The sequence below is a fragment of the Sylvia atricapilla genome, chromosome 18, assembly GCF_009819655.1.
Source record: "Sylvia atricapilla isolate bSylAtr1 chromosome 18, bSylAtr1.pri, whole genome shotgun sequence".
NCBI classification, from domain to species: domain Eukaryota; kingdom Metazoa; phylum Chordata; class Aves; order Passeriformes; family Sylviidae; genus Sylvia; species Sylvia atricapilla.
In genome coordinates, this window is record NC_089157.1 from 667,346 (window position 1) to 803,915 (window position 136,570).

At 60.4% G+C, this 136,570-nt stretch overlaps 6 protein-coding genes and 1 long non-coding RNA gene across 8 annotated transcripts; 1 reads left to right on the forward strand and 6 right to left on the reverse strand.

Moving 5' to 3' along the window:
- Window positions 1–16,757: 16,757 nt before the first annotated feature.
- Window positions 16,758–21,827, reverse strand: LOC136369204 (TBC1 domain family member 24-like). The gene is made up of 7 exons (XM_066331861.1): window positions 21,720–21,827; window positions 19,668–20,718; window positions 18,973–19,131; window positions 18,574–18,637; window positions 18,019–18,114; window positions 17,612–17,888; window positions 16,758–16,928 (listed from the first exon to the last, which is right to left on the reverse strand). The coding sequence occupies exons 1-7, from the start codon at window positions 21,817–21,819 to the stop codon at window positions 16,783–16,785; spliced, it is 1,893 nt and encodes a 630-aa protein (XP_066187958.1). The 5' UTR covers window positions 21,820–21,827; the 3' UTR covers window positions 16,758–16,782.
- Window positions 21,828–27,033: 5,206 nt separating this feature from the next.
- Window positions 27,034–30,442, forward strand: CCDC42 (coiled-coil domain containing 42). Its single transcript, XM_066331857.1, has 7 exons — window positions 27,034–27,116; window positions 27,324–27,429; window positions 27,537–27,641; window positions 28,068–28,265; window positions 28,891–29,112; window positions 29,545–29,703; window positions 30,302–30,442. The coding sequence occupies exons 1-7, from the start codon at window positions 27,052–27,054 to the stop codon at window positions 30,368–30,370; spliced, it is 924 nt and encodes a 307-aa protein (XP_066187954.1). The 5' UTR covers window positions 27,034–27,051; the 3' UTR covers window positions 30,371–30,442.
- Window positions 30,443–30,977: 535 nt separating this feature from the next.
- Window positions 30,978–32,784, reverse strand: LOC136369206 (uncharacterized). The gene is made up of 2 exons (XR_010744975.1): window positions 32,633–32,784; window positions 30,978–31,908 (listed from the first exon to the last, which is right to left on the reverse strand). It is a non-coding gene; the product is annotated as an uncharacterized lncRNA (long non-coding RNA).
- Window positions 32,785–36,251: 3,467 nt separating this feature from the next.
- On the reverse strand, window positions 36,252–40,619 carry LOC136369203 (bMERB domain-containing protein 1-like). Its single transcript, XM_066331860.1, is given in 6 exon segments — window positions 36,252–36,331; window positions 36,334–36,369; window positions 36,902–36,975; window positions 37,106–37,220; window positions 38,497–38,570; window positions 40,495–40,619. Coding segments are annotated over 6 exon segments (483 nt in total). The 5' UTR covers window positions 40,599–40,619.
- Window positions 40,620–48,894: 8,275 nt separating this feature from the next.
- On the reverse strand, window positions 48,895–51,579 carry MFSD6L (major facilitator superfamily domain containing 6 like). Its single transcript, XM_066332432.1, is given in 7 exon segments — window positions 48,895–49,164; window positions 49,167–49,401; window positions 49,500–50,008; window positions 50,011–50,798; window positions 50,800–50,920; window positions 50,923–50,999; window positions 51,077–51,579. Coding segments are annotated over 7 exon segments (2,409 nt in total). The 3' UTR covers window positions 48,895–48,988.
- An 834-nt stretch (window positions 51,580–52,413) lies between these two features.
- PIK3R6 (phosphoinositide-3-kinase regulatory subunit 6) lies at window positions 52,414–68,618 on the reverse strand. The gene is made up of 18 exons (XM_066332433.1): window positions 68,538–68,618; window positions 66,413–66,481; window positions 65,786–65,917; window positions 63,510–63,697; window positions 62,721–62,904; window positions 61,935–62,073; window positions 60,919–61,005; window positions 59,701–60,139; window positions 59,171–59,255; window positions 58,422–58,483; window positions 57,848–57,891; window positions 57,326–57,435; window positions 55,500–55,589; window positions 54,508–54,614; window positions 54,051–54,142; window positions 53,588–53,669; window positions 53,189–53,287; window positions 52,414–52,570 (listed from the first exon to the last, which is right to left on the reverse strand). The coding sequence occupies exons 1-18, from the start codon at window positions 68,616–68,618 to the stop codon at window positions 52,414–52,416; spliced, it is 2,247 nt and encodes a 748-aa protein (XP_066188530.1).
- A 14,198-nt stretch (window positions 68,619–82,816) lies between these two features.
- PIK3R5 (phosphoinositide-3-kinase regulatory subunit 5) lies at window positions 82,817–127,910 on the reverse strand. 2 transcript variants are annotated; one of them, XM_066331852.1, is made up of 19 exons: window positions 127,803–127,910; window positions 106,306–106,415; window positions 99,998–100,098; window positions 98,763–98,831; window positions 97,972–98,110; window positions 95,075–95,144; window positions 94,412–94,586; window positions 93,332–93,485; window positions 92,882–92,965; window positions 91,481–92,243; window positions 91,257–91,407; window positions 91,031–91,156; window positions 90,700–90,825; window positions 89,684–89,777; window positions 88,475–88,551; window positions 87,878–87,971; window positions 86,598–86,680; window positions 86,320–86,429; window positions 82,817–85,298 (listed from the first exon to the last, which is right to left on the reverse strand). In XM_066331852.1, exons 2-19 carry the CDS (start codon window positions 106,406–106,408, stop codon window positions 85,157–85,159), a joined length of 2,661 nt encoding a protein of 886 aa, XP_066187949.1. In that variant the 5' UTR covers window positions 106,409–106,415; window positions 127,803–127,910; the 3' UTR covers window positions 82,817–85,156. The 2 variants fall into 2 exon arrangements, with proteins under 2 accessions (XP_066187949.1, XP_066187948.1); XM_066331851.1 differs by having other exon boundaries at window positions 86,320–86,432.
- Window positions 127,911–136,570: the final 8,660 nt, after the last annotated feature.

Below are 136,570 nucleotides of genomic sequence, written 5' to 3' on the forward strand. Positions count from 1 at the left end.
AGGGAGAGGGAGCGGAACGGAGGAGGAGCGGGCTGGGGGGGGCAGCGGGGAGGTGCCGCTGGCGGCCGTGCCCCGCCCGCCCCGGTGTCCCCAGCGTCACCCCGGCATCAACCGCCTGCCCCGGCCCTCCGCGGCCGGTATCGCCAGGGCTGAGCCGTCCCTCTGTCCCAACACCGCCCCGGAGCGCCCCGGCCCATCCTCGTCCTCAGCCGGGCTGAGCCATCCCCGACCCCGCGGCTTCCCCGCCGCTGCCATCCCTGCTCCGCCAGCCTGCCCTGCTGCCCTCAGCTTCACCTCAGGGTGTCACAGCGTCACCTCAGGGTGTCACAGCGTCAGTCACCTCGGGGTGTCACAGCGTCACTGGGAGACGCCCCAGCTCTGCCGCCCCTAGGCGCTGTGAGCTGGGATAGCGGGACCATGGTCACCTCTGCAGCCTCCACGCTGAGCTTCGGAAACAAAAGGACAGTTCCTTTGCACAGTGACAAAACGGGGGGTTCCAACCCGGTGCTGCCACAGTCCGGAGCCTTTGGCCACCTCCTGCCCACCCCACACTGGTCGGCACCACACCCTGTTTGGGCTTAGGGGAACGGAACAGGGGGACAGACGAAGGGTCAGGAGCTGAGGTGTCCCTGGGCTGGGGTGTGAGCTCGGGGGTGGTGACAGCGTGGTGACCTCCCAGAGGGATGCCAGGCTGGCAGCCAGAGCTGTGGTGGTCACGGATCGGGCACAGGGCCGTGTGTTGCCTCTCCAGTGATCTCAGGCTAAATCCACGCCGTGCTGCCGATGCTGAGCAGATGGAGAGGGATCAGCCGCCCGTGGATCCCCAGGGGACGGCTCCACCGCGAGTGGCCCCGGGCTCGGGAGCTGCTTATCCAGAGAGGAGAGAGGACTGAGCCCGGCCGAAGTTTCCTCCCGCCCGCAGCCAGCCCTGGTTGGCACGGGATGTCCCCTGAGGGCCCGGCCGGGGTCACCCCCTGTTTTCCCCAGGAGCGAGCAGCCGCCTTGGAGCTCCCACCCGGGGCCACCCTGGGCACTCAGAGCCTTTCCTCCTGGGGAGATGGGAACGGCGATAGGAGCAGCCCTGCCGGGGCTGGTTCCACCCTGCTCTGCCCGGCGGCTGCTCCAGGCTGGGGGATGCAGCCCCTGGCCCTGCTGAGCCCCACCGGCACCGCGGGGGCTCCCAGCTCCCATCCTGCCTGAGGAAAGCCGCTGCAACTGCCGGGGCTCAGGGAAGTCTGGGATGAGCTGAAATTGCAGCTACAACACCCCCAGGCTCAGAGGTTTGAGCTGTCTCTGCATCCACTGCCCAAGTTCATTTCACAGAATCCTCCTGGCCAGAGCTGTGAAATCCATCATTACAAAGCCAATGGATAAAATGCTCCTTTGGGAAAAACATCCTTAAAATCCCTTCTCCTGTCCACAGGTGACAATCCATAGAGCAGAGCCCTGCGTGTTCTCTGGGACGCCTGGCAGGTTCCTGGCCCTGCTCCAGCACCACCCACCGCAAACCCCACTGCAGACCCCGGGGAGATGGAAACCGGGATCCACCAGAGCGTTTGGGGAGGATGTGAGGCTTTTCCTCTCCGGATTCTCTAACAAGGGCAGGTTGTGCTGCCTGCAGCGTGGGAAGAATGGGTTTATCTAGAGCAGCTCCCCGCTCACTGAAGAGAAAAGCACTTGTTGTTTCTCTCTGGCCGGTTTTGGCTGGACACTCGTGCCCGGAGCATCCCGTGTGAGCCAGAGCTGCAGGGAGGGAGAGAGGGAGCCCAGGCAGGGCTCGTGCTGAGCTGGGGGAACCAAAACTCCAAAGCAACTCCTTGATGAAGGTGGGGAAAAGGCTGAAGGGAAGTGAGGGGAGTGGAGAATCCAGGGGCAGGAGCTGAACTGAGAGTTGGATCAGAAGCTGGTGTTTGTTGGAGGAGGGTGGATGGGGAGTCAGAGCTGACAAACACAGCCGAGGGAAATGGTATAGAACGAGAGAGTGAAACGCAGACATGTCAAAACCCCCAGCCTGCCAGGATTAGCAAGTGCTGGGTAGTAAAAGCATTTTTCCCGGGATCCTGTCAGCCCCCGCGAGATGCCAGTGCGGGAATTCTGACAGCACACCACTGAAAACTGAATCAGTGCCTTTCCAAGCACAGGCAGAGGCATCCCGTGGCTGTCAGTGCATCCCAGCCGGCCTGGAGCAGGCAGAGGTGCCTTTCCCACAGGTAACTCCAGTTCATTCCAATTTGAGGCGATTTGCACACCGGAGTGAGCGTCAGGAATGCTCACCGTGTGAATCTGCCTTTCAGTGCCATTGTATTTGTCATCTTCCCTCTTTTTCAGGTCATTCTGAACGTGATGCCTTCGTATTCAGGCTAAATCAAATATTTATCAACGCTGCAGCATCCGGCACTGCTGGATTGCGTCAGCACTTTCTCCCTAAAATGCCTTTTTTGGGATCTCCTGGCTCTCTCCAGCTCCTGCCTCTCAAGCTGCCATTTCCTGCTTCGGCTTCAGAGCGAGTGTGGGGTGGGCAAAATCCGAGAGTCGAATACGAGGAAAGGATGGAAAGGCTTGGCCACTGTGATGGAAAATTCCTTGTTACGGCATGAGCTGCCCGGGACACCAGACAGCCGGGGCGGTGTAAAACCACGGAGGGTTTGGGTGGGATTAGGGAGACACGGGGACAGGACAGCACTGGAAATGTTCCCTCTGGCTGGGCGAGAATCCCTCTGACAGGGAGGGACTTGGATTTTGGGATAAAATCCTGACTAGCTCTGAGCTGAACTGACTCAGGCCCCAGAGAAATCCATTTCTACGCTGCCAAATCATCGTGATAATAATAACAACAGCAAAACCAGAGAAACCTTCCTCCCCGCTGGCTGCGCTCTGCCCTGGGACAATGTTTGCTTTCTTTGAGCCTCTCCCGCTCTCTTGGCACGGGCTGGGAACATCTGTGCTGTGGAGTGGAAATGTGCTTCCAAGAGCCCCGGCCTGGGGGCAGCCTGGGTGGGGCTGGGGGAGCCGGCGGGGGCTGGCACTGCCCCTCCCTGCCCCTCCCTGCCCTCCCCCTGCCCGCAGCAGTTTTAGGGCTCGAGGCAGGCAGAGAAACCTCCCCCCTCCGAATCTGTCCCTCCTCAGCCTCTGCGGCTGGGATTAAATTATAGATAGCAGAGTGAGTTATTTAGTGCCCCATGAAAGATGCATGGGGCCTGCCTTTTTTGGGAGTCTCTTTGAGGAGGGACAGCATCGAGGCAGGGCAATTCTGCTTTTCCAGGGCTCTGGGCTGATGACTAAAGCCGGCCATGCTCCGTCGGTTCGGAATGGGAAAGCAGCAGATAACCCCGAGCCGCGGGAGCTCCTGCACTTTGTTTGCAGCAATTTCACTCGGGTTTTAACCCGTGTGCTCCATCCATCCCCGGCTGCTGGGCCGAGCAGCTGTCCGCAGGCTCTCGGCACCCCTCATCGCCGGCAGCAGGAGCCGAGCCCCGGCCCGGGGAGGGGCAGCGGAGCCGGGATCCCCCCGCGCCGAGCGGGGCTGGTGCTGCCGACTGCTCCCGGCTCTCCCGGGGCTCAGCCAGCCTGGGGGGGCTCCGGGAGCTCTGCTGGACGCCAGCCCCACTCCTCGGGTGTGCCAGGGGTAGATAATCCCGGGTAAATCCATGTGCGCACGGAGCTGCTGCTCAGCCCGGCCCCGGCAGGGAGCGGCTCGGATTTCTGGGATTGTCCGGAGGGATCTGTGTCGGTCCCGGCCCCTCGCACCGCCCCTGGGCTCCCCGGGGACACGGCTGTGCCCGGCAGCTCTGGGCACTGGGAGGTGGTGACATGTGCCCGCAGGGACAGGGATGTGCCAGGAGGGACAGGGATGTGCCCGCAGGGACAGGGATGTGCCCACAGGACAGGGATGTGCCCACAGGACAGGGATGTGCCCACAGGGGCAGGGATGTGCCCACAGGACAGGGATGTGCCCACAGGACAGGGATGTGCCCACAGGGGCAGGGATGTGCCCACAGGACAGGGATGTGCCCACAGGGACAGGGATGTGCCCACAGGGACAGGGATGTGCCCGCAGGGACAGGGATGTGCCCACAGGACAGGGATGTGCCAGGAGGGACAGGGATGTGCCCGCAGGGACAGGGATGTGCCCACAGGGACAGGGATGTGCCCACAGGACAGGGATGTGCCCGCAGGGACAGGGATGTGCCCGCAGGGACGGGGATGTGCCAGGAGGGACAGGGATGTGCCCGCAGGGACAGGGATGTGCCCACAGGGACAGGGATGTGCCAGGAGGGACAGGGGTGTGCCAGGAGGGACAGGGATGTGCCCGCAGGGACAGGGATGTGCCAGGAGGGACAGGGATGTGCCCGCAGGGACAGGGATGTGCCAGGAGGGACAGGGATGTGCCCGCAGGGACAGGGATGTGCCAGGAGGGACAGGGATGTGCCAGGAGGGACAGGGGTGTGCCATGCCATGGGACAGGGGACACAGCTGTGCTGTGCCATGGCACAGGGGAGCTGCTGCTGCCAGGGCTCCATGGGCTCCTGCAGGTGATTTCAGCCACCGCCTCTGCTTTAAATCGGGGCTGGTTTCACCAAGGGGTGCTGCCTCCCGCTGAGAGCAGGGTGGGCAGGACAAGGCCTCTGCCGGCACCCTGAGCTCTCAGGTTTTCCCTGGACGGTGGCAGGCCCGGGGCTGAGCCGGCTGGCTGCTGTCACACACAGACAGTGAGGTTCAGCAGCCACAGCTCCTGCCCTCCGCACAGCCAGAGGGTGACAGCGGCCGGAAGGTGGCAGTGGCCGGAGGGTGACAGATTCAGGGACATTCATCTCATTTGCTGCTCCGTCTCGGGCACAAAGCAGCAGCTGGGGCAGGAGAGTGCAGAGCTCGGGGAGCAGCCACAGCAGCACAGGACTCTGCTTCTCCTTGGAGCCTCCCCCTGCTGCAGGGACAGCTTTGGGGTGACCCCTGGGGACACAGCGGCTCTGCTGGGACATGGCTGCGCCAGGCAGAGTGCTGATCTCCAAACCCTGCCCCTTCTGCACCTCCAGACTCCGCCCCACGGGGGGACAGGGCTCCTTGGGACCCTTGGGTGGCTCTGACAGGCTCCAGTGCCCTCCTCAGCCCCCCACACAAGCACAGGGGTTTTGCCAGGCTGTGCCACATTCCAGCGGTTGGATCCTGGATCCCAAGGCCAGCCTGCAGAGCCTGTGGAACCTGCTGGAGCCTTCATGGCTCAGAGCACCACGGGCTCCAGAGGAAGAGCGGGTGGAATGACTGAATTCCTGCGCTGAAGACTCCAATCATGACAGCAGGGAATTTTCCGGTGGGAGGAGGAGGCTCGTTCAGGCTTTGATGGACAGCAGAGGGGCACAGCCAAAGGATCCACCTTCGCTGTGCTCTGAGCAGGAAACACCTTCAGTGGCACGTGAGGAAAACCAAAGAACGCCACCTTTACCTGCCTGTCCCGCAGTGCCAGGCAGGGCTGGCAGTGCAGGTGTGGAGGTAAATCACCTCCGGTAACTACAACATCTGAGGTCCTCAGCGTTAAGGGCTGCAGCGTTCTGCTGCATTTCAGTTGATGACAGAATTCTCGCAGGTCTCCGATGCCTGCAAGAGGAATCCTTCCCTTGCACCCCTCCCCAGGCTGCTGCCGGCACTGATCTTTACACAAACAGCGCTTGAGAGCCGGCGCTTTTAATCCAAGCTGTGATACTGACTTAGTAATAAGCACTTCTTCCATGGAAATTGGGAGGCTGTTTGAAGAATCAGGCCAGCTCCCGGGAATCTGAGTGAGTCTGGCTGGAAACACCCAGGCATTTTTAGCAGTGACTGCACTCTCCAGAACCAGGTCCCCGAAGAGGGCTTTGAATTGGACACTGCAAAAAGAAGCAGCCCTAGAATTGCTTCAATCCTGAATTGCTCTGAGAACGTGGGGTTAAAAGCTTGGCTCGAAAGAGCTTCCCAGTAAATGCCAGGAGTTGGAACTGAGGGATTTTTCCTTAATCAGGACCAGACAAATTAAAATAAACACAGAAGACTGAATTTACACAACAAGTCATTCATTAAAGGCAGGGCAGAAGGGGGGAGGGAAGAGAGAGGAGCCTCCAAAAGGGAGCAGATCCCAGCCAGGCTGTGCCAGGAGCCTCTTGGGAAAGGTGGCAGCGACAACATGGAAGTGTTATCACAACAGCCAAGATGATTCTCAGAAGTGAGGAATCGAATCCTTCACGCCAGTCTCAGAGGAACAGGACGCTCCTGGTGCCCCTGAAGGAGTCAGACCCGTTTTTTCAGTGGTGTGAGGGCTTTGGGGGGATCTGGTAAATGCTTGACAAGAAATATAAAAACAGAGTCTCCTTTAATTGTAAAAATGCTTCGAAGTTCCCTCAGCTGTAAAGAAAAGGATCGCCTGGAGTGGCTGAGGGAGCAGCAGCTGGGAGCTCCTGCTCCAGCTGCTTGTGCAAGCCCGGGGAATTCCAGACAGAGCCGGCAGCACCTGGAATTCCAGAATCCCAGAATGGTTTGGGTTGGACAGGATCTTAAATCCCCTTCAGTGCCCCCCCTGCCATGGCAGGGACACCTCCCACTATCCCAGGCTGCTCCAAGCCCCATCCTTCCTGGCCTTGGATATTTCCATGGATGGAGAATCCACACCTCTCTGTTCCAGGGCCTCATCTGCCCTTTAGTAAAAAATTTCTTCCTAATTTCCCGTCTAAAGCTTCTCTCTTCTGTTGCTGTTTTCCCCCCCAGCCGGGGAACACTCAGGTATCCCTTGGACTTCGGCAGGGTGGGATAATCACTGGGGGAACTGTGACAACTGCTCCTTTTCAGCCGAAGAGTCAGTGCCCAACAGAGTTCAGAGCTGCTCCCAGGGAGCTGTGGCCAGAAACTGGGCCGGTAACACGAGGAGTCTTCAGAAGGCTCTTAGGCAGCATCCATTCCCCAGGTTAAGCTAAAAGAGCCGACAGCAAATCCACGGATTTAGCCCCAGGCAATGCCCACGGCTCCCCTGTGCCTGGGGAGCTCCCGGAGGGGATGTCACACAAGTGGCAACACGAGAGCCCGGGGCGGGCTGGAGCCTGCAGCGATCCAGCTTGTCCTGGAGCCTGCAGCGATCCCAGCTTGTCCTGGAGCCTGCAGCGATCCAGCTTGTCCTGGAGCCTGCCAGGACCCTGGAGAAGGGCACTGGGACGCTCGGGGGCAGGAGAGCACGGTAGAGCTAAACCAGGAGCGGGGCAAGGGGCAGACCCTGTTCCCTGTGTCCCCTCTATTCCCTGTGTCCCCTCTATTCCCTGTGTCCCCTCTGTTCCCTGTGCTCCCCAGGGGACACCTGACCCTCGCCTCCACCTGCACCTCACACCTGCAAGGCTGAAGTGCAGCACCTGGCCGGGTCACAGCCTCTCTCCCGGTGCTGTCATTCAGAGATTCATTCTGTTTTCCCTTTTAGCTGACCCTTTTTAGTCATTTTCCTTTCTGCCACCCTAGGCTCACTCCTCGCTTTTCCTGGGTTTGCTGTGACCTCCTCCTGCCTGGTGTCCCACCCCCCCCGAGCTGGGACAGTGTCCTCCATGTGAGTAATGTCCCTCCATCCCTGCTGGCCCTGAGCTGCAGAGGCACCCAACAGTTCCCAGAGCTTGGGGAGCTCAGGGGTTCCAGCCCTGCCTTGGAACACAACCCGTGGGCTCTCACCACATCACAAGCCCCAGACTTTGTGTTTTGGAGTTGGTGCAAACAGAATTCCTGCAGTTTTGCTTTCCCTTCTGTTTGTTTCTCTGGGGGAGTTCTGGTGCCCTTCATGAGAACACACCCCTGAACTGAAATGTGTGTTCTTATAAAACACCTGCAGAACGCCTCCAAATGAGGACAAATCAGCAGGGCCAAACCCCGGGCTCTGAGTGCCTGGATGATCTCTGCCCGTGCTGCCCATCACATTTCTTTGTCCACCAGGGTATTTTCGGGTGCTGGTCTCAGAGCAGGGTTCCATGAAGCCTTTTTGGGGTTGTCAGTTCTCCCACCCATCACAGCTGCCCTGCTACACTTCTGCTCTGCTGTCACAGGAAGGGACATTTTTAATCCAGAAGTTCTGTAGGTCCTTCCTGGTCCTCACCACAATGCCGAAGGTTTGGGGTAGCTCAGCCAGAGTCATAAAATCCTGGAAAACAGAGCCTAAACTCAGGAAATCCCCTGCTCCTCCCCCTTGGCCAAGCAGGATCCAATGGGGAAAACAACTTGAGATAAACCTTTGTCAGACTTTTCTGAAGCATTTCTAGCACTGGGGGCTGTGCCCTGATGGAGTTGGTGGCTCTTTCTGGTAAACGGATGGCTCTTTCTCTTTGCTCCTCCTCCCTGTAAGCTGTCCCAAAAAGAACACAGTGGCCCAACACAGACGTTCCCAGCACTTTAAATCCTTAGCAATCCTCATCTGTGTCCCCCGTGAGATCCCATGTGCTGCACATTCCACCAGGGCTGCTATGGCACTCCTGCTTGTCCCTCCATCTGCACACAGGGCCCTGCAGAGCTCCCTGCAGGCTGGGCCTCTTCCCACCAACCTCCCAGACCCTCAGCTGGAAACCAGCAACAGCCCCCTGCCCCTCCTGGTCCTGGCTGAGCTCAGCCAAGGCTGTGCTGGGCTCTTCTTTCTCCTTAGAGCACAAACACACTCAATCTCCACAAGAGCCTCTTTTCCTGGGGCTGTTCACACATCTGCCTGTTCCACTTCCCTGAGTCCTTGAGTCCACTCCACTTGGCTCCCAAATTCCTGGCCATTAACCCCAGCCCTGGGCTGGGCCGTGTTCCCACTCTGCCACGCTCCACTTTACTCATTCCTCGACTGGGAAAAAGCCTCCAGTCCCTGAGACCTTTCCAGTGGTGCTTTAAAGACCAAAGGGCAGAGCTGCTCACATGGAATATGAAGGAGCTGCAGCTGTTTGTGCCACACACAATTCCAGTCAGCAAACACAAGCCAGCCTTTAACTCTCTGATGTGACATCCGGGCTCCAAAGGCTCCTCTTTTCCCAGGGGTAGTCACAGCAAAAATAATTTTGCTTTCAGGGTTTGATCCCACACCTCTCCTTTGCTGCCTCACCAGTGGCAGCTCCATCCATTTGAACATTGCAGCGAGGTCAGATCCCGGGGAAGGGGGAAATGCCGACACGGCCATGGGCAGAGAGGGAGCTGATCATCTCCCTCTCCCAGGACCAGGATCCAGCTCCCACGGCAGGGATGATCAGAGCACCCAGGTCCCTGCCGGGCCCCTGCAAGGGGCAGCTTTGAGGGACTGGTTGGGACAGAGCCACGGGTGTTTCAGAAGGCCTTTTTGTGTTCCCAGTGAGTGCTGTGAGTGCTCCCCTGCAGTTCTCATTTCTGTTTAACCATTTGCGCTGTAATTCGGTTTCAGCCGCCTTTGTCAGTTCAGGGATGAAGTGAGCAGGGCCTGAGCTGGTCTCTGTGTGGGAAAGGGGATCCAGGGCCTCATCCAGCGTTAATCAGCCGAGGCACCTCTCTGTGCTGCTCCCAGGAAGGGCTGGAGTGGCTCATCCCCTCTCCCTTTGTCCGGGGGCAGGAGGCACTGCTGCCGCTGCCCTGACCAGGGCTGGGGGCGGAGTGACTCAGAACCACGCTCCAGGGGCTGGGAAATCAGCCCGAGCTTTGGAAGCCCATTCCTCACTCCTGCAGCCTTCCCGTGGCCCTTCCAGCACAGAGAAAGCACGGGGAGATAAATCACAGTTTAATCCATCAAGATTCACTGTCTGCCTCTCACCAGACACAGGGAGGACGCCCAAAGCGAGGCAAGAAACTGAACAGGAGCCTTCCAAATTATTTATTTTGAATATAAATAACCCCCTGAGATAGAATTATTTAAGCACCAGGAGAGGAGTGTCACTTTACTGACTGGAAGGAGCCACTGCCCTGTGAAGCAGCCAAAGCACACAGAGTTCGTTTTGTATGGCTGGAGAAATGTGCTTGAATGATGATGCCCACGAGATGGTTTTTGTTTTTATTGTTATTTGGGATGTTTCCATATTGTACTGGAAATGGAGTTGCTGTTATTAACTGCTGTTAAGAGTGTCATTAACACTGTCACCTGAACAGGGAGTGCAATCCCAGGAGACTGGAAGTCCCCCCACAGAAAATGCAGAGATTTAAAATGAGCTCTGTGTCGTGACATGAGGCCGAGCAGGTCACTGTGCACAGGACAAGGAGCTCTGGAACCCTGACAAGGAGAAAGTCTCAGCTGGAGCACAGCTGGAGCCTTGGGAGGGGTGACAGAAGCAGGTGGCGCAAATCCAGGGGACAGACAAATGGACAGGAGGAATTAGGAGCACGTTCTGCACTACAAGGATTTCCCAAAGCTGAAGAAATCAGGGCATTGTTTCACATCCCGCCCTGAGTTTGCATGTCCCAGAGCCAGGGCTTTGAGCTCAGACCTCGCTGGAGTGGAAAACAAGCAAAGCTCACCCTGCCCGAGCAGTCACTGACAGTTCTGTCATGGGAGCACAGAGCTGCTCCGGGGGCTGGATAAAAATGTCCTGCCCTTCACCTGCCCCTCTAATGATCCATTTCCAGGCACCGGGGCAGCAATTCCTGCCCCTCCCAAGCTCCAGGCAGGGTCAGCCACACTGGCCATCCTTCAGGGCGTGGAATTCCCTGCCATTCCGAGCTCATGGACATAAAGGCACAGATTACCCAGGCCAACAGACTTTCCTCATATTACCGCGTCTTTTTCCTTTCCCGATGAACCCTTTGTTAATTCAGGGTGTTTTTTAATTCGGGTTTTATAAGGCCCGCCCTGGCAGGTCACCAGTGTACACATGAACACCTCTGCTCTGCAGAGGAGCCCACCGAGAGAGAGTCCCAAACAAGCCATTAAGGTTTAATTCCCTTTTTTATTCTGATCAGGGAGAAATGAATCCAATGGGTTCCCCTTTCTGGAAGCCGTGAATTGATTTCCATACTGAATGCACTTCCCATACAGAATTCATTTCCCATACTGGATTCATTCCCTATATTTAATGCATTTCCATACTGAATGCATTCCCTGTATTTAATGTATTTCCCACAATGAATGCTTTTCCCATACTGGATTAATTTCCTATATTTAATGTGTTCCATACTAGATGCATTTCCCATATTTAATGCATTTCCATATTGGATGCATTTCTCCTACTGGATGCATTTGCAATATTTAATGTGTTCCCACACTGGATGCATTTCCCATAGTGGATATATTCCCTCGCTGGATGCATTTCCCATCTCCAAACGCTCTCGGTGTTGCTGTAGCAGACACAGCTGGGTGTGGAGGTGCTGCTGCCCCGATGGAAAGCTGCTGCACATCCCCACGTTGTGAAAATGGCATTTTTTATCCCCCTCCCCGCGCAATTCCCGGCCAGCATGGCCGAGGGCGGTGGGGAGGGTGGCAGGAGCCTGCTTGGAACACACTCGCTCTACTTGGTGGAATAAAAGAGGAGCTGCCACGGGGCTGATGCTTTCAGATCAGCTCCAAAGAGCGCAAATCCCAGGGATGTGACAGAAAAGGAAATCTAGAAAGAACCTCGGGCTTTTGTTCAACATCCCCTGAATGCCACAAAGATGAAGCCGGGCAGGGAAGAGTGGCACAACAAAAAGGGGGGCCTCTTTCAAGGCCAGCCCGTGAGGTGCTTTGAAAAGCAGGAGCACAGCAGAAATTCAGGTCTCCTGAAACGAGCCAGAACTGGGAAACTGAGGCTTTGTTTCCTCACCGGGGAAGCGCTCTGGCCAAGAACAGGTTAAAAATGAACCCTCGGTGCCATGTGGTGCTGCAGTCCTTGCAATTGTCTCCAAACGCAGCCGCTCCGGGAGCTCCGGGGCAGGGATGCACCGCTCGGGGATGTCGGTATCGGATCAACCCAAAGCTGCATCGGCTCACTCATTCCTTGGGAAAGATGTGGATTTTCAGGCTGGGCCGAGCAGAGAGAGCCTCCTGCACTGCTGGGCTCTGGAGAGGTTGGAGCCTTTGTGCTCGACAACAATAACATAAACCAAAATATAAATATAAAATAAAATCTGTAAAAGCTTTCACTGGGGACAAACTCTGCTCCAAGGCCAGGTTGGACAGGGCTCTGGGCAACCTGGTGCAGTGAAGGGGGATTGGAATGGGATGATCCCTAATGTCCCTTTGCACCCAAACCAGCTCCCCAAGGCTCTTTAACACAGGAATCAAACAAATGAGGACAGTAGGAAAAATATTGAAAGAAAGTAATTCCTGATTTGTAATTTCCTTGTGTGGGATTTGTTCCTTGCTCTGTGTCCAGCACTTCCATGGTCTCCTGTGATGGCAGGATGAAACCCTGTGGAAGACACAACCCCCGGCAGGGAATGCCTGCCTCCCTGTCACAGGCAGGGACAGCTTCAGGCAGAAACTCTGGGCAGCAGCAGGAGATCAAAGGGATTCCTTTAATCAGGAAAATGATCCACCAGTGAACCCTTCCTGAACAACGTCTTTAAAAAACTCCTACCAGGTGTTGGCAGCATTTGGGGAGTCCTCTGCTCTCACAGCCCCATCAGCTGCTTTTGATCTGGAGCCTTGCAGATCTCCCTGGAAAAGGCTTCCCCTGCCACGACCTTTGGCTTTGGCCTTGGGGCAGGTGCTGGGATCAGAAATCAAACCTTTGGCTGTGGAATTTCTCTGATTATAGCTCCCTACTCCTGCTGAGAAATCAGAGGGTTTAAACCACTGCCAAGGCTGCCTTGATTTTTCCAAGGAATTCTCTTCAGCTCTTCACTTCGAGAGGGAATGGGGAATTATTAATATAGAGGAAGAAAAAAAAAAAAAAAAAAAAAAAAAAAAAAAAAAAAAAAAAAAAAAAAAAAAAAAAAAAAAGAGAGAGACCACTCCACAACCAAAAAAACCACCTTGAACTGGGCAGGGTTCAACGCCAGGCTCATGAAATCATGGAATCCCCGACTGGGTTGGGTTGGAAGGGATCTTAAAGCTCATCCAGTTCCAAACAGTTCCGAACATCTTCCATGGGTAGGGAAAATTTCCACTGTCCCAGGCTGCTCCCAGCCCCAGTGTCCAGCCTGGCCTTGGGCACTGCCAGGGATCCAGGGGCACCACAGCTGCTCTGGGCACCCTGTGCCAGCCCTGCCCACCCTGCCAGGGAACAATTCCTGCCCCAGATCCCATCCAGCCCTGCCCTCTGGCACTGGGAAGCCATTCCCTGGCTCCTGTCCCCCCAGCCCTCATCCCAAGTGCCTCTCGGGGCACCTTTAGGTCCTGCCAGGGGCTGTCAGCTCTCCCTGGAGCTTCCCCCCAGCTCTCCCAGCCTGGCCCCAGAGATCTCCCCCGGGTTTGGTTTCCACATTAACCCCAGAGTTGTCCTTCTGCCCTGTCCAGGCTGTGCTTTGAGTCCCCCGGAGTAAACAGAGATGCTCGGGGTGCTCTCGCTTTCCCGGCAGCCAGGCAGCTCCATTAATGCTCTGGCTGCTGCCAGACTTCTCGTGGATGAAACACGGAGTCTGTGTAGGAGGTTAAAAATATCTCCATTCATTATTTACTCCTTACAGCAAGAACCCGATGCTTTGAAGTGTGATTATAAATAAAAACACCATCAGAAACCTCGCCTGCCCACCCCTTCCCCTGCAGGGGTATTTGCTCTTTGTCCTGCTCTGATCTCCTGTGAACTCTTCCAGCTCACCTCCTTTAAATATATATTTTAATTTTCTTTCAGTGCAAATCAGCCCTTTGTGGAAATGCATTTCCAGCGGCGCATCCCCCTTTGCCTCGGCAGCCTCGGAGCTGCTCGGCTGTGACGGGATCCAAACGGGTTTTGTTGTTTATCCCGGCACCGCTGGAGCTCACAGAAACGCTCCTACAGATAATTCCGTGTAGGTGGAAAACAAGGAGCACCATCATCACTGAAGTGTTCTGCCACTCCTTCTCAAAACAGAAACAAAGGAATCTTCAGATCAGGCTGAGGGAATAAACACGTTCTCCCATATCTAAAGGCAGAACTTCTTTAAGGTTGACCCGACTTCTTTTCAGTAAACATCTTCCCCTCCCCCAGCAGATCTAAAGCCTTTCTTTAGAGATAAACTCCTCCTGGGGGCTCTGGGTTCCAGGTTTGGGGTTTCATGGGGAGCCAGGGGTGCATAATTCCCAGTGTGAGCAAGGTTTTAAGGATAAAGGGTGATGTTTGTTCACTAAAACACATCTTTAGGATGCCCCTGGATCCCTGGCAGTGCCCAAGGCCAGGCTGGACACTGGGGCTTGGAGCAGCCTGGGACAGTGGGAGGTGTCCCTGCCATGGCAGGGGTGGCACTGGGTGGGTTTTGAGGTCCCCTCCAACCCAAACCAGTCTGGGATTGTATTTTTCAGATAAATTACAACGAGATGCTGAAAACCATCCCCCAGGGAGGGGGAGAGGGACAGGCCAGGGTGGCTGCACGGCCCAGCTCCCCTCCAGAGAGGGCAAATTCCCTCTCGGGACAGGCAGGGCCCATCCCAAGCCCCTCTGGAGCAGGCAGAGCCTGCTGAGCCCAGGGCGGCTCTGCTCTGCAGGGCACCACAGGGGGAATTTTCCATCCGAGACCTGCTGCATTTGCAAGGAAAAGTCCAGAGATGCCTTGTGGGATCACCCAGCTCTGCAGGGGGGAAACAAAACCAACCCTTCTCCCGGGGCTAGCAATTCCAGGGACTAAATTGTGCAGAAAGAAGGATGGAAACACGTTTGTTTTCATAAATGCTGTGGGTTTGACTGGGAAAAAAAAATCTGCAAAACCCCTCCTGTGGTACTGGAGAAAATTTCTGCCCTGAGACATCAGATGTGAATTCCACCAGGAGCTGGTGACAGTGGGGAGACAAGGAATTGTTTGTGTGTGCAGCAGGTGGGTGGGAGGGGAATCACTGCACGGAGCTGGGAAAGGGAAATGGGAAGGATGGAAATGGATCTGACAGTGACGAGAGACAAAAACGTGCTCGGACCTTCTCCCTGACTGCAGCAACACCCTGGGCCGGATGGATTTCCCATTGCAAGGCTCTGGAAGCTGCGTTTGGGGAGAGTGAGGGAAGAGGGCAGGGAGGAAGGCAGGGAGAGGAGAAGGGAGGAAGGATGAGCATTTGTGTGCTCCACAGCCCCGCCCTTGGACAGAAATGTCTGCCCGAGGCAGCAGCAGCGGGAGGTTGGGGGCACTGCCTGTTACTGCCACCCCAACAGACTCCCCTGTGTCTCCTCCTAGCTCCCTTCCCCCAGACCACCAGTGGACACCCCTTTTCCCAGACACAGCCCCCGTGGGAGCCGCTTCTGGGACGAGGAGGGAAGATTTGGGACACTTTGAGGCAGTTTCTGTTACAGTGTAACTGCGCTGGGGGCCAAGGCAGAACCTCTGCGCTCCCCCTCGTGTGAGGGTGTGGGAATTCCGAGCCTCGGGAGGACGAGGACGTCCACAGCCCCCGCAGATCCCAAGGGAAATCAGCTCTGAGCGCCACAAAATGTGCTTTTTGTAGCTATTTCTGTTACAAGCCAGCGGCCAATTGTCCCTCACCTCCGCTGGGGTAGGGGGTGACCCCGACCTGCAGGACGGGATTGTCCCCTCATTAATTCTCCACTGTCCAGAGCCACTCCTGGGCTGCTCCACGTGCCAGAGGAGCCCAGAACCCTGTCCAGGGAACAGGAGTGAGCCAGGACGGTGCCTGTGGTGTCCTGAGAGCACTTGGGTGTGGATGAGGAGCAGAAATGCCCCAAAGGGAGGAGCTGAGGGAAATTCCGGCTCCTTTCAGAGCACACAGCCGCTGAAGTTTACTTAGATTTCAGTACAGACCCTTAGTCCAGGGAGATGGGCTGTAGGGTGAGGGGCTGCGGTGCTGTGGGGCTGTAGTGTGAGGGGTTGGGGTGCTGGGGGGCTGTAGGGTGAGGGGCTGCGGTGCTGTGAGGTTTTGAGATGAGGAGCTGGGGTGCTGTGAGGTTTTGAGATAAGGAGCTGAGGTGCTGTATGACCATGGGGTGAGGGATTGGGGTGCTGACCCTCTCCAGGGAAGTGAAAGCAGGACATGAACATCTTTATACCTCATCACTCATCCCCTCTGCCACCCGGCCCTGCTGCTCCCCCACCGTGTCTTTGTGCTAGATTTCTTTTTGAATTCTCCAAGAGTTTTGAACTTTATTCAGCGATGGAATAACGGGCAAGAAGAAAGGATCCCTTTCTTTCAGGGTCCCTTTCAGCACGGCAAAGGCTTGGCAGAGCTCGGGCACCCCACAATCTGCAGGCAGGGCTTTGCCAGCACTTCCAGCCAGGGACAGGAGGAATCTGCCGGGGCTGGTGGGTCCCGGGCAGTCCTGGATACCCACGGAGGCTGCAGAGCTCCGTGCATGGCTCGAAGGGCTGTGCTGGCCTTGGGGCCGGGGGAAGCAGATCTGAGAGTGTTTCTGCTGGGCTCTGGAGCTCAGAGTTGGGTTTTGCCTCGGGCTCAGAATTCTCACAAAAATCTGCCCGTGCTGCCACTGTTTTGCCGAGCCCCGTGCTGCAGAGAGGCCGGGGAGGTGTGAGAAACTCCAGACTGGCTGCTTTCACCTCCAGCACCCCAAACTGGGACAGACTGGGTGGAGTGGGCGGGAGGTGACCTCGAATGTCCTCAGGAGCCGCGCCCGCAGTCCCGGTGCTGGCAGTGCCTCGCCCTCTCTGCACAGCACCGCGAACGAGGGCCGCTCTGGTGTGACCCCATCCGAGCTGGGCTGCTCCGAGCGCGGACGGGGCGATGGAGAGCGGAGCTGCGGCACCGCCGGCACGGCCCGGCCCCGCACACCAGGGCTGTCCCCACGGCAGCTACGCCCTCTGGAAGCCCCACACTTCCAAGAGCTGCACCTGGAAGGTCTCCTGGCAGAGCGGGGGGTTGTCGAAGGTCTCGCAGTGCTCCGTGTGTCCCCAGAGAAGGTTGGCGTCCAGGGACAGGGCTTGTCCTCCGCCTCCACCTGCAGAGCGAGCGCAGGGTGGGCCCGGCTGTCCCCGGCCCCGCTCCGTGTCCCTTGGCCCGGCCCCGCTCCGTGTCCCTTGGCCCGGCCCCGCTGCCGGGGCTGGGAGGGGCTCGGGCTGCTCCTGCGGGGTCCCTGACCCGCTGCGCCTCCTGTGCCGAGCCCCGGCCCCGGGGGCACAAAGAGCCCGGCCCAGCAGCCCGAGCCGAGCCTCGGCGCCGCTCCGGGGGCCGTGGGCGGCCCTGCCCCGGGCTCAGCCCGCGCCGGGCTCCTCCGGCCCCGCTCGGAGCGATGGAGCGCTGGGAAGGGGCGAACCGGGACCGGGTGCGAACCGGGCCAGGCTTGGGCCGGGGGTCCTCTCGGGGCTCTCGGGAGGAGCTGCCCTCGGCCCCCCCGGCTTTATCCCGATATCCCCGACCGGGAGCTCCTGGGACTGAACTTGGGGTTTGACCCGGAGCGGAGCCCGTCCCGTCGAGGGGCGGCGGCCGTGGGTGTCACCCTGGGGAGCCACCGAGAGCGGCCCCCCTTATCGATAACGATCCCCCCTTAGCGATAACGATCCCCCCTTAGCGATATCGATCCCTGTTGCCGATAACGATCGATTACTGCTATCGATTCCCTATTACCGAGATCGATGCCCCCTCACCGATAACGATCGATTACCGATATCGATGCCCCCTTACCGATGACGATGCCGTCCCGGGAGCCGGACATGAACATGGAGGCCGTTTTGGAGGGCAGCAGGAAGTGCCTGACGGCCAGGAACGGGGACAGGCGCTCTCTCCTGTGCGCCGAGGGCACGGCCAGCTGGTTGGGGCTGGAGCCGCGGCTGTCCCGGGAGGAGCCGAGCGGGGACCCGGGAGCGGGGGAAGGCGAGCGCTGCCGGGAGCGCGGCACGGCCTTGGCCAGCTCCGGCTTCTTGATGAGCACCCACTCGTACCTCTCTGCCTCGGGGCGCACCTGGGCAGCGGGACACTCCCGGTGAGCCCCGGGCCACCGCGGGGAGAGGTGCTGCTGCTGCTCGGGGCCCGAGAGCTGCGCCCGGGGCCGGGAAGGGAAGGGACGGAGCCGGACACAAACCGCGACTTACGGTGAACACAAAGCACTCCCCCGTCCCAAAAAAGGCCGATGTGGCTCCGCTCTTCTTCCTTTCGCTCCAGTCGGAGGAGAGAAACGCCCCGCACACCTTGGCAGAGAGCACGGGAGCCCTCAGGGGATGGGCCGGGAGCGGAGCCCCGGGAGCGCCGGGCATCGCCCCGGGCTCAGCAGGGCACGGGCTCTGCCCCGTCCCCTGGGGAATCAGAGCCCCAACCCTGCTGTGCCGGCTCCGTCCTGCCCTGCCCATCGCTGGTGCCCCGGCCTGAGCGATCCCAGAGCCAAACCCTGCTGTGCCGGCTCCGTCCTGCCCTGTGTTTGCAATCAAACCTCACTCGTGGCCTCTCCCCCTCACCCACTGCTCCTGTTTCCCCCAGCACCGCCGGCTGAGGGGTCCTGGTGGCCAGAGGGGCACTTTGTTCTGTCCTGGGAGCTGGGACAGACCCGGGGTGGGGCAGGACAGGGACCACACAGCCCGGGGGTGCTCCGAGAGGTGGCTGTGGGGTCACCCACCCTGTCCCCTCCCCAGCCCTGCCCGGGAAACGCTCACCTCCCCCTCAGTGGTTTTGAGGAGCAGCACCGTGGGTTCGTAGCCTTCACAGCACGTGTAGAACCTGCAGAGACGGACAAGGGCGGGCTCGGGGGCAGCCCCGGGCAGGCTGTGCTGGCGGTCCCTGGCACAGGGTGGCACACGGGGACATCCCGGCCTGGCACATCCCCGGGGCTCCGTGTGCCCAGGTGTTGGCCCAGCGCCTGCCCTCTCCCCTGAGCCGCACTCGGGACCCTGAGCCGAGCCCAGCAGGGTCGCAGCAGCCCCAGAGGTGCCCCGGGTCCCTCGTGCTGCTCCTTTCCCCAGCACCAAGCCCTGCCCCGGTGTCCTCTGTGCCCGCGGCCCCGCTGGGCAGGGGAGGGGACAGGGTGGGACAGGTGGAAGCAGGGGAGGCTTCACCTCTGCAGGCTGCAGCCGTCCCGGGAGGTGGAGAAGAGCAGCAGCGGGGGGAAGAGCGAGAAGCGCTCGGGGATCCAGGACCAGACGAGGCGCATCTCCTGCGCCGTGACAGTGCTGGAGCTGAACTTCTGCATGTCCACAGCCAGGTGGAAGGACGGCCTGCGAGGGGAGGGACATCGCCGGGCTGTGCGGCCCCTCTGCTTTTGGGGACACAGCCCCCTGCAGCAGCTTCTGTCCTGCTCTTTGCACCGTGAGTTCCCTGCCAACACCCCCAGCTCCGGCTGTGCCCTGTCCCCTGACAGTGTCCCCTGACAGTGTCCCCAGCTCTGCCCTGTCCCCTGACAGTGTTCCCTGACAGTGTCCCCAGCTCTGGCTGTCCCCTGACAGTGTCCCCAGCTCTGGCTCTGCCCTGTCCCCTGACAGTGTCCCCAGCTCTGGCTGTGCCCTGTCCCCTGGCAGTGTCCCCGGCTCCGGCTGTGCCCTGACAGTGTCCCCAGCTCTGGCTGTGCCCTGTCCCCTGACAGCGTCCCCAGCTCTGGCTGTGCCCTGTCCCCTGGCAGTGTCCCCAGCTCCGGCAGGTCCCAGCACAGGCACCGCTGTGGGAGGTGCCCGCAGCTCCCCCCGGGTGCTCTGCACAGGAATTCCCATTTTGCCCGCTCAGCCCCCAGGGCTGGGGCACGCAGGGCTCTCCTCACCTCTTCTGCACCACGGTGATGCCCCTCTCCATCAAGGCCTTCCTGTTGGCCATCTGGAGCAGCCAGATCTCCTTGCGGGAGAAGAGGCGGATGCCGAAGGCTCTCTCCAGGAGTTTGTCCACAGTGACGTGCTGGGCGATGTTCCCGACGAAAGCGCGCAGCTCCGCCTTGATGTCAGAGCCCTGCAGCCCGGCCGGGCCCAGCGAGAGCCTGAAGAGCTTCAGCAGCGCCAGGGCGATGCGGTAGAGCACCTTGTGGCCCTCCAGCAGGAACACGTCCAGCACCCGCACGGCGTAGGCGAAGGGCAGCCCCGGGAAGAGCCACCAGAGCCACTCCGAGTACACCTCGAGCACGTTCTCGGCGGCGCCGGCGATCAGCCTGTGCGCCGCGGGGCAGTGCTTGTTGGCCAGGTCCCCGAAGGTCATGCAGGAGGCCTGGTGGGCCAGGAAGGACTGGTCGATGTAGGCGGCGTGGGGAGCGTTGCTGGCGATGAGGCGCGAGAGGCTCTCGAAGCACTGCGCCTCGTCCTGGCTGTAGTGCAGCAGCAGCGCGGCCAGCGCCGGCAGCAGCGGGCTGTGCGTGATGTCGGGGAACAGGGCGCCCACGCAGATGAGGATCTTCTTCAGGGCGGTGACCCCGTGCGCGTTCAGGCAGTAGGTGGGCATGGGGCAGCCCTCCAGGAACTCGGGCAGGGGGTGGGAGCTCACGCTGGGCTTCCCGAAGAGGCGGCCGGCCACGTCCCTGTACACCAGCGCGTCGGGGGTGACCAGGCGGCAGGAGACCCGCTGGACGAGGCGCGGGTAGAGCCGGGCCCGGGCCGCGTGGCTCCCGGCCCAGCAGCCTTCCCTGGCCAGCCTCTTCAGCTCCTTCGGGGGCCGCTCCAGCACGTCCCGCGGGATCGGCGCCGGCGCCGGCGGCTCCGGCATCTTGTCCCAGTCCACGAACTGCCCGCGGCCCAGGCACGACGAGGTGTCGATGTCCCACGCGTCGGCCTCGGACGTGACCACGATGGTGACCGGGGACGAGCCGAGCACCTCTGGAGGACAAAGAGCTTTTACCGCGCGCCTTTCGCCGCCCCACCGACAGCCTTTGCCGCTGCCCGAGGGCGCTCGGAACGCTCACGGCCCCGTCCCGGATCCCGGGGTTCTCCCCTGCCAAGGGCGGCGTCCCAGGCTTTGCCCTCGCCCGCTGCCATCGGCTCGGGGCCCTGCAGAGGTGGGGCCGGGGCCCGGCTGCGTGTCAGGGGTTCTTCTCACACCGTGAGCGCCTTTTCGCCCCTCCGGAGCTCCAGCCCCGAGGCAGGGCTGGGGCAGCCGCCAGCCCGGCGCTGGCAAGAGCAGAGCCTGAGCTCCTCCTGGAGACACGGGAGCGGCGTTTCCCCGGAGCCGAGCCGTGCCCGGCCCACGGGAGCTGTCCCCGCGTGGGTGAGCCCTGCTGGACGCTCATTAACGGGCACGGCTAAAGGCAATCAGCGCACTCGTTAACTCTCGGATGTTTTTGTCGGAGCCGTGCTCAGTGGCCGGGGGTCAAGGATGAGTTCGCCCTGAGCCAAGGGGACACGGGGGGGACAGCACGTGGTGGCACATCGGGAGGTCCTGACGCCCGGGCTGGGTCCGGCTCCGGCTCTGCCTCTCCGGCTCAGTTTGGCGCTGGCCCAAGGGCAGCAGGAGCAGCGGCTCGGGCTCGGGCTGGCTCAGGGCAGCAGCTGATGGATCCGGCGGCTCGGCCCGACTCGCTGTCCTGGACACAGCCTGACCCCGCACGGTCCCGGGGCTCCTGGCCACAGAAACCGGGCCGAGACAACGCCGGCGCTCAATCGGGAGCTGTTCGCACCCCAGATTCACCTGGTCCTCTCCCCAGGGTGCTGCCCTGCCCGGGTTCCGAGGAGCGCCAGCCCGAACCCCCCGAGCGCCGGTGCCCCCGGTGCCGAACGGGGGCCGCAGCTCCGCCCGCCCCGGGCCCGGCCGGGGGCTCGGGGCAGGAGTCGGGGGCTGCCGCAGCCCCGGCGCTCCCCGGCCGTGTCCCGGTGCGGGCGGGGCCCGCTGGGCGCACTCACCTGGCCCGGGGCCCGAGTCCTCGGCGGCTCGGCCGTGGGGAAGGCGGCGGCCGCGGCCCCGGGGGCGCGGGGCAGGCTGAGCCCCACCTGCAGCATGTCCCAGCCCCGCCGGCTCCCCTCTGGCCCGCAGCCGCCCGCGGGGGGTTTTAAGGCGAGGCCGAGCCCGCGGCCCCGGGCTTTATTTGGGGTAAACACGGGCGGGGGCGGAGCGGCTCCGCGCCCGCATCGCCCCTTCCTGCCCCAATTCCGCGCCGAGCCCGGGCCGGGGGCTGGAAACGGCCCGGGGCCGAGATACCGTCAAACAGCAACACGAGCGCTACACGAAGCCTTTATTTCCCCGAGGATCACCTCGGTGGTCCCGCTCCGGGGCTCGCTCCAGGCGGAGCTCGGCCCAGGGGGACACCGGGGCCGCGGCGACAAGCGACCCCCGGCTGCGGCTGCTGCGGGCACGGCCGGGGGGCTCCGGCCTTCCCCTGGCCACGGCTGGGACCGAGCGATTTCAGCCTCAGGGCGCTGCAGAGCTGCACACTGAGCGCTGCGCTCACGGACAGAAGCGCTGAGCTGGAGGAAAAGCGGCCTCCAGCAGCCGGGAGAGGCTCCGGGACATCGGCCCGGGCCGACAGCGCTGCCGCAGAGCTCAGGGCTCAGGCCGCGCTCCGCGGGCACTTTTATTGGCATCCGAACACTTTAAAGGATGTTTGTTTGCCTTTAAAAATCGGATTGTTTCTGCTGCGGCAAGAGCAGCTGCAGGTTGTTGCTGAGCTGCCTCCAGCTCCGGCTGCACCTGCAGCAGCTCCGGAGCGAGGCTCCCTCCGTGCCTGAGGAGCCTCTCCTCCTCCTCCTCCTCCTCCTCCTCCTCCTCCTCCCTTTCTCCGAGCTGGGCCAAACCCCCCGGGAGCAGCTCGGTTGTCCCGTCCCCCCTCCCCGCCTCTGCTCCTGACCGGAGTGTCCCCGGCAGTGGTGGCGAGGCTCAGCAAATCCCCCCGGGCTGTGCCGGCTGCCAGGGGCTCTCCCCGCTGGAGTTATCCTTCTCTCCTTCTCCTTCTCTCCTGCTCCCGGAGCCTGCCCGGGGCCTGCCTCTGCCCCACAGGCTGCTCCCGAAGGGGCCCGGGGGTCCCCACCCCGCACCCCGCTCTGCCCCCGCTGCCGGGGCCCGTGGTTCTCTGGGCAGCCCCAGCCCAGCCCTGGCAGCAGCGGCTCCCGCCGCCTTTCCCCGGACCTCGCCGGGGCCTCGCCTTGTCCTCCTTTGCTTTTCCAGGGCAGCGGCCGCCTCCTCCCGCCAGCCCGGCGCGGCTCCGGCACCGCGTGAACCAGGGACAGGGCGAAAGGAAATGTCGCTTCGTGCGTTTTTTGTGGCCAAATATTAAATATGTAGAGGCCGCGGGGCTCCGGCTGAGCAGCGCAGCCGAAGGCCATGAATGTTTGATGGGTGTGCGGAGAGCCGGGCCAGGGAACAGAGCCCTGCCCGGGGAGCTGCCGGGGCCAGCGGGGGCTCACTGCCCCTCAGGGCACCGCTGGCACCGGGTGCTCCTGGGCAGGAGCGGGACGTGTCACCCCACCCAGCCCAGCGTGTCCCCAGCCCTGCCCCGCCTGAGGTAAGTGGGTTTTGAGAGCAGCGTGTTCTCTGGCTTTGGAGAGTTTGGAGGTGCAGATTAAATTCCTGCTTTCAGGATGGTGAAGTATCACGATTGTACAGATCCACCTCAACAACAGAAGACCAGTAAAAAGATTCCTGCTCAATCTGCCTGTATTTATAGAGGACAAAGTCCTTTATTGCCACCTCTGAGGAGTCCAAACATCAATGAAATATGAGGTTGGTGTTTGGAGCCTTTCTGGGGCTGGAACACTCCGAGGTTGTGTTTTATGGAAACATTGCACGGGTGACTGACCTCTCCATAAAATCATTTGTCCCGTGCTCTGTGTTTTCCAGCTTCCTTTAATCCATTAACAGGTAAAGAGGGATATTTGGCAGTTTGATTCTACTCTAAACAAGTTTCCAACAACGAGAGAGGTGTTTTCATAACAGAAATGAGAACCCCACGGCTGAGCAGTCGTGTGTCCCGTGCCTCCTGAGGGCTGTAATGCAGGAAAATGTCTTTGGACAGCATTGGCCTTCTAGGGAGAATGTAAACAGGGTTTAGGATTTAGGATTTTGTCATTAGCATGGCTGAAATATTTCTTGCTTGTTGCTGAGCCAAAAATAGAGCATAAAATCTAAAATGGAAAAAAAAAAAAAAAAAAAAAAAAAAAAAAAAAAAAAAAAAAAAAAAAAAAAAAAAAAAAAACCAAAAAAAACCCCCCAAACACCACCTGTAGGGAAAGATTACAATCCATCACTTGCCATCTGTGAACTCTGTTCCACTGAGCTGATCTTAAAGCTTCCACTGCGGGTTGAGTTTTTTGGTTTGGGTGTTTGTTTCTTTTTTTCTTTTTTCTGTAATGGAAATCTTTCGTTCTTTCCCAGCAGTGGGGTCTGTGCTCAGTGACTTTCTTGGCGGTGTCCTCTTTGTGCTGTCTGGGTCAGTTGATTGGAGGGATTCTTGGAAGGACCTTGGAAGGACTTTGGAGGGATCTTGGAAGGACTTTGGAGGGATCTTGGAAGGATCTTGTAAGGAGTCAGGCAGGATCCTGGCAGGAGCTGGTGGCAGGCACGGAGCCCCCAGGGTCTGTGGGGCTCAGCTGCCCTTCCCAGCTCAGGGTGCCCTGAAATCCTTGCAGAGCCTGGCCCAGCTCTGGGATTCAGCCGTGGCAGAGCCCAGCCTGGAATGTGCCTGGAGCTGACACTCAGCTTTTCCCTGCATTAGAAAAATCAGCCGCTGGGGTTTGATAGGGCTGAGCAGTGACACTTGCCTGGCTTGTGCTGCTTTTCCATATCTGATCCAGGCCTGATGTGACAGCCCCCGGTGCCCAGGCGCTGTTCCTGCCAGCAGCCCTTCCTTTCATTAACCTTCCTGCACCACTGATCACATAGTTATTGTCCCGGGGCCCGGGGCTGGGAGCTTTTCCCTGGAATTAAGCTGGTTTACGTTTGGTCACCACTCAGTGAGTTTCACACCCTTTGAAGGCTGCTCTGAGGCTGTTTCTGGGCTGGGCTTTAAAGCTCTCAGGGTTGATCCCAAGTGACAACTGCGGGCAGGACGCTCCATGGCTGGGGACAGCATTCCTGCCCCTGGTGGCCTTCATTCAGGTGCCACTGGGATTTCCCAGGGAAAGGCTGTGCTGTTTGCGTGGCTCACCTTGAGCAGGGCCAGTTAACATCGCCCTGGAGTGGCTTTTGAGAACCATTTCAGCATCTTCTGCCCCCTCTTCTCCTGGGCAGAGATCTGGGCGGGTTGTTGGGACAGGGGCTTCAGTGGGGCAGAATTCCCAGGGCTTCACTCCAATTCCAAAGGCAGGGCTGGGAAAAGCGGCCAGGAACGTTCACTTTCTGGATGTCCCTCACATTTGTAAGGAATCTTGCATAGAAACCAGGAGAGGTGTGGAAAGAAGAGGCTGCTGATTGACGGAAGGATGAATCACCTGGAGTTACTGATTTTGCGGTGTGTTTTGAGGGCTTGAAGAGGAAAGTCAGACCTGTGAAATAAAATGCAGCCTGGAGCACCAGGTAGGCTCTGCTTTGGTGTTCAGGGTGGTAAAGGGAGATGTGAATTAAAACAAATTTAAATGGGGTTTAGTCACGTTGAGCGAAAAAGGGAGAGTTTTTCCCTATTTTTCTTTCAGACAAGTTCCCTTGAGCTGGAGCTCAGTGCCCAGGTCGCAGTGGCCAGGGAGAGGAGCTGAAGCGCTCCGTGCCGGGTGTGGGGGATTTTCCAGCGGTGCTGCTCCATCCCACGGCCAGGAGATGGCCCCAGCTGCCCGGGATTCCTGCAGGAGTCAGGAATCTGGCCCTGGGCACAGTCACCTCCTGCCTTTGGCACACGGGGATCCAGCAGCTGTGGGCGCTGGGCAATTCAAAACTCACTTCACAACTCTATTCAAAACTCGGTTCAAAACTCAGTTAAAACCTCAGTTCAGAACTCAGTTCAAAACTCAATTCAAAACTCCGTTTACAATGCCAAAACAACTGCAGCATTCAAATTCAGGTCTTGGTGTAATTTTAAAAAAATAGAGAATTTGAGAGATCCTAAAAGCTCTCAAATTCTCAATGTGAATTGAGAATGAAAATTAAAATCCTCTCTTTTCCTCTCTTTGTGGAAGCACTTTGGGAAAGAGCAAGCAAAAGTTTTATGAAGTCAACATATCTGCCTCTAGATATTTTTATGCTATAGATTTTTGAAATATATTTTATGCATTTTCTATAAACCTATATCATACATAAACTATTGAATATTATATATTCAAATAAATCTACATTTTTAGTATATTTTAGCATTAGTATTTGTTATACCAATATTACAGTATTTCTTAAAGGGGGATATTGAAAATGCACTTTGGGAGGGTTTTATAGTTTACACGAATTCACTAGATTTATATATTTATAGAAAAACGAATTAGTTTATTTATAAAATTATTTAGAAATAGATAATAATAAATTATTATTTAGAATTATAAAAACATGAAGCCCTGCTCTGGGTTCAGCCAGGGCGAAGCCAAGGCTGGCAGGGAGCATCAGAGGTGAAATCCTTGGGGAAGCAGCAAACCAAGGCTCCATGACCCCTGGCCTCCCCCAGCCCGTCCTTCTGGGCGCTCCTTGGTCACGGGGCCTCTTTGGAGGGAGAAATTAAATTAATTGAACGCAATCAGCTGGTTTTCGGCAATCGGGAAAGCTCAGCCTGATCCGGAGAGGAGCCCCGGGCAGAGCAGGGCTCAGCTCCCCGGGAGGATGGGTCTGCTCCGGGCCCCAGCCGGGCTGTGGGAAAGGAGCCTGGGACTGCTGGGACAGGGACGCGGGGACAGGGACGCGGGGACAGGGGCCCTGACAGACCCCCAGAGCAGCAGAGGGCACAGGCAGAGGAAGAAGCAGAGAAGATGAACGAAAAAGAGAAGGGAATGAAAAACTTCCATGTCCCGGACGCAGTGGTCAGTATCCCGATGCCAAGGGGCTCACGGGCGTTGTCCCAGCGCTGGGAGAAGGCCCGGGACCCGTCACGGCGCTGGGAGTAGCCATGGCAGCTGTCACAACGGCTGGAGGAACCTCTGGAACGCTCGGAGCGCCGGGAGCAGCCGCCGGCGTTCTCAGGAGGGTTGGCGGAGGCACAGTGCCTCTCTCCGGGGTCGGGAGCAGTCACAGCGCCGGCCCTGGTGGCCTGCAGTAGCCGCAGGGCTGGTGCAGGTGTGGCAGCAGCCCCTGGGACTGCAGCAGCAGCAGGACGGGTGGTGGCCGCAGCGATGGCACACGAGGACATCGCCTATTACCGCGGGCAGTACAAGGAGAGGCTCCTGCCCCTGCTCAGGTGAGCGCTCCTCCATCCTCCCCTCGCTGCCCCCTGCCCCGTCCCTCCCCGGAGCCGCCCTGGCCGTGCCGGCTCCCGCGGGGCTGGGCTGGGCTGGGGAGCTGCCACAGGGCTCGGGGGTGGGTCCTGCCCCCCGGACACAGCCCGGAGCCCTGAGCAGCCCAGAGTGCTGCCAGGACCCCGGGAAACCTCAGCCATGTGTGCCAGGGAGCTCCGGCCCACAGGGGAGGACTCCACGAACTCCTTTGTCTGCCTCCTGAAGAAGATGAAAGAAATGCGGCTGATGGAGAAGGTCGTGGAGGAGACAGAGGAGGTGAGGGAGCCGGGAGGGGCCGGGACGTGGCTGGGGGGTGTGGAGGGCGGCAGGAGCAGGCAGGGGTGGCTGTGGCAGCCGTGTCACCCTGGGTCCCGTGCTGCCAGGCCTTCACAGAGAGGATGGAGGCGCTGGCTGAGCACTGGAGGGACCTGCACGCCAGGAGGGCCCAGCTGAAAGCCCACGTGGTGACATCGGGGACGACTGTCAAGGTACCCCGGCACACGTGGCACCGGGTCCCTGCTCACCCACAGCTCCTCCCCTCCCCTGGATCAGCATTCCCAGCCTGAGGCTGGAGCTGTGAGGAACAAGGGTTTGTACCCTGGGTAGGAGAGAGCTTGTCCCTGCCCCGGGATGTCCCACAGAAGGCTCTCAGCCCTGTCCTCACTGCAGACCCCCAGCATTTCTCCAGGGACAGGTAAAGGAGCTCTCAAAGGCACAGTCCCACCCCAGGTGCTGTCCCCAAGCCCAAGGGACAATGCAAGAGGGTGGCCCTGGGTGCAGGGAGGGGGAATGGTCCCGGGCTGCCCCAGGCTGGGCTCTCCTCTCTGGAGGTGTCTCCTCCCAGTGCCCGTGAGTGACCCAGCTCACTTTCCCTTGCTTCCTTCCCCTCTCTGCTGCTGGGAAAACCTCACCAGGAGAATGAGAGGCTGCGAACCCAAGCTCTGAAGAAAGCCAAAGAAGAGAAAGTGGAGAATTCCAAAAAGGAGAGTGAGCTCTTGAGGGCTAGGAGGGAACTGGAGTCCCTCAAGAAAAAGCACCAGAAACTCTCCAAGAAATTGCTGAAGTACTCCCTGTTCAAGAGGTACCTGGAGGAGGTGGTGGAGAATTCCCAGGTGAGCCTGGACATGGCTCAGGGAGGGCTGAACCTGAGGGGATGCGGCAAGGCCGAGGAAATCAACACTTGATCAAACCCAGACACTCCAGACGGGTGGGAAGGGTTTTCCTGCTGCCGAGGTGGGCCAAGGGAGCAGGGAGAGGAGAACCAGAACCGACAGAGGATTAAGAAAACTGAACAAAACCCGTGAGAAGGAGAGAAAGCTCAGCACTGAGGGGAAGGGGGTCCCCGTGGTGTCACCACCCGAGGTCACACGGATGGTTTGGGAGAGGTGACCGCTGCCCAGGAATGGGACCCCGGCAGTTGTCAGGAAAGCTGCTCCTCCTCTCCAGGGTGCTGGGACACCTCTCCATGCATCCCTCGTCCTCCTGCTGCCTCCCAGGGACATGGAGCTGTGGTGTTCCATCCCAGCTCCTCTGGGGCAGAGCTGTGACATGTCCCCTGTGCCACTGTCACTCCCAGGCCTGGCACTGGGCAGTCACCAGGGAATGACACGTCTCCTGTGCTCAGGGACCAGCAGGGACAACGGAGAAGGGAAAATCTTGCAGCTGGGGAGGCCTTGGCCCTGCTCAGGGCAGGGGAGGGCAGGGCAGTGTCACTGACCCCGGGACCCCGCGCTGCAGTTCCGCGACATCGATGACGTCATCACCTACTACAAGGCCCTGGTGAGGACACGCAAGGACCTGCTGCAGTCCCAGTGGTGGCACCGGCAGCTGCTGGAGCAGGGCAAGGTCCTGCAGCAGCAGATCAGGGCCGAGAAGGAAGCCGAAATGCTCCAGTGCAAGAAGGAGCTGGTGCAGCTCCAGGAATGTCTGGAGCAGGCTCGAAGGGACATCTGCCAGTGGGTAAGGAGCCGTGCGGTGGGCAGGGCAGCTCTCCAAGGCCTGGCAGAGCCAGGAGTGGCTCCTCCTGCAGCCAGGGGCTCGTGTCAGAGCCAGCAGCAGAGTTTGGGGTGGGAGCAGATGCCTGATCTCCCTCTCCATGGGGCTGCAGCAGGAGGAGTGAGAGCTCAGGTGTGGAGTGGCTTTGTCACCACGAAGGGCTGGCGGGGGACAGCGGCAGTGCTGCTGCAGGGGTCTGTCCGTGCTGTGGGGACGTGCCAGGCTGAGCACTGTGAAACAGCTGTGAAACCTTGGGCTGGGTCCTGGATCTGCTCCCACCGCACCAGGCTGGAGCTGCCCAAGGCTGCCTTCTTCCCAGCCCGGGTTAAGGGTGCGGTTTGGGGGCTCCAAGGCAGGATCCCGGCACTGGAGCAGCTTTTGCTCTGTGTCCCGCAGGAGGAGCGCTGGGCCAAGGCCCGGGACAGGGCTGCCAGGAAGGCGCTGGAGCTGAAGTCCCTGCACATGGCCATCCACAGCCTCTTCCAGGCCGCCAGCGCTCGGCTGCAGCCTCAGGGCAGGGTGGCAGCCGGGGACAGCCACGGGCAGCTGGACATGGTACGGTAAAGGCAGAGCACAGCCCGCTCCCCGCCCGGGGAAAGCAGCAGCAATGGATCTCCCGAGGCCTGGGGGAGCCCCCAGACCCAGCACAGCCTCCCCTGGGCTCCCTGGGCACGGGCAATGCTGGGGACACCAGGGAACCTGGCCCTTCCCAGCAGCTGGAGAACGGACAGTGGGGCTTTGTGGGGCAGGAGGACTGGGGGACGGGCAGGGATGGGGGGGTGCAGGATGGGGTGTGGCAGGGATGGGGTGTGTGGGTGCGGGGATGGGGGTGTGGGGTGCAGGGATGGGGGTGTGGGGTGCAGGGATGGGGGTGTGGGGATGGGGGTGCAAGGAGAGGGAGTGCAGGGGTGTGGGGACGCAGGGACAGGGGTCCTGGCATGCAGAGGTGCAGGGACAGGGCATGCAGGGGTGCAGGGGTTCGGGGGTGCAGCAATGCAGGTCCAGCCGTGCCCAGGGTTTGGTTTCATTCTCCCACAGAGGCACACTCTGGTGTTTCCTTGTCCTGGAGGACATCTGCCCTCCAGGAGGGACAGGCAGACTGCCTCCTGTGCCCGTTCCTGCCCTGAGCCCGCCCCTCCCTTCCCCACCCCAGATCCGGCAGTTTATCCACGACCTCCAGGACTTCACCGAGGACGTGCAGGAGCGCGGCCGAGCTCCGTGAGAGCCTGCCCTGCCGGCGAGGGAGCAGCGGGGCGGGCAGGGAACGGAGACAACCCTGCAGAAACTGCAGACTAAAAAACACAGCAAATATTTTAAGGCGTCTCTTCGTTTCCTGCTGATTTTCCCTGCTCTTCTGTGAGCCCAAAGGCTCAGAAGCAGAAGAGAGAGGAAAGCACGGGGGGGAGTGGGATGAGCCCTGCGTGGCTCTCAGAGGGGTCACAGAGACACTGACGGTGCCACCAAGCGCTGCTGCCAGCTCTGGAAGGAAAAGTCAGCTCCTGACTCCCCGCAGAGCACCGAAGATGCTGTGCCTTTGGGCCCCCGCACCTCAGCTCAGCTGTGACATCTCCACTGGGACAGGATCAGCGGTGCCCCTCCTGAGAGGTGGCTCAGCTGTCCCCTCCCCGGCCACCCATGGCCACCCTGTCACCCAGCTGGGTGCCTCTTGGTGCTGGCAGGGGGCAGGAGCTCATGGGACAGGAGCAGCTCTGTCCCTGTCCTGTGAGGGACGACTGGGGACACGGCTGTCCCCTGTCCTGTGAGGGATCACTGCGGACACGGCTGTCCCCTGCCCTGTCCTGTATTGTAATAAATTAGCCACCACTTCATTATTTCATGTGGGAAAAGCCAATTCTTTATTCATTTTTTAATTTTATCCAGTTTTCACCGACCCCGTGTGCAGCACCCACTGGCTGGGAGTTTTCTTACCCCTGTCATTTATTTTCTGGTCAGAAGGTGATTTGTGCTAAGGTTCAGGTTGTTCCCATTTTTCCTTTCTGGGTTCTCATGGAGCAGATCTGACTGTTCACACAGATGCACTCATTGCTCAGCCCCAGACCAGGCCGTTGTGTTAATGAACCTTTCGTACCAGGATCGTTTTCTCATGGGAACCTGCAAATTGCCTAACTACACTTGGGAGAGATGAGAGGGCAGCTTTAATGTAACAGAGCAGGTCTGAGCTTATGAGGCCTTTCTTTTATAATAATTCTACCTGTCACAGCATCTTCCTCTTTTTCATCAATTAAAAAGAGCTCCTACGTTCTGATGTTAAAGCAATTCACCTCTTATCACGGCTATTACCGGTTATCTATTAAATACAGGACAAGATCCATAAAAAACAGATCACAGTCAACAAAACTTATTCAATCCAATCATGTCACCGACACGGGCTGCCAGCATGAGGGAAATAAAAATAATGTCCAATGTCTCTAGGGGAAGTTGGGATAAATGACCATTGTTTTAAAGCCCAGATAGTTGAGACTCGGGAGAAAGTCCATTAGCTGGAAATGCTGATGAATGTCATTTTGGGAGCCTGGAACAGGGAAGAGCTGAGGAAGGTTAGTACAAACACTGAACCATGGTGGTGACAAAAGGCTTTTGCTGAGTTTCCTCTCTAAGTCCCTGGACACAGCTGTGCTCTGGCAGTCCTGGTTTACTCCTGGTTCCAAAGGCTGGGTGGTGCTGAAGTCGCTTCTCTTCTCACTGGGCCTCATTTTCTCAGAGGCAATTGATGACTGTGATCAACTGATCAATTGATGACTATATCAAATTAATAGACGACTACTTTTAACCAGTTGATAATAAAAACACACACGCATCTTCTCTTTAATTTAATGAATCGATTCAAGAAAGGAGGAGAAGGGGGAAGAGAAAGAAATCTCGGGGTGCTGCCACCTTGCAGCTGCTGCGGGGAGAAGGGAAAAACAAACCCCACCCGGCCCCAAACACCCGCGGGAGAAACGCGGACGGGGGAAAAGCAACACAAAAAACTCCTCTAAAGACCGCATGTACGAAAGCGGGGAAACAGCCAAACAAATACAGAAAAGGTTAAAAAAAAAACCACAGAAAGCGATTGTGGCTCCCACCTCCCGCCCCGGAGAAAGCCCGGGCAGGGATCGGGATGGGAACTGTGAGCTCCGGGATGGACCGGCAATGGAACTGTGGACTCCGGGAGGGAACTGTGAGCTCCGGGATGGGAACTGTGAGCTCAGGGAGAGATAGGCAATGGAACTGTGAGCTCCGGGAGGGAACTGTGAGCTCAGGGAGGGAACTGTGAGCTCCGGGAGAGATAGGCAATGGAACTGTGAGCTCCGGGATGGGAACTGTGAGCTCCGGGAGGGATCGGCACTGCAGCCCTCAGCTCCGGGAAGAACTTGTGTTGCTGGAAATGGGGTCCGGTTCCTGCCGTCTGCAGAGCTCGCGCGTTCCGTCTGGCGCTGAGAACCGTCCGGTGCCCGGGGGTTATTTGTAGAATAAAACTCACCCGGGCGGAGCTCCCGCGGCCACCACGGCCACCACGGCCACCGCGGCTCCCACGACCACCGCGGCTCCCCCTGCAGCGGGCTGCGGACCGCCGCGCCCCGGGCACACTGTGTCCCGCCGGAACCCTTTTGCCGAGGCGCACAGCCAGTTTCCGTTTCCGGGCTCTGTGCTCGGGCGCCCGCGCCGAGTCCGCGCGTGGCTTACACTGAGAACAGTTTCTAAGTGGATATAACATTTTTTTAACGGTCTTTTCAACATGAAAAACGCAATTGAAAGGTAACTTTGCCATCGTCCGTGGGTAGAGGGAACAGAAAGGGATCTGCAGACAGGAGATAGTGACTGAGAGGGCTCTGCAGCCCGCCGGGGGTGGGTTGCCGCAGCAGCTGCGGCCCCCTTCACAGCTCATTGTAATTTTTTAACGAGTTTCTAATAAAATACCTTGTAGATAACCATTTTGTGCTGCCATATCTTCTCCTATGACTGCTGCCCACAAACCCCCCCAACTCGTCCCACCTTTTGAAAAAAGGCATTTTGTACATTTACTCTCGTATTGCTTTCTACGCCACAGCAATAAAGTCCACCATTTCCTTTATCCTGTTTGTGCAATGTAAGTGCCCACACTCATTTTACCGCTCTTTTGGGCGGCTGAAATTCACGAGCTGCGATTTCCTGTATTGAGCTCTCGCTCTGCTCCTTACCCCGCGGAGGCTGTCCGTAGTGACGCGGCTGTGGCGCTCCACGGCGCGGATCTTCTGCGGCGCGTATGTTGCACAGTGAATATTTCAGAGCTCTTTTTGGCCGCTGTCTCCCCGGCTCGAGCCCGCAGCCGTCCCGCGGTTCCCTGAGCCCTGCCCCGCCTCTCCTCGGGCTCAGTCTATTTATTTCCCGGCTCTCGGCGCTCCCCGCGGCTCTCGGCAGTGCTCTGCCAGGATTCGGGGTCGTGTGTCCCTCATCTCCGGTTCTGACCGTGCTCTCACACGGGTTTTGACACCGCTGTCCCCCCGGCTCAGTGCCCGCAATGCCAATTTCGGTCCGTGCTCACCCCCGGGCGGCGCCTTCCCGGAGCTCTGCTGGGCTGTGCTTGGTTCTGCGTGTGTTTCTGTTTGTTTCTGTGATCGTTTCTGTGTCCGGGTCTGTGTCTGGTTCTGTGCTTGTTTTTGTGTGTGTCTCTGTCTGTGTTTCTCTCCCCGCCCGGGTCCCGCTCCCGCCCGGTTCGTGTCTTTGTGTATTTCGTGCGGCTCTCCGGGGAAGCTGGAACCTCTCCTTTGGGTAGTCGCTGCTTGAATTTCCTTTCTCTGCGGTGGTTCCGTCTCGGCTCCGGTTCCCGGGGCGGGCTCAGCCTCCCGCCAGCGCCTCGGCTCGGCGGGTGCTGTAATAAGGCAGCCGAGACTCTGTTTTCTTCATGCGGGAAAAGCCAATTCTTTATTCTCCTCACTTCTTTGATACAGTGTTCACACACCTCGGGCGCTGGTGGTTGATAGTTTTGGCTGGGAGTTTTCTTACCACCCCATTTTTTGGTCAGAAGGTGATTTGTGCTAAGGTTCAGGTTGTTCCCATTTTTCCTTTCTGGGTTCTCATGGAGCAGATCTGACTGTTCACACAGATGCACTCATTGCTCAGCCCCAGACCAGGCCGTTGTGTTAATGAACCTTTCGTACCAGGATCGTTTTCTCATGGGAACCTGCAAATTGCCTAACTACACTTGGGAGAGATGAGAGGGCAGCTTTAATGTAACAGAGCAGGTCTGAGCTTATGAGGCCTCTCTTTTATAATAATTCTACCTGTCACAACAGTCAGGGACAGCTGGGGACTCGGCTGTGCCCTGCCCTGTGAGGGACAGCAGGGGATGTGGCTGTCCTGTCCTGTGAGGGATGGCTGGGGACACAAATGTCCCCTCCCCTGTTGGGGACACAGCTGTCCCCAGGGGCTGGTGGAGGACCCTGAAGGACCAGAAGTGAAATGTGGGTCAGAGGCAGAAATGGAAGGGTTTGGGGTCCTGCTGCAGCAGCAGGAGCTGCTCTGGGCATTCCAGGAGCTCCAAAGCCCAGCCTGAGTGTTTAGGATCAGGTTTCTGTCCCTCTTTACCCACCCTGCCGTGTCCCAGCTGAGCCACCTCCCGAGAAGGTGTCAGGAGGGAAAACACCTCCGGAGCTTCCAGCAGACATTTACTGGTTTGGGCTGAGACCAATGCACACGAGCCAGTGTCACTCCTGTGGGCTGGGCACCTTTCCCAGCAGTTCCAGCAGTTCCCTGTGCCCAGGGGAGCAGCCTGGGCCTCCTCCAGGAGCCTCGGGGACACGGGAGGGACACACAGACAGAGCCTGCCCATCCTCCTGCCCGTGCCAGAGCTTGCTTCCAGCCCAGGCCGGGTCCAGAGGGGGCAAGTCTGGAATCCAGGGCTCTTCCTGGCCTTTGGCTCCCTCTCAGCCCCACCAAACTCACTGCCTGGGTCACTCACTGGGAGGGCAGCACAGAGAGCAGCCTTTGCTGTGTGTGGATCAAAGCAAATCCCTGTGGGCCAAGCAGAGCAGCCCTGGAGAGTCTCTGGAGGAGCAGAGAGGCCCAGGATGGGACCAGCTGCAGGATGGAACCAGCCCATGGACACTCCCAGGGGGAGCAGGATGTTCTCCAGACAGCAGCTCCAAGTGGTTTCTGTCCCTCAGCCCAGGCGGGGGACACTCCATCCTGTGCCGTGGGCTCCCTGCTGCTGTCACAGCTTCCAGGCCATGGGGGACATGGGGCCACCTGTGCCAGCAGCCAGAGCTGCCTGGCCAGCCTGGGGCCCTCGGTGCTGCTGCTGCAGGGGAATTGTGGACAGTGATGGACGTTGGATCTCTCGGAGGAGAGCAGGGAGTGGACTCTGGCTGCAGACCTGGGGAGCAAAGGCAGCAGGTGGGAAAGCAGGAATTACAGCCACAGGTCCCCTCGTGCCTTCCCTCTGCAGGGGCCATGGAGCCAGCCCTGCTTTCCAGAGCACCCCCTGCCCTGACACGAGCTCCTGCTGTCACTGGCCACAGCAAATTCTCCACTGGAGTGAGCTGAATTCTCCCCCAGGGGCTGCAGTCCCCTGGACCTGCAGCAGTGGCACCTTCCCCTCACACAGAGCTCATCCCACACGGGGTCAGGCAGGGGCTGCAGCTCTGTGCTCATCACCCACGGGCCGAGGCCCTGCCCAAGCTGTTCTGGCCTCGCCTGCACCCTCCGAGGCGCAGTTTTGGCTGCAGGTGCTGTGGAGCAGAGGCAGGCACAGCTGCCCCAGTGGGGATCCCCCATCCCTGTCAGTCCCTTCAGCCGCCCCCTGGGCTGGGCTGGGCAGCCCAGAGCAGGCTGCACGGGCAGGCAGCACCTCTGTGCCTCTGCCATTCCCATAGAATTCAGGAGGAGCTCTGTCCTGACCCACTGGCAGTGGATGGGAACTGCCTGGTTTGCTCAGCAGCCACAGGATTGTCCTGTGCCACTGCCCTGGGCAATCCCTGTTCCAAACTCATGGCTCATCCCTGTAGGGCTCTCCAGGAACAACCAAGCAGCTCCAAGGAAGGGCCAGCACCAAGGAAGTCCCTTCTGCCTGTGCAGATGTGGCCTTACCACAGCCGTGCCCTGTGCCAGGGGCTGGCAGTGCCCTACATGATGGAGCAGGTGAAGCCACAGCACTCCTTGAGCAGGGTCAGGCCCGTCTTGGTCATGTAGGGAGCGGAGGTTGCTGTCCCCTCGATGTCATCTTCTTCTCCTGGACAGGAGCTGCGGGAAGAGGAATCTGGGGCTGCCTGGGGACCAGGGCACAGCCCAGGGCTGCTGCTGTCCCCTCGGAGCTCCTGCACCACAGGGACACTGCTCTGGGTGCCCTGGGGGTGTCCCCAGCACTGCCCTGGGGATGTCCCCAGGGCTGGGAATGCCTCCCATCCCCTGGGGAGGTGACAGAGCCCAGGGAAGGGGGTGGCTGTCATCAGAGGATGTGGTGCCCATTCTGCATGCCCCTGAGCTGTGAGCCAAGGTTAAAGGGGCAGCTGAAGTCTGTCAGCTCTGGGGGAGCCCTTCCCCAGCCCCGTTCTCACAGGACATGGTGGGAAATGCCAGGAGGGAAATGGACTCCTAAACTCTGTTCCAATTCCAGGTGTTCCCACGCTGTGATCTCAAGCACCAGCATCCCCCTGTTCCATTTCCCACCCTCCTCCGGGTGAGCCAGTCCAGGCAGTAAAATCTCAGAGTGCTTGGGAAAGGGGACCAGTGCCAGGGAGGTTCAGGGCAAGGAATAAACTCCGTCAGCACCCACTTGCTCTCTGGAGGTAGCTTTTGGAGAGCTTGCTCTGCAGGAACTCGGCCATTTCCTTGTCCTCTTCCCTTTCTCTGTGACAAAGAACACAATTACTGCTCGGGAAAGGAGCAGCAAGGACCCCGGGAGCTCTGGGAGGGCGGGACACAGCTCAGAGGACTGGCTGCACTGTCCCCAGCACAAGCAGCGGGTGACACCAGCTACCTGAGCCTCTCAAACTCCACGTCATCCACCAGGAAATCCCGCGTCTCCACCAGCTTGTGGATCTGCTGCACCAGCTCCTCTTCCCTCTGCTTCTCCTCGTTGGATTTCTGGTTCTCTGCAGCACAGGAGCACAGTGCACACTCGGGAGCACGGCTCACACTCAGGAGCGCGGCTCACACCCACGGGAGCACAGTGCACACTCAGGAGCACGGCTCACACCCACGGGAGCACGGTGCACACTCAGGAGCGCGGCTCACACCCACGGGAGCACGGTGCACACTCAGGAGCACGGCTCACACCCACGGGAGCACGGTGCACACTCAGGAGCACGGCTCACACCCACGGGAGCACGGTGAACACTCAGGAGCACGGCTCACACCCATGGGGGCCATTCCCCCAGCCAAGGCCAGCCTACTCCGCTCAGCTCCGGGCTGGGGCAAAGCCAAGCCCACGAGCGGGGACCTCCCAGCCCCGAATTAGCGCAGAGTCCAGGGCAGTGTCCGAGCAGCCCCCGCCGCTGCGACTGGCCACTTCAGTGCCTTCGCTCGGCTGCCACACCAAAGGGATGGATCAGCCCCAAGCGCCGGCTATTTAGGGTTAATTAACACCGGCTATTTGGGGTTAATTAACACCGGCTGTCCGCAGTTCATTAACAGCCTGCAATCAGGGGGAAGAAGCTGGCAGGGTTAAGGTCCCGCTGGACAAACGGTGCCCCTTTCTCCCCCTGGCTGATGTCAGAGCCCAGCATGACCACGGTGCTGATGTGGATCATTCCAGGCACCTTGGCTGGGCTCTGAGTAAGCACTGACGTGTTCCCGTCTTTATCCAAACCCGAGGCTGCCGCGGCTCTCACAACAACAGGGACGTGCAGGATTTTTCCAGCACAGACTGGTCTGAGTCAACTCATAAAGAAGACAAAAAGAGCAGATTTTTTGCTCTCAGCTGAGTCTGGGAGTGCTGAAAAGGCAACAAATGAAAGCCCAAAGTAGATGAAGGAAAGCCAAGCTCGTTTCTCAGTAGCAGAGAAGACCAATTTTTCTCTGCTCTGAGCCATGGCTTAGGGAAAGTCTTGGTTTATGGACTGGAAGATGTTGGAATTGAAACCCCGTGACATTTGGGCCTGTTTTGCAAGCTCCTGGTTTTCTGGCAGGACGTTCCCCTCCCAGGCTGAGCCTCCATCTGGATGCCCGGCCAGCTTTACTGAGGTGAGCAGCACCTCAGTGCTCATGTGAGCAGCACCTGGGCTCTGCCTCCTGGCACAGCCAGCACGGTGGCACCTGCCAGGGTCACCCTGGGCTCTGGGGTGACCCCGGGCACAGCACTGAGGGGACACAGCTGGCCTCTGCCTGTCCCATCTCCCCTGGCCCTCGGGGAGCTGCCCAAAGCCTCACCTGGCACGGCCAGGAGTTTCTGCAGCTCCGTTTTCAGCCGGCTGATCTCCTGGCAGAGCTGGATGTCGTCCATCCTGCAGAGACACAAACGGAGCCTCTGAGGGCGAAACTGGGGGAGAAGAGCTTCAAACCGCCCAGAGCGACAGCCAGGCAGTGCCTGTGCTGCGGATCCCAGATTTCCCTGCCTCCCCACGGGAAATGCCAGCCCACTGCATCCCAGAGTCTTGTTGGGGCAGAGAGAAAGATCCGTCACCTTCATGATAACAAAGCCTAATCAAAGCTGGCTCATCTACCAGGAAAGAGCTGCTGTGTTTCTCCTGGTCCAGAAAAGGATCCCTAAAAAGAGTCCCCAAAATGCAAAAAAAAAAAAAAAAGAAAAAAAAAAAAAAAGTAGAAGCTGCTGCCATAGGAAACCATCTTTTTATCCCGCTTTCCTGCAGAATTAAATAAAGGTAGAACCACGAAATGTAACAGAGGAGGTGTGCAGAGCACCAGGGGGGCCACGAGACTGCTGGGGATTAAACTGATTACACTGATTAAAATGAAAAATGAACAGCCAGATGAGGGCTGAATGATTCTTGCATTGAAATGGAAATTAATTCTGGACAAACTGATAGGGAGAATGAAAAATAATAATTTCTCTTTCAATTAAAATTCGGAGCGGTTGCAGGGACAAGCACCCAGGAGGCGCCTGCTGGGGCTGGGATTCCTTCGTGCCCTGCTGGTGACAGCCTGCTGGTGACAGCCCTGCCGGTAACACTGTGGCAGCATCACCCAGAGCCGGGTGTCCCTGGCTGGCCCCATGGAGCACAGAGGGACCAGGGTGGAGCTGAACCTCCCAGAGGAATTCCAGACCTTCCCTTCTGCCCTGTGAAGCAGAAGTGTTTGGTGCCCTGTTGTTTTCCAGAGCACGGACACCTCAGAAACGCTGGAATGGTTTAGCCTGACATTTCCAATGAAGAGCCAACACTGCGTTTTTATCGGGGTCCTGCTCTGCTCAGCCCGGGAGTTTCCATTCTCCCTGAGCCCTGCGGCCCAACCACCTGAACGTCACCTTTTCCCTCACCGGGAATCAAAAAAAGGCCTTGCAGCCCCTGTTGGCCACCTCTCTGAGCCTGTCCTGCGGAGCCCAGCTCTGGGATCCCCCTTCTCCAGCAGCGGTGCCCTGGGATGCTCCTCAGCCTTCCCAGCCTCACTCCTGGGCCCTGCAGAGCAGAGGTGGAGCTCCCCACAGCACCCAAATCCTCCCAGGCAGGCGATCCTGGCGTGTCCCAACACCCACGGGGTTGTTTCTGCAGCCAAAGCCACCAGGAGGCTCCTGCAGCAGATTTCCTTTTGTTCCCAAGGGGAGAAAGCAAACAAAGGGTTAAGGCAACACCAGAGCTGGGAGTTTGACAGCACCTGGGAGGATCAGGCACAGTTGCTATGGAAAGCCTTTAAGAACTACACTTCTGATGATGTCCAAAAATCCTTTTCAACGAGATCAGGGGGAAACTGTGCCTCGAAGGGGCTCCAGATCTGAGACCTCTGAAGCAGCTCAAAGCTTCCACTCACACTGGATTTACCCAGGGATGTCCAGGCTGTGGGTCCCTCAGTGCAGGACAAAGGCAGCACAGGAAGTGCTTCAGCCCAGGAAACGTCACCTTTGCCAAAATCCCAGTTTGTGCTGGCTGGCAGAGCGGGATCCGAGGGCTGGGATAACTACAGCCTTATTAAAAAACTTAATCAACCCGAAGTATGGATGTTAGTCGGGCCTTTTCCTCCAAACACATAAAATCTCCTGACAGACCCGTGGGAACTGTCCTGTGTCCCACCAGGTGCCGGTGGGCACCATTTCCACGCGGGGCCTTAGGTCTGGAGAACCTTATTCCCAAACTCCTGTGATTTTTGGGACGGAAAGGCTGCGGGGAGCAGCCTCAGCGCTGCCGGCCCCGGGGCTGAGCTGTGCCGGGCTCAGGAGGAGCCGGGCCGGCCCCGGCAGGCGGGACACGCACTCACATGTAGCGCAGCTCCGACTCCCGGCGCACCAGGATCTCCCGGATCCGCTCGATCCTGAACAGCTCCCCCTCGATGTCGTCGATGGTGGTGGTGGAGTCGGCCATGGACACGATCTCGTCCTCTGGAAAAGCGACGGGCGCCGCCTGAGGCAGCGGAGGAGCGGCAGGGCCCGCCGGGCAGCCTTGGGAAGGGCGGCGGCACGTCCCCGGCGCCCCGTGCCGTGCCGGGCTCTGTGCTGGACAAACCCCCTCATCCCCGGGGTCTCCCCCCGCCTGAGCGGCAGGAGGGAGCTGCAAACTGCTGCAGGGAAGGATGGGAATGTCTCTTCTTTCTTTTTTCCAGAGCCACAGAAGTCTCCAGCACGTCCAGCACAGAGACCCGAGCCTGCCCAGCACCCTCCAAACCCTGGGCACACGAAGCTCAGAGTCACAGGGGTGAAAATCCTGCTGCTGCTCCCTCTCCATCACACCCCCGAGCTTCCCAGCCCCCCGTTCAGCTCCCTCACCCTCTGCAGTGCTGAGCACCACATCCAGCCCCCACTGGGAAACTGAGGCAGGGAAAGGGGGAGTCACCTACTCAGGGCGAGAGGCAGGAGCTTCACAGAGAAATGTGGAATAAAGGGGCAGTAATTTATATTTTGAAGGGATGGTTGGGATGAAAGCCCATCCACCTCCATCCACGGCTCTGAGCAGCAGCTCTGCCTCCCCTCTGTGACTCACACACACAAATCCCACTCGTTTGCTCCAGACTGTCCCATGGATTTCCTCGTGGGTGCTGTGTGGATCCTGCAGGGACTCCCAGACGGTTTTGCGGGAAAAGCTGAGGATTTACTCCAGGCCAGCCCCCAGCCAGGTCTGGCTCTCAGACACAACACTGAGCCTGTCACCGGTGCACGCAGCAGCACCTTGATCCCACCCCAGCTAATCTGACATTCCCAGGGTGTGCCGGGGCCAGGGACTGCAGCAGAGCCAGGCTGTGGGAGAACATCCCAAACCCTTCCAAACACCCTCCAGGGGCTGGCTGCTCCTCTGAGCCTTCACAGGACACGTCTCCCCTCGGAGGTTTGGCCTTCCTGTAGCCCCGGAATCTCCAGGCAGGGATGTTGGCTGTGTGGTCTGGGCAGTCCAAGCAGGAGCCAGGCCAGTGCGGAGGGTTCCAGGGCAGGAGGAGACAAACCCCAAGGCACAAGGCCAAAGACTCTGCACTCTCTGTCCTCTCCCTGTCACATAACACTGCTCAGGAAACCATTCCCAGAGCGGGATGTATTTCCAAGACTTCCAGCAGGGAAGGTTTATTGCGGAAATCCGATGGTTTGGGTTCGTGTGAGTGTTTTGGAGAAGAGTTTTCTGCTCTTTCTGGCTTGGAAAGCCGGGAGGATTTCTCAGGTTTTCTCCCCGTCCCAGGCACAAAGGCCACGCTCAGCCGATGGCGGGCTCCTCCTCCCTCATTCCCTGTTCCCGGGGTGCCCCCAGGGGCCGCTGCTCCATCAGGACCGACAGACAGACAGACAGACAAAGGCCCGGGCCGGGCTGGCGTGGGGCTCTGCACGGCCCCGCCCTTTGCCTCCTCTCCTGACGCGGTTGCCAAGGAACCGGCCTGTGGCGGCTACAGCATCACCGGGCGGCCGCTGAGGGACCGGCGGCCGTTGCTAGGCGACCAGGGGCCGTCGCTACGGGACCAGGGGCAGTCGCTAGGGGACCCGAGGGCTGTTGCTAGGGGACCCGAGGGCCGTTGCTAAGGAACCAGGGCCGTTGCTAAGGGAGCAGGGCCGTTGCTAAGGGAGCAGGGCCGTTGCTAGGGGACCAGGAGCGGTCGCTAGGGGCCCGGGATGCTGAGCCCCCTCCTCCCCAGCGTTCTGGGGCTCTGCTGCCCAAAAGCTCCTCTGGCCTGGGATATTTGGCTGCAGCCGCACCCGGCTGAGGGGCTGGGGGTGGCCCCAGGGCCCGTGGCAGATGCAGACAGATGTGCACCCCCCAGCACAGCTGGAGGGGCAGGTGGCACAGCTGGTTGTACCTCAGCAGAGCTGTCACCAAAAGCTGCATTGCTGCGTCCCCTCTGTGCCCGGGCGGGGGTGACGAGGCCCGTGGCTGTCCCCATGTGCCAACAAACGCAGGGACAGATAAACCCGGAGCTTCCTGCAGCCCAGGGACCACACGGCCGGCCCCGGACTGCAGAGGGGACGGTCCCTCCCGGCGTGCCCGGCTGGGGAATAACCCGGGATGTCTCTGAGCCCTGCTGGCACGATCACCGGGCCCAGGCTCTCAGCCAGGGAATTCCCGGAGGGGGGAGAGTGCCAGAGTTTGGACAGCTGTCAGCATCCCCTCTGCTCCCTGTCACCCCAGAATGTCATCAGCACGACCATCCCAGGGGGGACAGATGAATGCTCACCCGTGCAGGCAAAGGGAGGAGGTGGCAAGTGGTGGGAGGGCAGGAGGTGACAGGGGTGGTGTCCCGGTTTAGGGCAAATCTGGGAGAAAATCTCCGAATGGGGCCCCTCCAGAACTAAATATCCAGCACAAACAGAACAGACCATTGGGGGAAACAAGCACTGAAAAGTCACCCCAGAAAGGTGGGAGGGGAGGAGGTGACAGTGCTGGCAGGGGAGGAGGTGACAGGGCCGAGCTGCTTTCCCCCACGTGCAGCAGGAGGCTGGGATGCAGCTCCAGCCCCTGGGCAGTGCCCACAAGAGCTGGAAAGCTCCTGGCTCAGCTCTGGATGGTTCCCCTGGCACCACCCTGACCTCACACACCGCTCCCAAGTCACCTTTCTGTTGGACATTTACCAGGTCAGGAGTGTCCCGTGACATGGGGACAGCAGGAAGGTCACAGGCCCAGCCAGGGCTCAGCTCACCTTGGCTGTGCCTCCAGCTGCTGTGGTCAGGTCCTGGCACTCTGCATCCCTCAGGAACTCCAGGGAACTGCTCCCAGAGTGGTCCATGCTGGACAAGAAGCTCTGACAGAGCCTTTGTGTCCCTGGAGCTACTGAATTCAGGGCTAGTACCAGGAGAAAACTCCTGGGAAATGAAGCCAGAAACCCTGGAGGAAGCACCTGGAGAAGTGGACACCCAGGGCAGGGTGTTCATTAAAGCTGGGATCAAACCCCAATCCGAATCTCCCTTTGGGGACAGACAGGGATGGCCCTAAGTGTGGCCACACTGCCCAGGGGTCCCTTTGGTCCCACAGCAGCACAGCCATACAGAAAACCCCACAGAGAAAACCCCGGAGCGCCTGAGCCGAAGGGATCCTGCCTGGCACCATTCCACCTGGCAAACCAGAGGGGGGGAAAGTCTGGCAGAAATTAGGAGATGCTCTGATTGTCACACGCGGCCCAGGGAGGGGCTCTGTTGATGAGGAGTGTAATGGCCAGAGACTTCCACTGCAGGCGGTTTGGGCAAACATTTGGGCAGCCAGCGGCACAGCCTGGCATGAGTCACTGCAACCAGCAGGGCAGGCTGAGGTTCAGGCCATTTTCTTCATGACTGAAGTTGGGAAATCGATTGACAGCCCCCTGTGGAGGGCTCGGGGCTCTTTGTGGGGGGCACCATCCCGAGAAGCCTCTAACTCAGCCGTGTGTTTTCTTCTGCTCCTACAGCAGGGACAGGGGACATCCAGCCTCAGCTCCAGCAGGACAAGAGGCTCCAGGAGCTCAGCTCTGCACACGCTTGGTCTGAGCTTTCCTGGCTGGAAGCAAGGAGCAGAGCAGCATGCGAACAGCACACAGGGATTGTTGCCATGTTCTTACCTGTCCCGAAGTTCTCACCCCGTGCAAGACCCTCAGGAGCTGGGAGCTCACAGAGGTGCACTGAACCAGTGAAATGACAGCCAGCACAGCCCTGCTCACAGGCACCCATGGGGGATGTCCGGGCCGTGCCCAGCACCCTGAGTGCGGCCCCTGGCCCACCCCTGAGTCACCCAGCTTCTGGAGCAGAGGACCCGGGTGGTGAAGGTGCTCAGAGCCCCACGAGAGGTGGAGGGGAGGATACACACTGCCGGGAGACGCACAGAGGAAAAGGAGCGAAACTTCCCACAGCTCACCCAGGGGCTGAGCAAGCTTCATGGCACCACACAACCCCCCACAGAGCACCCGGCAGGATGCTGGAGTTCACTCCCCTCCCTCCTCCCCTGCCCCACCGTGTGCCAGGCGCTAAAGGGGAGCAGAGAGGGACAGGGAAGGGGAAGAGGTCGGAGGGGTGGCAGAGCAGAGGAACTGCGGGCGCCTCCCTCCGCTCAGCCCAGCGCTGCGACCCTTCCTCCCAGCCCAAGGTCGAGGGCTCTGCTCAAGGCAATTCCCCTGCTCGGCATCCCCCGCTCTTCTCACCCGGGGTCCTGCTGGAGGAACCGGGCAGAGAGGGGCACGGGTGGTGAAGGGCAGGGCGAGCCCTCCTGTGCCCCAGGGCCGCGCATGGCAGCGCAGCAGCGCCGTGTCCGGCGGGGCAGCAGCAGCGGGATGTGACCGTTGCTCCTGCGGTGTGTCCCTCCAGACATCCCCGTGCCGCCCTTCCTCCCACGCAGCCCCTCTCCCTCCCGCACCGCCCCTTCTCCCCGTCCTTTCTCTCCCCCAGCCGCTCCATCCATCCCTCCCCGCGGTGCCGCTCCGGGGTCCCCGGGCTGGGCTCCGTTCGCTGGGTGAAGCCGCCGGTTCCCCGCCGGTTCCCGGGGCTCCGATCGTGCCGGGGGCGGGGGAAGTTGGGTTCGGGCGGTGCCGGTGCCGGTGCGCTCACCTGGCCCCGCTCCGGCCGGCGGGCCAGCGGGTGGATTCCATGGATCCGTAGCGGGGAGAAGCGCGGCTGCCCTCCATCCGCAGCCCAGCGGCGCTCTGCTCCGCCGGGGCGGGGCTCCCTCCGCTCCCGCTGCTCCTGCCGCTCCCACCGCTCCCGCTGCTCCCTCCGCTCTGCCGGGGCGGGGAGCTCCGCCGCTCCACTGTCCCCTCCTCTCCCCCCCCTCCGAGCCCCCCGCCTGCAGCCCCCGACCCCCGCAGCCTCACCCGAGCCATGCCCCCGGCTAGCCCCGAACCCCTTTGGGGCCAAACGCGCAGCACTGAAGGCGCCCGGGCTCTGTGGGACACGGGGGTGGGACACGGGGTGCCGTGGGTGAGGCACGGCACCCAGAGTCCCCCCAAAGCCGCTGCTGACCCAGGGCAGCTGCGCTTCCCTGTAAAAGCAACTTTTCCCCACGGAAAAAACACAGCAGGGAGAGTCTGAACCACGCTCCGAGGGCTTGGAACCCAGCAGGGTGGCAGCAGGGGGGACGCTCCCCTGGGCAGGACCCTGGTGGCCTCTCGTCTCTCTGGCTGGGACAGCGATTGACAGTGCCACTCTCCTGGAGGCTGGTGGCGATGGATGTTGCGCTCCCAAAGCCTCCTGCTCCCGGGGCTTTGTGCTCCCGGAGCACCTGGCTGAGGTTCCCAGCTGTGCAGGGACACACCTCAACGCCCCGTCCCCAAACCACACCGAGGCGACACACAGCTCTCCTCTGCTGGGACACTCCTCAGCCACGAGGCGCTTGTAGGTGACACTGATGTGTGATGGAAGTGCCACTGTCACAGAGCAAGGGTTCAGTGACACCAGGGAGGGGCTGGGGGATCAGCCCCAGCACGGGGCCCTGGGCTCTGCTGGCAGCAGCCTCCTCTCCAGCAGTGAAACACAAACCTGAGCAAATCTTGGAATTCTTCACCTCCAACAGCCAGAGAGGAGCTCCAGACTTTTTACCCAGTCAGTGCTTTGAAGCCAGAGAGAGGTGCTTTATTCCTTGGGGAAAACCGGAATATAAACACATTGGGGAGGCAAAAAATAAGAGTTTCTGTGTAAAAACAGGAGAAATAAAAGGACACGGGAGCTGCTGCTCTGAGATGGAAACGCAGCAGTTCTTGCTCCAGAACTCCTCTGAAATGCAGGAGCACCTCTCCCAGGAGCCGCACAAGGGCAGGAGGCCATGGAGGTGGGCTGTGAGCTGGAATGACAACAGGAGTTCCAACATGCCAGGGAATTGCTCAGGAATGCCCTGGGTCTGTCAGGAGCTCCCAGCTGGGGGACAGGGCCACGCCGGGGTTGGTTTGGGTGTTTGGATGTGCAGGGAAGGAGAGCCATGACGTGGCTGCCTCTCACTCAGGAAATGATGAGCACCAGCAGCCCCGGAACCAGCGGAGCTGTAGTGACTCACCTTGTTTTGGTCACTCCAGAGCGCAGAGAAAATGAACCTGTAAATATTTTAATCAGTTCTGCAGGCAAACACTCTCCAGGATGACTTTCACCGTGAGCAGCCAGACCTGCTGGGGGCTGAACTTGAGTTTAATGTAGTTTATACGCTCACTTTATTCTTGATTAAAGCACGGGAGTAAATCAGAGCAGCCCAGAGTCACAATCCACACACCACTGGGTTGGATGAAATCCTCCTGGGGCAAATCCACTGTGCAGAGGGAAGTGCAAATCAGGGACAGGAGCAGCCTGGGCTTCTTCCCCTGCCCGGCTCCCGGAATTCTGAGGCTGAGGAGTTCCAATGGGATCTTCCCTGCTACCTTCTTAGGGATGTGTGCTCCTGCTGTGGAGGGGCAGGATTTATGGGGATGCCCAAAGCTGAGCGTCAGTGTCATATCCCTGCACAATATGGGTTCTTTTAAAAGATTATCCACCCGTTAAACACATTCGGGCGCTGATTCAGGGGAGTCACCCCTCTCCGCAGCTCCGGGATGGACTGGCACCTGTCACTCCAAGGCTTCTCCTTCCTGCTGAAACTGGAATCCGGCAGCTGCTGCTGTGCTGAGGCGGATGGAAAGGGCACAGCTCTCCCAGGTAATCGGCTCCTAACGAGGGCAGCGCTGGCAGCTGAAGCAGCAGCTGCATTTCAAACCGTTCCAGCTCTTTCTGCGCCTCTCACAAAGGCTCAGGATGCGCTGCGTGCGGGGATGAGCCTGGCTGCAGCAGATCCCCCATTAACACGCTTTGTTCCTCAGGTATTACATGATAATAAGACCGGGGAGAAATCCTTGACATCAAAATTGCTCCGCTCGCGTTTGAATTCCTGGGAGAAGATAACATCTTAATAAAAAGTTCCAGCTATTCTTGGCGCGGGGACAATTCTATCTATAGAGCCAATCCAGCAGAGCATTGTGCTGGCACAGAGCATCGGGGGCAGGAAGAGAGGGAGCTAATTACCCTGAAAGCGTCTGATGCACAGATAATGCGGGATCGATGCATACAGAGAAAGGAATTATCGCCCGGGAGTCCTTTGCTGGTCTCCAGCGCTTCCTGCGGAGCGCGCAACGCGGCAGGGTGACACGCTGCCAGGCCATTTGCATGTGCCGTATTAAACAGGCATTTCCATAAATATTCCGCTTTTTGCAGCTGCCTGTCTCGGGAATGCCAGGAATGATGCGATTCCCTGGCTGAGGAATACCTGATCAGCCTTTGCTGGCGGCTGAAGGGACTCCAAGGGTCATTTAAACCCCAGTGAAGAGCTTATGATGACACCAGACCACCGGCCTTTCCTTGATAAGGAAAACCGACCTCCTGGAGAGGGGCTGAATCCTGCGCCTTGGAGGTGGAGGGAGGGCAGGTGAGGAGGTTTAACCCAGGAATGGGTTAAAAGAGGAAGGCTGGGAACCAGTGACTTCCAGCTGGGAATAACCTGGGATAGCTCAGAGTGAAGGAGATCCTCTGGCATGGACCGAACGCTGCTCTCTGCTTGTGCACCTGTGCCCAGGTGTGGCTTTGGAGGTCCCCTGGTTACTGAGGGACAGAAATTAATTCCTCTTTCTCTTTCTGGGCTTGCGGCTGTCCCTCCCTGCCTGTCCCCTCCCTGCTGTCCCCGCCCCGCCTGTCCCAGCAGCTGGAGGAGCCCAGGCAGGAGCCAGGCAGGATCAGCTGCCAGCAGTGCCAGGCTGGACGGAAATCCCAGCCCGCCCTGCGTAAGTTCCCAGCCCGCAGAGGTGGCAGCAGGCGGAGGCCAGGCTGCTCCCTGTCACCTGCACTGCCGGGGGACACCTGCAATCAGCTCCGGCAAGGGCTGCGCCAGCCGCAGGCTCTGAGCGCACCTGGAGGCTTTTCCCAGCGGATCCCCACCGCGATCACCAAACGCGGCAAACGGGCTGTGGCAAACCTTCTTTTACCAATGAACCGGGTTTTTTATTCACGCCCCTTACACAGTGCAGAGAGTTCACAGCCACCCTGGGAGGGCCCTGTGCGCTGTCAGCACGTCAGTGATTCCCACTGTCACTCACGGCCTCAGCAGCAGCAACAATCCAAGCCTGGGTTTTTGGCTGAAAACTCAGCTACATTCATTATGCCAACGCATACCTGAATACCCTTTTGGGGATTTTGGAAGCAAAATCATGGAGCTAAAAAGGAAAAATTACAAAGAAAAAAGGTAGAATGCTATAAAGTAAGAAAATAAATTTATATGTTTGTTGTTTGTTTTTAATAAAAATCTCTCCAGTCAAATACAGCCTATATATACTCAGCACTTTAGACCTGATGGTGATTTCCGGATATTATCATTATTCAGGTTCCCAGTCCACCCCACAGATTTAGGTTCAGATTAGTGATCCCATGCTGGTGTATCCAATTCCTGTTGAAGCTCTCATCCTTCATCGCCTTTACCAGCCAGTCCTTCTCGTTCTCCTCCTCAGAGTCACTCATTTCACTGGAATCAGCAGCCAGCAGCCGGGAATAATTAATTTCCTCTGCCGGGGCAGTTTGGATCGGACAATTACGAAGCAGAGGATCCAGAGGCCGAGCCCCAGGCAGCTGGCCTGGAGCAGCGGCGGCAGCCCGAAGCTCTGCACCGCAAACCCGGCCCCGAAGCTGCCCAGGGCGGCTCCCCCCGCGCCCAGCGCCCGCAGCAGGGCGCGCTCCGTGCCCGGCCCGCCCGCGCCCCCGCTGTCCCCTCCAGGCGCCACCGCCGCGCCCCGCGGCTCAGGGCGGCCAGAGCCCGCACGGGCAGCGCCGCCCAGGGGGCCCGGAGCAGGGAATAGCCGAGCAGCTGCGCTGCCAGCGCGCCCAGGCCCAGCACCTCCATCCCACCGGCCGGCAGCGCCCGCAGCAGCCGGCCCCGGAGCGGCTGAAGGGCCAGCTCTGCCAGCGGCCCCAGGCCCACCCAGAGCCCCATCAGGAGCTCGCTGCCGCCCTGGTCCTGCAGCTGCCACAGCAGGAAGGTGTGGCCGGCGGCGCCGGCAGCGCCCAGCAGGAGCACGGTGCCCGCGGCCAGCAGCGTCCCGCCGTCCCCCCGCAGCGCGGACAGCGCTTCGGCCGGCCCCGGAGCGCCGCCGCTCCTCCGGGCAGCGCGGCCGGGAAAGGACAGGCTGGCCGCCAGGGAGAGCGTCACCAGCACGGCGTAGCCGTAGAAGTGCAGGGCCAGGCGGGGGATGGAGCCTCCCAGGGAGCAATCCAGCCGAGCCACCAGCGCGGACACGCCGCTGGCTCCGGCGGCCGCGCCCGCGGAACCCCACAGCCACAGCCGCCCGTACCTGTCCGCGGCGTCCACAGAGACCAGGTACTCGTAGACACTCTCGTCCATGCTCCATCCAGGGAAGCGGCCAACAGCTCCCAAAGCACCGCAGCGCCCAGGACCGTGAGAAAAACCGGGTACTCTCTGTCCTGGGAGATGCTCTGCACTGCCTCCAAGCTGACATCTCCAGAGTCTGACAGGTTTTCGGAGACGTGGGCATCTCCGACAGCGGGAAGAGCTGCTTTAAACAAAGTTGGCTCATTACTCTCGGTAGCATTTAGGCTTTCGTCGGCATTATCAGCAGGATCGGTCGCAGCAGGGCCCGGAGTTTCCCCCTGGAGCCCAGCGTGGGGAGGTCCGTGGGACGCCGGCCTTCCTGGTTCCGGTGTCTGCTGATCAACAGCTCTCACTGTCCAGCCAGGGGGACCAGCCGAGGAGCCTTTTCCCTTTGGATCACCGTTCCCAGCCCCTCTGCCGTGTTCCCGAAGCGCGCCTGTCGAGCCCCATAACCGCTGCGAGGTCGAGCCGCCCGGAGCGGGTTTCCTGCTGGCTGCCAACACGTCGGCGGCTGTTGTCCCCGTTCCCCTCGGCACAGCTCTCGTGGGCGTCAGAACACTCGGGCGTAGCGCTCCGTGACCGCTTGTGCCGAGGCCGGGCACCGCGGCGGGCAGCGGGGTGGCCGTGGGGCCGGGCGCCGGGCGGAGCGGAGCGGGAGGGGGCAGGGAGGCCAGCGGGGCGGGCAGGGATGCGGGCAGGCCGAGCTGCAGGCTGCGGTGGCAGCCCGTGCCCCCCGCGGGCGGGATGAGGGTGAGCGCCAGGCTGGCCCCGGCCGAGCCCAGCACCGAGCCCGCCAGCAGCAGCCGCCCGGCGCGGCCCCCGCGGGCAGCACAGGGGCACGGCCAGCGCCACCAGCTGCCGGGCCCCGGCCACGGCCCCCACCAGCGGCGCGGGCAGCCCGAGCAGCCGCAGGTAGAGCGGCAGGAAAGCGCGGAGCAGCCCCGGGCCGCGCCCTGCAGCAGCCGGAACAGCGCGGCCAGCGCCAGGGCCCGCCGCACGTCCCCCGCGCTGGCTCATGGTGTCCCCCGCATGTCCTCCCCCGGAGCTGCTCGCCGCCGGCCCCGCTCCGGGAGCACAGGCCGCACCTGCGGCACCGGGAGGGACGGCCCCGCCGCACCTGCCCCGCCCCGGGGCTGGCGGGGAGCAGCGGCCTCTGCGGGCCGGACGGGGACGGGAACCGGAACGGGAACGGGACCGGGACCGGAATGGCCCGGGACTGGCACGGGACTGCCCGGTACTCACACGGGAATGGCCCGGCACCGACACTGGAATGGCCCAGGACCGGCACGGGAATGGCCCAGGACCGGCACGGGAATGGCCAGGCCGGCCGGGAATGGCCCGGCACCGACACTGGAATGGCCCGGCACCGGCACTGGAATGGCCCAGGACCGGCACGGGAATGGCCCAGGACCGGCACGGGAATGGCCCGCACCGCACTGGAATGGCCCGGCACCGGCACGGTCCCCGTCCCGCAGGAGCCCGGGCTGGAGGCGGCCGCAGCGCTCACCCGGCCCCACCGCCCCGCACGGGCAGCGGCGGCTGCGGTTCCGCCGGGCTCGGAGGGGACCAGCCCCGGGCTCACCCTCATCCTGGCCCGCTGGAGACACGAGGACACACGGACAGGAACCACATGGAAAGGGATTGTGCCCAGATGGATCTGGAATACTCCCTTATGGGGATTCCCACATTTATATGGCAGTGTCCCATAGGGACCGCTCCACCCCCTGTCTGCACAATCTGCTCAGGGCACTGCACAGCGAGGAAACTGAACCTCATGTTCAGGTGGAACTCCTGGGCATCCGCCCTCCAGCCACGTGCAAACACACAACAACAACCAACTGGCAGTTTCAGCTTGGGTTTGTCTTAATTTCTCTCAGTTGGCATTGAAAGGACTGCACCCTCTGGTCCAAGTCACTCCTGACACGTATACAAATAATTTATCGTCCATCTACATCATTTACAGCTGTACAGAACAAACTCTGGACACGCAGCCCACGCTCCAGCCCAGCTCAAAGCCTTGGGGCTTTCTGAGCATTTTCTTTGTGTGTACAAACCCCACAGTGAGGCCTCGAACAGGCAAAGGAGTGCAGAGCCACTGGCCACAACAGCACCACCTGCCATGGATCTTCCTGAACGGAGGAGCTCCAAACTTCTCCCTGACTTGTGCAAAAGGGGAAAGCTCAGTCCTGCAGCACAGCTGTGCCCCTGGCAGGGCTGTCACACTGTCACCAGCAGGTCAGCCATTGTCACACTGTCACCCTCAGGGCATGGCTGTGCCCTCTGAGCCCGCCCAGCTCTGCTGGGCAGCTCTCCACACCACTGCCGTTTAAAGTCACCGCTGGTGGCCTTTAGTGTGCTTTCTTTTCCCGTGTCCTCTGTGCTGACCCCAGGCCATAACTCACAGCACCTCGTCCCGTTTCCTTCACTGCACCACTCCCGCGAAGGTGTTGATGGGCAGCAGCAGACACTTGGGCAGGTACTTCATGAGCCCCACGTCTTCTGCTTCGTCAGGGCTGAATTTCATGGTCCTGGCCTTCTGCAGGCAGTAGCTGGGCTCGAGGCAGGGAGACACCTCCAGGCTGCAAGAGAACATATTTCCTGCATGTTCACATGTCGTCTCCCAGCAAACCCCAGCTCCCTGCGCTGCCTGCTGGGGGAGGCCTCTCCCACTGCCAGCTGCAGCTGCTTTCATGCTTTCCCCAGCTGGGTTTGACTGCAGAAATGTGCTGCTGTGTGTCAGGGCTGGACACAAACCCAAGGGCCCGAGCCTGGCTCAGTGTGAGTCAGGGATTCAGTTTGTGTCGGCTGGGCCTTGAACCATCAGCGCAGCCCAAATCCCTGCGGCTGCTCCAGGCACATGGACCCCGGCCATTCCACAGGGCTGGGCCCTCTGCCCCACCTGCAGCTGCTGGAGGCCCCCCGGTGAGGGATGCAGTTAGTGCAGGGAGCATCAGCATTGTGATCCAATTCACAGTTCAGGAGTTTCTAAGCTCTGTTTGTCCCTGGAGGTGCCTGGTTTCCTCAATGGCAGCACCTTTTGCGTAAGGGACCATTTTAATTCCTCACACCATCACCCGAAAACACAAATGTGGGGGAGCCCCCGTGTGCCCGGGATGGGGATTTTGTCCTGGAGGAGGATCAGGGCTCCCTGGGAGACAGGAGGCAGACGTGCAGAGCCTGGAGCCCTGCGTTCTCACCCGATCACATCGCTGTAGGTTCTCCTGCTGTCCTTGTCCAGCCGGACTGTGAAGGGTCTCTGCTCCGGGCTCCTGACCTTGATACTCCGTGTTCTGAACCTGTTTGCCACAGCCTGGATGGGGAGAGGAGGGAGAGCCTGCTGAGGGCTCCCTGCCACTGAGGCTGAAGGCGTGGAGCCGATGGAGCTGATGGCAGAACTGCAGGCCCTGCCCTGCACCCAAATGGGGCCAAGATTTATTCCTCCACTGGGGTCCTGTGGTCCCAGAGTAACCCCAGCAGCAGCCCAGGCATTCAGGGGCTGCTGAGACAGCCTTCAGGGTGGCCCCAAAGGCTCCTCCTCCCCGCGGGTTGTCCCCTTTCCCTGCTGCTGTGAGGGATCCTGGCCCTGAGCATCTCACGGGTACTCACTGAGAACGGACCGCCCTGCCAGGTGGTTGATCCTGATGATTTCAGTGATGGTCACACTCAGACAGTCCAGGCCTGTGACAGAAGCTCAGGGTCGGTCTGGGGGCCATGGCCCAACCTCAGCCCAGCCCTCGGGGGCATGCCCCACCTTTAGGGGCACTGACTGTGGACACACAGGGCTCCAGTAGGCTCCACTGTGTGGGGTCATGCTCAGGGTAGGAAGCTCAGAGCCTGTGCTAAGGGCCAGGTGAAAGGCAGGCTGGAGCAGAGGGAAGAGGCTTAAATCCTGTCTGAGCCTCAGACACGTCATTCCTGAGAAACCCCCACCCAGAGCGTGGGGACACCAACATTCCTGTCACTGTTTCCACCCCAGTGCCCAGACAGCAGGCACCGGGGACTGTGGCCACGTTTGCTCCAGGGAGCACCAGAAACCTCAGCAAAGCAGGAGGAACCCACCTGGAGCCTCCTCAGCAGGGATGGCTTTCATCAGCAGCCCCGTGGAGCGCAGGGACAGGGTCAGCATCCTTCTGCCGGTCACTGAGCACAACCTGCGGGCAAGGGCAGGGGTCCTGTCAGTGCCCCTGGCAGGGCTGGGCACGGGTCAGCTTGTGACAAGCACAGGGTGAGCCAACAGGTTCACCACAGCCTCTCTGGGTCCTTGCCTGGAGAGCAGTTCCAGAGGAGAGGGTGGCTCAGTCTCCTTTCAGGAGATCTGTGCTCTGCTGGGTACCTGGGAGAGGAGATTTGGGGTGCAGGGAACCCCACTCACCCTCCTGTAGGTGACAGTGAGGTCGATTGCCGCGGCCATCCAGGGTGCCTTTCCTCTTGGCCGTGCTCAGAGCTCTGCGAGGAGGGAACAGGGAGGGATGGATTCCCCTCATTCCCACAGTCTGTGCTCAGCAGAGAGGGATACCCCATGGCTGAGCCACCGGGGTCACACAGGGGCCTTGCGTCCCTTGTGTCCACCTTGTCCTTCTGTCCCACCTTGTCCCTTCTGTCCCTGCCGTTGGAGCTGAGGCTCTGTGCCAGAGGGACAGACCCACTGCAGGCTCTGTGCCCACCTCAGTGACAGATATCCACTGGACTGGACACCCAGGGTTCACTGATGGAGGGAGCTGGATGGGACTGTGGAACAGTCCAGTCCTCAGGCACTCTGGTTCCATCCCTGGCAACTCGAGGAACTGGATTTGTGACAGGAAATAGCTCTGGCTGTGAAGCCCAGCTTGTCTCCACAAGGAAATCAGGGCTCTGGTCCCACTCCTGAGCACCCAGGGGCCACCAAATGCACAGACTGCAAACCCTGGCAGAGCCCAGGGCCACCAGGGCTCCCCCTGAGCCCCACCTCCTGGGCCCGGGGGGACATGGAGGCCTTGAGAGAGAAGTCTGGCCATAAACAAGGAATATGGCCCGTGGCCTGGAGCTCTGCAGGCTGAGGGGTGGGCTGGGGAGGGCAGGAGCTGTGTCCAGGCTGGGGACACACCTCTGGGGACACGCTCACCTGTGGGGACACACACACCTCTGTGGGACACACACACACCTGTGGGGACACACACACACCTCTGGGGACACACACACCTCTGTGGGGACACACACACACCTGGGGACACACACACCTCTGTGGGGACACACACACACCTGTGGGGACACACACCACCTCTGGGGACACACACACCTCTGTGGGGACACACACACCTGTGGGGACACACACACCTCTGTGGGGACACACACCTCTGTGGGACACACACACTGTGGGGACACACACACCTCTGTGGGGACACACACACCTCTGTGGGGACACACCACACCTCTGTGGGGACACACACACACCTCTGGGGACACACACACCTCTGTGGGGGGACACACACCTGTGGGGACACACACACACCTCTGGGGACACACACACACCTTTGTGGGACGGGCTCTCCTGCACTGGGCCAGCAGCTCCGTGAGGAACACGTCCTCAGCTGGGTCCTGTGCTGGGTCCTGGAACAGGACCTGGAAGAGAGAACAGCCCTGAGGGAACAGCCCTGAGGGAACGTCCCTGAATTTGTCTCCTCTGTCCCCTGCGGTGCCACCCGAGGCCTGTCCCATGGGCAGCTTCTCCAGAACATCCCAGGGGAGCCGGGACCGTTGTCACGGCCCTGGGGGTTCCCATGGGATGGGGGGAACTGCCCTGGCTCCGCTCCTGAGCTCCAGCAGTGAGGCTGACCTTGCCAGAAGCCGCGGGGACCAGGCTGGTCGAGCACGGGCAGTGGTGTGTTGTCCCAAGTGTCCCCTGCCACTGGATGTCCCTGTGCCCTCAGAGATGAGGCAGCCCCCACCCACCTCCCCGGGCCCCGCTGAGACACTGTGGAGCTCCAGGGGACACCGGTTTCTCTCTGATCCCACCTAATCACCAGATCACTCCAGCCCCTGGGGATTATTTTCCTTTCATGGCCTTGTACTGGGCAAGAGGTGAAGAGCAGGTCCTGGAGAGGCTGCCCCAGACACTCCTGGCCCCACAGGCTGCTCCTGGGGGCTTCAGCTCACCCCTGTGGGGTTCAGCTCCCACCTCTGGGGCTTGGCTCACCCCTGTGGGCTTCAGCTCACCCCTGTGGGGTTTGGCTCACCCCGAGGGAGCTCCCTGCAGCCAGGGGGAACAGGAGGGTCCTGAGCCAGGAGGGGAACCAGGGGCAGCCCTGACAGCCTCACAGCCTGGGAACAGGAGAGCAGCTCACGGGGCTCTGGGCCGAAAACCAAACCGTCAGCCAGCTGCTCCCCCACTGCCTCAGCCACCCACGCTCCCAGTGCCGGCTTTCACCTTGGAGGAGAAAGGAGTGGAAGGAAATTTCACCAGAAAATCAAACTGCCCAGCCACTAACAGAGGCCCGGGTGCTTTGAGGACTGACAGGCTGTGAGTTATAGTGAAATAATTCCTGGGGATGCTCCACCAGGACTTCCCAAAGCTCTGTGCAAGCCTCCTGCAGTTTGCTCATGCAGACTGTGCTGCAGGAGGCACCAAGGCGGCTGTGGGCAGATGAAAGGAGCTCTGTGCAGAGCCGAGCTGTGCAGGGGCTGCCAGAGGAGCAGGGAGGGCAGGGTCGGTGCTGCACGCCCCCAATTTAGCCCTTCTTTGCTCCCCTCTCAAAGGCCAAGGCCTGGCTCTGATACCGGTTGGGAGCAGAGCTGGCAGGAAATCAATCAACTGCAGGAACCCTGCAAGGGCCCTGCAGGTACAGCGAGCTTCGGGCCAAGCTGCTCAGCAAAGCCCTTTGCTCCCAGCATCGGAGAGCAGGAGGAGGCACCAGGGAGGGCCCCTGAGCACCCCAACCCAGCAGAGAGGAATTCTGTGACCCCGGGGGGAGCATCGAGGCTCCCTTTGCTGAGCTGAGATCAGGGAATGGCCCTGGCCAGGATCACGGGCTCCAGCTGAGCTCAGCCCCAGGGCTGGGGGATCCAGGGGCATGTGGGGGTGGGCTGGGGGGGATCCAGTGATCCAGGGACAGGCTGGGAGAATCCAGGGATGGGCTGGGGGCATCCAGGGGATCCAGGGTGGGAATGGGGATCCAGGGGAATCCAGGGGGAAATGGGGACCCAGGGAGAGGCTGGGGAATCCAGGGACAGGCTGGGGGAATCCAGGGGATCCAGGCTCGGATCTGCAGGAAGCCCCCGGAGCCCACTGGCTGTGCCCAGCTCTGCCTGGCCCCTGTGGGTCACTGGAGGCCCGGGGCTGTGCCAGCTGTGCCACCCACCTTGACCGAGTGCAGCTGGAAGCCGACGGGCTGGGTGCCCATGCGGGCGTAGTAGGCGATGACGTCTGTGAGGAACAGGTCGGTCACCAGGGCCCGGCTGGGTGACGCGGCTGGGGACAAAGCCAAGCCTGGGTCAGCCCTTCCCAAAACCTGCCACGGAGCCTGTGCCAACCTGGCTGGGCGCAGGGTGAGGGGTGGGCTGTGCTCTGGCCTCTCACAGGGCGGTGGGAGCCTGTCCCCCTGACTTTTCAGCCTTCTGATGTTTTTCATTCTTGGACTGGAGCTTTCTCACACACATGACATAAATAAGGAGTGATATTTTGGAAATACACATTCCTTCCTGGGGGAAGGACAAATTGATGGGCTTCTGAGTTGGCCACTGGGGTCAGAGAGGTGTTCCTCTCGTCCCCCCAATCCCTGAACAAATTCCAAACCCTATAAAAAACCCCCAAATCCTAATAAACTTCCTCTTTCTCTCTCACTTCTCAACCTGCGGGTGAGTGTGGCTCTTTCGTGTCCTACAGTGCAGGAGCCCTTTCTGCGTGGGCTGCCAGTGGTGGCTCAAACTGCAGGAAATGAGAGCTGGGGGACTTCAGCAACAGGTTTCTTTCTTGAAATCTGCCATTTCCTGTCCCCTTGGTCAAAAAAGAAACCAAAAACCCCATCACAGCAAATGGCTTTTGTGGGCTGGGGCAGCGCCAGACACGGGCAACTCCTGGCAGAGCCTGGGGTGCGTTGTAGGGGAAAATATGGGGATGGAGAGCCCTGGGGAGGGTTGTAGGGGAAAATCTGGGGATGGAGAGCCCTGGGGAGGGTTTGTAGGGGGAAAATCTGGGGATGGAGAGCCCTGGGGAGGGTTTGTAGGGGAAATCTGGGGATGGAGAGCCCTGGGGAGGGTGTTGTCGGGGAAAATCTGGGGAGGAGAGCCCTGGGAGGGTTTGTAGGGGACAATCGGTCTGGGGATGGAGAGCCCTGCAGGGCACAGATCCCTCCCGGGGTGGCTGCAGCGTTTTTGGGAAATGGGAAGAGGTTTTCCCCGTACCATGGTGGCCAGCTTGGGGATGATGTGACACAGGGTGTTGATGTTGCTCCGTACCAGGGGTCAGCCCTGCCCAGGTACCCGGCCACCTCACACAGCTCCTCGGGGCCAGCCTGCTCCTGCGGGGCAAACACAGCTCACAGTCACTGCTTCAGTTTGCTTTTCCCGGCCTTGGGTCGAGCAAAACGTGAAGGGAAGTCCTGGAGAACCCCTCTGAGCCACTCCCAGCCTAAATCCAGCTCTGTGGGGCCCGGCTGACACTTCTGGGAAGCTTCCTGCAGCTGAGGAGGAACAGGGGCTCACACACATCAGACCTGGGACATTCTCCATCCCAGCTCCATCTCAGCTCCATCCATCCCAGAGACTGGCAAACTCCTTTAGCAGTGCGTGCTCAAGCACAAAACTCCCGTGAGGACCGAAAAGCGGGAACGCTGATTTTTTAACAGCCCAATGTTGGTCGCAGCCAGCTCTGGGCCAGCTTAAACTATCCTAAATGCAATTGTTTATTTGCCTGTGCCTCGCGGCTGCCTGAGGGGAAGGGATGCTCCTGCCACAAACCACAAGTAAGGACTCACAGCCTAAAGCCGGGCCAAGGAGGCAAAGCCCGCAAAGAGCAGCAGCCGCTGCCCCTCGGCCCCGGGGAGGTGGGAAAGGCAGCGGCCCCCGGCTAAACCTCTCGGATCCTGCTGCAGCTGAGCCTGGAGCACACTGGACTCCAGACCGAGCCCAGCAGCTCCGTGTCTGCCTCCCTGCTGCGGGAGCAGGGCAGGGATGGGCGGGATCCGGACTCCCCCAAGGGCGCTCACCGAGGGCTGTCCCGGCAGCACGGGGATGTGGTAGAACTGCAGGTCCAGCCTGGCCGTCAGGAACACCCGCCGGGCCTCCCGTTTCCTGCAATGACAAAGGACACGTCCCCAGGGGCAGCGCCGGGACCCGCGGCCGCTCCGCCCTCGCCGCCTCCTTTCCCTGGACGTGCCCCGGGCTCCCGAATCGAGCAATGGGGAGCCTCAGAGAGGTTTTCGGCAGGGTCTGGTGTCCCTGTGCAGCCACAGCTCCGCTCCCCGGGCTGCCCACGCTGTCACCCCCTGGGGACAGCCAGCCGGGAAACAGCTTCCCCGCAGAGTTTTTCCCTTTGGCACGGGGAAAACACCCCGCGCGATGGCTGTTCATCGAAGGGAGCCCACGGACAGAGGGCAGGACTCTGTGCGTGTCACCCGGGCCGGGGGAGCAGCCGGGGACAGCCGGGGGTGTCCGGGAGCCGAACGGGGAAGGCTGAGCCCAGCCCGCCCGGAGCCCCGAGGGCAAAGCTGTGCCGCTGTCCCCGGAGGCCGCGTACCTGAGGGAGTGGAAGGCTTGTGCCAGGCGGCCCAGGACGCGATCGTCCCCCAGCAGCACCACGCGGGCGGTGTGCAGCCTCTGCAGCGGGCCCGGCGGCTCCGGGGCCGCTCCCGACGCCCTGGGCGCCTTCCCGGGCCCTTCCCGCGGGGGACAGCCTGCAGCAAGGCCACGCCGTCCAGCGGGGACGGCTCTTTTCTTGATGCCGCCCTTCCTGTGGAGCCGGGAGCGCTCGGGGTCAGCGGCGCAGGGCTCGCCTGCGCAGGGCAGGTCCCGCTCGATGCCGCTGTCGGTGGACAGCACGGAGAAGCGGCTCTGGCCGCAGCAGTCACAGTCCCCGAGGATGTCCTGCACCTCGGCGGCGCCGTCCGGCTCCTGCCCCAGGCTCTCGGGCTCGCAGCTCTGCGACAGCGGGCGCAGGAACAGCGCCAGCTCCTTCCCTGCGGGCACGGAGCGGCCTGAGCAGGGCTCAGCCCCGGCTCCCCTCCTCCCGGGGAAAGGGCAGAGCTGAGGCCTCTGCCAGCGGCTCCCAGGGCACTCAGCTGGCGCTTCGAGTTTTCAGCCTCCTGACGTTTTTACATTCTGGTACTGGAGTTCTCGCTCTTGTAACAAACCTGATCTTTTGTAAATAACACGTTCCTTCCAGGGGCAAGGACAAATTGATAAACTTCTGGGTTGACCAGTGGGGTCAGAAAGGTGTTAACCTCGTCCCCCAATCCCTGATCAAATTCCAAAGACTATATAAGCCAGAATTTCAAATAAAGCTGTTTCTTTTTCTCGCTTCTCACCTTGACAAGGGAGTGTCCTTTTGGTGTCCTCTAGTGACAGGTCAGTCCCTCCGCCCCATTCCCCACGGACGAGAGCCCAGAGCTCTGGGATTGCCGCTCCAGTCCCAGAATCCCAAAACTGCTCGGGGTTAGAACGGACCCCGGGAGATGACCCGGTGCCATCCCCTGCCGTGGGGCTGCTCAGGGCTTCCATCCAGCCCTTGGGGCTCCGGGGCCACCCACCGCCAAGTCTGGGGCACATCCTGCTGCAGCCCCAGCTCCTCCTTCACCCCAACCCCCCCGAGCTGCCCCCGCGGAGGAGAGCAGTCAGCACAAATCCCCACCGGCCTGGCCTGGGGACAACGGCTCCCAAATTCCCTGCCCCAGGGTCGGGGCTAAGTGATCCATTCGGGTCAGGACCCGCCCAGCTCCCGCAGCCCCGCGGCACTCACAGAGCTGCTCATCCTCCGTCCACAGGTGGAAGCTGATGTTGGGGTTGGGCAGAGGGGTGCCCTGCAGCCCTTCCCGGGCCGCATTCCCTGGGGAAAGGAGGATCCTTGGAGCTCCTGGGAGCATTTCCCCACACAGGGGCACGGACCCCCAGTGCTGGCACAGCTGAGGCAGCCCTGGGGCTCCCCCACCCCACAGCTCCTGGCCAGATGTGAGGCTGGGAGGCCTCTGCCCCTCCAGACCGAGCCATCACCGGGTGTCCACGCCACTGGTGGGAGGGAGGAATGGAAACGGGGAAACTGAGGCACGGCCAGGAGTGAAGGACCTCGCTTTGCAGCCAGCAGAGGGATTGCAGAGTAAATAAACGTTCCTCTAGCCCTGGGCCCGCAATGCTCGTGGGGATCTGAACCCTCTGATCTCCCCGGCAGCGGCTCTTTAACCCCGGAGAGCTCCGTGACAATGGCGGGACAACTGACCACTCACCGCCCCAAGGGTGACGGTCCCATGCCCCTCCCGGCACCACGGGCTGCACCTCCCCAGATCCTTCCCTGGGACACTCCAACCTTCTGGCGAGGGGGTTGGGGCACAGGGAGTAGCCAGGGGAGGAACCATGACCCCACTTCCCCTGGCTACTCCAGATCTGTGTGGGCACAAGTGAAGGACTGGGATTTTGTTACAGATTGTGCAGCTCCAGCGGCACCGGGCTGGGACAGAGCCTGGCAGGGACGGCAGGAGGGTGGCAGGAGGTGGCAGGAGGCGGCAGGGAGTGGCGGTGCCACCATTCAGCACAGCAGAGAATATCTGGGCACGAAAGGACCTTAAAGCCTCCCCAGTGCCAGGCTGAACCAGCAGCAGGAATTCCCCACTGTCCCTTTGCTCCGTGACAAATCTGCCCGCCAGCTCTCCCTACTGCCGGCGGGGTCACCGCGGGCTGCTCCTGCTGCTGCAGGGGATGGCAGGGGACAGCGCGGGGACAGCAGGGCTCCCTGTGGGCTGGCGGTGCCCTCCTGGGGCTCACCTGCGGGCACGGAGCCCAGGAGGCCGCGGTAGATGCTCTCCAGCCGCGCCGTGAGCTGGCCCCGCTCCGAGCCCGCCGCGCCCTCCAGGGCCGCCACCACCTGCTGGAAGCAGCGCTCCACGTCCCGCGGGGACAGCGCCTGTGGGGACAGCGGCTGTGAGCACCTCCAAACCGCGAACGGGCCACGGGCAGGGCAGAGGGCGGGGCAGAAAGAGCAAACGAGCCCTGCAAAAATTGCTTCCACGGAGCACGAAGACGTGCTTTTGTCCCCGCGAGAGATGCTGGCTGCCTAAAGCTCCTTGTGCCTCTGATGGGCACCGTGTCCCTAGGGCCGTCCTCAGCAGGGCTGGCACTCGGGGTGACCCTTGGGGATGGGCACAGCAGGCACACAGAGGTGTCCCGGGAGAGGAAATCACCCAGAGCCTCTGCAAAGTTTCTGAGCCAGGAGTTTGTGGCCCCACAGCTCCTTCCAGGCGGTTCTGGAGAAAACGGCTGGAAGCCTTCCCCTGAGAGGTTCCTGCAGCACCCAGGGGCTCTCAGGAGATAACAGAGGCTCTGTTTCAGCTCTGCTGGGCTAAAGCGACACTCGAGACTCAAGGTCCCAAACTCTGGCCCTGCTGTAGCACTGAAGGGGGTTTGAGCCCAACCCCAGCCCAGCCCTGGGGCTGGAGACCAGCACTGAGGACCCGGGGGCTGTTTCTCCACTTCCCAAACCACCTTTTGCTTCTCCAGGCGTCCAGCCAGAGCAGGAGCGCTGGGAAAGCCCCGGAGCAGCTGCTGCAGTACCTGGAGTCGGGCCCTGAGGCTGTGGATGTCGCAGGAGTCACCCAGGGCCGCCTGCAGGGCGTGGGTGACCACGCAGCTCATGCAGCCGCCGGGGCTCTGGGCCAGCCGGGCCGCCTCGGTGTCACTGAGCAGAGCCTGGCAGATGGCCTCGGGCAGCAGCTCCGGGTCAGCAAAGATGAAAATCCTGGGGGGAAAAGATACAGATTCACCTCACCCACATCAGGGCTGGCAGGAGCGGCTCACATCTCGCTTTTTCCATCGTTGCTGTTGATATTCCCCTTCCCCATCCCGTCTCCCCCCCCAGGGGCAGCTCCCTGTCACCTTGATTTTTCAGCCTTCTGACTGTTTCTTGTTCCTACTGCAGTTTATCACATTTGTAACATAAACAAAGCATATTGGTTTTGTATTCCTCTCTGGGATGGACTTCTGGCTTGACCAGTGGGGTCAAAGGGCAGTTAACCTCGTTCCCCAGCCACTGGTCAAACCCTGAGCCCCAAAAATAAAGTCCTTCTTTTCTCATCTCACATCCTGCTGGGTGAGTGTGGTTCCTTTCGTGTCCTCTAGTGACAGCTCCTTCCCTCCCAAAATAATTTTGGGCTCAGGAGGAATGTGCCCTCGCAGTGCAGAGTTCAGGGAGGTGCTGGCTGTCACCCAGCCGTGTCCCCGCCGTGGTTCAGGCCCGTGCTGTCTGCTCCAGCCAGGACTAATGGTGGGTGTTGGCAGAGGCCAGCTTTCCCCAAGAGAGCAGGAAAGGAAAGCAGCACGCCGCTCCCCAGGGGCAGCACTCACCTCTCCTGGTAGGGGAAGGGGGCGCTGGGCAGGCTGTGCTCGGAAATCACCGTCCTGTGGTACAGCGTTCCTGGGAAGGGCACAAACACCCGCAGTGAGGGCTGCAGAACAACCAGGGCTGCAGGAATAACCAGGGCTGCTCCCAGCACCGGAGGCTCAGGTGGCTCTGCCAAGTCGGGGAACACCCACTGAGATGAGGTTAAACAGCCAAGAATCGGGCCAGAGCTAAAAACAGCCAAGAACAAAAGCCAGGCTCCAGAAAAAGAACCCCCCTTCTATTCTGGGACGATTTCCTGTGTTTCCCTTCCTTTGTTTAGGGAATTTGAGCTTGGGAGCGGAGCTGCAGGCAGCAGGAGGAGCTCTGTCCCCAGGGCCACGTGGGGACAGTGTTTGGGGGCAGCTGAGGAGCACCAGGGGTCTCCGGGTCAGGAGAGAGGCGCTTTCCCTGCCCCTGCCCAGGCTGAGGATCCATCCCCTGCCCAGGCTGAGGATCCATCCCCTGCCCAGGCTGAGGCTCCATCCCCAGCCCAGGCTGAGGCTCCATCCCCTGCCCAGGGTGACGCTCCATCCCCTGCCCAGGGTGACGCTCCATCCCCTGCCCCCGGACAATCCTCCTGGGAATCCTGCCCTGCTGGACATCCCCTCCCTGCACACTGAGCCATTCCTGTACCAAAACCCAGGGGAGATAAAAGGTGCCCCTTGGAGGGCTGGGAGAGTCCTCGGGTGCCGGGGGTGGGCTGAGACTCCCCCAGAACGGCCCAAAATCCCTCACCAGGTTTCTCGTGTTTCGCCTCCCCCTCACCGGGTGTCTGCACCTTGCTCTGCCCTAAAGGGTTGCTTGAAAGGCTCAATTAAGAAATTAAGAAAGCTTTAACGAGAAGGGCTTAGATGAGAACAGAGGAAAAGAACACAGAGAACAAAGGAAACCACGTTCTTGGGCTCACTTCTACACTGGGCTGTCCCCACAGTCCCACTGACACCTCAGTGCCCACGGGGCTGCTTCAGAGATGATTTTCTGCAGCCACTCCTCGAGTGTTGGAACCCTGGGCACTGAGAACTGCAGACCTTCTGTGCTGACAGGCACTGACCCCCGGGCAAACACTGCATTTGACCTGAGGCCGTAGAAAAGGCTCCCAAAATCGAGTGACAGCACTGGGATTGTGGTGTGGGGGTTTGAATAGAAGTGTGTGATGTCACAGGGTGGAAAAGTTAAAGGGTTTAGAATATCGTAATATTCATATAAAGGCAATATGGAGGGTTTAGGGCAGAGGCTGAGTGCTTTGCACCTTCTTCATGGGTTGAGGTGCTATTTTGGGTAGAAAAGTCCACATTGAGGGCCACGAGTTATTGGGTTAAAAGTAAAAATAATTCAGGTGTCATTTCATAATTGGATAATTTGTGCTTAAAAGGCCTTGGAAAGAGTTAGAGACAGAGCCACTTTCTACTTTATCAGCTGGAACTCAGCGCTTGTGAGACTGTGACATAGACAAGAATTAATAAACACCTGAGCCCGAACATGGACTACATCTGAGCATTTAATCCTGGCTCTAACAGAAGAAAAGATAAGAAATGCCCAGTGCCAGGCTGGGATGGGCAGGGGCACCCCCTTACCTGGGGCTCTTCTCACCCCTTACCTGGGCACTCCTGACCCCTTACCTGGGCACTCCTGACCCCTTACCTGGGGCTCCTGACCCTTACCTGGGCTCCACCCCTTACCTGGGGCATCCTGACCCTTACCTGGGGCTCTCCTGACCCCTTACCTGGGGCTCTCCTGACCCCTTACCTGGGGCTCTCCCAGCCCCTTACCTGGGGCTCTCCTGACCCCTTACCTGGGGCTCTCCTCACCCCTTACCTGGGGCTCCTGACCCCTTACCTGGGGCTCTCCTGGCCCCTTACCTGGGGCTCTCCCAGCCCCTTACCTGGGGCTCTCCTCACCCCTTACCTGGGGCTCCTCACCCTTACCTGGGGCACTCCTGACCCCTTACCTGGGGCTCTCCTGACCCCTTACCTGGGGCTCTCCTGACCCCTTACCTGGGGCTCTCCCAGCCCCTTACCGGGGCTCTCCTGACCCCTTACCTGGGGCTCCTGACCCCTTACCTGGGGCTCTCCCAGCCCCTTACCTGGGCTCTCCTGACCCCTTACCTGGGGCTCCTGACCCCTTACCTGGGGCACTCCTGACCCCTTACCTGCGGCTCTCCTGACCCCTTACTGGGGCTCTCCTGGCCCCTTACTGGGGCACTCCTGACCCCTTACCTGGGGCTCTCCTCACCCCTTACCTGGGGCTCTCCTCTCCACCTGCAGCCTGCTGCGTAGTCCAGCCCGATGGTGCAGAAGGGCTTGGGCAGGGTCAGCAGCCTCTTGCAGAAGTCATAAACCCTGGCACAGAGATCGTCAGGGATGCAGGGAGCCTGCAGGGGGACAGGGAGGGGACAGGCAGTGAGCCTAAACCTCCTCCAACACAGCCCCGGGGCTGGGAGGGCACCGAATTCCTCTGCACCAAATTCACCACGGATTTAAAATACAAAACATGTATTTAAATGCTTTAAATTCATCACGGAGGATTTAAATACAAAACATGGAGCAGAATTAGACCCAGTGGTGGTTTGGGTACCCATGGAGCTTGGGGACACTTTTTTTTTGGTTTTTTTTGCCAGGTTGTGGTTTCCTGCAGCACCCACACTGAAAGCCCTAGGCAAAAGGATCTGGGGCTCTGGGTGTCCCAGGCACATGGGAAATACACAACTGAGCCACCCGGGGCCGGCTCAGGGTGGTGCTGAGAGGGCTGTTTCCTGGTAGTGAGGGGCTTCAGGTGGCCTCTCCTGTGGCCCCTGATGTCCCTGACCCCCTGAGGTCGCTGGATGCTGCCCCGGGAGGACCCAGGGCAGGTGTGAGGCACAGCTCACCTGTATCAGGGTGTACATCAGCGTGTGCAGCAGGGGGATGAGTAGTGCCGGAGGTCCCCTCGCTTCTGCCTGCGGGAGCAGAGGGCACGGAAGGTCACTCAGGTCCTGGCAGGAGCAGCCCCGAGCCCCCAGGGTGTGCCAGGTTCTGTCCCTGAGCACAGGGATCACCTGGTAAGGGTCGCGTTTGGGATCCCTCCGCAGGCTTTTAGGGTGGGCAGGATGGCCCCGGGGAGGGGCACAGGAGGGTGAGCACAGGCTTCTGAGGGAGCTCCTTTCCACTCCTGTGGGAACACAAACCCCCGGGGAACGCCTGTCCCGGGTTGGGTGGGGTGGGAGCAGAGGGAACAGGGAGCCCCTCGGGAATCCAGGGGATGCTGCAGCCCCTCCTGCACTCTGCTCTGCCTCTACAACAGCCTCAGCACGGGGAATGCCCCTGGATAAACCTGGGAGAGACATTCCCACCGCAGAGAGAAACCTGGCCCCTCTCCTGGGGGCTGATGGATCCCAGTCTAACCGAGCTGCTGGCAGCAGAGCCTGAGAAAACATCAATAAAAGGAAAGGCAGGAACCGCCGAGAGGATATCGGCCCTGCAGGAACTGGCCGTGAAATTGCTAAATGATCATCCCTGCTTGGTGCTGATGGCTCAGAGCTGCTGAGGAGGGCAAAAATAACCCACAGAGGCCCTAGTGACCGGAGAGCTTCAGGGAGATGAAGGGGATTAGGGAGCAGGAGGGCGAACACCCCTCCCGGGCGAGGGAAGAGAGGAGTGACAGAGTGGTGACAGCAGGAGGGGAGCACTGGCCTGGCGTCTGCACAGGAAAACAGCCCCCAAATGCCCAGGGAGAATCCCTGAACCCACAGCAGAGGCTGGCGTGGCTGCTCCTGCCTGGGTTTGTGAAACCGCTGGCTAAAATCCCGTCCAAGGCACTGATGGAAACTGGACTGCCACAACACGAGGGAGAGCCTGCAAATCACCCCGGAGCTGCTGCGGCCTGTGCTGGGTGTGTGGGGACTGGGATCAGTGCTGGCTGTGTGGGATTGGGATTGGGATTGGGATTGGGATCAGTGCTGGGTGTGTGGGATTGGGATCAGTGCTGGGTGTGTGGATTGGGATCAGTGCTGGGTGTATGGGATTAGGATCAATGCTGGGTGTATGGGATTGGGATTGGGATCAGTGCTGCCTGTGTGCACAGGGACCTGGGCTGGGCTTGCATAGCCTGGGGGGGACATGGGGGAGTCCTGGGGAGGTGACAGGCTCGGCAGGGACACGGGGGGGTCCTTGGGGAGGTGACAGGCTCGGCAGGGACACGGGGGAAGTGACAGGCTCGCCAGGGCTGCTCCAGGCTCCTGGGTCAAAGGAGAAATAGCAAAGATGCAGAGAAAATGGTCCAGAGGGGTTTCTGGACAGGGGACAAGGGTGGGGGCTCAGCTCCGGGATGAGAGGAGCAGGAGGGAACGAGGGCTCGGGGTAAACTGAGGCAGGCTCAGGAGAAAGCAAAGGCGCTGCCGGCACATCCCCAGCCCACGGGCAGGCCACAGCAGGATGCAGAGGCTGCTGAGGGCTGGGGCCAGACCCGAAGGTGATGGTGAAGGAAACCAAACCCGCCACAGGTCTCCACCGATGGCTCCAGGGCAGGGCACGGGGTTGGGTGGGGTGGAAAGATGTGGGGGAGGAATTTCCGCCCTACTGAGGCCACAGAGGATGGGGGGGGGGGGTTTGGGGTGGCTGAGAGGGTTCAGCAGTGTGAGGGCTGGGCTGGTGTGCAGGGAGCAGCCTGGGGGCTCCTGTGGGCTCACTGTCCCTTTGGGAACAAAGGGAGATGGACCAGACCTGGTGTCCCGCAGGGCACCAGCCCCAGTGCCCAGCCAGGCCCCAAAACCCTAAAAAACCCTAAAAGACCTGCTTGGGGTGGAATTGAGTTCATCCCTCTGCTTCACCAGCTCCCGGCATAGAGGGGCCAGCCCTGCACCCAGGGCGCGTCTCTGAGCTGGCACTGCCCTCCCTGAGGTGGCACTGCCCCGAGGTGACAGCCCTCTCTCTGGCTGGCACTGCCCGAGGTGACAGCCCTCTCTCTGAGCTGGCACTGCCCTGAGGTGACAGTCCCCTCTCTCAGGTGGCACTCACCCTTTCCAGCTCCTTGACCAGGATCCTGACCAGGACACAGCTGGTGCTGGGGTTTTGCTGGATTTCTTGTGCAGGGTCCATCGCAGCATCCCTGAGCAGGGAGAGCCGGAGTAGGGCAGGTCACCAGGGCCGGGAGCCGGGGAGGTTTCACAGGGGAATCGGGGACCTGAGCACCGCTTCCATAATCCCCGGAGCTAAAGCAGCCTCCTCTGCCCTCTGCCTGCACCTGACCCTCTGCAGGGCCTGCTCTGGCTCTGCATACAGCGCTGGTGTGGGCGATCAAATTCCGGGAAACCAGACAGAAAAACCATGGGAGTGGCTCCTCTGGATTCCCGGGCTGGGGCTGGAGGAAAGCAGGATGTGAACTTTGTTTCCTGTGGCTGTGTTGGTGCCCAGCTGCTTTCCCCACCTGCCCCACGGGGTTTGGGGCGCTGCTGCTCCCGGCGCTGCTCCTGGCTGCCAACAGCTCCCCCTCGGAGCAGGGACCGCCAAACCTCCCAGCCCTGAGGGTGCCACGGCTCGTTCCAGGGAAAATCAAACTTAATTAACACCCTGCGAGCTCCCAGTAAAAGCGGTTGTTCAGAATTGACAGAGGGTGACAGAGGCTGCTGGGGCTGTGCAGGGGTGACAGAAGGGTGACACAAGCAGGGTGACTGACAGAAGCAGGGTGACAGCAGCTGCTGGGGCACGAATGCAGCTGCTTTAGGATTTGGCACCCGAGGGTCAGGAAGAGCGGGTGAGTGAAGCCACCGTGTCCCCAGCTGGCCCCGCGAGGGGCCTGGGGCTGCTGGGGCCCGCTCACCTCGGTCGCTCTGGCAGGAGGGGTGGTGCCCGTCCAGCTCCGCAGCAGCGCCCGCACCCTCCGCAGGATGTCCGACTCCACCTCTGCAAGGGACCGCGGGACGTGAGCCGGGCCAGCCCACCGAGGGGACACGGGCCAGCCCCGGGAGGGGACACGGGGACAGAACCCCTCCCCAGAGCCCGCGATGGGAAGCACAGAGGGGTTCCATCCCACCCGAGGGGGGCTCGGCATCACCCACCGGAGCTCTCCATGGCCGGGCCGAGGCTGCAGCTGCACAGAACTCCTCACTGCGCTGGGCAATGGCCCCGGCTCCGGGATGGCGCCTGCAGACACGGGACACACTTGGCTCAGCTGGGGGGGACAGCAGTCAGGCACGGACCTCGGCAGGGCACAAAGTCACCGGGAACCCCCGTGGGAGCCCCGGGGGGCAGGGGCACAGGGGGGCAGCACAGGCTGTGGGTGGGGCAGAAGCCCTGAAGAAGCTGATCCCATGGGGATATTCGGCCCCCAGGCCTGGTGCTGCAAGGCGCTCCCCAGGGGTGAGCAGCAGCATCGCCCAGAAGGGCGGGATGGGGCGGGATGGGACCCTCTCCCTGCCAGCATTTCAGAGCCAAACTGAGCCTGAAATGCAAGGCTCGTCTTGGAACAAAAAGAGGGGAAAAGCCTGAATTTCCATGATTTACGATTTTTTTTTCTATTTAATTTGAAGAATTAGGGCCGAACACCACCTGGGTAGTTCCGAAATATGTAAATCTCCATCGCCAAATCCAACAACTCTGCAGCTGCAGGAGGAGGGACACGTGTGGGGGAGTTCCTGCCATGCCCCACTCGAGCTCCTGAGCTCACAGCAGCTCCCAGACACTCGTTCAAGGTTTCCTGCAGCACCCGGAGCCCCCAGAGCCCTCCCCAGCCCCGCGTGGGCTCTCTCCTGCCTTGGCAATAAATCCGGCCCACCTGGGAATGGCCAGGCTGCTTTGCTGGGCTGGGAGGGGCCGTGGGGTGGCACAGCTGTCCCCAGCCTCCATCCACAGCCATTCCCTGGGCATTTCCCTCCCTGTGCCAGGCTCTGGCGCTGAGCTACAGCCACAGACTTCCATCTCCCACCGAGCTCCCAGGGCGGAGAGGGCAGGGAGGGGAGTGGGAGAGGACACAGGGGGACCAGGGGATGACAGGACACAGTGGGACCAGAGGAGGACACAGTTGGACCAAGGGAGGACAGTGTCACCAGGTGATGACAGGACACAGTGGGACAGTCCTCTGCCTTCCCCCGGCACCGGCACAGCCCAGCCAGGCCCCGGGAGGCCCCCAAAGGGAGCTGAGTCCCTGGCAGGGCGGTGGCACGGGCAGGAGGCTCCCACAGCCCGCCGAGCCGAGCCCTGGGGCTGCTGCCACAGCCGGAAGGCCCGGGATGTGCCCTCTGGGATGTGCCCGCTGGATGTGCCCACTGGGATGTGCCCTCTGGGATGTGCCTCTGGCATGTGCCCTCTGGATGTGCCCTCGGGATGTGCCCTCTGGGATGTGCCCTCTGGCATGTGCCCTCTGGGATGTGCCCTCTGGGATGTGCCCTCTGGGATGTGCCCACTGGGATGTGCCCGCTGGGATGTGCCCTCTGGGATGTGCCCGCTGGGATGTGGCGGCCTGGGACACACGGGGACATCAATCCTCCTCATCCCCAGAGCCACAGCTCGCCCCGGACCCCTGCCTGCAGGAGACGGATGGTTTTCCTCATCCCTGCCGGGCACATGACACCAAAGGCCACCGGCACAGTGACATCGGAAGGAGCTGCAGGCACTGCCACCCCCAGGCTGGGAAATTCCTGCTGGGAACGCTCCGGGCTCCCCCGGCCCTGCTGGAGCTCCTCTGGGCCGCGCTGCCGGAGGAAGCAGCAGCTGAATGAGGCTGGAGGTGTCGGTGGCTCCCCACATCCGCATCCTCCCGGCGCTGCGGGGGCGGCGCTGCCGGCCCGCCAGAGCTGCCAAATTTAGCGAGGACTAACGTGAGCTCCGCCCGTTTGAGAAACTCTGCCGCTCGCTCCACCTGCCTGCTCCAGCAGGGCTCCTCTTCCTCCCCGGCAGCGAGGGGCAGCTGCGGCTGAGCCCGCGGCGCGCCAGTGCTCGGGGCTCCGGGAAAATTCAACGTAAAGTGACAAAACCCGGTCCCCAGCACGTTCAGGACCCGGTCACGCTGCCCAGAGGAGGACAGGCAGGTGTCATGGGACAAGAGGGTAGAAGGACAGGCACGGGAACAGGCTCTGAGGAAGAGTGGGGCCAGGCAGAGTCCAGCCACTGGATCCCGCTTGGCCAGGACCAGCAGAGGAAACCCAAACGAGCAGAAATTCCCCTTTTCCCTGGGGTGTTCTCTGCTGCTGTGCCCCCCGAGGGTGAGGGTACAGCCCCCCAGCCCTGGCCGTGCCCCATCCCACACCCCAGCGGGGCAGGCAGGGGTGATGCCAGCCCAGAGCAAGGGAGGACTGGGCACAGTGGGGGCACAGAGCCTCCCACTCCCGCCAGCCTCTCTGTCTGCCACAGCTCTCCTGGACGGATCCCCCGGCACCAGGAACGGAACTGCTCCCCATTTCTGGGGACGGACCCTGCCCTGAGTCCCGTTCCCTGGGATCCCCTCCCTGCTCCCCAGAAGGCGGGCACGGTTCCCTGACCCGCACCAGGAGGGTTCTCTCCTCTGTCCCCCTCCTGCCCTGGATCTCCTCCCTCCCCTGCCGCAGGCACGAGGCACAGCTCATCCCATAACCGGGGTTTTGCTGGCTGCGGCTCAGCGAGACCAGAGCCTTCTCTGCATTCATCCCACTCCTTTGCAGAGCTGCAAATCTCCACTTCCCTCTGCGATTCTTAAAATACCCATGGCATCAGCTGGATTTGATTCCTTTTGCAGGAAAAAAAAAAAAAAAAAAAAAAAAAAAAGAAAAAGGAAGGGCAAGAAGAGAAGTGGCAAGTCTCTCTTCAGGTTTCAATAATTCTGAGACTCATAGTGCAAAAAACCTTAAATAACCCCAAGGCCGCCTTCCCCAAGGGTTTGGGGCAGTTTTGGGAAAGACTTGGCACTGTTCTTATAAAGAAAAGACTTGGCAGTGAAAGTGCAGCTCACCCTGGGCACTGGCAGATAAATTCATGGGTCAAAGGGAATTGCAGGGTGAAAGGAGATCCTCCTGTTCCTAACTACAGCTGCTGGAGACAGCGAGAGCAGGACCTGGCTGAGCACCCCGCAAACCCCTCCTCAGCCCCTCCTCACCGCAGCGGCCGTGGGGGCCCAGGCTGAGGAGCAGTTTGTACTCCTTAAAGGGGGTTAAAGGTTTCCTGCAGCACCCGAAGCCCCCAGAACCCCTCCCAGCCCCGGGTGGGCCCTGCTCCCGCCCTGTTGCCCTGTTGTACCCCTGCTCTGTCTCAGCTCAGCAGCTCCAAGGTGAAGTTGTGTCCCATTTTGGGATCCCCAGCCTCTGCCTCCCTCTCACCTCCCCATCCTCCCCTGCTCATCCCACTGCAGCTCCTTCCTCCTAAGCAGCGATCCCCGTTTGCTCCGGCCCAGGGGTGCACAAGGAAATTGTCACCTGCCTCCAGGGTTGTCCCTTCCCTAATCCTTAAGGGCAGGGAAGGACAGTGGGGACAGCACCCAGAGTGCTGGGGACACCAGCCTGGACGCTGGGGACAGCACCCTGAATACTGGGGCCACCAGCCTGAACACTGGGGACAGCACCCTGAATACTGGGGACATCACTCCGAGGGCTGGAGTCGCCACCCCAAGTGCCGAGCACATCACCCACCCCAAGTGCCCTCTCCCTTCTCCAAGGGCTGACCACGAACACTAAAGACACGGCCACCACGTGGGTTCCAGCACATCAAACATCACCCTGGTGGCTTTGGGGCGTTTCTGGAGGGTTCTGGGCAGCAGCAGGTACAGCCAGCAGGTCACTGTCCCTCACTGTCCCCACAGGGGCATTGGGTCCCCATGCCGAGCCCAGGCTGGGCTGATCCAAAGGAGGATCCAGGTTCTCTCAGCCCCTGTGAGGAATCGCTGGAGGAACAGATCAGGACAGCGCAGCCCCAGCCCCACAAAAGGGAATTTCCCCCTCATCTCGGGCAGGGGTTGGAGCTCAGCCCTTTGTGAGGCCTTTGGGGTGAGCCTGAAATCCCATTGAGAGGGACAGGGATGTGTCCTGTCCATCCCTCCATCCCTCCCTCCATCCCTCCATCCCTCCATCCCTCCATCCATCCATCCCATCATCCATCCATCCATCATCCCTCCATCCATCCATCCCTCCATCCATCCATCCATCCATCCATCCCTCCATCCCTCCATCCATCCCTCCATCCCTCCATTCATCCATCCATCCATCCATCCATCCATCCATCCATCCATCCATCCCTCCATCCATCCATCCCTCCATCCATCCCTCCATCCATCCATCCCTCCATCCATCCCTCCATCCCTCCATCCATCCCTCCATCCATCCATCCATCCTCCATCCATCCATCCATCCTCCATCCATCCATCCCTCCATCCCTCCATTCATCCATCCATCCATCCATCCATCCCTCCATCCATCCATCCATCCATCCATCCATCCATCCCTCCATCCATCCCTCCATCCATCCATCCCTCCATCCATCCCTCCATCCATCCATCCATCCATCCATCCATCCATCCATCCATCCATCCATCCATCCATCCATCCATCCCTCCATCCATCCATCCCTCCATCCATCCCTCCATCCATCCCTCCATCTCTCCATCCCTCCATCCATCCATCCGTCCCTCCATCCATCCATCCATCCATCCATCCATCCATCCATCCATCCATCCATCCATCCCTCCATCCATCCATCCATCCATCCATCCGTCCCTCCATCCCTTCAGCCCCACCGTGGTGACTCGGGCTGTCCCCTGGAAATGTGGGGCTGCACGACTCCCCAAGTTCCCCCTGCTCAGTCTCACAGGCTGTCAGCAGTGTCAGGAATCACAAAACCCCCCCGAGCAGGTGAAACACGAGAGGCACAGAAATGGGCGGAGCGAGGCAGAAATAGCCGAAGCCACGAAAGAAAACTAACCCCAAACCCTTTGGCGGGGGGAGCTGGGCTGGCAGCAGACGAGGCTCCAGCACGTCCAGGATCCCTCTCTGCTCCCACAGCCTGCCTGGATCCCAAATGACGGGACCTGGAGCTGGGCTGGCCACAGCATGTCCCTGTCCCCGCTCCGGTGTGCCCGGGGACAGCGGTGCCACAGCGGGACACGGAGCACATCCCCTCGCTCTCTCCCGGTTCTATTGATACGCTCCAAAACCACCTCCCCACGCCTCCTGCGGCCCGTGGTTAGTCACAAACTCACCGCCCGGGCACGGCTGAGCTTTCCTGGGGTTATCAGCTGCACCACACACACACACACACAGAAAAATCCCGCTCCGGCACAGGAGGACGGCTGTGCCCTGTCCCCATCCCACCCCGGTGACCGCCCCGCTCCCAGCGCTTCCCCCCGTGCCGCAGCCGCCCTGGGCGAGGCGGGAGCGCTCGGATACCATGGGCAGGGTGAGCGGAGTCCAGCGCCGGAGCGTCCTGCCGGAGAGCCCGGCCCGAGGGGACACACGAGCGTGCGCTCGGAGAGCGGCGTCACGGGGTGACAGACGGCCCGGGGACAGCCCAAATCCGTCCCCACCCCCCGGTGCCGCCCTCCGCCCTCTGCCCGCGGCTCCGGCGGGCCAGGCTGGCGCTGAAAGCGGCGGAGCAGAGCCCGGCACGGCTCCCGGCACCGCCCGGCCCCGGCTGGAGCACGGGATGGGATAAGGGGATAAGCGATAATGGGATAAGGGGATGGGATGGGATGGGATGGGATGGGATGGGATGGGATGGGATGGGATGGGATGGGATGGGAGCCGGAGGGGGCCGTGTCCCCCAAGCCGTGCTGCGGATCTGACATTGCATCCTCTGGGCTGCCCCAAACTGCAGCTGGCAGCTCCCAAAGGCTGAGAAACGGCTCCAGCAGCATCCGTGATACCCCTTAACCCCTTACAGCCCTTACACCCCTAGTCCCTCAATCCCCTACAGCCCTTAATCCCTTACATGTCCCCTAGTCCTGTACAGCCCTCCCAGCCTCAGCGATGGGGACCCCGGCAGGGGCAGGTGCTGGGGGCTGTTTGCTCCCTCCTCTCACACTCTGTCCGTGTGCCAGCGCAGCACCCTGGCCTGGAGCCCGAGCTGCAGCGCAGGCAGGGGAGCAGGACAGGGACAGCTTTCCCTCCTGCAGCCCTCGTGGCTGGCCCGGCCACAGCAGCTCCAGGGCCCCTGAGGAGCCCCAGCGAGGGCAGGCTCTGCTCCTCTCCCTTCCACCAGCTCCAAGGGCTCTCAGTTCCAATGAAAACCGGGCCAGACTCGGGGTGTGAGACAAACCCCACAGAAAGACGCCCTGGCTCCTTTTCCTGGCCCTTTGGACAGACGTGAGGAGAGCCGGGAACCCCACGTGTGCCAGGGCCCAGCCTCAGCCCCACTCCTGATTTCCAGTTTTAACTCCAAGCCTGGCAGGGCTCTGCCTCCACACAGCTCTGAGATGAAAGCAGATGCTCTCCCTCGGGCTCTCACTGCCAAGGAGGAGAATCTCCAGCCCAGACTCGGCTTTCCAGCGTCTCTTGGAGGCTCCACGTGCCTGCTGGCTGCTCTGGGAAGGCACGGCCCTGCCAGGGGAGTCCTGCCATGGACGGGGAGGGCAGGGTCGGCTCCTGGGGCCAGCCCAGCAATGAAACAACTTCGCTGGCACTGAAGAGGGTGTTCATCAGCCCATCAGCTCCGGAGGAGCCCCCAGGCCTTGGCTGAAGCTGTGGAAGTCCAGCAGCTTCCCGGACACCACCGAGCGTTTGGAGACTTCCTTGCCAACGTCACCTTTCATTCTTTCTAAGGAAAGGAAAGGGTTTTCCGGAAACAGCAGCTTTTTACATTTAGCATCTCTTTCCATCCCCGGAGTCGCCTTTGGAAAAACAATCACGGGGAAAAAAATAAATGTGTGATTTGAAAGCCGCTGCCAGGACTGTGCTCACAAAGAGCTCTGGCAAGCACCGTCCACCTGAGGGGAAATCAAATCAGAGAGAGCTCCGACTTCCAAATGTGGCCAAGCCGGGAGTGGCCGGGCTGTTCCCTGGGCTGGGAGGGGCTGTAGGGTGGCACATCTGTTCCCAGAGCCATTCCCTGGGCAGGACTGTCACCAGCACGGTCACTGGGACAGCCCTGCACTGTCACAGCCATCTCTGTGTCACCGGCTGGGACAGAACTGTGTCCTGTCCCCTGTGCAGGGTCACAGCACTGTCCCTGTCCCCTGTGCAGGGTCACAGCACTGTCCCCTCCACAGCAGAGCAACTCCAGCCCTCAGGTGGCCACGGCGCAGGTGACTCGTGGAGGGCACAGAGGAGTGGCCTGGGGGTGACAGGACCGGGGTGAGCAGAGTGACCACAGCACGCTGTGCCCAGGCTTCAGCAAGAGGAAAAATCCCAGAATCGTTTAGGGTGGAAAAGACCACCAGGATCACTGAGGCAAAGCTTTAAGCGAAAGGCAGAAAGGAAAAGGAGCTGCTGAGCTGCACAGACGCTCCGAGAGCTCCCGTGGGAAGGGAGCAGCTTCCCGGGGAGGGCAATGGTCACGGTGAGACGGCTCTGAGCAGCCCGGGGACGCCGAGGAAGCGCTCAGGCAGCAGGACTGTGCCCTGCCTGCTGCACAGTTGGATCGCGTGCCTTTGTTCGCAGCCCGAGCCGCGAACGCGCAGATTTTTGCTTCCTTTCTGGCCGGGTCGTGCTCTCTGCTCGTTATCGCTGCTGCCATCGCTCTTTATTGCCGTGTCACCGCTGCTCGGGCCCCAGGGGACAGCCGGGGCGCGGGGCCGAGGGCAGGGGAGCTGGGCAGCCACACCACAGCCAGGGCCGGGTGTGCATCCCCCCGGCCGGGCCGAGCCCCCAGCACAGCTCCCCAGGAGCGCGGGGGCACGGGGCAGGTGACTGTCCCTTGCGGCTCTTGTTCCGCTCAGAACGAAGCCAAGCAGCGCGGGCTGGCGCCGCAGCAGCCCCGGGCATGGGGTGGGAGCCCCTCGCTGACCCAGCCGGGCGTGCAGGGGTGCCGAGGGGCTGCCGCGGGGCCACACCAAACCCACCCCGTGTCCTCTCCCCGCTCCTGCCTGGGACAGGCTCCAGGGCAAACCCGGCGGCACCCGCCGGTTGGCAGAGGAGCTGGCACAAAAACTCCTTCAGCAGCACATTCCCGACCTCGTGCACCACGGCTGCTCCCTCCCCTCGTTCTTCCCGAGAAAATGAACGGCTCTGCCCTCACCCCACGGCTCTGCAGGCTCTTTCACCCACCGAGCGCTCGGTGCCGGCCCCAGCCAAAGCTCCCGCGGCTCCAGAGCAGCGCCGAGAGCGGCTGAGGCACAGGATTCCCCCGCCCGCAGCCGGGAGCGCCGCGCCCGCCGGGGCTCTTACCTTCCTCAGGGTGGGCACGGGGGGCCCAGGGAGTCACCGCCCGCCCCGGGGGCCCGGCCAGCGCCGGGGGCACCGCAGGGTCCCGCGGGGGACATCGGGCTGGGGCCGCGGCCGCCCCGGCGGCTCCCGGGCTCTGCAGCCGCTTCGAGGCGTGCGGAGCAGAAAGGGAAGCGCGAGTTATTTCGAGACGACTTCCTCTTTGTCGGAGAAGTGGCCCGGTGACAGAGCTGTCCCCGAGTGCATCTGTCGCTCTGCGGGCGGGCGGGAGCAGGGAGGGAGGCTCCAATCCCCTCAAACCAGCCCCGCAGGTCGGGCTGCTCTGGGATGAGTCTGCCAGCCCTGGCACCGCCCCCGGCACCGGCCTGGCGCTGGCACGGCCACCCCAGACAGGGACAATCCCTGCTCTGGATGCTCTCGGCAAACGGGACACCGGGACTCCGCCCAAAGACACTTTTCCAGCCGCCCGTTCCAGGCGCGGTGTTTGTGCCCCAGCCAGCGCCTCCCGCCCGCAGCATCTCCCACATCTGCTTTAGCTCAGAGCCCCGGCCCCTCCCGCCGCTGCCAGCTCGGGCTGCAGCCCGGCCAGGGCCGGCCGGCCCCTCTGGAATGTGCTCCTGGAGCCCTTGGATGGTCCTGGAGCAGGTCTGGCCGTGCTCTGCAGGGTGTCGGTGTCACCTGTGGGAGTCAGGGCCCCCGGCCCAGGCTGCCCAGAGCCCCGGCGGTGCCCCGGGATCTGTTTGCAGGTTGGCAGCAGCCCGGGCTGGCACACGGCAGCGCACAGCCCAAATATGGAGATGAGCGCTGCTCCCTGAGCGCTGTGCGGCACGGTGGGACGAGCCGGCCTCTGCTGGAGCCCCGTGTGCCGCAGGGCTGTGCCCCAGGTGTGTGCCGCAGGGCTGGAGCCCCGTGTGCCGCAGGGCTGTGCCCCAGGTGTGTGCCGCAGGGCTGGAGCCCCGTGTGCCGCAGGGCTGTGCCCCGGGTGTGTGCCCCGGGTGTGTGCCCCGGGTGTGTCCCCAGGTGTGTCCCCAGGGCTGTGCCACAGGGCTGTGCCCCAGGGCTGGGCCCCGGGTGTGTGCCCCGGGTGTGTCCCGGGTGTGTCCCGAAGGCGTGTCCCCGGGTGTGTGCCCAGGTGTGTGGGCCAGGCTCTCCGGGCACAGAGCCCAGGGCAGCCCCTGCCACGGCCAGAGCTGTCCCCTCCTGTGGCCAGGGCCGTGCTGGATCAGCCCCTCGCCCCACCCCGTACCTCGAGCGGGGTCAGGGGCCGAGCTTTGCTGGAGGGGAAGGGGAAGAAGGGGGGGTTTGGGGAAGAAAAATGTTCTGGAGGGAGCGTGGGAGCTGCAGCTGACGCTGCATCACTTCCCATTTCTCTGGCACGAGGAAAAGCTGCAGGTACCGCTCTGTACCTGGCTCCAAAAACAACCTCCTTCCTTCCTGAGCGGGGCGGAACGGCGGGAGGAGGCGGCCCGGGCTCTCGGCATCCCCCGCCGTCAATTCCCTCTCGCGGCGCTGGTGCCGAGGGCTGCATCCCGTTCCCCAGCGCCGCCCGGAGCCGCCCCGCGGGCAGGAAGGCTCCGGGAACAGCGGAGGCAAGGAAAACATCCTCCTTTTCCCCGGCCTGGGCTCCCTCCCGGCCCCGCGGGACACACACGGAGGCCGGCTGTCCCTGCCAGCGTCACAAAGGTTTGGGGTGTCACCGCTCGGTAGTTCACTGTCCCGTGCCCGTCCCCTGCCCTGCTGTCACCTCAGCAGCAGTGTCCCACCGTGCGAGAGCTGTGGCACGGGCAGGACGTGCCACCGTCTCCTGTTTTCCATGCAAATCCCAGAGGGAAGAGGGCTCGGCAGGGCCGGGCTGAGCCGCACGCTTTGCATGGGACGGGAGAGGTGCCGGGGCTGCTCCTGCTTTGCTGCTCCTGCCAGGGCCGGGGTCCCACCTGCCCCGGGGATTTGCATTCCCCTCCCAGCCGGTGGCGGCAGCCCCAAGCCTTCTCCATCCCGTTTTGCCCTAGAACTGGGCTCTGTGCCCCCGCACAGCGCAGGGGGAGGCCGGAGAGCTCCTCGGGCACTGCCCATAGCACACACCGCTCATTGCCGCCCAGTCTGCCATCCCAACACAAAGTCCATCACACCCCAGGGCCCTGCCGGCAGCCTTCAGCCTCACCCCAGCCCTTCCCCTGCTGCCTTCGCCATCTCCCAGAGCACCACTCACCGACTCTGGGGTCACATTTCCTCCTGGCTGCCCATGGAAGGGGGAGGAAGACGCTGGTTCCCCGTATTTTCTGACGTCATTAAACACCAAAGTACAGCTGCCAGAAACCCTCAGAGCAGCACAGGGAACTGCCACATCCCCCAGATAACATCAGCTCCTGGCCACAGAGAGAGGAAGAGCCAGGTATGACCCTGCTCACACAAAGCCTTCAGTCAGAAAACTGGGCGGGGGGGGGGAATAAAAAAAAGGAAGAACCAAAGTGAAGCAGAAAAAGAAGCTCTTGTGTGGCAGGCCAGGGACAAACCAGCTCTTTGTCCCTCTAAATACTGTGCTCTGGGATTTACAGGTATTTTGGAGCCCTGCCTGTGCATAGGTGGGGTGCAGAGAGGTTTTGAACCAGCTGGAATCTCCTTCACATGGAAAAATTCTGTCTCCTGAAGTGATCTGATACTCCGACGGCTGGAGCCCCTCTGGGGGCAGGCTGGGAGAGCTGGGGGTGCTCACCTGGAGAGGGGAAGGCTCTGGGGAGAGCTCAGAGCGCCTGCCAGGGCCTGAAGGGGCTCCAGGAGAGCTGCAGAGGGACTGGGGACAAGGGCTGGAGGGACAGGACCCAGGGAATGGCTTCCCACTGCCCAGGGCAGGGCTGGATGGGATCTGGGGCAGGAATTGTTCCCTGGCAGGGTGGGCAGGGCTGGCACAGGGTGCCCAGAGCAGCTGGGGCTGCCCCTGGATCCCTGGCAGTGCCAAGGCCAGGCTGGACACTGGGGTTGGAGCAGCCTGGGACAGTGGGAGGTGTCCCTGCCCATGGCAGAGGGGTGGCACTGGAGGGGCTCTGAGGTCCCTCCCAACCCGACCCAGTCGGGGATTCAATGAAGCACAAAAAGCTCACCTGAAGCACCAGTTCCCGAGGGGGTTTCCTGCCTGGAGAGGACCTTGGTGCCCAGGACGGGGCTGTCCTGCCATGGCAGCAGCCACAGCTCCCTCTGCTCCGCGGGTCCCGCTGCCACCTGCGCCCTGCCGGGAGTGGCCGCTCCTGGCCGAGGTGACACCGCTGTGACACCCGCATGGGGCTGGCTCCCTCCTGGGGCTCACACTCCGGCCCCTCAGAGCCCGTGGTGGCCACTCAGCTGCCACCAGCGCCCCTGGGGCTGTCACTAACAGCGCCCGGGTGCCAGTGGCAGTGCCCGGGTGGCAGTGCCTGGTTAGCGGTGGCGGTGCCCCGGTGCCAGTGCCCGGGTGGCAGTGCCCTGGTGGCGGTGCCCGGGTGGCGGTGGCAGTGCCCCGGTGGCAGTGGCAGTGCCCGGGTGGCAGTGGCAGTGCCCAGGTGGCGGTGCCCGGGTGGCGGTGGCAGTGCCCGGGTGGCGGTGGTAGTGCCCGGGTGGCAGTGCCCGGGTGGCAGTGCCCGGGTGGCGGTGGCAGTGCCCGGGTGGCGGTGGCAGTGTCCCGGTGGCAATGTCCCGGTGGCAGTGCCCGGGTGGCAGTGGCAGTGCCCCGGTGGCAGTGTCCCAGTGGCAGTGCCCGGGTGGCGGTGTCCCGGTGGCAGTGGCAGTGTCCCGGTGGCAGTGCCCCGGTGGCAGTGTCCCAGTGGCAGTGCCCAGGTGGCGGTGGCAGTGCCCGGGTGGCGGTGGCAGTGCCCCGGTGGCAGTGTCCCAGTGGCAGTGCCCGGGTGGCGGTGTCCCGGTGGCAGTGCCCCGGTGGCAGTGTCCCGGTGGCAGTGTCCCGGTGGCAGTGCCCGGGTGGCGGTGTCCCGGTGGCAGTGCCCCGGTGGCAGTGTCCCGGTGGCAGTGTCCCGGTGGCAGTGGCAGTGTCCCGGTGGCAGTGTCCCGGTGGCAGTGCCCGGGTGGCGGTGTCCCGGTGGCAGTGCCCCGGTGGCAGTGTCCCGGTGGCAGTGTCCCGGTGGCAGTGGCAGTGTCCCGGTGGCAGTGTCCCGGTGGCAGTGCCCGGGTGGCGGTGTCCCGGTGGCAGTGGCAGTGGCCGGCGGGCCCGGGGCTGTTTCTCCTCCTCCCCCGCTCGGTTCCCGTCCCGGCCGTGGCCCGAGGAGCCGGGCATTGCCCCTCCTGCCCCGGCGGCTGCTCGGGGCTGCGCCGCTTTCCCCGGCTTCATTTCCCGTCCTTCCGGGGCCGCCCTGAGGGCGAAGCTCTGGGTTCCCAGGGGAGCAGAGGGGGTCGGCCAAAGCCAGAGGAGCTGTCCCAGCCCCGCTCCCGTCCTGCAGGGAAAGGTGCCCCCGGCACACGGCCAAAGGCAGCCGCGGGTGATTTCCTCACGGCTGGGAAGGAACAGGTCACAAACCAAACACGTTTGATGCTGCGGTTCTATTTTCTACCCCGGCCTTCAGCCCAGATCTATTTTTATTTCTGTTCCAGCAAATATAGAAGATGAGGAGATCTGGAAAGCCAAGCTGAGTTTGGTGGCGTTGAATGTGCCTTTTTCATTTCTCTAAACTGAGTCATCTCCAACCCTTCTTAACTTTTTTTTTTTTTCTTAAAAAACCATGCTAAGGAGATAAAAATATTATATTAATTTATCATATCAATTTCTGCTGCTGGGCAGCATCTCAGGATGCCCTGTGAGGGTGGAAAATACAACTTATTTGATAAAGACCATGCAGGTTCTACCTGCAGGTTAAGCCCAGGTTACCCACCTGTGAGCAGGAGACTTATGAGCAGGAAAAATCCCAGTGCTGTGGTGGAATTGTCTTGTGCCAATCACTCTCTGAGCCTTTTTCCTGCTCCCAGGTCATCCTGGGGAGATGTGGAGCCTCCTCCCATGCCTCCCACCCACCCAGGAACTTCTTGACCCAATTACTGCTCCTGTACTGGAAATAAACCAACTTTTAATATTTTACAATTACTTTAAAAGTTCTCTGCACAGTATTTTACAGGTCAGCACAGACTTTACACAGATTTGCTGAGGCTACACAAATGTACAAAGACAACCCCAAAGAACCCCGGAATTCTTTCATTTCCAGAAAGCATCAGAGATCAAAACCTTGTAAGGCCCTGGAGTTTGTGCTTGGTTTTCTCCATGGGAAGGAAATTCTCTTTCCCAGGATTGCCGAGGGCCAATTGAACCCAGAGGGATTTATGTCCTGGCATGGATTTAGCCACGGATACCAAGATCCCAAAGAGCAGAGTTTGACAGGATAAGGTGCTGGTTTAAAGCCCTGAACATAAAAAAATCACCTGCCAAATTCCCACTGGAGAGAACACACCACAAACCTGGCTGGGGGAGGAAAAGTCAGTGAGAAAACCTTTTCCAAGTGCATGGGGAGAGCCACTAAAACCTGATTCTGACCCCTTGAGCCTATTGGGCTTAAAACAGTGATGGAGAGGAGTGCCCAGGCACGAGGAGGGGACAGCCCAGCAGGGCTGGCACTGCCAGGGAGTCCCTGCCAAGGATGGGCTGTGCTCCATGCCCTTGAAGAAGCTGGATCCTTGTTGGGAGACCAACCAGGCTCTGCCCTGGAGTGTGGCCAGGGCTCCTGCCCGTGCCCAAGGGATGCTTCACCCCCTGAAGGGGCTTTCCCTGGATCCCCAGGGCAGCAGCAGCTTGGGGTGGAGGATTCCAGCAGGAGGGGGAAGAGCAGAGCCCTCAGGAGTGAGGGCATATCTCAGATTTCCTCACCTCTGGCCCTGGCAGGAGCTGCACCCAGAGCTGCTGAGGGCACCAGGGAGCACCTTGGGGACCAGGCCAGGCTGTCCCCAGCAATGGCACAGTGGGAGCAGAAGGTGCCCTGCAGCCAGCAGAGCCACCAGCAGAGCCAGGGCACAGGAAGGATCCCCCAAAACTTCAGGGAAACATTTCCTGGGGGAATCCAGCACACACAGACCTCACCCCACTCCTCGGAGCCACCTGAAGCCCCCAGGAGCCCTGGCCCTTTCCCTGGCAGGTTGTACCTCAAGTGACACTGCTTCTGTGCCAACAACCCCTGGGGACAGTGCTGAGAGTCACCAGGTCCTGTTTGCTGGATCAGTGGGACCCCCTGGACTGACCCCTCTGTGGCTGAGCCCTGCAGCCCCCAGCAGGGTCAGGGGCCCTTCCAGACACATCCAGGGCACACAGAACCTTGGCATCAAGCTTGAGGCTGCTGCAGGCAGTGAGCTCTCGTGCTGCCAGCACTGACACAATCCCCAGAAACCACCCAGAAACAGCCCGAGGCCTTTCCAGTCCTATTGCTTTGCTCATGGGGTCAGGATACCCCTAAATATCCTTAATTATTGCACCTTTCCGGACCCACAGCCTTGCAGAGAGGGGGAAGAGGTCAGAATGTTTGTGGGGGAGGGTCTCAAATCCTGCTGTCACCTGCAGGTGTCACTGGGCGGGTTTGGTGCTGGATCCTTCTCCAAGTGTGACTCTGCAGGTGGATCTGAGGCAATCCTGGAGCTTTCCCCAGCACTTCCCTCCCTGCTGCGAGCCCAGCACGGGCCCCGGTGGATTTCCAGCACCCACGGAGGGCCCAGCCCTGGGCTGGCTCTGCACACAGCGCTGGAGCAGGATGCAAGTCCAGGGGCTGGACAGGGAGTACAGCTCAGTGCTGGAATCTTGCAGGAATGGGGAAATCCTCTCCTGGACGCACAGGAAATACAGGGAGGGCCTATTGCACTCTGTTCCCTGGGACACAGCCAGCCCCCGCTGCAGGATCCCTGCTCTGCTTCCCTGCAGGACCTCCAGAGGGGGAGGGAAACTTTGGGAAACCTCTCCCCATCCCAAAAAACTGCCCTGAGCATCCTCAACCTGCCACACCAGGACACGGGCTGCTATTCACCAACTGAATGGGATCTGCAATTCCCACAGACATCTGGCACCACTGAGCCAAGGACATTCCTTTTCCCAGATAATTTCCCACTGGCACCATTTGCCAGCAGGGGCTATCCCTGTCCTTGCCCTGCCCTCCCACCCAGGCGTTGGCACGGCAGATCCACAGGGAGATCTCCAGGAACCGCCCTCCTCCCCTTGCTGGGAATCCCCGAGACACCAGAGCACAACGATCCCATGTCCTGAGGAGGGGCCAAGCCTGGAGCAGGAGCAGCTCAGCCACCACAGCGCCTCTGCGGCTGCAGGGGCTCGTGGCCAGGCAGGGCTGGGTGTCCTCTTCCTCCTCCTGAGCCTGGATGGGTGTGGGACGGAGCCTGGTCTGGAGGGACACGGCTCCTCTAGGGCAGCGCCCCGCTGAAGGTGGCAATGGGCAAACACAGCAGGGAGTGGAGCTCGGAGGGGTCCTGGGGAGGCACTGGGGACCCTCTGGGTGCCAGGGGGGCACTGTCCCGGGGCTTGTAGCACGCGGAGATCTCACACCTGCAGGGGAACACGGGGAAACAACCTCGGGGTGAGGTGTGGGCTGAGAACCCTCAGGGGCAGCGGGAACGGGGCTGGGAACCCAGAGGGAATGGGGCTGGGAACCCAACGGGAACGGGGCTGGGAACCCAACGGGAATGGGGCTGGGAACCCAACGGGAACGGGGCTGAGAACCCAGAGGGAACGGGGCTGGGAACCCAGAGGGAACGGGACTGAGAACCCAGAGGGAACGGGGCTGGGAACCCAACGGGAACGGGGCTGGGAACCCAACGGGAACGGGGCTGGGAACCCAACGGGAATGGGGCTGGGAACCCAGAGGGAACGGAACTGAGAACCCAGAGGGAACGGGACTGAGAACCCAGAGGGAACGGGGCTGGGAACCCAGAGGGAACGGGGCTGGGAACCCAACGGGAACGGGGCTGGGAACCCAACGGGAACGGGGCTGGGAACCCAACGGGAACGGGGCTGGGAACCCAGAGGGAACGGGGCTGGGAACCCAGAGGGAACGGGGCTGGGAACCCAACGGGAACGGGGCTGGGAACCCAACGGGAACGGGGCTGGGAACCCAATGGGAACGGGGCTGGGAACCCGAGGGAACGGGGCTGGGAACCCAACGGGAACGGGGCTGAGAACCCAGAGGGAACGGGGCTGAGAACCCGAGGGAACGGGGCTGGGAACCCGAGGGAACGGGGCTGGGAACCCGAGGGAACGGGGCTGGGAACCCAGAGGGAACGGGGCTGGGAACCCAGAGGGAACGGGGCTGGGAACCCAGCGGGAACGGGGCTGAGAACCCAGAGGGAACGGGACTGGGAACCCAGAGGGAACGGGGCTGGGAACCCAGAGGGAACGGGGCTGGGAACCCAGAGGGAACGGGGCTGGGAACCCAGAGGGAACGGGGCTGGAAACCCGAGGGAATGGAAATGGGGCTGCAAACTCAGCAGGAATGGGGCTGCAAATCCCACCCACAGCTCAGGGACAGGTCAGGATGCCCCACCCCAGGAGCTCTGGCTGCAGTCCCCACCTGGTTACACTCTGCAGGATCTTCTGCTCATCCTGGTCCAGGCACACGGCGAAGGAGGACTGGACCCCGATGATCTGGACCTTGTCCACTTTGATCTGGGACACGCTGATCTGCTGAAAGGAAAGGCTGGAGTGAGGGAGCTGCTGCCCCAGCACATTCCCCAGGGGCAGCACCCAAGGGATCCCCCAAGGAGCTGCTCTCTCCAGCCCTGCTCCTCTGGCCGCTGGGCCAGGCCCACCTCATCTCCCCAAATGTGAAAGCTCCGGGACTGGAGTTACCTGATTGAAACTCTTCTTGGATTTGGAGTTCTGCCTCTTGACCACCTCGGTCACGGTTAAGTTGAGACATTCTGTCTTGGAGGCTGCAACAGGAGGAAACTGCCGTGACCTTGGGCTCTGCTGGGAACACCAGAGGTCCCTGCACCTCTCAGAGCACCCCAGAGCTGGAGCTGCAGCAGGAGCCCACTGCTGGGGGAATGCAGAGCATCCTGCTAAATGCCCTCTGTAATTGCAGCCCGGCTGCTTTCCAAACACAGCAGCAGAGAACGCTGAAGCACCCTGGGCTGCAAACGGGAGCAAAAGCATCGCCCATCAGCGTGAGAAAAGCCCGACTGCCCTGAGCCCATCTGGAGGCCTCTGCTCGTGCCTGGAATTACAGTGACATCCCGTGGTCAAAAGCAGCGGAGCCAAGGGGATCCGATTCCTCATTCGTGGAGAGGTTTCTCCCCAGGGAGGAGCTGAGGGCAGCCCCGATGGAAACCCTGACCTAGAGCACCAACATCCAACTCAACACTCAGAGGGGGTGAGAAACCCTTTCCTGTTTTTTCTCCCCGGATGGGCTGCAGGGTTCCATGGAGGGACAGTGCAGAGCTCCACGTGCAGGGATGTCTCCTGTTTGGCACACCAGCCTCCCCCTCATTATCCTGCTGACAAACACTTGCCGGGCACACGAGGAAAAAGCACCTAAAGCCCCTCAGTCTCCTCAGAACTGGATGTGTCTGATGGCCAAACCAGCAGCTCTTAAACAAGAACAAACCGAATACACACATAGACCACAAGCCTTGGAGCTGTTCAAAGGCTCACAGCTCGATTAATTGGAAACCTGATTAGAAAAAAAAAGGTTTCTGAGGCCAAGGCAGGTGACCAGGAGCTGTGTCTGAGCTGAGCAGAAGCTTGGGAAGGGCTGCGTGTGAGGCAGGGCTGCTGTGGGTGCACCATGAGCACCTGGCCCTTGCTCCTGCTTCATCTGGAGTTTTAGCTGCTGCTCCTCCTTGCGAAACAAGCGTTGTGCTGGAAAGCATCAGCCCCCAGTGGGGCTGAGCCAGCCCAGCCCTGTCCCCAGGGGGGTTTGGGCCAGTGGGACAGGACACGTCCCTTGTCCCCGCTGAGGTGCTGAGGATTGGCACACACCCGAGGACTGCAGCACAGCTGAGGCAGCACCAGGAGCCTCCCGGGGGTCTCCTGAATTCTCAGCTCCCCCAGTGGCCCCAGATCCTCTCCGTTCCCTCGCTTCCCCGGGGCCTCCCACCCTTCCCTGGGCACGGGACCCCTGCACCCACCGAGCTCCTCGTGCCTCCTGCAGGCCTTGCTGAGGTTCACGGAGGTGCAGACCTTCTCCACGTCATTCCAGTGACTCCTGCCACTGGCAGCTGTCTGCAGGCACCAGCCACAGCCCAGGGGAGAGAAGCACACCACCATTCAGCTTGGAAAAGGTCAAGTCCAACCCTAAATCTAACCCTGCCAAGTCCTTAAGCACCAACCCTGCATCTTTTAAGCGATGGTGACTCCACCACTGCCTCAGTGGGCAGCTGTGCTGGGGCTGGAAAACCCTTTCAGTGTAGAAATAGTCTCTAATATCCATTCTAAACTTCCTGTGGTGCAGCTCGAGGCTGCTCCCTCTCCTCTTGTCCCTGTTCCCTGGGAGCAGATCCCAAATTCCCCCCGGCTGTCCCCTCCTGGCAGGGAGTTGTGCAGAGCCACAAGGTCCCCCCTGAGCTCCTTTTCTCCAGGCTGAGCCCCTTCCCCAGCTCCCTCAGCCCCTCCTGGGGCTCCAGCCCCTTCCCCAGCTCTGTTCCCTGCCCTGGACACGCTCCAGCCCCTCAGTGTCCCAGAGCTGTCCCCAGCACTGGAGGTGCCCCAGCAGTGCCAGCACAGACCTTGCTGTACGCAATCTGTAGTGTCAGTGGGATTGCTTCCCTGTCCCCGTCTATGCCCAGCCTTTTGCTGCCTGGACCTGCAGGAAACAAGGAACAAACGTCACACGGAGGGGTTTTATCCCCAGCCTTCCCCGGCTGCTGATGCAGCAGCACACCCAGGACCAGCAGAAAGGGGAAAAGGCCTCGCTGAGCACAGCTCTGGGGAAAACAAAAAACAAAAACAAGAAAAACCAAAACAAAAAAAAAAAGAGAGAGAGACAGAAAAGGTGACTTTAAAAGCTGCAGAAAGCAAAGAATGCAGAGAGGAATTACAACACAAAAAGACAAAACCCCCTGCAGTGGCTCTGGCTGAGCCCGTGCAGAGGGGTCAGAGCTCCAGGGAAAACACAGAGCAATAACGGGCCCGGGGCTCTCCCTGCTCCTGTTTGGTCAGGCACATCTCTGCCCACATTAAATCAGCCCTGAAACGCCAAAGGGAGCACGTGGATTTGGCACTGGTGGTTTCATGAGCTGGAGGGGAAAAGGTCTTTGCCCAAGCCCGATTTTGGGGGAGCAGGGTGGACACATCTCACAGGGGGGCATTTTGTGGGCTCTGCTTCAAAGGACAAGTTGGCTGAAGCCGTTGGTTAAAGCCATGAAGGACGTGCCGAGGTGCAGTTTTGGGGACCGGCCATGAGGTGTCTGTGTGAGCTGCGCTTCACCAGAGCACCCCGACCCGGGAGGAACTGCAGCCAGATGTGCCTGCCGCTGCTCCTGCTCCCTTAAGATCACCAATGTTAGAAATTCAGAACGTAAAAGTACCAAAAATTAAACGCAGAAGGCTCCAAGCACACATACACCGGTCTGGCTTTGCCCGGTAAAATAAGGGGACGAAAAGAGGGATTTATCAAAGATGCTCCTGGTCAAAGCACAAAGAGAAAGCAGCAAAAAGGAAAGATTAGGAGCTGCTGCCTTTGGCAGGTGCTGAGGAGAGGAAGGAAACGGGCTTGGAGGTGGTTTATTGTAAATCCATTCTAGAATTAGGAGCAGCACAAACAATCGGGCATTGCCACGGTTTCACTCCACAGGGAATACAGAACTGGGATGTTTCCCCCCCAAACCAGTGAAGAGCTGTCTGGATCCTGGCTCAGACAGCTCCTGCAGCCCAGATTTCCCCTCCCCTCCCCTCAGCCCCCCAGGGCAGCCGGGGCTGCAGGAGCAGTGACAGACCTGAGGCCTTGATGGCCCTCGTGGCTGCTGAGTGGCCCAGCTCCAGGGAGTGGATGAAGACCTCAGTCCTCTTCTCCCCCCCGATGAAGGTGAGCTGCCAGGGGACAAGAGAGGACACGTGGGGGTGAGGGGACCCAGCCTGGCCAGGAGCCTTCACCCCTCCCAGGCCCTAGGGGATGGGGCAGTTTGGGAAAACCCTTCCATGTTGTCAAAGCGCCTGTCAGCAGTGCACCTGCCTTTAGCTGGATTTCAGACTGCTAAATCTAAAGTCCTAAATAACTAGGATTATTGGTTCTAATAATAACCCTAAATAACCAAAATATTTGGTCATAAATATTGTTATCTTGAATAATATTTCTATTATTAAATAATATTCTATTTATATGTAGTAATATAAATATAAATAACCCTAAATAACCCAAACCTCTCATTTTCACTTAAAACTCCACTCCTAATGGGAGGAAAAAAAAAAAAAAAAAAAAAAAAAAAAAAAAAAAAAAAAAAAAAAACCACAATGACCCAACAGCAGAGTGTGGGAATTGCTTTGGGAGCACAAATCCTACGCAGCTCTGCTCAGCAAGCCCTGCTGCAGCTGGCCCCAGCCCCAAAGCAGGGACTGCAGCCCCAAACGGAACCACACCAGCCCCAGGCACGCAGCAGGGTGGGGACCACTCCCCTCACGGAGGGGCTGCGTTTGGGAAGCAGAGCTCTGGAGAGATTCCAGCGCTGTGCAAAACCCGGCAGCACCGGCAGGCACTGCTCTGTGCCACGGGGAGAGGTGCTGAGGTGGGAAACTGCTCCGCTGGGATGGGATTCCATGGGCTGGGCAGGAGCTGCTCTCAGTCCCCGAGCCACGAGCATCAGCCAGGGCACCACGCCCACCCGGGGAATAAAGGGGACACCCAGGGGACCGAGCTGTGCCTCAGCAGCACCTGGTGGCTGTGCCACCCCTCCCGTGTCCCACAGGCAGCTGGTGGCCGGTGGCCGGGCAGGGCCAGCCCCTCTCCCCCGCCCACCTCGGTGTGGTAGAGCTGCAGCAGCACGGGGCGCGTGGCGAAGCGGCAGTAGTAGAGGATCATGTCGGCCAGGATGGGCAGCTGCTCCTGGGCCTCCTCCTGGGGCTCAGCCTCGGGCTTGGCACTCTGGGGTGGCAGAAAAGAGATGGGGGAGGTGGCACCTCCAGCCACAACTGCCCACCCCAGCCCACTGGGGATGGGAACCTCCTGCTGACCACCGGGAGCTCCGTGCGCGTCCCGTGTCCCTGCGGCACAGCAGGAGGTTCTCCGAACATCTCCGCAGCTCCCCGGGGAAGGGGCACGCCCCGCCCTGCCCGCGGCACACACACACCTGGCACAGGACGTCCATGGGCAGCTTCATCAGCCCCAGGACGTTGCGCTCGTACCAGGGGTCCAGCAGGCCGATGTAGTGGGAGATGTCGTTGGTGCTGCCCTCCATCCCGGCCACCGAGGGGTCCTGAAACCGGACACGGGGGTCACCCCGAGGGTCCCCGGGGTGCAGAGCCTGGCCCGGGCCCAGCGGAGCCCCGCCGACACCGCGGGGAGGGGACACCCACCTGCGCCCGGGCCGGGGGGTCCCCCAGGGACGGCGAGGGGTGATGATGCGTCTGCGGGGTGGACGGAGGCGCGCAGCTCCTCTTCACGGGCACGTAGAAAAAGAGCAGCCTGAAGTACCGTGTCAGCGAGGGGCAGGAGCTCTCCTTGAGCCTGGGGAGGCGCAGAGGAGCTGAGCGGAGGGTCCCGGCGGGGCTGGCACCGAGCCGCCGCCGGCCGGGCTCACCTGAGGTCGCTGTAGGCGCGGGCCACCTTGCCCGAGATGCGGTCCGAGCCGAACACCACCACGCGCAGCGTGCCCACCTTGGCGTCCTCGTCGCAGCTGAGGAAGGGGCGGCGGGGGAGCCCCAGGGGGCGGGGGGCGAGCGGGGCCGGTCCCAGCTGGCCCGGGCCGTGCTGCGGCAGCGAGAGCGCGCGGCGGGAGCGCGCGGGGACGCGCGGCTGCGCCGGGGACGCGCACAGGCTCTCGGCGCGCCGCAGCGACAGCGACAGCGAGCACGGCCCCGAGCAGTCCCGCAGCTCCCGGCGCAGCACCAGCTGCTGGCTCTTGCTCTTGAAGAGTTTGTAGAGCCTGTTGGTCAGCGACTGGCGGTGCCTGGGGGCCGGCCGCTCCGCCCGCAGCTCCGGCCGGCCCGCAGTCTCCAGCGAGCTCTCGTCGCTGTCCTCGGCGTAGCCGCTGTCCATGCAGTCCTTCAGGCTGGACACGAACGACTTGAGCGATTTCTTGGAGACCACGGTCAGCTCCGAGATGGACTCCTTAGAGGAGGTGAAGAGGGACACCCGCGAGGGCTTGGAGCCCTCCTCGGACAGCGCGGAGTACACAGAGTCACTGGAGATGGCACAGAGAGGGGACAGCAGCGAGTCCTGCTCGGGGGAGCCGCTGTCGGTCTCCACATCCTCCTCCTCATCATCGTCATCTTCCTCCTCGTTCTCCGAGGCCAGGGGCTCGGCAATGCTGCACTCCTTGCTGAGGACATCGTTGAGGATGTCTGGAAGCAACCAGAGGGAGAAGGTGTCTGCCACGGGCTCCAGCAGAGCCACTGCAAACGTGGGGACCCCACACAGCCCTGCCGGTCGTGGCCAAAGTTCTTCTCCATCCTGCTGTCAAGCAAGGAGCTGGAAACCCTCTCCACAGTGTCTCCAGATTTCCACAAAAAGCTCGGTTTCAAGGCAAAGAAAATCGTGTTTTGCTCCTGGAGGTTCTGTCTGGGCTCTCAAAAGACAAACCCCAGCTGGGCTTTTGCTTCCTTCCCACCCAGCCTGCAGCACATCCTCACGTCTGAGCCGGGTTTAACCAGAGGGCAGGAGCACAGCCAAGCCTTTGGCTGAGGAAACCCCACAGTGCCCCAGGAGAAAGCCAAAGCCAAACCCCACAGTGCCCCGGGAGAAAGCCGAGCCTCTGGCTGACCAAGCCCCACAGTGCCCCGCCGTGCCCCGCTGTCCCCTTTGCCCTGCAAACCCGGGCCAGAGCTCTGCCCCGTCTCGCTGGGGCCGGCAGGGAAGGGACACGGAGCCTTCCCAAGAACAGACAGGGTCCTTCCAGGAATGGGGAAGCTGCCCCAGCTCAGCACAAGAGGAACCTTCGACTTCTCTCCAGCCGCTGAGGGCTCAGGCGGGCCCCACTCACCGAAGTTGTCCTGGTCCCAGCTGTAGGTGTAGCAGCGGGCGGGCGGCAGGGGGATGGGCTGCAGCTTGCGGGGCTGGGCCTCGCCTGGGGGGAGAGGAGGGACAGCAGCTGGTTTGCGGGGACCCCAGTGCCAGCCCTGCCAGCGCTGCTGGCCTGGGAAGGGACCCCCCAGCCCCTGCTGTCCTCAGCTGCAGGCGGTGACACTGGGACACTTCACACCTGCACAGCCACCTGATGTCACAGGTTTGTGATTTAACGCTTTCATCTCACCCTTGGGCTGTTCCGAGGCCGGACAGCCCGTCTGGGCGCAGTTTCACTGAACCCACTCGCGGCTCACGGCGCGGTTATTGAGCACACCCGGGGCCGGGGCTGTTTTACCGTGGCACCGGGCTGAGGCTCTGCAGGGGCAGAGGCGGCAGGACAGGCCGGCAGAGGACGGGCGATGCTCACCTGCCGCGGAGGGGAAGGAGGCGGCCCCGGCGAGGTCTCGCAGCACGGTCTGGAGGCGCTCCCGGGCCAGCGCCGGGTCGCTGCTGGCCGCCGCCGCCTCCTGAGCATCGGCAGCGCTGGCGTAGAGCTCCGAGAGCTCCTCCAGGGGCTTGGACTGCGGGGCAGAGCCAGGGGACACGGTCAGGGCGTCCCTCCACTGGGGCAACACACGGGCGGCATCACCGACGGCGGGACCCTCCCCCCTCCCCTCAATCCCCCCACAGCTTTTCCGAAGAAAGTAAAAAATGGCTTTGAATAAAAACACCCCAGGGGTTTTCTTTTTTTTTTTTTTTTTTTTTTTTTTTTTTTTTTTTTTTTTTTCCTCTCCCTCGAGTGTTTCTCTGGCCAAACACTTTTGCCGATTTTCAAATCTGAGGGCCCTTCCTCTCACCGCTTTGGGATGGGGAAGTATAGGAATAGGGGTCAAAATCCAGCCTGTCATTTCTTTCTAGTGCAGCTCACAAGCAATTTGTAACTTCCCACGTGAAGTTGTTTTGAGAATGAGAAGTCCCTTTAACACAACAATCTATTCTGAGGGTGAAAAACAAATGCACCTGTAATAACAAGGGATTTGTCCCATGAGAATCAGTAAAGAAAATGTGTGAACAATCCAAGAATAAATAGATTTGATGGACAAGTGAAATACCTTTTACTGACCAATAGATTAATTAACAAGAAAGCTGCTAACCAATTAAAGTTGCCCGTGAGGTTTGTAAAAACTCTACAAAAGACAGCATGGGGCCAAAATAAAGAGAAGCTTTCTGAACTTTTATGGGGTCACTCTATTTGCCACGGCCACCCTTACAATGACAGGAAAGGAGTGACAGGGTCAAAGGGGACTGAGCCCTCTGCACACACTCCACAAAACACTTCACACCTCAGGCCTAATCCAAGAAGGGAAAAATGCGGTTTTTTTCCCTCCAAGAAGCACCACCAAGCCTCTTTTCCTCTGCCAAGCCAGCCCTGTTGTGGGTAGGAGCCCCAGCAGCCGAGTGCACTGCACCTCCCCTGGCAGCCCGGGTGTGCTCTGCCCCAGCCCACCTTGAGCAGGAGCTGCAGCCGGTCCAGGTCGCAGCAGGTGCCGAAGTTGGCCTGGTAGAGGTGCTGGAGCAGCAGCACCAGCGTGGAGTGCTGCGGGGGCTCGCTGGAGCTCAGCCTCTGGGCGATGGACAGGAACTCGCTCTGCACCTCCGAGCGGTTCAGCAGCAGCACCGTCCTGGGGACAGGGACACGGGTCAGGCCGGGACACTGACCCACACGGGCCTCACCGGACACGAGGGAACCCGAAACATCTCCCTCCTGAAAGGTGCAGCCCTGAGGAGAAGCTTTCAGGATGTTTTCCCAGCCTCATTTCCCTGTTTACAAATGAGGACGGCAGGGAAGGTTCAAAGGTGCCAAGTCTGACTGCTCAGAGCTTTCTCTCCTTGCTGCACTGGGGCTGGGACGGACTCACTTCTGCCTCCTCTTGGGGTGCTGGCTCCCAAAATCACGGACAGCATTTCCCAGCTGAGCTGAGCTCAGCAGCCCCCTGGGGAGGAGACTCTGCCTTGCCCACAGCTGCAGCCCTGCAGGGGCACTGGCACGCCCACAGAGCCTGTCACAGCTCTCCTCACCCTTCCCACAGCTCAGCCCCGTCCTGGGGGACGCTGCCAGCCCGTGGGGATGCCACAGGCCGCCCCCAGCAGTGCCCGGGGCCACACTTACACCGTGGAGCTCTGGTAGTTCTTCACAGGCAGCCCCTGCTCCGTCCTCACCAGCCTCTGGAACGTGATCCCTGGGGAGAGAGCAGAGCAGTGAGGCACAGAACCCCTGCAGGCTGCTCTGCCCCCCTGGGCAGCCTTGGGCCCTCAGAGCCCCCCGGGACAGCCCTGAGCTGGCTCGGCCCCCACCCAGGACAGCCCTGAGCTCTCAGAGCCCCTGCCTGGAGGAGGAATGGCAGCACGAGGCGTCTTCATGGGGACAAGCCACAGCCACCGTGTGTGGGACCTGCCCAGGAACTGAGGATGAGTCCAGGGGAACTCAGGCTGTGAAGGGTAAAACCCCAGAGGGATGGGAAACCACCCACAGGAGGGGACAGGAGACCTGCTCCAGCCCCAGTCCCTCCCGCCCCGCTGCTCATGCGGGATGGGAATTCCATGGGTGACACTTCCCAGTTTCTCCTACTTGTATCAGCCCCAGGCCTGGATGTCCCCCAGGGCACTGCCACCTCCCCTCCTACAGGGAGGGAGCCCTGGCTGATGCAGCAGGAGAGAGGCTGAGTGGGCAGCCACAGCCTGGGTGTCACCCCGGGACTGTCCCCAGGACACCAAGTGACATCCAAGGGGTGCCAACAGCAGAGCCCTGTCACCCCAGTCAGCAGGACGGGGACACAGCTTGGGAAAACCTGATGGCCTCAGCAAGATCCAGCCCTGATCCATGCAGGGAAGCACATCCCACCCAGCCCAGCACCCTCGGGGGCCCACGCTGGCCCTCACAGGTCACAGCAGGCAGCACCGGCCCCTCCTGTGGAGCCTCCAGCCCCGGGGTGCAGACCAAAGCTGTTGTGCCCTGGCAAATATTGACAGCGGCTCGTTCCCCATTAATCTTTACCCTCATCTCAATAAAAAGCTTTGGCCTCAGCCCCACAGCAGGTCAGGGGCAAGCCTAGAACAGCCTGAAAAGTCCTGGCAGCTGAGCAGCAGGGGACATCATCCTCACTGCTTCTGGAGAGGGATTCCCAAAGCCAGCAGCGTTTCCCCAAACCAAAATCCCAAAACGGCAGGGAATCCCAAAACCAGAATCCCAAAACCAGAATCCCAAAACCAGAATCCCAGAACCAGAATCCCAGAACCAGAATCCTAAAAGCAGAGGGATGGGCCAGCACCCCCCACACAGCATCTTTGGCAGGGGAGCAAACCCTCTCTGCTGTGGGAGGGAAAAGCTCTTGGGCCCCCCTGACACAGCCCGGGGCACTGGGGGTGGCACAGGAGCGGGATGCAGCCCCCACCTGGAGCTTCCCAGAGGGGTGGGCAGCACAGCCCTGACCTGGGCACAGCAAGAAGTGACCAGGAGGGGGCTGGGGAGCCCCACAAGTGTCCCCATGTCCCCGCAGCTCTGAGATGAGGCTGGACACAGCCAGACCCTGCCTGGTGGCCATGGCATTGGTGCTGGGAGTAAAGCAGCCAGTCCACAGCTCCCACTGCACCAGGCAAGGGGAAAAAAGATGATTTTTTTTTAATCTTTTTGTTCCTTTGAAAGCATCTTTCATCCCATCCCCGAGTCCCCATCTCACAGGAATGCTGCCCTGACAGAGACCCCACGTTTCACATCCCCCAAAGCACCTTCCCAGGCTGAGGGGGTGGGGAACACCCCCAGCCACAGCCACATCCCCCTCCCGGGCCTCCCAAACCTTGCCCAGGATTAAACACGGGCTGCAATGTGCTCTGTGTGATAACAGCTCTTCAAAAGCCCCCAAAAGGCAGGGAGATTAGGAAAAAAAAAAAAAAAAAAGGCTTTGAGAAATAATTGGAAGAGCTGCTCCAGTGGGAACCACAGGACATGCACAAGGAGTCCCTAATTAAGAGGAGCACTGGTGCTGCCCGTGCCTGTGCCCAGAGCTGGGTCACAAGGAGTGTCTGGGCTGCAGAGAACAATCCCGGGCGTGGAAATCTCCATGGAAGAGCAGGCTCCGAGGGGCTCCAGCCCCCCTGATGCCCATGACTGGCCCTGCTGTTGTCCCCCCACACAAAGGGCAGGCTGTGGGGGAGCTCTGCTGGGGAGGAGACCCTCCAGCCTGAAAACCGGCCAGGAAATGGTTACCCGTGGGGCTAATTGCCTCTGGGGCACGGCTGGGACAGCCTGGGCACACACGGGACCCACCAGCAGCACCCCCGTGCCCTGCTCCTCCCCAGGAAGCCTGTGCTGGACCACCCGGGAGTGCCACCCTGAGGGAGCAGGGCCCTGAGGCCGGGAAAAGCCGGGCTTTGGGATGGACACTGCACTCCCAGGACCCAGGAGGGAAGGGGGGAACGAGCCAGGAGCAGCAGGGGGACAAACCCCAGGGCAGGGCTGGGTTTGGTGCTGGCAGAGCCCAGGGCTGGATTTGGCACTGCCAGAGCCCGGTTTGTCCCTGGCAGAGCCCGGTTCGGTGCTGGCACAGCCTGGTTCGGTACAGGCACAGCCCGGGGCCGGGTTTGGCACTGGCACAGCCCGGGGCCGGGTTTGGCACTGGCACAGCCCGGGGCCGGGTTTGGTACAGGCACAGCCCGGTTTGGCACTGGCACAGCCCGGTTTGGCACTGGCACAGCCCGGTTTGGCACTGGCACAGCCCGGGGCCGGGTTTGTCACTGGCACAGCCCGGTTTGGTACAGGCACAGCCCGGTTTGGCACTGGCACAGCCCGGGGCCGGGTTTGGCACTGGCACAGCCCGGGGCCGGGTTTGGTACAGGCACAGCCCGGTTTGGCACTGGCACAGCCCGGTTTGGCGCTGGCACAGCCCGGGGCCGTGTTTGGCACTGGCACAGCCCGGGGCCCGGTTTGGCGCTGGCACAGCCCGGTTTGGCACTGGCACAGCCCGGTTTGGCGCTGGCCCAGCCCGGGGCCGGGTTTGCAGCGGCGCTCACCTGGCGCCTTGAGCTCGTTGCTGATGAAGGTGAGCAGCTCCCGGAAGGTGTCGCAGTAGGGCACGGGCCACGTCAGGAAGCTGTGGTAGACACTGGCGGCTTGCAGGAGCAGGTCAGAGCCGGGCGGGAAGTGAGGAGCCTGCGGGGACAGCGACAGGAGGCTCGGGAGGAGCAGAGCCCCCGTGTGAGAGCTCCCGGGTTTAGGCTGGAAGCGCAGGGGGAGAGGCAAAGCAGAGGCTCCCCCCGTGTCCCCCCATCTCCCCCCAAGGAGGGGCCACTGGATCCCCCCGGGCACAGCTCCAAGGGGCTCCTCCCCAAGCCGGCCTCACGTGCCCAAGCCTAAATATAAACCCCTTTCCAAGCGCCACGGATGAATCCCACAGAGCCCGTGCAGGGGCAGGATCTGGCAGCAATGATTTCCTCGGGATAACGACGCATTGTGCTGCGAATAATAATAATTTAAAAAGTATTTCCTGGGGAGGCTCTGCTCCTTTTCATTCACGTTGCCCGTGTATTTTGCCCAGCTGTAAAGGGCAAAGAAAAAATTCCCCTTTATTGTTCATCTCCATTTCTGATTAACCCAGCCTAAAGAAATAGTTCCAATCCGCTAAAGCAAATTTTCTTTTTCTCTCAGCTGTCTGGGCAATGGGTGCTTGATGCTGATCCCTCTGCATCATTCAGAATCTTTCTTTTTGGGGTGAGCTGATGAAAGCCGGGATGTTCCAGCCAAAGCCAGGCTGATTTTGGTGCCTGCCCCGGGCTGGGATGGGGGCAGCAGCCTCAGCACTTACATAGAGCACAGCCGAGTAGAAGAGCAGGGCCAGGGGCGTCACCAGGTCATAGTCACACCTCTCCTGCACCTGTGGAGGGCACAGGGATGAGCTGCTGGCAGCAGCAGAGCCCAAAATCCCCCTGGAGGTGCTGGGAGACTCCAGCCCCACCATCCCATCACCACACCCGGGAGATTCCCTCATCTCCACAGGAAAACCGCCCCCAAAGCCCCCCCAACCACAGCGTGGGACAGGCAGGACAGCACGACCTCCTGCTCTGTCTTCTCCCGGGTCTGGCCCAAGCCTTTGTGGCTCCTGATGCTTGAAATTCCATGGAAGTGGCTCAGAGCAGGCAGGCAAGGCACTGCAGGCAGCCTGGGAGGCTGGGCAGGGCAGAGAGCCAGGGGAGGGAATCCAGGGGCTGGAATCCCAGCCTTTTCTCCAGGGAATAGCCAGCAGAACGCTCACTGAGGGCTCAAGGAGACACTGGCACAGCCCAAAGTGCAATAAACCCTCACTGAAACCCTCCTGTCCCAAAGCACTCCGCACCCAGAGCACTTCCAGCCGTTGAAATACAAACAAGAGTCACCTGGACTGCTCTCAGCTCCCATAAAATAGAAGCCAGCATTTACCCCCTCACACGAATCCCAGCGCTGGGGGTTTAGGAAACACATCCCCATTCCCTGCCACATCCAGGGAATCCTCCAGGGCCCTCCTGGCTGCAGCCCGGGATGACCCTGCCTGACCAGTGAGCCTCGAGCCGCCCTGGCACACGATGGCATTGTGGCAGGTCCATCTGATAGTCCCTGCTGCTGCTTTGTCCCCTGGCCGTGACCCCACTGTCACCTGCCAGGCTGCTGTGCACTGCAGATCCTGCCCAGAGTCCCCAGCGCTGCAGGAAACCCGGCAGAGCCTCAGTGAAATCTCCACCAAAAACAACAGGAAATTTTCCATTTGCGGTGCCTTGGAGCAGCAGCTCCATGGGCCCGGCCAGGGAAGGGCTGGGGAAGGGCTGGAGGATCTGCACAGAGCCCAGCAGCGCTTTGGGGGATCAAACCCCAGCCCTGGGGATCTGCAGGGATGCCCAAACAATGGGGACGGGCTGGTCCCTGTGGGACACACAGCCCTGGTGCCACCAGAGCTCTGCAGCTGCCGAGCCAGCCCCACCCAGCCCCCAGCAGTACCTCACGGGCCCAAATTCCCCCAAGCTGCCGAGGCCTCAGAGCCTGCAGCTCCCCCGGACAGCCCCCACCCACCTCCTTGGTCTTGCCCAGGATCTTCTCCACCAGGATGAGGTAGTTCCCGGCGTCCCTGCTCACCAGCTCCTGCAGGCTCCAGCAGTTCAGGCACAGCCCAGCTGTGGGGGGACAGAGACACACGGTCACTCACAGCCATGGTCACACACAGGGCCACAGTCACCCACAGGGCCACTGTCATCCCCAGGGCGCCATGGTCACTCACTGCCCCACGGTCACTCACTGCCCCACGGTCACTCCCAGCCCCACGGTCACTCACTGCCCCATGGTCACTCACTGCCCCATGGTCACTCCCAGCCCCACGGTCACTCACTGCCCCACGGTCACTCACTGCCCCACGGTCACTCCCAGCCCCACGGTCACTCACTGCCCCACGGTCACTCACTGCCCCATGGTCACTCACTGCCCCACGGTCACTCCCAGCCCCACGGTCACTCCCAGCCCCACGGTCACTCCCTGGGCCACTGTCACCCACAGAGCCATGGTCACTCACTGCCCCATGGTCACTCCCAGCCCCACGGTCACTCCCAGCCCAGCTGTGGGGACACAGCTGCAGGTGCCCCAAGGCAGCAGCATCACCTGCCCAGCATCCATCCATCCTTAGCACTCTCCAAATTCCATCAGACGTATCAAAACCCCACCAAAAGAGAGAGGGGGCAGAGGGATGGGGGTCCCTGGCCCCCGGGCCCTTCCCCAGACCCCTGCAGGCTGCAGGGAGCCGGCCGCTGCCAAGGGCCAAGGTGTTTCCCGGCTCTCCTGGGCGGTCGCAGCTGCTCCTGGAGAAAACGCTGGGATGGCTGAAGGCTGCCAGGCTCCTCCTGTCATCGCAGGGAGAGGCGCAGCTCCCCTTCCTCCTCCTCCCCAGGGGCCCGGTACCGCACACAGCCCCGCGGGGAAAATTCCGGCGGAATTTCAATTCCAGTTCCCTCACGCTACCTGGGCAGGGGCGGAGCCGGCGGCTCCAGCGCTGCTTTGGCACGGATTGTTCCTGCAGGGCAGGAGGAGGGCACACACCCAGCACGGCCCAGGGCACAGCTCAGGGCGCTCTGCGGGCTCGGCCCCGAGACAGAGCACTGCTCTCTGCAGAAAAGAGGGGCTAAAAAACAGAGGGGAAATATAAATCCAGAGGGTGTCACCCTCGTTAAAAGTGGCCCAGGACACGAACACCATTGCAGGGGTGTTGGTGGTCACTCTGGAGCCAGGAGGGGACAGTGCCAGGAACCAGCACAGGACACGGAGCACAAACCTACAGGTCACCCTGCCTCTGCCTCAAAGGTCCTTTCACCTACAAATTCCCCAGACACGCAGAAATGCCACATCAACACCTTTACGCCCCATCCAGGTGCTGAGGAAGGTGAATTTTAGTCACTGCAGAGATCTGCCATGGCCCAGGGGGACAAGGCCAAAGGCAAACACAACCAACGCTGAGGCTGCAAAGCCACACTCATCGTCCCCCAGCGTGGACAAACATTTGCTCAGCGGGACACTTGCTGTGGCTTTGGGCCAGGCCTGCAGCTGAATCAGCAGGGCAAGCCTCCCTGCTGCCACACAGCTTCTTACTTTCAATGAATCAACACTTTCCACGAGAAAGATCCCGCTGGAGAGTTTCCAAGCAGCTCAGATGCACTCGCTGGTAATTGCAGATGCAATTCTTAATTCTGCCCTGCTCTGCTGCCATCCACCAGATCCTGGGGCATCTTTCAGTGAGGGAACACATCCATTCAGGAATTCAGTGACACTCCAGTTTTCCTTTGAGTCTCTCCCACAGGAGAGCACACTGGCACAAAGCCGTGGGATGGCTCCAACAGATTGTCCATAGAAATCAGTATCAATCAAATCAAGAGCGCTGCATCCTCCAGGGAAAGCCCCAGCCCTTGGCAGGGAGCCAAGGCAGAAGTGGCCCAGCAGGAGTGGTCTGAGCTGCTGGGAGCTTTGGTGACCTCATCAAGGAGCTGCTGCACTCATGCGGTGCCTTGAAAAACCCATCCTGCTCCAGCTGGGAGGAGGATTTACCTCAGAGCCCCTTCCAGTGGCTACAGGGAGAGCTGGAGAGGGACCTGGGACAACGGCATGGAGTGACAGGAAAAGCGGGAAGCTGAAGGAAGGCAGATTTAGATGGGGTATTGAAGGAAAAAATCCTCCCAGTGAGGGTGGGGAGGGGCTGGGATGGAATTCCCAGAGCAGCTGTGGCTGCCCCTGGATCCCTGGCAGTGCCGAAGGCCAGGCTGGACGCTGGGGTTGGAGCACCCTGGGACAGTGGAAATGTCCCTGCCATGGCACGGGTGGCACTGGAGGGGCTTTAAGGTCCCTCCCAAGACATTCCAGGATCCTTCCAGCTCTGAGAGCCCAGCTGTGGGCACAGGATCCCCGGGAGCTGGGGGGGAGCAGAGAGGAGAGCAGCCCTTAGCTCTGGAGGGACCAAGATCACCCATAAAGATGCACCTGCCAGTCCCTAAATCCAGGGAATGTGCCCCCAGAGGCCCAGCACACCCAGGGCAGTGGGAGCAGCACAGCTGAGGAGCTGCTGCCCTCACCCATCCGGCTTCGCTCCACTACACCAGCACCAGTTACTCCTTCTTTAGCCAGAGGATGAGTCAGGTTTATGTGCCAGCAGCACAGGCAGCCCCGGGATCACCCTGTCCCCAGCTGGGGCAAGGACAGGCCTAAGCTGGGCATATCCCAGCACCCCACAGAGCACGCCTGGACTAAACCCAGTGACAGTGACCCACAGGGCATAGCCTCTGCGGAGCCCAAGGAAATGCTCAGAGCACAGCAAAGCCTCCGAGCAGCACCAGGGGCTGGGCACGGGCGGCTCAGGGCGCCTGGGCTTGGCTCTGATCCTTATCGGCCCCAAAGGTGCCAAGAGCCCGGCACGGCAGCGCCGTGGGCGGCCTCGGAAGGAAGAGGCTTTGCCATTTCTTTTCCGAGAAGTGCCCCGAGACGCCCTCTTCCTCCTCCTCCTCCTCCTCTCAGAGCAGCTCCTTCCTGGCCTCAGGGGTGGCATTTCCTCTCTGAGTGGGAAATGCAGAAGCAGGAACGGCCCCTGCCGAGCTGCCCACGGCGCTGGGCACGGCTCCTGCCTGCTGCCAGGGGTGACACAGCCACCCACGGGGCTCGGGCAAAGCACCAGGCTCCGTTTCCTCCTGCCCCAGACCCACTGCCACCATCTCCTCAGCAGAGGGACACGGTTTGTGCCAGGAGTGCCCGCAGGGAAGGGGCAGCTGGCACAGGGAGGCTGGAGGTGCCCCAGGACAGGCACAGCATCCCTTGGGAGGGGCAGGAACCCAGCCTGCAGCTGGAGCGTGGATGTGGATGTCGGGCACCTCCTGGCACTCCCGGCCAGCCTGGGCAGAGATTTCAACAGGAAAACCCAGCAGGAGCCTGGAGAGATCAGCTCAAGGGGTAAAACTTGAAGGATTTGTGAACCAGGAACCTTAACTGTGTACCCAGAGCTGGAGGAGCCTCAGCTAAAACCACCCAGGCTGTTGTTCAACCCCTGCAGGAGCCATTCCCTGCACTGCCTGCTCCTGCTGGGTCCCTTCCAGCTGGGAATATTCTGGGATGTGTTTTAGACATTGTTCAGTGACAAAGCCCCAAACCAGATCCTTCTCCTTCCCGGTCAGGGCACTGCCAGGACCTTCAGCTTCTCTTCACCAGAGCTGAGCCCTGGGCACCAGCTGAGCCAGGCCATGGAGCCCTGCTCCTCCAGCTCCCAGTGACCTGGCCCACCCTCACCATCCTGTGGTGAGACACGGCACCTCCCGCCCATCCCAGGGACATTCCAGACACTAGGTGCCCCCAATTCCCACCCCTGGAACATTCCAGGCCCTGGGTGTCCCACGTTCCATCTACCAGGAACCTCTAGAACTCTCCCACCTCTCACCCAGAACTCTCCTTCACTAAAATCTCTTTTTTTTTCTGCTCACCAGAAAGAAATAAAACATTTTTTTGTTTTTCACACTCTAACTTGACCATGGTTTCCCTCCTGCAGCACAAAGCAAGGTCAGCCCTGAAGAGGTTCCTCCAAGAAGGAAAAGGTTTCCCATCCAAGTACTTTTCTAATGGGGATTTTTGGGTCACAGACAATTCATTTTGATTTAGTTTCTCCCATAAATTCTGCAGAAAAATCTATTTCCACCCCTGAGCTGGCCACGGGCTCATCCAGGCTGTAAATGTGGGATGGCCAAACCCTCACAACTCCTCCTTGCTGACCTCACAGCCCTCAGCTCCTCATCCTTTACTCAGGGGGAGCAACGTGCTGGAAATGATTACTCACCCTTTCCGCAGCAACCTTGAGTGAAAGTTAGCACAGAAAAATAATAAAGCTTTAAATGGTTTAAAAACGAACAAAACTCAGTAAGGTCTCGGGCCAAGGAGCTGTGACATGGTGTGTGTTATTTTGGTGTATGGAGAGGGTAAAAAAAGAACGGGGGAAAGCAAAGAAATTGGGAAACAGAAGTGAAAAATGAGGAAGGTGAAGGTTCCAGCCCCACCAAGAGCAAGATGAAAGGATTCAGTGACTGGTGAGGTCACTGCCACAAACAGCCTGCAGAGGACAGCAAGACTGAAACTGTCCTTTGGGCCTTGGGGAAGGATGTGCCACCTCTGCTCCGCTGTGGAAAGGCAGGAGGGGACAGCTCTGGGCTGTGGGCACCGAGCTCTGCTTTCCCTGAATCCCTCCCGTCACCACAGCCACCAAACAGCCCCTCGGGGCTCCTGGGGGTCCCCAGCAGCAGCCCCGCGGCTTGGGCACAGCAAAGTCACCAAAGCCAGCCCAGGGCACGCCGGAGATTCCCGGCAGAGCACAAATCCTCTGCGTGACAGGAGGGAGATCCTCGAGGTGCAAACCACCCGAAATCTCTCCCAGGAATGTCGGCACCTCCTGCCGAAGGCCAGAGAGCCGCAGGAAGGGCGCGGGGGAACCCCAGGGGACAGGAGCCCAGGGACTGAGCACGGCTGTCCCCAGCACAGCCCCGGGCCCTGCGCACCCCTGGGTGCCCTGCCGAGCTGGGAGAGCGGCGGGGCCGTGGTTCGAAGGCTCCCCGAGGGGCCGGGATTGGAGCTGTGGGTGACTGACGGCAATTCCAGCTACGCTGAGCCCTGGGCACGGCCTGTCACCGTGCCAGGCACGAGGTGGCCCTTCCAGGAGCCAGCAACGTGAGCCACGCTCCAGGACCTGCCTCCCAGGGCAGGGGGATGGAAAAGGACACAGGACACGCGGGCAGAGCGGCCCCAGGAGAGCCCCGGGTGATGTTACTGCAGGGAATATCCCCGTCCTGTGAGGGGATGGCAAAGGGAATCCTCTGCGACTGGGCAGCAGGAGGATCCTCTCTACATCATCGCTCTAATTTTTTCCGCCTTCTGATGTTTACAGTTTTTGTACTGGAGTTTTCACGCATTGTCACGTAAACAAAACATAATGTTTTGAAAACTGCGCATTCCTTCCTGGGGGAAGGACAAACTGATGGACTTCTAGTTTGACCACCGAGGTCAAAGAAGTGTCAACCTCATCCTCCAACCCCTAATCAAACTCCAAAAACTATACAAGTCAAAATCCCAAATGAACTCCCTCTTTTTCTGTCCTGACAACCTGACAGTGTGAGTGTGGTTCCTCCGTGTCCGTCTAGCGACACCTGCGCCTCTTTGTTGATCTTGTAGGGGAAAGGAAAAGCAGAAATGGTTGGAAGGACTGCCCAGACCAAAAGGAATCAGAATCTGACTCCTCCAGATTCTTCCATCCACGGGAGGGTTTGGCAGTGATTTAATCCCAGCTCACAGCTCCCTGTGAGGGAGGCAGAAAGGCCAAAACGACACCCAGAAACCATTTCTGCTCTGCCCTCACCACATCAGCCCCAAACCCTGCACAGCCCCCTGAAGGAGGCTCAGCTCTGTATGGCCACCACGGTACCTGAGCCGGGGTTAGATGATAACACCACCTCTGTGTGACAATGCAGCACGGCTCCCAGCCCTGCCCCGGGGGCTCTCTGAGGCGCGGCTGTCTGAGCGCACAGCGGAGCCTCTCCCGGTGCTGAACAAAGCCTTCTCCTGTCCCCAGCTGGCTCAGGGACGGCCGGCGGCACGCACGACTGCCCTGCTGAGCCCTGACACGGCTCGGACCTGGCCTGACCTGCTCAGGGACATTTTCCCATTCCAGTCAAACCTCCAGGAGGGCGGAGCAGGCTGGACGTGACCTCTGACTCTGCCCACCGGGAGGGAAAAGGCCTCCAGCAGCAGTTTCCTCTAACCCAGAGTCACCCCAGCAGGTGGAGCACAGAGAGAAGCCCACGGGGAAATGAAAGGTCACCTACCAGCCCATCTGCTGGACACAGCATCCCTGCTGAGCCCGTGGAGACACCTCTCCAGCGCGTGGTAGATCCTGTCCTCTGTGCACGTGGTGTGCTGCATTTTCATTCATCTCCTGGATTCGAGAGGAAAGGAGGAGGAGAGTCAATAAAGGATTGCCCTTGATGGCTCCACGGCTCGCTGGCAATGGCCACAAACCCACCCCAAGTGGCCAGGGGAGGCTGCAGAGCTGTCCCCTTGCTGCCACACCTTGTAGGGGAAAGGCCCACGTGTCCCTGTGGCAATGGTGGAAAACACCAAGGGGATGTCAGCCCGGCACGCCTGGACATTGTGAAATCGTGGCTGCAGCCCTGTCACATCCCACCTCTCCTCCAGGGCCCAGGACCCTTGGCTGGCAGAGCCTGTGCTGGGGAGGAAGGTTTTATCCCACCCAATCCACATCCATCGGGCTGGGACACTAGGAACAGGAATAGGGGCACCGCTGCCACGTTCCCTGAGCAATCAGAGGTGACCAGGGGGACATTCCCTCCTCCCCTGCGGCCCAGAGGGACCCTGGGCACGTGTCCCCCTCCCCCAGGGCACGGGTCCACCCCACACATGCTTTGCCTCTTGTTTAGGAGCAACACAAACTCACAAAAATGATCGAGTAAGAAGAAATAAAAGCTGCCAATGCTACAAAACCACCTGCAAGGCGGCCTTTGCTTTCACCTATGCCACACATCCACATTAATCCCACAGATCCTAAAATGCTCCATTCTGTGCCCACCTGGCCAGAATTTGGTGCCAGTACCCAGTGGTGGCTGTGCCCATCACTGCCCCAGAGCTGCTGTGACCTCAGCAGAGGCTCCATGGCCATTTCCACCCACACCTCACAGCCACCAGCTGCCCCAGAAGGGCTCTGGAAAGCTGTGCCTGCTTGCTGGAGCTCCCTGGAAACACAGGGAACCAGCTCCAGCCCTGCCCCTATGCTGGAGAGAGCCCACCAGCATCACCCCAGAGCCGGGAGAAAACCCACCCTGAGCATCCCTGACCTGCTCAGAGCTGGGGGAAAACCCACCCTGAGCATCCCTGACCTGCCCAGAGCTGGGAGAAAACCCACCCTGAGCATGCCTGACCTGCCCAGAGCTGGGGGCAAACCCACCCTGAGCACTGACCTGCCCAGTGCCCACCCTCTCCTCAGCCCAGAGAGGCCCACAGGCTCCTCTCTTGTGCCTCTGCCAAAGCTGGGCACTTTCTGAGCTCTGCAGCAGAACTTTTCCCTGTGCCTGGCCCCGGGAACACTGCAGAGCCGAGGGAAGGCGCGGGGGAAATGGCAGCTCAGCCCCCCGGCCATGCTGGGGGCAGGAGGAAGGCAGTGAGTGAGTAAGAGCCCAGAGTGACTCACAGACACCTTCGCAACAGCCAGCTCAGAGAACAGCTCAGTCCTCGCAGGGGAGCAGGCTCCTCACCCCACACCAACCCCGGCACCCTTCCCTCGTGTCTCGGCGCACAACAGGCAGGGAATTAAAAATACACCCAAAATATTGCCATAAAATACACCGAAATATGGCCCAAAAGGGCACCCAGATGTTGCCATAAAATACACCCAGATATTGGCCAGATACTGCCATAGAACACGCCGGGATGACGCCATAAACCACGCCGGGATGTGGCCATAGAACACGCCGGGATACAACCATAGAGCACGCCGGGGTGTGGCCATAAAATGCGCCGGGATCCGGCCTTTCCAACCACAGAATCCACTCTTTGGGTGGATTTTTTCCTGCTTTGCCACAGACCACACAGGAACGTGGCCCTGCTCTCCCAGGGCAGTGCTCAGGGAAGCGTTTCCCGTGGGAAAGGCCTCGCTTCATCCACAGCACAAACTTCGTGACCTTTTCTGCTGTGTTTTCCCCCAGCTGTCCCCTCCTTGTCACCCACCCACGCCGAGCACGGTGACAGGGCAGGGGACAGTTCTGGAGCACAGAAATCTGAATTGCTGCAGCCCCTGTTAAGCATCTTGAGAACACCAAGAAAAGTGCCGAGGTCAAGGGTTTGGCAAATGTTTTGCTTTTTATGAGGGTGTTGAGCACCCCAGTGGTGGCACAGCCCTCTCCACACTGCAGGGACAACATCTGGTTTTAACAGCCCCAAGTCCTCAGAGAAATGCATCTGCCTCAAGGTTTTGCCCCATTTTCAACAGATGCCAAAACATTCCCAGTGTCAGGGCTCAGGGCAAGGCTGAACCCATCCCTTCTGAAAGTGCTGAGTATCCAAAAGGGCAATTTATAATAACTTAAAATATTTTTTTTAATTTAAAATAATTTTCTAACCAATTGTTTTCTAAAAAAACACTGATTAAAGGGAGTGAGAAAAGGCCCAGCACACCAAAGCTCAGCTTGGGAATTATCCTGAGATTATTTGGGAAATTCTCCTTGCATGGGTGCCAAATCCTTGGGGAATTTCCATCCAAGATTGCTTACTTAACAGACTTCATTCATCCTTGTGGATCACAAAGGTGAACAGACAAATTAAATATTTCTGGTAATCAGCACCAAACTGGTAAACATTTACTTCCTTAGTGGGAAGTGGGAATTTGCTGACCATTGGCTTTAGATTTTCCCTTGTCCTGCCTGAGGCAAAAAGTTTGTAAAAAATGCAAAAAAAAAAAAAAAAAACGCAAAAAAGAATGTTTTTAAACAGTATGAGAAAGAATTGCCAACAAAAAAAAGTCTTTTCCTGCCGAGCTGTGAAGCCACTGGAGGTCAGGGGAAGCCCCTGGGGTATCCCAGCTCCCTGGCAGGGATTTCCCACTCAGCTGGGACTCACTGGGTCCTGGAACCTTTCCCTTTTCTGCTGCTCAGGACCTCCCTGGCCAGCAGCAGAAGGTCCCTGGGCAGCCGAGGTGACATCAGCAGCCTGGCACGGCCGGGACAGGGCACAGAGGTGCCTTTCCAGCAAGGAAAATCCCTGTTCTCCTTTTGAGTCCCACCTTCAACACTCAATAACTTCCCTGAGCTCCTTCTGCAGCCCAGGACAGCCCGCAGGAGATGAGAACTGAGGGGAAAAGATGAGAAAAGAGCTCAAAGATCCAAAATTCAGAAGTGAAGGGGATCAGAGCCCCCCTCTGCAGGACCCCAGCAGAGCAAAGCCCGGAGCCTGGGGGACTCCACCGCGGGCAGAAAATGCTCCAAAATCCACTCCTGCGGCACAGCAAAGGCCGGCAGAAGCAGCTGAGATCTCCCCTCCCGCGGCAAAGCCCTGCAGCACCTCTCCGGGATGCCCGAGGGCAGGGAAGGACCTGCCAAAGACTTTTCCAGAGGGAATCCTGCGGCCGGGGAAAGCCCACGGGTGCCCTCGGGGCAGGAGAACGCCTTTCCTGCCCCGGTTGTGCCGAGGCTGAGCATCCCGGGCAGGAAACAGGAGAGCGAAAACAAAGCCCTCGGCCCTGGGGAGCGGCTCTGAGCGCTGCCCGGGTTCGGGGACAGTGGCAGGGGACCAGGGACACGGATGCTTCGCCTGGGTTGGTGCCAGGACGTGGCTCAGCGCCGGGATCGATGCTGCTGCTGGAGCGCTTTGGGGGGGGGGGGGCAAAACAAGGAGCCTGATGAGGCTGAAGGGAACAGGAGCTTGGGCTGATGCTGCACCAGAAGGAAAAATCACTTCATTTGGTTTACAGCAAAGCGATCCTGCCCGGAGCTTTCTCACAAGGGAAGATCCTCACACAAGCTCCCCTTTGAGCTCCACCTCAGCTTTCTGCTGCTCCAGTTCATCCTCTGACGGGGCAGGACAGGAGCTTTGGGAGGTGCATCCTCACTGCACAGGAACACTTGGAGGTGGAGCTGTGCCCTGGAGTGTCGCCCTGATTTTTCAGCCTTCTGATGTTTTCACTCTTGGACTAGAGCTTTCTCACACATGGTAACACGAAGGGACTTGGTTTCACATTCCTCTTTGTGACGGACTTCTGGGTTGACCAGTGCGGTCAGAGAGGTGTTAACCTCGTCCCCCAATCCCTGATCAAATTCCAAAGACTACAGAAGTCAGAATTCCAAAATAAAGTTTCTTCTTTTCCTCAATTCTCAACCTGATGAGTGAGTGTCTCTTTCCGTGTCCTCTGGTGACACTGGAGTACCTGCTCCTCCAGCGAAACTGGTGTTTTTCTTAGATTACAGAAGAAAATCTTGGGTTTCAGCTGCTTGCTTGCAAGGTTTTACTGCCTCCCCTCCACCTCACAGAGCAACCAAAGATAGAAACGCGGAGCGAGGGAGGGAGCAGCTGGAGGAAGCCTTTGTAGAACACGGGGCGGGGAGAAAGCTGCGATTTTCAAGAAAAGCTTCGTGCCCGGTGTGCTGCTCAGGCAGAGCAGGAGATGAGGGTGATAAGACGTTCGCTCAAACCACACCAAGGCAGGGGTCGGGCCATCCAGGAGGCAGCTGGTTTGACAAACATCCTCTCGGGGTGCCTGCAGAGAAGGCTGTGCCATCCAAACCCCTCACAGGGCCGGGTTCCTGTCCCACTGAGGCTGCTGTGACACCGGGGACAAGCACCATGAGGGACCGTCACTCCCTGAGCCAACAGGGCACGAGGCAGCAGAGCAGAGACACAGAGAATCGGCCCCAAGGGGAGGTTCAGGCACTGATTTCACCTTACAGCAGAAGATAGAACTCCTGGCACAAGAAGAAAATCTACTTCTAGGATAACAAGAGTGCCTGTAGACTAACGGTGCTGAGGGGCAGGACTGACACAGGACATCCCATCGCTCACAGGAGGAAGCTAAATTCAGAGTTATTAGTGGGAAATGGTGTTTTGGCAAGAGGAGAGGTACCTGAAGGGAAAGAGCAGCACCAAGCCCTACCCAGGCAGCCTTTCTGAACTGCAGCGCCTCATTTACACCAGCAGTGTGAGGATGGAGAGTCCGCAAAGAGCCCCGGCTGCCGAGCCCGACATCACCCCCTGCCCTGGCAGTCTCTGAGAACCAGGCCGCAGGAGGGGCTCCCACCACGGGGCAGGGAAAGCACCCGACGTGCAGAGCAGTTCCGGAGTGCTCTGGGTGTCAAACAACCCTTACAGAACGTGACACAAGAGGGGCAGAGCGGGTTTGACACCCAGGGCTGGCTGGCTGCTCCCCCTGCGCCAGCTGGGCACCCACAGTGGGCACGGGGGGCTGGGGTGTCCTGGGCAGCACTGCAGGAGGGGGCATGAGCCCGACCCGGGGAACTGAAGGGGGATTCATCCCAACTGCCACCAGCTGCAGTGACACAGCTCTGTGAGCTGTCCCTGGGGCTGCCCAGCTCCGGTGAAGGACCCTCGCGATGGGCCCCGTGCCCTGCTGCCCCTCCCCACCAAAGGCAAGACCCCCAACATCATCCAGCTCGTGGCTGAGCTGGGCGAGCCCAGCACGGATCTAAGGCCTGAGATGCCCAGAGAAACTCAAATTGACTCAAAATTCCCATTGTCCTCAGGGGAAGGCTCAGAGGTGGCCAGTGCCACTCTGTGGTCACTCCGTGGTCACTCCGTGGTCAGGACAGAGATTCCTGTCACACGGAGAGGGAAGCTGAGCCCAGGCTAACAACTGCAGGTGTGTGGTCAGTTCTGCCCTGCCCTGTCTGTCACACTGACCACGGCCCCCCACAGCACCAGGATGTGGCAGAAAGATCTGCACTCCAAGGGGAAAGTCTCCAGCCTTGGAAAGAGCTTCGAAACAACTCCACAACCAAAGGATGGCTCATCACCCGAGCAAGGCAGAAATAACATCTCGGAAAGGCAGAAATAACATCTCGGAAAGGCTCTCTCTGCCTGACAAGAGCAGCCTCTGGCCATCAGCAGCCTCTGGCCATCTAACCAGCAAACCCACCCCCAAGGCACCAAAGCCCAGCTGAAGTCTGGAGCTGGGGAGGGCTGTGTGCCCTGGGTGCCGGGCAGGGGCGAAACCCCAGACCCAGACACGGCCCCGCTCCACACCAGCAGCACCGGCTCCTCTTCCTCAGGGTCTCTCTGGTGCTTCCCTCTCAGGGAACACCAGCCCAGGGAGTTCCGAGAGGCACCCGGGAGGGCGAGAAGGGGACAGGGGACAGCACAACCACACGTGTGTGACACCGGCAGCGCTCAGCATCGCGTCAGCCCCAGCAACACCACCCAAAAAACCCCAAATCCCCCGCCCTGCGCACAGCCAGGGCAAGGGGAGCCTGGTGCGGCAGAGAGGAGCTGCGGGAGGCAGAGCTCGTTCAGCGGCCGTGGTTTCATCGCCCCAGCCCCTCCCGGCCCAGAGCAGCCCCGGCCCCGGGCTCAGGGCAGGAAACCCACAGGAGGCTCAGAAAAGCCTAAGACGTGTCAGGCCCACTCGAAGCCCTCCATCCAAACCTGCAGAGGGGAGTTATTCGATGGGATTTCCCAAATCCCGGCCCCGAGGTTTGCCTGCCTTCTCAGCAAGAGCTTAAGGCTGGGCTTGGGACGCGAAGGAGCTGTGAACTCCAAAAAAACCAACCCGAGAGGTGCGAACAAACAACAACAGCTCCAGAACAGCTCTTTGTTTGGGGCGTTTGGAGATAAAGAAAGAAAAACTCCCAAATATCAGGGGCAGGGTCCCAGCACTGCCCACCTCAGCTGCCCTTTGCTTTGGGATGAGCCGTGCTCGGGCTGAAAACCCCACAGAGATGCTGCTGGAGCACCAGGAGCAGGACTGACAGCCCTCCCAGGGCGAAACCAGCCCGTGGGGCTGCCAGCAGCATGACCCTGCTGCCAGGGAGGCACCTCTGCCTCAGGAACAGCCTCGGTGGTAATAGAGATGCTTGACGTGAAACTTAAGATTGAGTCGTCCCAAGGGTGTGCAACCAAAGCAGCAAACTGAACCACAGGAGGCGCACAACCAGGGCTGCCAGAGACTGAGCAGAAAGGACAAAATAATCCAAGAAACTGTTCTGAGGTGAAGGAATTCCTCAGCAAATGGAGAGGATGTAAAAAAAAGGAATCTACCTGGGGGTGCACAGGAGAGACCTGGAGAGTCTCAAGGAGTCAGAACGAAACCTTGAAATTCATTTCAAAACAGTGTTTGACCTCATCTGACTGTGATTCAAAAGGCAAAAAATCAAGCCAGAAAAAAAAAAATGAAACTTCTCCCTCCTGATCAAAGGAGACCTTTTGCTGCACACACCAGTTGAGGTTCCCATGGCAAAGCACAAGTCCCCAGCTCTGCCTGGCACCAGCCGGGAGAAGTGACACCCAGGTGGGAGCCTGTCCCCAGGCCCATTGCTGTGCTGGTTTGTCCTCCTGCAGCATCTCTGAGCCGTCCAAAATCCGGAATCCTGCCTGGACTGCTGTGCCTGCGGAGCCCCCCGTCCCCGCCACTCACTGCCCTCCCCAGGGAGCACTGGTGCCTTCTGGGATCGGGGACAAGGATTTACCCCCGCGGGAGGGCAGGTGAAACACCTGGATGAGAGCGGGAAACGATTCCCTCTGCCCTGGGCAGAGCCCGGACAGGGCTGGAGTCTCCTCCCTGGGGAAATTCCAAAGGTGCTCGGGCACAATCCTGACCTCTGGGATGGCCCTGCTGGAGATGAGCCACGGGATCCCTCCCAGCCCGGCCCATCCTGGGATTCTGGGACCCTCGGAGCTGCGAGAAAACCCAGTCACCAGAATCATTACCCTGTGCCCCTCTCAGCTTCCCCACCGTGTCTACTTTCCCCTGCAGCACTCACAGCTCAGCTCACAGTGGATTCGGCTGGGCGCTCGGGACTGGTTCTCTGAGGTACCGGAATGGGCTTTTTAAAACATATAATTTTTTAAAAAAGAGAAACAGCACAGGTTGAGCCAAGTGAGACCACTGCCATCACAGAGGGAGGCTCGGGGCACATCCCCAATTCCCTCCTCACTTACCCCGGGGAGACCTCGCGTTACTCCTGTGCTTTTTAACTTCAAAACGCCGACTCCAAACAGCCCCGAGGTAATTTCAGCGGAGTTCAGGCTCCCAGCTGCAGCCCCCGGCAGCGATCAAAGCCTCGGCGAGCTGTTGGGGAATCACCTCCCGGGAAGTCCAGCTCCCTCCGGGAATATCCCGCACTCTCCAAATTAACAGGGGAGGCGTAAAGAGCCGCCTAATTAGCCGGCCTGGCCCCTGTGCTATTAGGGGCAGCCAATTAGCGGCAATTCGCTGTCTCGGCGGTGCTGGATAAACACTCGCGGTTGGTCCGCGAGGGCAAATCCCACGTGGGTGAAGTGCGAAGTGCTCTTGGTCACAGCTCGGGGACACCGCATAGCTATTCCTGGTGTCCTCCCTCAGCTCAGGGACACCGCATAGCTATTCCTGGTGTCCTCCCTCAGCTCAGGGACACTGCACAGGTACTCCTGCTCTGGTATTCCTGCTGTCCTCCCTCAGCTCCGTAGCCAAAAGCCTCCTCGCGGAGCTGCGGCAGCTCTGTCCCCGCACAGCTGCTGGGCTCTGCTCGAGGCCCTCCTGCGCAGGGCACTTTGCTGGCATCAAAAACTGAAGCCGGTGACTTGCCCGTGGCGTTCTGGGGGTGAGGAGCTCTTCCAGCCTGGGGGATGTGCTAAAGCTCCGTGTTTCCAAGAGTTTGTCGGGTTTTTCCCTCCCTCAGCTCGAGCTGTAACATCCCCCAGCCTTCCCCGGGGAGTGACAAAGCCCCAAAACTCGCCACCCTCCCAGCTCAGCCCCTAAGGCGAGGCAAGGCTGGTGCTGTCCAGTGCTCCCAGAGGGAACCACAAACCCACAGCCAAAGCCCAGAGCTCGGCCAGCGCTCCCTGTGCCTCGGTTTCTCCTCCTGCTCAGCACAGCCAGCAGTGGCAGGTAAAGGTGAACCAGAATTTTCACTCATCCTCTCACTTTTTATCTCCTTCCCAATCCCGTTTATAAACCTGGCAGGCAGAGCAGGACACGCCAGAAACAAAAACAAAAAAAAAAGAGGCATTTTATAATGCATAAAAAACATCCCAATACTTCACCGAGGTTATTTGTAAGCCACAAGAACCACTTGCTTAACCAAGATATCCTGCCAGGGCAGCCAGCACAGCACCCAGCCGCCCAGCCCCAAACTCTGAGCAGCAAAACAACGGCACGCCGCAGCCAGAACTGCCCATGCAGCAGCAAATTGCAGAAATAAAGCTGCACACGAGAAACCCACGTGTTCCCAGCAGCAGTGCAGGCAGGGGAGCTGTGGATTTGGCCACTGGGACCAGAACTTGCCTTGGAACTGGTTTGTTCTTTCTTTTCTTTTTATTTTTTACCCTCAAATTTCCAAGAAACGAAATACAGAACTGCCTCGTCCCGGCTTTCGCTGCTGCTGCAGCAAGCACTCAGCTCAGTAAATCTAATTAATGAGCCAGGAAAAGTGTCACTCGTTTGCTAACTACTGCACCCAGGGCTGCCAAACAGACAGATAAAGGATTTAGCTGGGGCCTATTCCAGCCAAAGGAGCTGGGAACCTGGCAGGGAGAGCAGGAGATTAGAGGGGGCTGAAAAGAAATGTAGAGGAGGAGGGAAAGAAAGAAAGAAAAAAAAATCCCACCAGATTAGCACTTGGAAAATGCAGGCATGTAAATCAGCTTAGGTTTGCTATAATGCCACCCTTGTGAGCATCTGGGCACAGCAGCACGGGCCCGCCGGAGCCCGGCTTTATTTGGGCTCGGGAGCCCCACGCCAGCGGCTCTGTTTTCACCAGCCCTGGGAGTTCGCACAGGAAGCCAATTAGGGGAGACCTGGCAACAGAGGAAGATTCATAATTGCAATTAAGGCTTCAAAGCGCTGAGCCCCAGCGCAGATTGGATCGAGCTGGGGGAGGGGGAAAAAAACCCCACTCCAACAAATTCTTGGAAATCTGGAACTTTGGGACACCCCCCAAGCTGGGAGAGCTCCTCGCCCCCAGGACAAGGCAGCGCCTGGCAGAGAAGGACTCAGCTCTGAGGGGCCCTCGCAGGACCAAGAGATTTGGGGTTAAATCTGCACCAAAGGGATCCAATATTTGTCCCTTGCTGCTGCTGACCGTGAGCCTTCAGCCCAGCCCATCTGAAGATGAGCTCCGGCCCCAACCATGGATCTGCTGCTCCTCTGGGCCAGTGGCAGGAGAAAGGCTTGAGGAAAGCTGAGAGAAAAGGAAACTCACCCAAGATGTCAGGGCCACCCCCGGGAGATGTGGGGAGAGCCCCGAGGGGCTGCAGCAGCTCCCGTGCCCCTCAGGACAGCTCGGCTGTGCCCGTGCCCGCTGCCAGCCCCCGCAGACACTTCCCTGTGCTGGCACCTCCTCGCCTCGCCCTCCCAGCTTGGCCTGCAGCCCCTCCTCTGAGCAGCTGGAGAACTCCCGGCTCCAGAGCTGGGGGCTGGGGATGCTCCTCTTCCTTGCCCCAAAGCCCCCAGGCCAAGCCCTGAGCCCACGGGGACAAGGTGACCCCCTCAGTCATCTCCACCCCCAGCACGTCCCCAGGGCTGCTGCTCTCCCGGCGGGTCCAGCTCCTCCTCAGGTGCCCGGGGGAGTTGTTGCCAGGCTCAGGAGCTGTGCTGTGACCTTGGGAAGTCCTGTCTGTCTCTGCAGATGCACTGGGTGGTTTTGCAGAAGCTGCTTTCCCCGGGATGTTTTGCCTCGGGGCTGAGCACGTAGAGCTCGGTAATCAAATGAGGCCAAAGAAAATTCCAGCCAAAAGCCCGGCAGCCTCAGTGGGAAGAGCCAAGAGCATCGCCCTTCTCCGAGGCCTCAGGTCAAATGCGGCGTTTTGTGGCGTTTCTCTTAGCACAGAAAGTCTAAAGTTTTCAGTGCCCAGGGTTCCAATACCTTCTCTTTTTGTTTGAACTGTGGAAACTGTTTTTGACACCTTTGTTAAACTTTTGTCAGACATTCTGAAGCAGATAAGGCATAAATACTACAATAACGGTGATGGCTTCTTTTTAAAAGTTGTTTCTACAACGGTGTGAGGTTTAGTTAACTAAACAGATTATTTAACTGATTTTTCTTTGAGTTTGGTTATAGTTTTTTGCAATTGTTGTATGTTTTTATGTACAGATATTGGATGTTTTGCTTCATCGAACAGCTCAAGGCTGGCTGAGGGCTCACCCTCCCCAGCAGCACCAGGGAATCATCACGAAGTGGGGATGGACGATCCCATGGAAACCAGCAGCATTCCACGAGATCCCAAACAACCCGTGGGCGAGCAAGGACACGGCGTGGTGGCTCCCAAGAGCGGAAAAATGGGAGAAGGGAACTCCCCGAGTCCCAGCGGCTGCAGCCCCCCATCCTCTGGCTCTGCCGACATCCCAACACTTCCCAGCTGAGGACCAGGATCGGAATCCATCCCCACGTGGATCCCCTCCGCAGGGACAAGGTTCCCGAGGACAACCCGTCCTTCCGCAATTTCAGACATCTTCTACCCCGCCTCCGTGCGCTGTGCCGAAAGGAGAAGTGCTGGGAGCCGGGGGGGAAGTTGTGGCCCGTTCCTGCCCTGGAGGAGGATTTCAGGCTCCTGCCACATCCGAGGGGCAGCTCCGGCCGCGCAGGGCTCGGGTTTGGGGCGGGCGGTTCCAGGAACACCAACAGCCGCGAGCAAGGAAAGACAGAAATGCACCCGCACACAAGTGGTGTGGTCACAGACAGCCAGGCTGCCCCTGGCACTGGCCAGAGACCCCAGCAGGGCACGAGCCCGCGGGACAAGGACACGCAGGGAAGCAGCTCCGGGGGTAAACAGCACTCGGAGCTCGCCTAGGTGGTGGCACACGTGGGTGAGTGGGCTCAGGCAGTCCCGGGGCCGCCTCTCCTTGTCCGAGGGGTCAGGGTGTGACCTCAGGCAGCGCTGGGCCAAGAGACCCGCTCCTCCCCGCGTGTCCATGGATCTTCCCACCTGGATGCTGACAGGACAGCGCTGTCCTGAGCCGCTGCTGCCAAAAACTGAGGGAAAGGCTCTTCCCACCGTCCCTCAGCAGAGTTTGCTCCATTTGCTCAGCATGAGGGCTCTGTTTCCCAGGCTCAGTCATCAAAGCCTGGAGTTCTGCTGCCCCAATGGAAATTTCATCCCCGTTTGAAGGGAAAGGTCTCCTGCTTCCCGTCCCCAAGGGGGTTAAGCCCCGTTAACCAGGAGCTTTCTCCAGCACACCTAAAATGGCTCAGCCCTTAACACATTTACGAGTTCCTTCCTTAGCTCCTCAGCAGAGAGGCACCTGGAGGGGTTTTCAGAGGGAATATCCGTGAGCACTGGAATTACAGGGCATTAATTAGCAGCGAGATCATCCCAACACACCCGGAATCCACAGCTCGTGTGGAGTCACTGAGGGAACAACTCACAAGGTCTGCCACCTCTGAGGGCTTCCATCCCCCCTGAGAAACGACTTTCTCAGATGGGGCAAGTCCTCAGGGACAGCGAAACTCACTGGGGGCTCTACAGGCAGGTGGAGAAGGAAACTCAACCTCATCCAGCCCTGATTTGGGAGGTAGGGGATGAAAATATAAGGGATGGTGACATTTGCTCTTCTGGGATAAACCACACAGAATATTTGGCTGCTTTTGGCCTCAGTGGCCATCGATTCTCCTCAACAGACCATGCAGCCCCAGCCTTCCAGCTGGGGTGACCTGAGTCTGAGGTCTGGAGCTGTCTGTGTGAAAGGCTGGCTGAGGTCAGGGAGAGTTTGAGGTGGGTTGGTCACACGAACAGCAGATTCACCTTCCGGAGCCATTTAGGTCTTTGCTGAGGGAGTTCATACCCTGGCCCCACCTACCCAGCCTCTCCTGCTGGCTACAAACTCCCGGCAAGGAAGGGTCAGGCAGGTCAGGGCTGCCCACAGCTCCCACGAGGAGCTGCAGCCCAGACAAGGTTCAGGATCGCTCCGGTTCCATCACTGCTGAGCAGGACAGCCCAGCCAGACGAGAGGATTCAGCAGGAAAACCCAGTTCCCCTCCAAAAACTCCCCAGAGCACAGCTGCTCGGAGAGGGAGAAACCCCTGGGGGATTAAAGTCCACACTCACCACCAGCTAAAGAAGGAAACTGCCACTGCTGGCCCCAAAAATACTGATCTTGGCAAGAATTCAGGTGAATTGAGTTGTCAAACCACGCTGTGAATGGACTCCTCAGGGAACACAGAGCACCTGGAAACCCACAGCCAGCCCTGGGGCTGGTATCATTTCTGGAGATGGCTGTTGAAGGAAACTCCAAAAGTCCCGTTCCTGGGGACGCTGAAGGACAAGGTTCAAACCGAAGGGTGGAGAGAAAACGCGCCCTGGTCTGCAGGAGCTGGGAGATGGCAGTGACTTCCCGCGGAAAGGCTGCAGTGAGAGACTGAGCTGTGCTCACGTCCTTGGAGGCAGAAGAGGCAGCGGCAGACTCAGAGGGACAGGCAGGCCATGGTCATTGTCCCCAGGCCAGGGAGGGACCTCAGGAGCCCTTCCAGCCTGTCTGTACTCCACTGCCTGGGGCAGAGCAGCAGCCACAGAGCTCGGGGAATTTCTTGGGGGAAGAACACCCTGACACTCGGGGTGACTTTCTGAAAATGCAAATGTCTGTGTGGGGATCCAGCCCTACCCTGGGCTTCTTTTCCTCTCCCCTCCAGCAGCACGTTTCCCCCCTCAGACCCACCAGGCAGGTTTCAGCAGCCTGGGCTTTGCTTTCTGCCCAGGAGCACAGAGACAAACCCATCTCTTGCTCTCATCTGCAACAGCGACTCTGCAATCAGTAACATCTCCAGCCCTGCCTGGAGCCTCCACGTCCTCGGGGGTGGAGAGGCCACCTAGGACATCTCCAACCTCTCCTCACTCACTGGGCTCCGTGAGTTTGGCCAAACTCAGCCAGGGCAAGAGCAGCCTCTGTTTCCCTCCCCAGAAACCCCACGGGCAACAGAAATGACACGGATCTGATGTGAGTAAGAGCAGCCCAGTTTTATGGCTGGGTTTTCAGAGAGGAAACGCTCTTGTTCCTGGCAGCAATTCTGAAAACCCCTGGCCACATGATGCAAGAGTTAATTTTAGCCTCTACCAGTCATTGTCACCACAGTGAGCGTTGAAGTTCCACCCCAACATCTCAATCAATTCCTGGCCCCGGGTGAAATCCCGAGAGGATTTCGGGATCCCGTGGTGGGGTCACAGCCTGGCAGGAGCTGGCTGTCACCAGCTGGGTGGGATGGAAATCCCAGGGCTCCTCTCCAGGGCAGGTGGAAGTTCAGCACAGGAGTTCCTGTGTCACAGCAGAGATGGGGGCGGGGGAGGAAATAAAAGAAATTCAGCAAGTGCATCATTTAGAGAGGAAAAAAAAAGGTATTTCCCAAAGTACAGCAGCAGCTCCTGCTGAGAGGGAACTGAAGGACACAGCAGTGCCAGGGGTTCCTCCCCTCACCCCCCAGGGCCAGGACACGAGGCGGCATCCCTGCTGGGAGAGGGTCTGTGCCCATTCACCTCGGGTGAAGGGGGTAAAACCCTGAGTGTTTCCATGCTCAGGAGACCCCACCCCAGGCCTGTGGGACACCCTGTGGGGTCCCTGCCCACATGGAGCCGGTGCTGAGCTCCTCCCATGGACTCCTGGCAGCTGAAGATGCTCCAAGGAAGAGTTTGGATCAGGAGGGCACCCAGCACTTCCCATTCTGGGCACAGCCCCGTGTCCCACGTGTCCTACAGCCCTGCCCAAGGCCCTTCTCTGGCCGTGGCCCCTGGGGAAAATCCCTCTCCAGTGTGCCAGGTCACGCGTGGGTGGCACTGTCACACTCGGGGCAGCAGTGAACACCAGGGAAACACCAACACTGCGATACCAGGAAACCTGCTCATCACCCACTCTGTGTTCCGCTGAGCCAACACTCTCCTGTGCCTCTCCAAACCCTTCCCAGCGCTTCCTGCACCCCACAACTGTCCTGTGCCTCCTTCCTCTCCTCCCCTAGCTCGCAGGGATGGGTCTGTTGGGGTTTTTTCTATTGAGAAAACATCTCCCAGTCTGAACGGGGTCAGGGACCATCCCAGCAAGGTGGCACAAGGGTCCCTGCCCCGCTGCCTTCCCCTTGCAGCTGCCTCGTGATGCAGGAGGGGAGAGCTGGTCCTAATTCCCTCCGGCTATTTGGGAAAAAACAAGTTTACACGTGAGATTTCAATTGGCTCTGTCTCTGCTTAGCTCCTCCAGCTGTGAAACAAAGTAAGCGAGAGACAAAGCCCTACAAACAAGCAGCGTGACCATTTCTGAGGGCTTTTTGTGAGCTCTAATGCCAGACCCACTAAACAGATTAACTTCCAGCATAAACAAGCAAGTAAATCTTTCCCCCAAGGCCCTGTGTATCCAAAGGAAGCTTTAGAAGTTGCTTCCTGCCATTGTGGAGGCCCTGCTGGGAACCCAGGAGCCTTTTCAGTCCCTGGCTTGGTTGCCCAAAGCCTTGAGTTTACGCCCAGCACCGCTGGCTGCAGCGGCAGAAGGGACAGATGATGGCGGGATGTTTCCAGCCGGTCCCCAGCGCCCTCAGGAACTCACAGATCTGACAGGAGGATGTGAGCCCTCACACAACCGCGGCAGCGTCCCCATCACAGCCAGGGGACGAAAGTCCCCAAATGGGGGGACGGTCCAAGGAGAGGGGGACACCCATCCAGCCGTGGCCGAGCCCAGCAGGCTCCAGCCCCTGAGCACCCTCAAACAGCCACGGCAGCATCCACACCTCTGTGAGGGACAGCAACGAGCCCAGAGCCTGACACCTCTCCCAGCCCCGTGTTCGGCTCCGGGAAGCTGCAGCTGGAGGCCATCCCCGTGTCCCAGACCTGCAGAGGCGAGGGGGAGGCAGCACAGAGGGAAGGTGCTGCCACCGGGAAGGTTGGGACAGTCCCACCACAGCCCCTGGGCTGGACCATCCTTTGGGCTGGCCTTGTACAGCCAGAGCTCCATCCCTGGCAGCCCAAAACCCCATGGAGAGCACAAGGCAAGAGGTGCCGCCTTCTGCACACAGAGAACCCGTTCATGACTCTCCATCCCTTCTCCCCAGCTCAGGGACTGCATCTGAAGGTGACAGCACAGCCACAAGTGACACCAAGAGCAGCCCAGCTCTGAAGAGGCTCCAGCCAGGCACAGCTCTGACCTTAGGGAAAGTTCCCAATCCCCCCAGCACCCATCACAGGAGCAGCACATGAACTTCCAGCCCCCAGGTGCTCCCAGGATGGGCTGGAGCCTCCTGGCACAGGGGCTTTTCTCCCCAAAGGGGCAGTGCTTCAACCCAGCCCTGCTCCGGGGAGCTGGGCTGACACTGACCCCAAACACCCAATACCCAAAGACTCTTCCTTCATCCTAAAGCTTCACCCTCATGCTGATGCCCTGGTTGGAGCCCACCTGGAGCAGGTGGGATCTCGGTTAACCCTCACCTGGAGCAGGTGGGATCTCAGTTAACCCTCACCTGGAGCAGGTGGGATCTCAGTTAACCCTCACCTGGAGCAGGTGGGATCTCAGTTAACCCTCACCTGGAGCAGGTGGGATCTCAGTTAACCCTCACCTGGAGCAGGTGGGATCTCAGTTAACCCTCACCTGGAGCAGCTGGGATCTCGGTTAACCCTCACCTGGAGCAGCTGGGATGATGTTTAACTCTCAATATCCTCCATCACTTCTAAACCTAACACCGGGATCAGGCAGCTCAGGGCCATGGAGTTTCCAGGCTCTGGGCCATAAAACTGAGGTTGCAACCATTCCTCCACGGCCTGGAGTTCCCGAGGGAGCGGCACCCTCGGCATGGAGACCAGCTCAGCCTGGGGACAAGTCCCAGTTAATGAGCAGCCCTCGGGGAACATTAGCCTTGGTGGCTTTGATTGAGAGCCAGCTAATTGATGCAGGGAGGCGTCGGGCAGGATCCCCAGAGAGGGAGGAGGAGCAGCAGGGATCTCTCCCAGGCTGGAATTCCCTCATTCCAGCTGCAGAGCCTCCACACCTGAGCGATGCCGTGACTCCCCCAGGCAGCTGCACACTCGTGTTGTGCCCATTTGTGAGTTTATCCACACAAAGACAGCGAGAATGAAGAAACATCGGCGGAGTTTCACATGCACAGGCTGCCAGAAACAATGAGAAAAGGGAAATGCCACCTGAAAGGATGGGAGCTTGTTTGCCGAGAAGGCTCTGGGCTGAGGGTTTAAATAGACACACAGCGATGGGGGAAGCAGCTGAAAGGGGAAGCGTTTCATCCTAATTTGAGACAACAAAGAATGGGCCTTTGTGGTAGGGATGAAAAACACTTGTGCAGGCTCAGGACAACGGCGCCTTTCCCAAAGCGTGCACACGGCGGCCGTGCCCCATCCGCACGGCGGCCACGGGACTGAAAACGCCCCGGAGCGGCCGCACAAACCCTCCGAGGGCCGGATACAATCATGGCTAATTCCATCCCCGGCAGCCGCTTAGGGCAGTCACAAGATCGGGGAGAAGCTGAGCCCTTCCTGCTCAGACACAGCAGCGCCGGGCACAGCCGGGAACGGCGTGACCGGGGCCCCGTGTCCTGCACCCCATCACATGGGCTGCTCACGGCAGCTCTGCTCGCTCCTGCTGCAGCCCGCCCCAAAACCAACGCCAGCAGCGGCTGGGGAGCGCCCGAGCTGCTCCCGGCCCCGCGGGGATTGGGGACAAGGACACAGAGCGCCTGAGGGGAAGCCGAGGGGCAGCCCCATCTCTCTAACAAACACAAACAGAGCCCCTGCGGCACCCGGAGTCACTGACAACTGTCATTGATAATTGTCACTGACGATTGTCACGGCGCAGCGCCACCAGCCCAGGCAGCCAGGGAGCGCTTTCCTTATTCCCCTTTTCACTCAGCCAGCGGCTGGCGCTCACATCTGCTGCCTCCAAACACGTGCGGCCCTTTCCCTGGGCGGCGCAGGTGTGGAGGCGGCTCCGGACACCCGGAGCGTTCCGGGAAGGGGCCGCCCAGGTGCAGCGCTGAAGCGCAGCTGCCCCGGCAGCTCCAGGCTCGGCTTTACCACGCCAGCATCGGCCTGAGCTCTCAGCCGCTGAGGGTTAGACACCGCTGAGGTGAAACCAGCCCAGCCTCGGGCTCTGAAGTGCCAATCACGCTCCCGGAGCATCGCTGCGCTCCGGCTGCACAGGGCCAGCTCCAAATCTGCCATCCCGGCCGGGCATTGGCTGCGCCGGGGCCAGGGAGCCCAGCAGCCGCAAGCTGAAGTTCATTTCTTAATTTTTTTTTTTTCTAGTGGCAGGGCTTGAAATCAGAGCTGAACAAGCTTGAAGGAGCTCCTGCCTGGCCTCTCATGTATTCCAGATGCACATGCTCCAATCGCCGCTTGCCAAACAGGATACGGCGGCGCAAGGAAATAAAGCATTTTATCTTCAAGCTTTTCCAAGAGGGTATTAGAAACAATGGGGAGGAAATACAAAATTAACACTAGAGAAGAGCAATTGGCAGTGCCCTTGCGAGGCCGTTCTTCATTACAAGGCTGCCTATTCAGCGGCTTTCATTAGGAAAATCACATCGCAGAGCCGTTCCCAACAGTGTCCCTATTTCCTAATTAGGCTTCGCCAAAGAGCTGCATCCCTCAGTTCCCGCCCGCCACACAATCACAACAATTACCATTTCACTGCTCCCGGCCGCCCAAAACACCGCAATTAAAGCATCTGAGGAGTCACACGGGCGCGTCAGCGGCGAGACAAGTTCTCACGTCGCGCTAATTGGCGGCCGAAGCCGGATTAGAGGGACGGGAACGGCGGGCTTCGCTCTCCGTGCTGGGAAAGGCGCTCGGGAGCTGCGGCCTCTCCCCGGGATCCCAGCCCGGGGGCCGCGGACGGGGCTCGGTGCCAGCACGGAGCTCTGGTGACAGGGCCCGTCCTCCCCTCCGCGCCGCGGCACACGGAGATGCGCTCCGGATCCTCGGGAATATCAAACCCCGTCACCGAACAACCGTGAGCCAACAGCGGGTGGACGCAGCCCTGGGTGGGTTGCGGAGGTCACCTGGAGCCCCCGGTGGTGGTTTGGGATGGGAGGGACCCTGTCCCCACACCGGACAAGGATGGGGAGTCCCGAGCCTCTGAGGGAAGCGGCAGCAAAGGAGAGAGGAGGGAAAGAGCTGCGGAGCCTGGATTGCATCCACAGCTCCCCTTTTCCTCCGAGCAGGGACACTTCCAGCCCAGAGCTGCGATGACAGCAGACCTGCCGGGCCCGGGGGACAGAGCTTCCATAACAACCTCATCCACCCTCCCCATCCTCTCACCTGGAAGTTCAAGACGCTGCTGGGAGCGGAGTTCAGACACAAAAGGAGCCTCTCAGTGCTCAAAAGCACCTGGGGGATTCACCTGAGCACTTTCCCCTGACGCCCTCAGACACAATTTTCCACTTGCAGAAAAATAAAGCGCAATTGGGCAGCCTGCGGTGCTCACCCAAAAAAAGAGAAGTTGAAACTACTCCAGGGTGAGCTGCAGCATGGCGAGGTCCCCATGCCATGCCGGGGTTGTCCCTGGTGCCCAGCAGAGCCAGGGCACCGATTTGGGCATCCCTCAGCCCTGGGGCTGCTGCAGCACGGGCAGCTCGCCCTGCCGGAGCCGCTCATCCTGCGGGAGCCGCCTCTGCTCCTCTCCAACAACACTTCCCACTGCTCTCAGTTCTTCTTTCTCAGTGCGAACCCCATATCTTCATTTCCACCTCCAGCGAAAAGGCAGACGGGGCCGGTTTTGGTTTCTGGGCCAGCTGGATGCTCTGCTCTCCCCTGGGGAGGAGGGAAGAGCCAGCGGCACCTTCCTACAGCCCAGAGGTGTGGGGCTGCCCCTCACACCACGAGTTCACTTTCCCCCTCTGAGGAAGCGCCTCCAACACGCCTCAGGCCCGTTCCTGTGCCCCGAGGCGCAGAACTGTCGGGAACAGGAGCGGGGTGGCCACACAGAGCCGGGGGAGGCCGAGCACTGAGCTCTGCCCGCCTCAGTTCAGCAGGAGCGGGGAGAGGCTGCAGCCGCCCTCGGAGCACGCTCCCATCCCGGCCCCCGCTGCAGCACATCCGGCTCTGCCCAGCCGCCGCCTCCAGAAACCCGCGGAGCATCCCCAGCATCACCTGAGCCCTCGGGCCTCACACAGTCACCGCGACCGAGGGATGGAACCGCTGCAACCACCACGGCCCGGCTCTGGCTCCTTGTCTTCTCACCTTTCTGCATCTGAGCTCTAATCTGAGCAACACCCCGAGCTCCAAACCGCTTTGCAACCAGGTTTCGGAAACGCTTCGCAATGTCATTCGAGTCTGTGCTTTGAACAAGAGAGAAAAAAACCCCAAACACCAAACCAAGAGACCTTTCTGACCGCCAGGAAAATTACAGCCTTGACATCCTGCATAATCCCTGGAGTTTGCAGCGGGCCGAGATTTAGAAAATTGACCTAAATGGGAAAACAAAAGGAATCGCAGCTGTTCAGCATCAGGGCAAGCAGCAGGAGCAGCAGCCCGCAGCTGCCAGAGCAGTTTCGCTGCACCGGGAGCAGCACGGCCCCGAAACCAGCCCCTGGCAGAGCTAACGGGTGCTGGGTGACAGCAACCAGATTGTCACAAACATGAAAACAAAGGGCTGAAAGCTCTTTTCTCCCGCTTTCGTTAGTGATTTGAATCAGCAGAGCCTTTTCCTCCCTCAAGGCTCACACCTCCAAAGCAGCTCAACATCCTCCGGGTGCAGCAGGGAGAGTGGCCCGAGGCCGGGCACTGCCTGGGTGACACTGGCGACACTGGGAGGCCGCAGAATCACCTGGGGGAAGATGCTCCTTGCAGGCACAACAAGCAGCACGGGCTGCAGCAAGAGGCAGCCCGGGCACGGCTCCGGGTTGGCGCGTGTCCAGCCCCCGATGCTGGAGGGGTGACGCTGCTGAGCTTGTCACATCCCAAACCACATCCTGTTGCCAAAGCAGAGCCTTCCCTGGGGCTGCGGAGACCCAGCTGAGGGAGCAACAGGCGACTTGTGACCTTTGGGTCCCTTCAGGGACTTTCTCCCGTTGGAGTGACCGGGCTTGGGTCACTGACGCCCTGCCAAAACTCCGGGCCGGGCGGCGGAGAGCCCCAGGGATTTCCCGGGGACCCCGCCACGGCACGGTGGTCCCCTGGGGCGGGCAGGGCCCCACACCTGGCCCCGAGCAGCAGCTCCCTGAGGCCACGCGGACGAAAACAAACACAGAGTCCCGAAATGAGTCACAGGAGCCGGGCTGTCCCCACCCGCGGGGTGACACCGGCTCCTCCTGGCCAGACCCGGCCGGCCACGGGCTGCAGGGAGACTCGGTGCCAAGGGTCCCCTTCCAAGGGTGCCAGAGAAACCCCCAGCGCAGACCATGACACGCCGCAGGCGGGTTGAAGAGGAAGCCCTCAGTCACACGGGACTCCCGCACGACACCGGCCTCTGTCCCCCTCCCGTAACCCCATTTACGGCGAGCCCCCGCAAACGGCACAGCCCCCCCCGGGCACGGCGGTGCCCAGCGCACCAACGCCCCACGCGTTTCACGGACATGCCGGGAACACAAGGGAGCTCTTCCTCCACGCGCACGGGCTGTACGGAGCCCCCAGCCCCCGTTACCCCGGGCTCGGTGTGCGCACGGTCCCCCCGCCCCGGCCACACGCCCCCCGGCTCTCCTACCTGCGGGGCGGCTGCCGCCGGGGCTCCGTGCCCATCCTCGGCCGGCCCCGCCGGGCTCTCGCCGGGCTCCGCTCCGCTCCGCGCCGGGCGGCACCGGCGGCACCGTGGCAGGCGGGGCTGGCAGCGGGTCCGCCCCGTACATGTGCGCGGTCCGCCCCGCCTCGGCCCTGCCCCGGCACCTGCCCCCCGCCCCCCGCTTCCCCCGCCCACCCAGCCCTCCGTCCTGGCCTCCCTTCGTCCCGCCATCGATCGGATCCTGCAGCGCCCTGCCGCTCAGCCAGCCTGCCGGAATCCCCCGCTCCCTCCATCTGGATCCATATGTCGTGGCACCACCACCGCGTTCCCTTCCACCCTTCGCTCTTCCATACATCCACCCCTCGTTGTATCCTTTGCTCCCGCCATTCTGCCCCTCATGCATCCGTGCATTCATCCACAATCCTGCTATTCACCATCTGCCCTTCCCTCCATCAATCTCTCCTTTCTTCCATCCATCCATGCATCCGTCCAGCCCTTCAGCTGCCACTGCATCCATCCTTCCTTCCATCCATCCATCCATCCATCCATCCATCCATCCATCCATCCCTCCATCCATCCCTCCATCCATCCATCCATCCATCCATCCATCCATCCATCCCTCCATCCATCCCTCCATCCATCCATCCATCCATCCATCCATCCCTCCCTCCATCCATCCATCCATCCATCCCTCCATCCATCCATCCATCCATCCATCCATCCCTCCATCCATCCATCCATCCATCCCTCCATCCATCCCTCCATCCATCCATCCCTCCATCCATCCATCCCTCTGTCCTTCCATCCATCCATCCTTCCATCCATACCTCCATCCATCCCTCCATCCATCCCTCCATCCATCCATCCATCCATCCATCCATCCATCCATCCCTCCATCCATCCCTCCATCCATCCATCCATCCATCCATCCCTCCATCCATCCATCCCTCCATCCATCCCTCCATCCATCCATCCATCCATCCATCCCTCCATCCATCCATCCATCCATCCATCCATCCATCCATCCATCCATCCATCCCTCCATCCATCCATCCATCCATCCCTCCATCCATCCATCCCTCCATCCATCCATCCATCCCTCCCTCCATCCATCCATCCATCCATCCATCCATCCATCCCTCCATCCATCCATCCATCCATCCATCCATCCCTCCATCCATCCATCCATCCATCCATCCCTCCATCCATCCCTCCATCCATCCATCCCTCCATCCATCCCTCCATCCATCCCTCCATCCATCCATCCCTCCCTCTCTCCATCCCTCCATCCTGTCCATGCTGTTTTCCTTCCCTCCCCTGCCCTGTTCCTCACCTTTGCTGGGCAAACCCTCAGCTCCTCTGTGCCAGTGCCAGGCCCAGGCTGGTGACACCGGGCTGGGGACGTGCTGCCGCTATCTGCCCTGGTGGCACCTGGAAATGGCCTTTTCCTGTTGCCCTCATGGCTGCTCCTGAGCCAAGGCCTGTCCCACTCTGGTTTCTGTCCCCATACCTGTCCCTGCACACAGGCCGTGTGGCTGAGGGCAGGAATCTGGGCGGGTTCCCCTGCGGATTTCGGTTTGTCCAAGAGAGTGACTGCGGCTGCTCCGAGACTCGAAACCTGCTCGGTGGCCAAAATAGCTGTGGGTTCCGCAGTGAAATTCCAGTGAATTTCAAAAAAAGCAAACCCAGTCAGAGCTGAAATCCCCTTTCATTGGTGACCCACGGAGATGAAGTCCTGCTGTGCGAAGCGTGTGGGTCGAGAGCCTCGGGTGCCTGCGTCACCTGCGCCAGGTGAAATCCCCCCGGAGGGACACGGGCTCGGCCTCACCAGCTGAGCAGCCACCAGCAGTTCTGAAGAAATCCTGGGGCAGCAAAAATAGCGGGACTGGGAAGGTCTGGTGGCAGTGTCACGGTGCCACCTGCTCCGAGGCGCTGACCTGGGGACCAGCCAAAGGCTCAGGTGGAGCTTTGTGTCCCAGCTCCTCTTGGCCTGAGCTCTTCACTGCATGCCAGCCTGGGATGCCCATCCGACCTTTCCCACCCCTTCTGCCCTGTTCCCACCCCTTCTGCCCCATTCCCATTCCTCATTTCGGACAGGCTCTTCAGGCACATCCCTGAGCTGGAGAAACTGGGAGGTGTCTGAAGGGCCAAAGCTGCGGAGGCCAAACTCCTCTGGCTGCTGGGGCTGCAGTGTGTCCCCTCCTGTCCCCTTCCCTCCCCACCTGAGGCACTGGGAGCTCCTTGTTTTGCTCCTGGGGGCCTGGGGCAGCTGAGGAAGTTACCAAACATGGGCTGGGGGGGCTCGCGGCGGCGGAAGGAAGCGGAGGAGGGCAGGGAGGGGCCGTGCCAGGGCTGCAGCAGTGACAAACAGCACGTGGGGCCACCAGGCTGACACAGCCAGCTCGGGGAACGCGCCCTGGAGCAGGGGCACCTCCCAGGGATACCGACACCAGCTGGGAGCTCCCTGGAGCAGGGAGCTGTGTTCCTCTTGTTGCTGGCTGGTCTGAGTTCAGGGGATCCTGGGGATGCCACACCAGGGTGACAGGAGGCAGCGGGAAGTGATCCCAGGTGGCTTTTGAGGTCACAGAGGGAGCAGGAATGGCATCCCCAGCGGCTCCACCCACGAGGAGGGAGCATTGAGCCTGGCTGTGGTGACCCAAACAGTGATGCCGAAGCTGTTGGAGCTCCAGCCAGAGCCATGGAGCACCGGCAGCTCCAGCACATCCCAGCTCATCCCTGCCCCTGGAGCTGCCGACCGGCTCCAGCAGGAGAAGGAAGCTGAGGCTGGGCTCTGATGAGCTCATTTAGACCTTTCACTTCTCTGTGAACACCTCAGAGTCAAAGAATGGGTCATGTTGGAAAGGACCTTGAAGCTCATCTTGTCCCAAACCCCCGGCAGGTGAAGGGACACTTTGAACTGAACTTGTTGCCCCAAGCCCCATCCAACCTGGCCTTGGACACAGAAATTCCCTTTCACTGAAGTTCAGTTCATCACAGCCTTGTTCCTATTCCTCTCTGCTCCACACCCAAACACATTCCCTGAAACAGCAACTCCAGCCCAGCCCCACACTGAGAATGGAGCATTTCAGCCTCCCCAAACTGCCACAAAGTCACCAGCCCTACACTCAGGCCGAGCTCTGCAGGCTGCAGCCAGCACATCTCCCTGGGGTGCTGCTGCTGGTGCCCACACTGAGGCTTTCCAGCGGCTTGGAGACGGCTGACCCCGTCCTCACACAGCCCCTCGAGGCCGCTGTGTGCTGCTGGGGCTGCACAGGCTCCGCTGCTTCCCTCTCCCCGAGTTCCACAGGAATGGAGCATCCCGGCCCCAGCAGCGCAGCTCTGCAGCCCGTCGCCTCCTCCTGCCCCTCGGAGGGAAGGGGAAGCAGCGTCACTGAAAAGGGAACCTTCTTGTCTCTGGTTTTCCCCACAACTTGTGTTTTTCATTTCTCAGTGCACGCTCAGAGGATCCTGACAGGTTCTTCCGCAGCCCTTGAGAAATGAAACTGGTCCTAATTCCCTCCGGCTATTTGGGAAAAAACAAGTTTACACGTGAGATTTCAATTGGCTCTGTCTCTGCTTAGCTCCTCCAGCTGTGAAACAAAGTAAGCGAGAGACAAAGCCCTACAAACAAGCAGCGTGACCATTTAACTTTACATGACCCAATCTGCTGAGGTGTCAAAGGTTTTCTGGCCGGTTCTGGGCTGGGAGGGTGCCAGAGCTGTCCCACTTTGGGCAGATGAGTCTGATCTGCCCTGACCCGTGGCTGCCGGCTCCGGGCAGGACTCAGCCAAAGCTGGAACCCCTCTCCTCACTCCTCAGAGCTCCCTGCTCCGACAGCAGGGGATTCCTAGCCGGATCCCTGTCCGGATCCCTGTCCAGGACCAGGAGGAGAGCGGACAGCCCCGGGAAGGGGCAGAGCGCTGGGAAGAGCCGGGCTGGGAGAGGCTTTCCCGTGAGCTGAGGTTTCCACCCTGTGTCCTGCCGGAGAATTGCACCGATGGAGCGGGTTCAGCATCCCCGGGGGCTGCAGCTCAGCCGGCCCTGTGCACCCAGCCGGGCGATGAATCCCTGGAAAACACTTCCCAGGGAGTGCTCTGCCTCTGGCAGCCTGCCTGGGTCAGCCTGGAGGAGGGACGACGTGAGGGTGCTGAAATCCCGTTGTCTGTGGCTGTGGTGACTCTCTGCCCTCTGTCTCGGCCACCTTTGAGTCTCCAGAGCCAGCAGCAGCTTCACTTCCCAAAGCACCACAGCTCCTGCTGAGCTCCTCAGCAATCGAACCGGGATTGGGGAGCTGGCTCTGGGCACTGCCAGTTCAGCTGTGTCCATGACCAGGAGTGACTTGAATCCGGGCAATGCCTGGAGCTGGCTGCACCCGGGCCTGTGCTGTGCCACCCCTGGCCTGGGGACAGCTGGACACGTCCCCAGACAGCCACACCTCCGGGCTGGAGGTGGCAGCATTCCAGGGCCGTGAGCCCGGAGCAGCTGCACTTTGTCCTTCCCCAGGTCACAGCCGTGTCACCCAGCACGGCCACCAGGACACCGAGGCAGCACCACCCAGGTGTGTCCCACCCCTGTCACTGCCGTGTGCCACCCCTGTCACTGCCAAATGCCACCCCTGTCACTGCCACTGCCGTGTGTCACCCCTGTCACTGCCACTGCCGTGTGTCACCCCTGTCATTGTCGTTGCCATTGCCCCTCCACTTTTGGATGCACCTTTTATGATGGCCAAGGTGTAAATCAGGTGTAAATCTGAAAATCCGAGTAGAAACCGCAGGTCCCCGTACCCCTCAGGAGCTGGGCTCTGCCTTCCTGAATGCAGGGGCTGAAATACTTCAGCGAGGGACATCCCAGAGGAGCCAGGGACAGCCAAGATCCTCAGCTGGGACACTTGGGGCTCTTTGACCTCTCCAGAGAGGTTTTGTTCCCAAATGAGGCTGCAGCAGGAGAGGGCCAGACCCAGAAAAACAAGGGCGGAGATTCCGTCCCCTTCCAACCCCCGGAGGGGTCCCTGTCCCCGGACCCACCCCCGGTCCCCATCCTGGGCTGGCGCAGTGGGCTCGGCTCCGCGACCCCAGCAGATGGCAGCAGGGCCTCAGGGTGAGCTCCTGTGGAGCGTTTCTTTCCGTGAATTTCCTCGGTTCCCTGCTTGCTTTAAAGAAAAGTGATCACCCCGCGCAAATCCACGGCAGATGCACTTTGGGATAAGCTGGGCTGGGAGAGGGACATTTGCCCTGCACCTCAGCCAGGGGACAAAGCCGGTGTCCCCTGCGGGCACCTGAATGATGCTCCCGCATCAGCCCTGAGCAGAAAACGAGGTTTGCGGACAGGGTTTGTCTCGCCCTCGGGTAAATGGGAAAAATGGGGCAAGGATCTCAGCCAAGGCAAAGGAGGCTGGAAGCAGGACGGAGCCGGGCTGGAGCAGCCCGTCCTCAATCCTCCCTCGGGGGCAGCACAGTGGGCAGGACCAGGGGAGGTGCCCAGGTGGGCACAGGTAGTTCTGAGAAGACTGCAGCAAATCCCTGTTTGCTGTACCTCCGGGCAGGAGGCACCCCAGGCCCTCTGCTCTCCGTGACCCCTGAAACCTCAATCCATTCCCAGTGGCCACTTTCGTCCTGACGCTTTAATTCACAGTTATAGTGAATCATACAGTGATCTACCATCAGTGGGTCCAGGCTTAAATCTGCGACTTGGCGAGTTTAATGCAGACTATAAACCCAACCGTGTGGTTTATCGGAGGCCAGCAGGGCGGATGTGTTACAGGCTCTCCAGGTCTCAGGCAGTGCAGATTTTTGGGTGCCACGAGCACAGCTCACAGCCCGCATTAACCCTCACAGCAGCGACATGTGACTGCTCCTGTCACCATCGAATTCACGAGGCCACCAAATGACCTGTGCAAGGGGGCGGCGAGGTCCTGGGGCAGCGTTGGAAGGATGTGAGGTGTTCGGGGCTGGAATTCCGAGGGGCAGTGTCTGTGTGTATCCAGCGGGGTGCCCGGGCCCGGCGGGATCGGAACACGAGGGTCCAGGGAATGCAAAGCGGGCGCTCTGCCGGGAGAATGGGTTTGTTCCTTTCCAGGAAAACATGAACAGTGAAAAACAGCGGGCGGTGTCCCGAGCCCTAGAGGGGAAGGGACAGAAAAAATGAGCTTCACCTTCTCCTGCCGCTCCTTCCTGAGGCATCGGGAGCAGGGACGAGTCCTGCAGCCACCCTGGCTGAAGTTCGGAGCTGTTTCCTGCCGCCGACAGCCAAGAGCTTTCCCAAGGGGGCGAGCATCTGCCCAATGTCTGGGGAAACTGAGGCTGTCCCGGGGCGGTCCGTTCACCTTCTCCCACCACCGCCTCAGTCCCCTTCGTGCTTCCCATGCGCTCTCCTCCGGCATTCCCGGGGCTGGGGCGCGCCGGGATCCGCTCCCAGGGAGGCCGGGGTGCGGCTGAGCAGCAGCCCAGAGCGAGGAGCCGGGCTCGGCCAACCGGGGCTCGGCAAACCGGGGCTCCTGGGCTCCAGGGCAGCTGCTGCAGCCCCGCAGGAGCCGCGGGGACCGGGGAGGTGTCCCCCGGGCTGGGAGTCCCGGGCGGTGTCCCCGGGGGCTGGGGGTCCCGTGTGGTGTCCCCGGGGCTGGGGGTCCCGGGCGGTGTCCCCGGGGCTGGGGGTCCCGGGCGGTGTCCCCGGGGCTGGGGGTCCCGGGCGGTGTCCCCGAGGGCTGGGGGTCCCGGGTGGTGTCCCCGGGGGCTGGGGGTCCCGGGCGGTGTCCCTGGGGGCTGGGGGTCCCGGGCGGTGTCCCCGGGGCTGGGGGTCCCGGGTGGTGTCCCCGGGGGCTGGGGGCCCGGCGGGGCTCGGGGCGGACCCCGCAGCACTCAGCGGGTGATGCTCACTCAGGGAGAGCCGTGCCGAGGCTTTGGGCTCTGCTGGCTCAGACCCACTCGTGCCCCCCGGGGTTAGCGTGGGCACCAGGGCGGTGAGTGGCGCTGGAAGGACGGACAGAACGCCCAGATAAACCCGCGGAGCTCAGCCCGGCAGCACCAGGGGTGGCTCCGCATGAACCCAGCCCTGGGATGGGGCGGGATGAGCGCTCTGTGTCCCGGGAGGAGGCTCGGGAAGCTCCTCGGGAAGGATGGAGCTGTGGCCCCATCCCCAAAGCCCCTCTGGACTCCCAGTGGCCGGCCGGAGCCGCTCCCGCCGCCTGTCCCCGAGCCCTCCATTAGAAGGTTAGAGCCACTCGAAGGCCACTTCATCCCCGCTTAATACATCCTTAATTATAATTAGGTTCGGATGGCTGCCAAAAGGAGCCCGAAGGCTGCGCAGCGCCCTGGGGAAGGTCCTGGAGAACTCCTGACAGACGGCAGGGCTCTGCTCAGCGCTGGGCCGGGGCTCTGTCCCAGCACCCTCCCCTGGTTTTGGGGTGCCAGGAAGGCCCCAGCACGCGCCGTGCCCTGCCCGATATCCAGAGGAGATTCCCTTAAGGAAGATACAAACCCAAAGCGTGGATGGGGCTGTTGTGTGACCCCCTTTGCCCTGCCCCGCCCCAGCCCTGCAGGCTCAATCCCTGCAAATCCGCCCCTCCTTCCCTCAGGGAACAGGACGCTTCCTGGGGGGGGAAAAAATATATATATACATATATATATAATATGTGTATATTTGTGTATATGTATTTATATACTTTTAAGCAAGGAAAGCAACAAAACTCGCCCTTTATCTGCAGCGCTGGAGCAGAGCCTGCCCCGGGACTGCCCCAGTCGGAGCTGGGTCCCACGGGCCCTCTGCTCACTGCAGAGGGAATTCTGGAGAAGAGTTCATTACCTGGCAAAGGGAGATACCCAGAGCTGGGAATCCGGAGGCTCTGCGGGATCCGTGTTGCCATAATCCGGCTCCTTAGGCATCTGAAATCCGCCGAGCCCTGCCTGCCCTGGCCCCGGCCTCTGCCACACTCCCTGCCTCTCCCCTGGAGGCCCAGCCCAGGTTCCACCTTCACCTTACACAAGATTAAGGAGATCGAGTTTCTTTTCACAGCGGAGAAGATGCCCGCTGAGATCGGGGTTTCAGCTCCACGGGTCCCGAACAAAACTGTGATCCCGGGCTCCCCTAAACAGTCTCTATCAAAACAGAAAATCTCTGCACGGGCCAGTTTCTTATGCCAGAGCAAAGAAACCTCCCACGTGGAGTGATACCAGTAGAGTTCACCGTGCCCAGAAACAATTCTGCAATGCGGGTGAGGAGCTGTCTCGGCGCAATTTAATTATTTCGAAGGAATATTAGTTATTTTAAGGACCGTGGTGCCCTGCTCACTGCGCTGCCCCTAGCACAGCTGGGGCTCGCTGTCCTGCCTGCTCTCCCTTTGCTCTGGACCGGTCTGGCGCTCTCCATCTGCATCCCCTCAGCGCCACAACTCTCCTGCTGGAATTGCCGCTCAGACCTTGCTAAACCAGCTCCAACAGTGAGCGAAGGGATGGATTGGGCTCAGATCAAAGGGAAAGGGCTGCTTTTGCTGTTGTTCTCCCCCGGCAGGGCGCGGGCCGGCTGGTTCTCCATCGAGGCTGGTTTTCTCCCGGAGGAGCAGCTGGCAGTGCCCAGAACTCTCTGGAGCTGCTGTCGGGCAGTGCCAGCGGGAAGCGAAGGGGCAGCCGCAGTGGAGACATTAAACTCCTGTGCAAAATGCGGGGTTGGGCCAAAGCTGGGTGCTTTGGGGCAGGGATGCTCGCTCTGAGTCCCCAAAAGCCTTCACGACACCTGGGCTGGGTGGTCCCAGGCCTTGGTAG

Excerpts from the sequence above, each read along its gene's own strand:
- LOC136369204 (XM_066331861.1), bottom strand. The coding sequence starts at position 21,819 with ATGCTGCAGGTGGGGCTCAGCCTGCCCCGCGCCCCCGGGGCCGCGGCC. Across the intron at positions 19,132-19,667 it reads ATCACCGTGGTGCAGAAGAG|GCCGTCCTTCCACCTGGCTG; the intron begins GTGAGGAGAGCC and ends CTCCCCTCGCAG. Across the intron at positions 18,638-18,972 it reads GACGGCTGCAGCCTGCAGAG|GTTCTACACGTGCTGTGAAG; the intron begins GTGAAGCCTCCC and ends CCGTCTCTGCAG.
- CCDC42 (XM_066331857.1), top strand. The coding sequence starts at position 27,052 with ATGGCACACGAGGACATCGCCTATTACCGCGGGCAGTACAAGGAGAGG. Across the intron at positions 27,117-27,323 it reads AGGCTCCTGCCCCTGCTCAG|GGAGCTCCGGCCCACAGGGG; the intron begins GTGAGCGCTCCT and ends CATGTGTGCCAG. Across the intron at positions 29,113-29,544 it reads GAAGGGACATCTGCCAGTGG|GAGGAGCGCTGGGCCAAGGC; the intron begins GTAAGGAGCCGT and ends TGTGTCCCGCAG.
- PIK3R6 (XM_066332433.1), bottom strand. The coding sequence starts at position 68,618 with ATGGACCCTGCACAAGAAATCCAGCAAAACCCCAGCACCAGCTGTGTC. Across the intron at positions 65,918-66,412 it reads TGATGTACACCCTGATACAG|GCTCCCTGCATCCCTGACGA; the intron begins GTGAGCTGTGCC and ends GTCCCCCTGCAG. Across the intron at positions 54,143-54,507 it reads CCCGGTGGCTCAGCCATGGG|GTTGTGCTCAGTGACCGGCA; the intron begins GTATCCCTCTCT and ends CCTTGCCCGCAG.
- PIK3R5 (XM_066331851.1), bottom strand. The coding sequence starts at position 106,408 with ATGAAAATGCAGCACACCACGTGCACAGAGGACAGGATCTACCACGCG. Across the intron at positions 100,099-106,305 it reads TGTGTCCAGCAGATGGGCTG|CTGGGCTGTGCCTGAACTGC; the intron begins GTAGGTGACCTT and ends GTCCCCCCACAG. Across the intron at positions 94,587-95,074 it reads AACTACCAGAGCTCCACGGT|GACGGTGCTGCTGCTGAACC; the intron begins GTAAGTGTGGCC and ends CCCTGTCCCCAG.